The 144,179-nt window shown below is 39.1% G+C and overlaps 1 protein-coding gene, 2 long non-coding RNA genes and 1 other non-coding gene across 8 annotated transcripts in view; 3 read left to right on the plus strand and 1 right to left on the minus strand.

The window, feature by feature from the left end:
• Positions 1-12,621: 12,621 nt before the first annotated feature.
• LOC102556878 (uncharacterized) lies at positions 12,622-91,209 on the minus strand. Of its 2 annotated transcripts, XR_015672797.1 has the most exons (4): positions 91,052-91,209; positions 41,238-41,477; positions 18,056-18,138; positions 12,622-14,165 (listed from the first exon to the last, which is right to left on the minus strand). It is a non-coding gene; the product is annotated as an uncharacterized LOC102556878 (long non-coding RNA). The 2 variants fall into 2 exon arrangements; XR_015672796.1 differs by lacking the exon at positions 41,238-41,477.
• Positions 89,084-90,406, plus strand: LOC147996640 (uncharacterized). The gene is made up of 2 exons (XR_015672799.1): positions 89,084-89,299; positions 89,866-90,406. It is a non-coding gene; the product is annotated as an uncharacterized LOC147996640 (long non-coding RNA).
• A 29,706-nt stretch (positions 91,210-120,915) lies between the features above and the next one.
• Trnai-aau1 (transfer RNA isoleucine (anticodon AAU) 1) lies at positions 120,916-120,989 on the plus strand. The gene has a single exon. It is a non-coding gene; the product is annotated as a tRNA-Ile (tRNA).
• A 9,529-nt stretch (positions 120,990-130,518) lies between these two features.
• Positions 130,519-144,179, plus strand: part of Wls (Wnt ligand secretion mediator) — a 123,174-nt gene continuing 109,513 nt past the window's right edge. For 2 of the 4 annotated variants that reach the window (XM_087628142.1, XM_087628137.1), the window contains exons 1-2: positions 130,519-130,828; positions 133,248-133,369. In XM_087628142.1, the coding sequence (XP_087484268.1) occupies positions 133,321-133,369 (49 nt within the window). In that variant the 5' untranslated portion in view covers positions 130,519-130,828; positions 133,248-133,320. 4 annotated transcript variants of the gene reach the window in all.

Consider the following 144,179-nt stretch of genomic DNA (forward strand, 5'->3'; position numbering starts at 1 on the left):
CCAACCTATGAATACACATGGAGGGACCTATGGCTCCAGCTGCATATGTAGCAGAGGATGGGCTTATCTAGCATCAGTGGGAAGAGAGTCCCTTGGTCCTCTAGAGGCTTGATGCCCCAGTGTAGGGGGATGTTAGGGCAGAAAGGTGGGAGAGGGTTGGGGAGCAAAGCACCATCATAGAGGCAGGAGGAGGGGGGGATGGGATGGAGGATTGCAGAGGGGAAACCCGGAAGTGGGAAATGTAAATAAATAAAATAACCAATTAAAATAAAAGAATATTGTTTCAACAGTGAAATTACAACTTATAAAATACTCTTCGAGCCATTAATTATTTCTTTCATTCTATAGGCACATATGATTAGGAAGTCAAAAATTCCTTTTCGGATCTGACTTTTACTTTTGCCACTGTCTTAATTAGGGTTTCATAGCTGTGAAGAGACTTTAACTAAAACAACCTTTATAAAGGCAAACATTTCTTGAGGCTGATTTACAGTTTCAGAGGTTCAGTCCATTATCATCATGGCAGGAAGCATGGCAGCATGCAGACAGACATGGTGCTGGAGGAGGAACTCAGTTCTATATCTTGATCCAAAGGCAGTTAAGAGGAGACTGTCTTCTACAGGCAGCCAAGACAGAGATTGACCACTAGGAGACCACAGTGATATATTCTCTCCAACAAGGCCAGACCTATTCCAGTAAGGCTATACCTCCTAATAGTGCCAGTTCCCATGAGCTATGAATATTGATATCACCACGACCCCGGGTATTTGAATAATAAATTTATTTTTTCTGTTATAATTAAACTTATCCCTGCTTCAATTCTGTGTTACTGTCCCAAATCTATCATCATCTTTTTCACTTGCTTTTAATTACTTCTTTTGTACTACAGACACTGAGTAAACTGTTATAAAGATATTTAAAATAGTAATTTATCAATTCATTTCGAACAGCCACCAGAGTAAGACAGAAATTATATTGAGTGTTCTTTGATTCACTATCACTATGTGGTCTTCAAAGGATTTTGTTTGCTTTAATGTGAGTAAATACTTTTTTTTTTACAGTGTTGTAATGTCTTCTTTTTCTTTTTTTTTTATTACTTTTTTTTATTAACTTAAGTATTTCTTATTTACATTTCGAGTGTTATTCCCTTTCCGGGTTTCTGGGCCAACATCCCCCTAACCCCTCCCCCTGCCCCTCCCCTTCTTTATGGGTGTTCCCCTCCCCGTCCTCCCCCCATTGCCGCCCTCCCCTCAACAATCACGTTCACTGGGGGTTCAGTCTTAGCAGGACCCAGGGCTTCCCCTTCCATTGGTGATCTTACTAGGCTATTCATTGCTACCTATGAGGTCAGAGTCCAGGGTCAGTCCATGTATAGTCTTTAGGTAGTGGCTTAGTCCCTGGAAGCTCTGGTTGCTTGGCATTGTTGTTCATATGGGGTCTCGAGCCCCTTCAAGCTCTTCCAGTTCTTTCTCTGATTCCTTCAACTGGAGTCCCGTTCTCAGTTCAGTGGTTTGCTGCTGGCATTCGCCTCTGTATTTGCTGTATTCTGGCTGTGTCTCTCAGGAGAGATCTACATCCGGCTCCTGTCGGCCTGCACTTCTTTGCTTCATCCATCTTGTCTAATTGGGTGGCTGTATATGTATGGGCCACATGTGGGGCAGGCTCTGAATGGGTGTTCCTTCTGTGTCTGTTTTAATCTTTGCCTCTCTCTTCCCTGCCAAGGGTATTCTTGTTCCCCTTTTAAAGAAGGAGTGAAGAGGGGTTGGGGATTTAGCTCAGTGGTAGAGCGCTTGCCTAGCAAGCACAAGGCCCTGGGTTCGGTCCCCAGCTCTGAAAAAAAAAATTAAAAAAAAAAAGAAGGAGTGAAGCATTCACATTTTGATCATTCGTCTTGAGTTTCATGTGTTCCGTGCATCTAGGGTAATTCAAGCATTTGGGCTAATAGCCACTTATCAATGAGTGCATACCATGTGTGTTCTTCTGTGATTGGGTTACCTCACTCAGGATGATATTTTCCAGATCCATCCATTTGCCTATGAATTTCATAAAGTCATTATTTTTGATAGCTGAGTAATATTCCATTGTGTAGATGTACCACATTTTCTGTATCCATTCCGCTCTGTTGAAGGCCATCTGGGTTCGTTCCAGCTTCTGGCTATTATAAATAAGGCTGCTATGAACATAGTGGAGCACATGTCTTTTTTATATGTTGGGACATCTTTTGGGTATATACCCAAGAGAGGTATAGCTGGATCCTCAGTCAGTTCAATGTCCAATTTTCTGAGGAACCTCCAGACTGATTTCCAGAATGGTTGTACCAGTCTGCAATCCCACCAACAACGGAGGAGTGTTCCTCTTTCTCCGCATCCTCGCCAGCATCTGCTGTCACCTGAGTTTTTGATCTTAGCCATTCTCACTGGTGTGAGGTGAAATCTCAGGGTTGTTTTGATTTGCATTTCCCTTATGACTAAAGATGTTGAACATTTCTTTAGGTGTTTCTCAGCCATTCAGCATTCCTCAGCTATGAATTCTTTGTTTAGTTCTGAACCCAATTTTTAATAGGGTTATTTGTCTCCCTGCGGTCTAACTTCTTGAGTTCTTTGTATATTTTGGATATAAGGCCTCTATCTGTTGTAGGATTGGTAAAGATCTTTTCCCAATCTGTTGGTTGCCGTTTTGTCCTAACCACAGTGTCCTTTGCCTTACAGAAGCTTTGCAGTTTTCTGAGATCCCATTTGTCGATTCTTGATCTTAGAGCATAAGATGGTGTTTTGTTCAGGAAATTTTTTCCAGTGCCCATGTGTTCCAGATGCTTCCGTAGTTTTTCTTCTATTAGTTTGAGTGTATCTGGTTTGATGTGGAGGTCCTTGATCCACTTGGACTTAAGCTTTGTACAGGGTGATAAGCATGGATCGATTTGCATTCTTCTACATGCTGACCTCAAGTTGAATCAGCACCATTTGTGGAAATGCTATCTTTCTTCCATTGGATGATTTTAGCTCCTTTGTCAAAGATTAAGTGACCATAGATGTGTGGGTTCATTTCTGGGTCTTTAATTCTATTCCACTGATCTATCTGCCTGTCTCTGTAACAATACCATGCAGTTTTTATCACTATTGCTCTGTAATACTGCTTGAAGTCAGGGATGGTGATTTCCCCCAGAAGTTCTTTTATTATTGAGTATAGTTTTCGCTATCCCGGGTTTTTCATTATTTGAAATGAATTTGCAAATTACTCTTTCTATCTCTATAAAGAATTTGGTAGGAATTTTGATAGGGATTGCATTGAATCTGTAGATTGCTTTTGGCAAAATGGCCATCTTTACTATATTAATCCTGCCAATCCATGAGCATGTAAGATCTTTCCATCTTCTGAGATCTTCCTCAATTTCTTTCTTCAGAGACTTGAAATTCTTGTCATACAAATCTTTCACTCACTTTATTAAAGTCATACCAAGATATTTTATATTATTTGGTACTATTGTGAAGGGTGTCATTTCCTTAATTTCTTTCTCAGCCTATTTATCCTTTGAGTAGAGGAAGGCTACTGATTTGTTTGACTTAATTTTATACCCCAACACTTTGTTGAAGTTGTTTATCAGGAAAAGTATTTCTCTGGTGGAACTTTTGTGGTCACTTATGTACACTATCATATCGTCTGCAAATAGTGATATTTTGATTTCTTCCCTTCCAATATTTATCCCTTTGATCTCCTTTTGTTGTCTGATTGCTCTGGCTAGGACTTCGAGAACTATATTGAATAAGTAGGGAGAGAGTGGGCAGCCTTGTCTAGTCCCTGCTTTTAGTGGGATTGCTTCAAGTTTCTTTCCATTTAGTTTGATGTTAGCTACTGGTATGCTGTATATGGCTTTTACTATGTTTAGATATGGGCCTTGAATTCCTGTTCTTTCCAGGACTTTTATCATGAAGGGGTGTTGAATTTTGTCAAATGCTTTCTCAGCATCTAATGAAATGACCATGTGGTTCTTATCTTCGAGTTTGTTTATATAGTGGATTACATCGATGGATTTTCGTATATTAAACCATCCCTGTATCCCTGGGATGAAGCCTAGTTGATCATGATAGATGATCGTTTTGATGTCTTCTTTGATTCGGTTTGCAAGAATTTTATTGAGTATTTTTTGTGTCAGTATTCATAAGGAAAATTGATCAGAAGTTCTCTTTCTTTGTTCGGTCTTTGTATGGTTTCAGTATAAGAGTAATTGTGGCTTCATAGAAGGAATTTGGTAGTGCTTCATCTGTTTCTATTTTGTGTAATAGTTTGCCAGGGTAGGTATGAGGTATTCTATGAAGGTCTGATAGAATTCTGCACTGAACCCATCTGGACCTGGGATCTTTTTGGTTGGGAGACTTTTTTTTTCCATCTTTATTAACTTGGATATTTCTTATTTACATTTCGATTGTTATTCCCTTTCCCGGTTTCCAGGCCAACATCCCCCTAACCTCTCCCACTCCCCTTCTACATGTATGTTCCCCTCCCCATCTTCCCCCCATTACCACCTCCCCCCAACAATCATATTCACTGGGTGTTCAGTTTTGTCAGGACCAAGGGCTTTGGTTGGGAGATTTTTAATAACTGCTTCTACTTCTTTAGGAGTTATGGGTTTGTTAAGATGGTTTATTTATTCCTGATTTAACTTTGGTACCTGATATCTGTCTAGAAAATTGTCCATTTCCTCCAGGTTTTCCAGTTTTGTTGAATATAGGCTTTTGTAATAGGATCTTATGATTTTTTTAATTTCTACAAATTCTCTTGTTAGGTCTCCCTTTTCATTTCTGATTTTGTTAATTTGGATACACTCTCTGTGTCCTCTGGTTTGTCTGGCTAAGGGTTTATCTATCTTGTTGATTTTCTCAAAGAACCAGCTCCTGGTGTTGTTGATTCTTTGTATACTCCTTTTTGTTTCTACTTGGTTGATTTCAGCTCTGAGTTTGATTATTTCCTGCCTTCTGCTCCTCTTGGGTTTATTTATTTCTTTTTGTTCTAGAGCTTTTAGGTGTGCTATCAAGCTGCTGACATATGCTCTCTCCTGTTTCTTTTTGCAGGTACTCGGAGCTATGAGTTTTCCTCTTAGCACAGCTTTCATTGTGTCCCATAAGTTTGGTTATATTGTATCTTCATTTTCATTAAATTCTAAGAAGTCTTTAATTTCTTTCTTTATTTCTTCCTTGACCAAGTTGTCATTGAGTAGAGCATTGTTCAACTTCCAAGCATATGTGGGCTTTCTGTCATTATTGTTGTTATTGAAGACCAGTCTTAGTATGTGGTGATCTGATAGGATGCATGGGATTATCTTCCTGTATTTGTTGGGGCCTGTTTTGTGACTGATTATATGGTCAATTTTGGAGAAGGTTCCATGAGGTGCTGAGAAAAAGGTATATTCTTTTGTTTTAAGATGGAATGTTCTATAAATATCTGTTAAATCCATTTGGTTCATAACTTCTGTTACTTTCTCTCAATCTCTGTTTAATTTCTGTTTACATAATCTGTCCATTGATGAGAGTGGGGTGTTGAAATCTCCTACTATTATTGTGTGAAGTGCAATGTGTGCTTTGAGCTTTAGTAAGGTTTCTTATATGAATGTAGGTACCCTTGCATTTGGAGCATAGATATTTAGGATTGAGAGTTAATCTTGGTGGATTTTTCCTTGATGACTATGGAGTGTCCTTCCTCATCTTTTTTAATGACTTTTGGTTGAAAGTCAATTTTATTTGATATTAGAAAGGCAACTCCTGTTCATTTCTTCAGGCCATTTGCTTGGAAAGTTGTTTTTCAGTCATTTACTCTGAGGTAGTGTCTGTCTTTGTCTCCAAGGGGTGTTTCCTGCATGCAGCAAAGTTCTGGGTCCTTTTTATGTATCTATTCTGTTAGTCTATGTCTTTTATTGGGTAATTGAGTTCGTTGATGTTGAGAGATACTAAGGAATAGTGATCATCGCTTCCTGTTATTTTCATTGTTAGAGGTGAAATTATGTTTGTCTCTTTTGGTTTCATTGCAAGGAAATTATATTCTTGCTTTCTGTATGGTATAGTTTCTCTCCTTGTGTTGGAGTTTTCCATCTATTTTCCTTTGTAGGGCTGGATTTGTAGAAAGATATTGTGTAAATTTGGTTTTCTCATAAAATAGCTTGGTTTCTCCATCTATGCTAATCGAAAGTTTTGCTGGATACATAAACTTGGGCTGGCATTTGTGTTCTCTTAGGGTCTGTATGACATCTGTCCAGGATCTTCTGGATTTCAAAGTCTCTGGTGAGAAGTCTGGTAAAATTCTTATAGGTCTGCCTTTATATGTTACTTGACCTTTTTCCCTTATTACTTTTAATATTCTTTCTTTGTTTTGTGTATTTGGTGTTTTAACTACTATGTGACAGGAGGAATATCTCTTGTGGTCCAATCTATTTGGAGTTCTATAGGTTTCTTGTATGTTTATGGGCATCTCTTTCTTTAGGTTAGTGAAGTTTTCTTCTATGATTTTGCTGAAGGTATTTACTGGCCCTTTAAGTTGGGAATCTTCACTTTCTTCTATACCTATTATCCTTAGGTTTGATCTTCTCATTGTGTCCTGGATTTCCTGTATGTTTTGGGCTAGGAGATTTTTGTGCTTTACATTATCTTTGACAGTTGTGTTGATGTTTTCTATGGTATCTTCTACTCCTGAGATTCTCTCTTCCATCTCTTGTATTCTATTGGTGATGCTTGTGTCTATGACTCCTTGTCTCTTCCTTTGGTTTTCTATATTCAGGGTTGTCTCCCTTTGTGCTTTCTTTATTGTTTCTATTTCCATTTTTAACTCCTGGATGGTTTTGTTCATTTCCTTCTCCTGTTTGTTGTTTTTTCCAGTAGTTCTTTAAGGGATTTTTGTGTTTCCTCTTTAAGGGCTTCTAGTTGTTTACTTGTGTTGTCCTGTATTTCCTTAAGGGAGCTATTTATGACCTTCTTAAAGTCCTGCATCATCATGATAAAATGTGATTTTAAATCTAGATCTTGCTTTTCTGGTGTGTTTGGATATCCACCCTTTGCTTTGGTGGGAGAAGTGGGCTCTGATGGTGCCAAGTAGTCTTGGTTTCTGGTTCTTGGGTTCCTGTGCTTGCCTCTCGCAATCAGGTTGTCTCTGCTGTTAGCTTGTCTTGCTGTTTCTGACAGTGGCTTGACCATTCTGTAGGCCTGTGTGTCAGAAGTGCTGTAAACCTATTTCCCTGTTTTCTTTCAGCCAGTTATGGAAACAGAGTGTTCTGCTCTCAGGTGTCTAGTCGTTCCTGTCCGCTGGCTTTTAGCTCTTCCTGTGGGCAGGAACCAGAAGGGTCCTGCCCCTACTTCTCCTAGGTCCCTAGGGGGCACAGATGGCATAAGGTGTTTTATGTGGGCAGAGAATAGTCTCTGGTTTACCAGGAGTGTCTGCCCCTCTGAAGGTCTAGCTCTCCCACTCACCCCCAGCCCCCATGGGATTTGAGTGCAGTAAGCTGTTTGACGGGTTCAGTTCAGATCTAGGCACAGTCAGGATGGGCTACAGGGCTCCTGAAGCTTGGCTGCTCCTGTATTCCTGTGTCCAGAGGCACCATGCAGTTTCATCTTTGGCCAGGGATGTGGGCAAAGGTGGGCAGAAGTGGCAGTCTCTCCTGCCCTGCAGTCTCAGGATTTCCCGAACTTCTGGGTGATCGGCTCTCTCTCTTCCACGGAGTTTGGGAGCAGGGAGTTGTGGTCAGGGACCAGCAAGGTTCTGGCGCCAGCTAGAAACTGGAAGTGCCCGGTCCCAGAGGAATTCTGCCTTTGTGTGTCCTGAGTCTACCAGGCAGGTCACTTGAAGCAGAAAAGTTGGTCTTACCTCTGGTCTCTGGCCTGAAGTTGCTCCTCGGGGCTGGCTTTCAGCTCTCCATGAGGGCAGCAACCGGAAGGGCCCTGCCCCTACTGCTCCTAGGTCCCTGTGCTCAGCAGGCCCAGAAGGCACTAGGCATTTCTTTTGAGTCAGGAATTTGAACCAGTTTTTAGTTTTTTTATTGGCTATTTTGTTTATTTACATTTCAAATGTTATCTCCCTTCTTGGTTTCCCCTCTGGAAATCCCCTATCTCATCCCCCTCCCCTCCTTCATGAGGGTGCTCTCCCACCTACCCACCCATTCCCACTTCACTGCTCTGGCATTCCCCTACATTGGGACATCAAGCCTTCACAGAACCAAATGCCTCCCTTCCCTTTGATGCCAAATAAGGCCATCCTCTGCTACATATGCAAGTGAAGCCTCCATATGTATTCTTTGGTTGGTAGTTTAGTTCCTGGGAGTTCTGGGGGAGTCTGGCTGGGAGGTATGGAGTAGTTGCTGAGTCCCAGGGAGAGGAAGAAGAACAATGGCATTGAAATATGGTGGGCAGATGAGAAATAGTAAAAATGAGATCATTGAATAAGCAGAAACATAACAGGGGTTTGGACTTTATTCTAAGCAATATTGATATTGGAGGGATTGAAGCAGACAGTAAGCTTATCTGATAGTTTGAAACATGCTGTCAGCTGTGAGCAGGGTCTACCATAAGAAAAAAACTGAATAACTAAACATGACACCCAGAGTCAGGGTGCTTAAAATGGATAAGAAAAACACAAAGGTCCATGATGAGTGATAGGAAAGTGAGTTTCAATGTTGGGTTGTTTTTTAAATTGGGTGAATTTCATAATTTAGTTAACATTTCTAAGTTTTGGTTTCCCTTTGCAGAAAAATAGAAATAATGATAACAAGTAAGTACTGACCACCTAAGTTATAAAGATAAAATATTAATAGATAGATGTTTAGACAAGTTTCTGAAAAACAAATATTGGCTATAAACCCTAAAAGCTGAGAATGAGGTTACAAACATATCAGATTTACTGGAAATGAACATTTATATAGACTGCTATTGTGAGTACCAAAGTTACTAGCAAAACTCAGAGGACTTCTAATAGTTACTTTTCTCATTGCTTCAACAGAATACCTGACAAAAGCCACTTAAAAGGGAGTTTATTTTGGCTCATGGCTTGAGAAAATAGAATCCGTCATGGTGAGGAACATGTGGTTAATGTGCGAGCCTGTTTGTCACCCTGTGCACTCAACCTAGAGGCAGAGATAGATGAAATGCTGTTGCTCTGCTTGCCTTTGCCTTTTTTATTCACTCAGGGACTTCAATATATAGAATGATGCTGCCCACACTCAAAGTGTTCTTTCTTCTTCAGTCTCTGAACATTTCTTCACAGTTCTCTTCAGAGGTGCATTTCCTAAGTGATCTTAAACATAGGCAGTTGACTATGAAGATTAACCATCACAAGAATGCTGTGTACAAAAATAAACACTTATTTGGACAAATGGCGTAGTCTTTTTTTAGATATATCTTTAGGGCACTGTTTTCGGTTTTGTTTTTGTTTTGTTTTGTTGTTTTTCAGTGCTAGTGCTCAAACTTGGAGCTTAGTGTAAGCTAGGTTAGCATTCTGTCACTGAGATATATCTTAAGCCTTTTTTCCTTCTTTCCTTCTTTTCACATTTATTATATATGTGAGTAAGGATACAGATGCATACCACAGGGCATGTGTGAAAGTCAAACATCTAGGAATAATCATGCAGGTTTCAGAGATCAAATTCAAGTCATCAGGTTTAGCATCAATTGCCTTTACTGACTGAATCATCTTATCAACCCATCCCTTAGGGTTTTGCATGGTTTTGGTTTGATTTGGTTTGGTTTGGTTTGGTTTGGTTTGGTTTGGTTTGGTTTGGTTTGGTTTGGTTTGGTTTGGTTCGGTTTGGTTCTGAAACAGGGTATTCACTATGTACTAGGGTTGGCTTTGACTTGCTATGCAGTCCCCATTAGCCTCAAAGTTAAAATCCTTACACCTCTATCTGCACGCTGAATTGCACAGGTGAATCACCACAACCATTTTTGGGGATAGGTATATATCTTACTTCCACATAGAACTGTTACTGGGATACACTAATTATTGATATCTGGGGATCTTTTATATTATAAACCCTCTTTACTTTTAATTATTTTCTCTAAATTCTATATAAAGTTAGTTCAAAACCATCTAATTTTCGAAGGAATTGTTAGTTCTTACTAACAGATTCTGGGGAGAAAAAATAAAATAGTTCCAGAGATTACAGAATAGGGAATCATATTTGTTGTTCACTGAATGCATATCTACTTTGGTGCTAAATACATCATTCTTTCCATAATTTATTAACAAGAGGAACCACAACACAGAAGCATTTTTCAAACTATAGATGAGTATAAAAGGAATTAAACAAAATGATGCTGTTTTTTAAAAAAAAAAATGTTTTGAACGACTATGTGTAGTTACCAAAATGCTACCACAGGAGGGCTCATTCTTTCCTTGAGAGCAGCAATCTCTTTAGATAGTATTAAAGACCTCTAAGCCTGGTGACTCCCAAGGACAAGCCCATAAGTGAGATGACTCATTTTCCAGATTCCATCAGTGAATCACTGTTGAGATCACCCCTATTTAATCTGAGCTTTTCAAAGGTATGAGTCACCACACAAGTCTGTGCATTCTAAATTAGAAATGAGAACAGATTTTGGGATGCTTAGTTTTACTAAGCTATTTTATAGCTCCTACAGGTTCTTTTCTCTGAAACCAGGGAGGCTTGTCTGGTCTGTAGGAATGGGGACAACATGGCACATGTATCCCCTGACAGCCACCTCCTATTTCCATGAATAAAAAGCCACTTTCTACAGTTAGAGGTGAGAGGAAACTCTAGGCCATCTGCTGAAGCCACAGGATCTAGTGACACAGGATCTGCATATTGGAAAACCTTCTAACAAAGGCTTGAGTATTTTCTACTTGTAACTGAGATGTTCCCACTTGAAATTATCTCCTTTAACGGTGCTATCATCCAGGAAGATGCCCACTGCCAGGGATGAACAACCCAATCTCTAGCTACACCTCATTTGGAGTTCATTGTACCAATGACCTTCATCTCACATATGCTATGTACATTTTTCACATGCGTCCCTTCTGTCATTATTTGAAGCCATTCCAATTCTGAAATATTAAATTGAAATATGGTAAAGGCCATGTGTAAGCAAGATGCCCTCTTCTCAAAGGAAAGTCTTTCAGGGAATGTGAAACGGTTTAGCAGGTAAAGGTGCTTTCTGCTAAGCATGATGATCTCAGTTCAATCCTGAGTCCAATGAGATAAAAAGAGAGAACAAAATCTTTTATAACTCCAAAAGCAGGCACTTATGGCCACATACACACAAAATGAACAAAAAATGTAATGAAAACAAACATTTTTTAAGGAAAGTTTTCAAATTTGCACTTTTTTATGCCTTTGGGCTTTTAATGAGTCCCTAGGGTCAGGCCAATTCCAGAAATGCCTTCAAAGAATCACTTTGTTTTGATATGTGTGTGTGTGTGTGTGTGTGTGTGTGTGTGTGTGTGTGTGTGTATTTCTTACACTTTTGCTGTATGCACACCATTTCTAACCCTCCTACTTCCCCTCCAACTCCTCCCATGCCCTCTCTAGTCCCTCTCAAATGCATGACTTTCTTATTATTGAATATATATCCTGATGTTGCTGTTTTTAAAGCTGACCACTTGGGACTAGATTTATCATGAGGCTCATCCTTGAAGAAAATTGGATCTCCACTTCCCAGCAACCATTAATTTTCTGTAGTACTTTATCTAGGAGGGGACCCTGTGAAATTTTCCCTATCCACTTTGACATATCAACTAGCGTTGCCATTATTCACATGTTGTTAAAGTGATCACATTGTTGAGATTTCATGGGTGCTTTCCTATTATACATAAAAGACATTATCTTAAAGCAGACATCTTGGTTCTCTAACCCTTAAACTCTTTCTGCCCCCTCTTCTAGAATGGTACATCAGCCCTAGGTATACAGGTTACATTATATGTGATGATTGCCTCAGGCTTATCAGATCCAGAAGACAGGGTTTCGAAGGACTCTTCCTCATCCTCCACTCTTAGAATATTTCTGTCTGTTTTTCTGTCCATTTTCCCTGTGTTTTGCAGGAGGTGAGATAGATGTCCCTTTTAGAGTTGAGCGCTCAGTGGTCATTTATTCTCAGTATTTTGAACAGTTATGAGAGAAGAATAATTTTTAAAAAAAGAGTCTCTGAATTAACTATTATCCACTGCTAGAAAATTATCTGGCCAAGCCAGATGGTAGCTCTAGTCTAAGGATGTAAATATAAATATTTAGAAGGCAGTTTGGCCTTCTATCTGTTTAGTTCAATATTAGTAATAAGTTCCATCCTCTCCCCAAACCCATGGCACCCCTGGCTACATACCCAGTACAGAATTCTTTCTGGAAAGCAACCTTTAAATACAATCAGTAAGTGGGGTCACTGTAATAATTTGAATGATGATGGTCCCCATAAGCTCATGTATTTGAATGTCTGGTTTGAAGTTGTTGGACTATTGGGGATGTTTAGAAGGTATGGCCTTGTTTGGAGGAATTATATCACAGGGGATGGGTTTTGAGACTCCAAAAGCCTATTCTCCCAGCCCTACCCTGCTCCCACCAGCAGGGACCCAGTTATTTGTGGGGGTCGAGGGGGACCCATACCTTTAGGAGAACGGGCGAGAAAGAGGAGCGAGACCAAGCAGTGTCCTTGTCAAGGTCTGTTTATTGAGAGGAATGTACAGCATTTAAAGCTCTGAAGCAGGAATTTAAGCTTAGGGCATGGGGAGTACTAGGAAGTGCCCAAGGACATAATGTGAATCATTAAACTCCTTAGACAAAGAGGCAACCGTCTTCCAGGGACATGTTCTTTCTTTGAAAAGGTCAAGTCCTTCTCAGGAATCTGCTCAGGGCAGGGTGCCTAGTCCGGCAGTCCAGTCCCGGTCCCCAACATCTCCACCTTTCCTTAACTATCAGTGGCAGGAAGGTCTGTCTATATGGTGTGCATTCACAACCAGCACCTGGTCGGTGAAGCCCCATGTCTTAGGCTAGACAGGTTGCCCCCACGTCTGGCACTCTCACTTAGGTTTCATGATTTCCACCAGGGTGGAAGTAGTGGTCTGAGATAGATCAGACATGCCTTCACAGAGTGCCCAGCTCGGCTATGGCGAGCCACTCTTGTGGTTAGGACTGCACCCCAATGGCTAGGAACAATCTTCCGCTTTAACACACCATTCTGGGCTATACGTGTGTGTTTTGTGAGAGTGGGCAACCCAGATCATGGACCCGTGCTAATCCCGTCGTAGGGTTACTTCACAGAGGTGAGGTGTGCACCTGGTATGTGGCACCATAATATTCCCGTCACTGACGCTTCCACCAGCGACTGATTTTCCAACCTGAGTTATAGGCTGTATTTAGGGTAGAGAAGTTGAGGCCAGCCACGGGCGACCCAAGGGGTCTCAGCCTCCTCACAATGGAGGCAGTGGTAATGGACTGAGACCTGCTTGGTAGCCGAATCCACCTGGGCCTTGATAAAATCAGTTAACTTTCTAAGCACCCATGTACCAAAGGAAACAAGTAGCAGGAGTCCTATAAAGGGACCCAGGATACTGGGTAGAAGAGTGGTGAGCAGGGGAGAGGCAGAAAACCAATTTTTATACCAGACTTCACTCTTTTCTCTTTCTCTTTGTCTCTTTTGTAGACTTTCTCTAACTTTTTGTGGGCTGTTTTCTACTAATCCTGTCTTATCAGCATAAAAGCAACACTCCTCCTTGAGGGCCGCACAGAGCCCTCCCTGTTGGAGAAAGAGAAGATCTAATCCCCTTCTATTTTGTAGAACAACCTCAGCCAAGGAAGCGACTGAATCTTTAAGATAGGTTATTCCTTGTTGAAGCTCACTGATGTCCCTGTCTATGGCGGCACTGAGCTGATGATAACTCTGTTGGGAGGTGATCAGGGAGGCAACCCCAGTTCCTGTCCCCACAGCTGACAGGCCTAGGAGTATTGCAAGAGTCCCGGCAGTGATGGGTTCTCTCTTTGTACGAGTGGAGGTGCCTCTTTCCCAGAACTGCAGGAACTCAAGAATGGGGCAGGGAATTCGTGCAGCGGTGGTGGAGTTGTCAGACACCACATCTCCGGTGCCATTAAGAATCACCCAGGTATAGTTGAAGATCTGGTGAGGCGATGTAGCAAGGGCAGATGTGATGATGCTTCCAGGGATCCAGATGAAGGGGAACATGGTCAGCATGATCTGTAATTAAGCATAGTTAGACTTTCCCTCAGGGTTGTCCCCTGGGTGGGTTAAAGGCCTTAACAAGGCGCTCGGGTAGCCAACGGGCGCCCCCAGTCTTTGAATCATAAATGCAGGCTGATCCATGTCCCCAAATGAGGACCGGATCAGGGCCATATCATTGGGATGTTAATGGGTCCTTCCATAGGACTGGTGCATAATGATAAGAATTATGGGGGTGCCACAGGCGGTCTGCTGAAGTTTTTCCATCCTTGTCCATGTAGCTAAGGACAAAGAGTGCATGATTTATAAATTTTTGTGATTACCAGGGAGGGGGAATAATATTCCCCCATTTGACTGTAATTTATGGATCATATTTTTAAGGGTTTGGTGAGCTCTTTCAACTATACCCTGTCCCTGAGGATTATAAGGATTGCCCGAGACATGTTTAATTCCGAGTTGAGAACAAAAGTCTTTAAAATTAGAGCTACTATATCTAGGTCCATTATCTGTTTTAACAATATTAGGTTGAGGTAAAACTGTGAGGCAAGCCAGAAAATGACTTATAACATGTTTGGTGGCCTCCCCTGTCTGCAGGGATGCATAGATAAAGCTGCTAAGGGTATCAATAGTGACATGAATATATTTTAATTTACCAAAGGAGGGAAGATGGGTGACATCCATTTGCCAGAGCTCTCCAGGAACCAGCCCACGGGGGTTGACCCCTAAGTGGGGGTCAGGCAGTAGGGTCATGCAGCCTTTGCAATTACGGACTATGGCGAGCCTGTTCACCAGTGATCTTATATTTAATCATAAGGGTTTGTGCATTAAGGTGCTGTAACTCATGTGCTTTTTGGACAAGTTTAAGGGGCATAGAGAAGGTGCCCTGGGCCAAGTGGGCACCACTTGCCCCTGCCAGTGGGGACCCAGTTATTTGTGGGGGTCGAGGGGGACCCATTCCTGCGGGAGAACGGGCGAGAAAGAGACAAAGCAGTGTCCTTCTCAAGGTCTATTTATTGAGAGGAATGTACAGCATTTAAAGCTCTGAAGCAGGAATTTAAGCTTGGGGGGGGGGGCGCGGGGAGTACTGGGAAGTGCCCAAGGACATAAGGTGAATCATTAAACTGCAAGATATCCTCCTTAGACAAAGAGGGAACAGTCTTCCAGGGACTTGTTCTTTCTTTGAAAAGGTCAAGCCTTTCTCAGGAATCTGCTCAGGGAAGAGTGCCTAGTCCGGCAGTCCAGTCCCGGTCCCCAACACTACCCTCTGTCTCTCTTCTCTCTCTACCTCCTGCTTGTGGATCCGATGTAAGCTCTTGGATACCATTCCAGGTCATGCTTGCCTGACACCCTACTTTCTGCTGTGATGAAATGGACTAACTATAAGCAAATCCTCAAATGTTTTCTTTTGTGAGTTGCCTTGATCACAGTGTCTCTTCAAAGCAATGCAAAAAGTTACTGAGGAAGTCACCATTTTACTAGTGGAAATATTTTGCCTGATGGGTTGGTTAAAATGGGCATGCTTTACCAGGAAGTAGTCTTTCCTGGTAAAAGGCTTCAACAAAACCCTCTACTTCTACCTTGCTCCCTCTTTTCTAATCTGCACTATGCTTTTATATGATATTTTAAATTTTAAAAAATAATTGTGACAATTCAGCCACCTTTACCTGTCACTGTTTTTCACTTTCAAATTTAGTGTGTTACCAGAGATATAGAAGGTGGATGCAAAGCTTACTGTTAGAAAGGGAAGTGTCTGCCAGTACCTCCAAGTCTGCTGATTTCTAACTACAGCAGCATTATTTTTCCTAAACACTTGAACATGACAAGAGATCTTGGTCCACTAAGCAGTCTATTTGTCTAATTTCTTGTGCTCTTGACAATTTTGTTAATTTTCTGATATTTCTGTTTTCCTGACAAGGCAAGCAAGATTCCATAATAAAATTATGGTAATTCCTGCAATTAAGAAAAGAAAATAGAAAATTGGATCTAGTCAAGTTGAACTTTCTGTCAGATCAAGAATGGCAGCCCTATGCTAAAATTCTAAACCTCATATATACATATCTGTTCCAAGATTAATACAATTGGTAATTTCAGCCTCAGAACTCCTTCAAAAAAAGAAAGCCTGATCTGCTCCCAGAGGGCTCCTCACCCCACATAATCTTGACAATAGCCCCTTTCCTCAGAATCATTTTTCTCCAGCAGAAAGGCAGTTCCTAAACTGTGGGCTCTGTAGATGCACTAAAGGCTTTCAAAAATCTCTCTAATGATTATAATTAAAACATTCAAATGGGTTTTTAATTTTCTTTCTGACTAGGCTGTATCCTAGTCCTTTTCAGAAGCTCTTATTGTTCAGTCTTGACAGGTTTCTGTGATAGAAATTACAGCCTCATGCCGCTCAGCATCTTCATTAAAATGCAATGCTGCCAGATATATTGCATGCATATGAATGAAGCATCTATAGAATAATTAAATCATGAATAACACATTTCCAAGCATGGTGGCTCCTGAATAGGGAAAAAGTGTTACTATGAACCCAGAGATTTTATATTATTCTAAAAATAATTGGCAGTAACTACCATTATTTGAAGATTCACTACTTAAATTATAATTGCCTGTTATCAACACCATTTTTAAGAAAATGGTAATTTATAATGGAAAGTGGATGTGAACTTTTATGCCATTTTGTTGTTATTGTTGTCTTGTTTTGCTCAGAAGGCCACTCTTAGTAATAGGGATTGCATAATTTGAGAATCTTCTTTGAGCTGTTATACACAAAATTCCATTAGCATTAGAGCAATTTAAACATGCCTGGCTTCAAACTAATAGTCACATATCATAGGAATCAAGTAGATGCTATTTTAGACATTATAGTATATATTATATTTGTATAAATATATTTGTATTTTCCCAAAATCTGGTGCACAAGTCTTATTTCCTTGTCACTTTTTATGTGGCTCTTTGTCCTTAGTTTCCCAAATAGCTCCACAACAGCTCCAGAGCAATGAAGAAAAAGACAGCCATTTTGTTGTTTATAACAATCCCTTTCAAATCACACCTCAGTTTATGTTAATAAGATGAATTTTGGGAAGTCACAAGAGAATCAAGGGATGGGGGTTAATTTCCAGGGCAGACAACTGTGTGCTTAGAGGGTTGAGATCACAGTCAAATGTCCACCTCCTGAGGAAGTGAATCAATGTCCCATGCTTTCATCAATCATGCCTATCAATCACCCCCACAAACTGGGGAGAACTGAGTTTAGGAGAGTCTCCAGGCAAGTAAGCAGAAATGAATGCTCATAGTGAGCAAGTAGCTCCTCCCAACATGCACAATGTAGGCAAGTGGCTCCTCCCAGTTCTGACAGAAGCTCAGGTTTCCATCGAACCTTTATCCCACTAACTGTCCCATCTGTAAAATATGGGTAAAATGTAAGTGGTGTTTCCTTGAGATCATTGACCAGCTCTAGCTAAGAAAACTCAATTATGGGCATGTTAGGAACATCCAATTTATAGCCAATCTATTCCTTAGCCCATCCCTGGAACAGAGGTCTAAAGTGGGGGCAGGTTTGTAAAACTAACCTTTCTACTTTGGGGACCTGATGCTCCTGTCAGATAAATAGTCTCCAAATTAAGTTAATTCAGAAGTTATCCAGCTGTTCAGATTCATAGATTCGTGTTCTGTGTTCTATGTGTAGGGATACACACACATACACGAAATCTTATGAATCATTCTATATTTAAGTGAGCGGAAAGGAGGTAAAAAGTTGATTTTTGCATTGTTTTGTTTTTCTGTGCTTTCTATCCTAAAATAGTTCCTAGACTTTGAAGAAATATTCCAGGAATCAAGCTGAGCTTCTCTGAATCTACCCCTCCCCTGCATGGAATGTGTCAGGCAGTTCTTTTCTAAAGGCTTACCTTCTAAGTGTAACTTCCTCCACTACTCGATGTTTAGCTCTCCCTTCCTGAGATCTTCACCCTGGTTTATGGCTTGCTAAATCCTGGAAGCAAAGAAAAATAAAAAGAAGATAGAAGAAAAATAAAAGATTAGAGAAAAGAGGAACATAGACTAAACTGAAAGGAAAAGCTAAAATTCTCAATTCATTTTTTATCTCACTGAGATACTTCAGACAATTCTTTCTCAGAAATGATTGTTTGTGATTCATTCCATATCTTGGCCTTGTCTCCCCACCCCCCGCCCCACCCCCTTATAGAACATGCCACAGGAATTAAGGTGAATGTCAGAGGATCAAACAAAAGAATCTGCTTTAGTTTTGTGAACCTCTTACTTCTTTTTTTCACTTTCCTTACCAGCAGCCTTCCTTACAGCTCTCTGGAGCCCTGCCTATAATCTCCCATTTTCATATTCAAGTGTTCTACTCTATTTTGCTATCTTTTATCACTACTGTCAAATGTAAGAACACCCCTTAAAGCTTTTCTGACTATGCCATTTCTCTAACAATTCAGTAGCTGTTTCTCCTCCCACTCATTATACATTATAAGCCATTCACCATGATTCAAACAGCTGCTCAGAATCCAGTAGGAAACTGTCTCTCCAGCTTCCTCTGATGGGCCTTGCTTGGTTTCCTTCTCTAGTCTGACCAACATAGTAAGTTCACAGTCGTCCATGTTTTCACACATGCCATTTCCTAACAGAATATGCAACCCAAAGGACTACTTACCCTGCTGCATTGCCTTTGTATATTCACTTAAGAGGATTTTGAAGCCCTCTTCTGTGAAAACACCTTCTTAACACTGTATAATACCGTTTTCTGTTTATCCTGCTCAACAGTCTTCATGATGGTAGAAACATGTTTTGTTCTACTGTATGTTTCAGACATTCACCATACTCTACTTTATGTTCCACTCACCCCAGTTCACTGCAATTAAAGCTCCTTTAGTGAAAAAAATGAGCAGGACCTAGACTGAGCCAAGGTGAGGTAGTCATCTCTGTGTTGGATATTAATGCATGGAGCAGAGGATTTGGAGAAAGGAAGGTGGCATTTAAAGTATGACTCTGCTACGCTGCTGTATTCTGGGTGTCAGTGTCATTGTACTGAGCCTCAGTTTCCTACTCGGTGAAATGGATTGCAACAAACAGGTATAACATATTCAATCTAAAATTCTGAAACTTGAAATGCTCCAAAATCTGTAACTTTTTGAGCATGATGCCACAAGTAGAAATCCTACACCATGAAACTTCATTTCATGCACAAAATTATTTTAAACTCTTCTATAAAATTATCCTCAGCTTGTATATATGAATGAATTTTGCATTCACAGGGTACTATGTACATGCACTTATTCCCAAATCCAAAGGAAAGTCAGAAGTCCAAAACCTTTCTTTTTTCCAGTATTAATAATTGAGTGACTGCATGTTCAGTCAGAGGAAGCCTGACATGTATTGTGCAATCCACAGTGGTAACTACCAGCACTGTGCTACTATTTCTATTAGTATTAAAGCACAGCCAGTTAATGCTAAAAAATACTGTGTGGTAGGGAATGGGGGAAAGGATAGTGTGAGATGTGTTTACTGTAATTTTAAAAGCTGTTAACTGCAAATGGAATATTTAAGTCCATGGAATTTCATAGTCAAAACAGAACAAGCAGACTCAACTTATCACACACCCTGGTCCCTTGTTGTGGTGTAGGGCAAGTGGAACCGTGTCACCAGACCAAAAATCAAAGTTGAGTGCATTCAGAAACCCCGGAAATTCTCATATCTGAGGATAATAGGTGTTTCATCTACTCTGGACCTCCTGATCTACTCCCAGCATCAATGAGTCACATAGCACAAAGCACATGCTAATGAGGTATCCAGAAGGGCTGGTGGAGGGTTTAGCCAATAAGCTTCCTTCCTCAGACATTTCTTCCTGCAAAAGGTATTTAACTGGTCCATCTTGAATAAGTTGTATGCATTTGTTTGCCACTACCAATAAACAGTTTGGACAAGGACTGTCTCTCTCATTAAGAACCACCCTGGGGTGAAGCTTTTGCCATACAGAGAGTTGCTGCCTAAGTCTCCCAGAAAAGGCCTCATGGTGCTCTGAGTTAAGCTGGGTTCCAGCTTCCCCTGCCCCAGCTTGTCACCAACAGGAGCCCTCCATTCAGACTCCTCACAGTTCCCAGCAGCTTCTAGATGCCCGGGAGTTTGGGAATCCAGCTTCAATCCCAGGCTGCATTGTTTTTTTTCACCTGGGCTGGGGCCCCCATCTTAGTCTGTGTTTTGCCACCACCCCACCCCCCATCTGCCTGAGCAGTGTTCACACACCCCAAAGAAGAGGCAAAATGCAGACCCACATCGTGTTATGGTTTGATAATACTTTTAATCATCAAATTCACCTCATTTTAAAGGAGGCAGTTTTACACTGAGACATTCTAACTGTGTTGAGTAGTAAGAGGTTTATAGATCTATTAGATGGGTTATCTTGAGTGGTATTGATAGGCAAATCACAACCATACCTGCCTGGAAATTTCCTGTTGCTCTATTTGGATAATTACAGAGGTAGGCTACCAAGGCTCTGAGCTTCTCTATGTAACTGAAATCTTAATTAAAGAGAGAAATTTTGCCTCTATCATACAAAATTTTAAAAATGTAATCATGATGGCGCTGAGCTCTTTGGTCAAACGTGATCATATTCTGTTTGTGTACAAGATAATAAAACAAAAGGCTGGGATTCAAACATGAATTTATAATATATACAATTTGTTTGATCCCAGTTGAAGACCAGGGCTTTTATTTGACTTTTACCTCCCAGTCCCAAACCCTTCCTTGACAGTATTAGCAAGCTGCTGCTTCAATTTTCAGCAGTAAAGTCATGGAAAAAGTAAAAGAACAAAAGCTGACAGAGTGGTTACTTACTACAGAGCAAAGAAACACAAACATGGCCTGGACAGGGTAGTAGAGAGGAGCCTGAACAAGAAGCTGAGAGAGAAGACAGCAGTAGAATGACATACAACCCGGGAACTTGTTTGGACCTAGCTGGGGGCTTTTATTGAGCAGAGATATAACAAGACCTCAGTTTCCTCTGTTTGCCAAGTAGAGAAGTGACAGTGAAACTCAGAACTTCCCTGAATGCAGGGCTCCTGAGGAACTGGACCACAATGGTGCACTTACCAGTAAATATACATCAGAGAAGTCTACATGTCTTCCTTTCCATGGTTCCTTCAGAGTAATTAAAAAAAATCCAAGACCATAAATATTAATATTTTAAGAGTTTTAGAGTGGTAAAGTTTCCCCCATCACTCTGTGGTAAAGTTATCAGGCCTAATGAAACTGGCTTAAGAGGCACAGCTGACAGAAATGGCAGTGTTCCAATGTTCTATTCTAAATCATTTTACATGTATGCTATGACTATTCAAAAAGGGTAGTTTTGTTTAAACAATATATTAAGGTAAATAATATGATACAGATTTTAAAATGTATGGCTTTTTATTTAATATGGCTAGCATCTCAACTGAATTTTTAGGGAAGAGCAAATGTCAGTTGATGAAGCAATGTTTGTGAGGACTTGGACACAGGAGAATTAGGAGCCATAACTCAAATAGGTCGAGTAGTACTCAAGTTTCCACATTAGAAAAGGTTAACAAAGCAGAGAGCAAAGTGAGGAGAAGCCAGACTAAATGTCTTAGTTTGGTTTTACATTTTTGTAATTTTAATACATTTGACCAAAAGCAACTTGGAAAGAAAACATCACCCAGGGAAATCAAGATATGAACCTGGAGACAGAAACTAAAGTAAAAGTCACTCTGTAAAAACCTCTCTGGTGGCTTTCTCCCCATGACTTGCTCTGCCTGGTTTCTTATACACCCTAGGACCACCATAATGATTGGGACCCACCCACATTAATCAATAGTTTAAAAAATGCACCACAGTCTTGCCCACATGACAATCTGATAAGTGTATTTTTCTCAACTGTGATTTCCTCTTTCAAAATAACTCTATCTTGTGCCAAATTGACTTAAAACTAGCCAGCACATTAGGAAACCTAGTTGTTGGGCTTTTTAAAAATTAATTTATTTACTTTACATTACAATCACAGATTCCCCTCAATCCTCTCCTACTAGTCCCTCTCTACTATCCCCCATCCCTTTCTCCTCAGAGAAGGGGAGGCCTCTCATTGATATTAACCTACTTTGGCATATCAAGTTGCAATAGAACTAAGTGCATATTCTTCTATTGCATCTAGAAAAGGAAGCTCAGACAGGGTAAAGGCAGGCAACAAGGTCAGAGACAATCTCTGCTCTAGTTGTTAGCAGTCATGTATGAAGACCAGACTGCACATTTGTTACATATGTTTAAGAGCCTACGTCTGACCCATGCATACTCTCTGTTTGGTGGTTTACTCTCTGTCAACCCCTATAGGCCCAGGTTAGTTAATTCTGTAGGTTTTCTTGTGGTATCCTTGATCCCTCTGACTTTTCCAATCCTTCCTCCCCCTCTTCCACAAGGTTACCCAAGTTTCACCTAATGTTTATCTGTGGGTTTCTACATCTGTTTCCATCAGCTGCTGGGTGAAGCCTCTTAGAGGACAATTATGCTAGCTTTCTGTCTGCAAGTTCAGAAGAATATCATTAATAATGAATGTTGGGGCAGGCTCTCTCATGCCATGGGTCTCAAGTTGGATCAGTCATTGGCTGTTCATTCCCTCAATTTCTGCTTCATCTTCATCCCTGCACATCTTGTAGGCCGAAGAAATTTCAGATGAACAGTTTTATGTCTGACTTAGTGTCCCCATCCTCCATTGGAAGTCTTACTTGGTTATTGGAGGTAGCAGTTTCAGGTTAGGAAACCCTTGTAACATTAAGCAACTATCCAGGCAAGGAAGGAAGAAAATGAGTCAAACCGTGAAAAACAACTTTTACACTGCACGAATATAATTCTGAAAAAAAAAAACCTCTCTAAATCTGTAACCATGAACATAGCATATACATGGGATACAGGGGAGTTAAACAGCAAAGTTGCACAGGTACCAAGTTAAGCATCAACTAAGACACAGAGGTCAATTTTATCTATGTTAACAGTGAGGCTCTGTGTTTCTAATGCTTCCCTAAGGAAGGTGAAGTACATGCCATGTAAACGAGGTCACTGACAAAGTTAATGACCTAACCTGTTGGTTTCTTTGGATATGGCTTTTTGTTTTCTCCTTCTTCCACCCTCCACCCCTTTTTTGGAGGAAAATACTTAGTGAAGATAACTACTCTGGCTTCTTAGTAAAATGTGCCATTCTCTATTTGCCATGTTGAAACTGACTTTTCAGCTGCTCATATTTGAAAGAACATCAAGGACTACTTTCTATGATGTCTTGATTTTGAGATTTAATCAGTGTTGTTTCAGGGAAATTCGTTGTTTTAGTTAACGATCCAAACAAAATCTCTTAAGTAAAGAATGCCATGATAAACATGAATATATAATGAGTAGAATTTTCTTTATCCTACCTGAAGAGTGTGATTTTAACTTGGCTATTACCTCTCAGTACAAATAAGAACCCCAGATACTAAAAAAAGCAAAATTTGTGTATCTGGTTTTGCAGCATCAAAGTGTTTCTCTATTTTACTTAAAAGAAAAGAAAAATACCAACTTGGTAAAAAGCAAGTTGGTATACTTCTAGATATTCTCTTAACTTCTTATAAATCAATAGGCTCTAGTCTAAATCATGATTGTTCAACGTCAGCACATTTGAACAGCTTTGTTCTGTGCACTATGAGCTTCTTAGCAATTCCTCTGGCCTCTACCATTAGATGCCAGTAGCACTTTCCTTCCAGAAAATCAAAAATGTTTCCAAACACTGACTAGTGATCTCAGAGGCAAAATTGCCCCAGTTCAGAGCCTCTGGTCTAAAGAAAGATTTACTATGTAGGAAGGACAAGATAGCATATAAAACATTAATAAGTGTGTTTACTGGGATCTTGCAAAACACTATTTGTGATAGTTCATATTGTCATCTTGACAGAATCTAAAATAACATAGGAAACAAACTTCTAAGCATATCTTTGAGAGAGCTTCTAGATTGGGTTAACTGGGATAGGAAGACCTATCCTGAATGTGATTTTCACCGTCCTGTAGGCTACGTAGTGAACTTATTAGAAGAGGCGGGGGAAAGCTGAGCACCAGCATTCAGCTTCTGTTTCCTGAATGTGGATGCGATGTGATCAGCTCCCTCAAGCTCCTGTGACCACGTCTAGATAACTAAATCACCTGGAACTGCAAGCCAAAATAAACCCTTACTCACTTATATTGTTCTTGTCCAGTGTCTTTTACAGCTATGAGTAATATAATGAATATAGCATTAGAGACAGTATTTTAAAATTGTGTAATACTTGAAAGGACACTGAAACAGTTCTTAGCTGCTATTTACCAAACATGTGGCTTTAAACAAAAACCTTTGTATTTTCTTAGCTCTTCTTCTTTTGTTTTAGCTTTTATGTCTTGCATTCAATCATTGTTTGTTTGTTTGCTCGCTTTATTGCTTGCTTGGTTGCTTGAATTTTCAAGACAGAGTTTCTCTGTGTAGCCCTGGTTGTCCTAAAATTTGATCTGTAGACCAGGTTGGCCTCAAACTCAGAGATCATCCTCTTGCTTGCCTCTGCCTCTGGGTTTATTACAGGTCTCTAGAGTAAAAGAATGTATAGAACAAATGTGTGTGTGTGTGTGTGTGTGTGTGTGTGTGTGTGTGTGTGAGAGAGAGAATGAGTTTTATATATAAGTATATATATTACCATATATATTACTAACATAACTATACTATATAGTATACATTAGCATATATACTATATCATTTATGCATATTGAATATATTGTATATATTAACATATATTGTAATAAACCATATATATATGTGTGTGTGTGTATGTGTGTGTGTGCATGTATATATACAGATGACTTATATGGTATGGCCCAGTTAATCCAACAATAGTTGCTTATGAAGGGCCAAGGATCCCATACTTCCTCAGTTCACAATGTTTATCTTTAATATATACAGAATCTCAAAGAAGCACACTCTAATGCTAGTGCAGGAATGGACTTGTTAGTGAGGCCAAAGCAAACAGACTAAAAGCAAAAGCTTCCCTCTTCCATGCCCTTAGAGGCCTCACCTCTAGTAGAAGGTATAACCTAGATTAAAATTTTTATTCATATCTCAGAAGTTCCAAATTAAAAGTCTGTCTTCTAACCTCAAAAATTCAGATTATAAGTGCATCTTTCCACTTCAAATTCAGCAAAATTCTCCGAAGTTGTGCTTTTGCATTTGGAGATTTTAGTTAATTTCAGATGTAGACAAGTTGACAACTAAACATAGGTATCACAGCCTCTCAAGTTTGATTAAAGGTATGCACCTCCACTTCTTGGAAGTTGGTTTGTTTTTTGAGATTGGGGCTTGAGCATAGAATAACCTCAAATTTTCTTGATTCAAATTTTCTTTTATTTTTAAGATTGTAATGTAATTATATTATTTCTACCTTCTCTTTCATTCCTCCATGTCCTATATACTCCTACTTGCTCTCTTTCAAATTCCTGGCCTCTTTCTTCACTAATTGTTATAACATGCTATATTTAGAATGTAAATAAATATATTTAAAAGATATATAGATACAGATGTAGATAGATAGATATAGATAGATATACATACATACATACTCTAAATATAACCTGCTCAGTCTGAATAATGTTATTCACATACACACACAAATGAATGTATGTTTCAGGGCTAATCAATTAGTATTGGATTACCAACTGATGTTCTTCTTGGAGAAGACATTCATTCTCAGCACTATAGCATTAGTTCTTTGTGAAGGGCTTAGGTCTTATGATCTTTCCCCATCCACTTTGGCATGCCTATTGTTGGAACTCAGCTCATGTTTAGGCAAGCAAGTTGGTGAGACTTCATGGATACAGCATTTAGCAATGATATGAGCTACATCCATAAAGTCTCACCAACTTGCAGTCTTTTTGCCCCAACATCTTAGTGACAGACCTACAAGTTTGCATCATCAACCAAGCTGAGTTTGCCCATCTTACAAAGGAACAGGTTTGAGATAAATAGCGTAAATAGATGCTAGGTATTTAACATTATAAGTAGAAATAATAACTGATATGTTAATCAAATATAAATGTAATGTGTTTGCAATAATCATTAGTTAAGACCACCAAGAATATAAATTGTTACAGGAAAGCCAAACACAAGGGACGGCATTTGCATATGGGTAAAATATACATTTAAGATCAGAAATTTATCCCACAGTACAGATACCAGACTCAGGAGAGGGCAGTTAAACGCCATTATAAAAATAACACTATCCTGGGGTGGTAAGATGATTCAGTGGTTAAGCTGTTCTTCCAGAGATCCTGAATTCAATTCCCAGCAACCACATGGTGGATCACAACCATCTATAAAGGAATCTGTAAAGGGATCTTCTGCCATGTAGGTGTACATGCAAACGCAGCACGTAAACATAAAAATAAAGTTAAGTTTAACTTAAACTTAAAAATAAATAAGATTATCTCAACTTTTTTTTTAAATTTTTCCAAGCAGTCATTCAATCTTGATAAGTCAATTAAGACTCTTTGTGATTCTTGTCAATAATATAAGAGTTCTGTTCCTGTAACGGTGATGTTCCTTTCCTGTGCTATGCTTTTCAAAAACAATCTAGGAATATGGTTTGAATTATATATTCTCTAATGGGGACAATAGCGAATACATCAGCATTCTTCCCAAAGAGAAGGAAAAAATAGTTTACACATTTTTTTATCCACTCCATTGCCGCTGTTGTTCTTGATGATCATTCCACAGTACTGGCATTTCCAATACTCTGGGGTTTTCCAGTGCAACTAGGCTTCACCAATAGCCTCTTTTTGTTTTGTTTTGTTTTTTAAGATACTTCAAAAGTAGATATTTATTTTTTAATTGGTTTTTTTCTTTATATTTCAAATGTTATTCCCTTTCCTGGTTTCCAATCGATAAGCCCCCCTATCCCATCCCCCCGCCCCTTATTCTATAAAGATGTTCCCCATCCCAATTGACCCCCCCTTCCTGCCTTGACATTCCCCTACACTGGGAGGTCCAGCATTAGCAGGACCAAGGGCTGCTCCACCCAACCAGGCCATTCTCTGCTGCATATGCAGCTGGAGTCATGAGTCCATGTGTAATCTTTGAGTAGTGGTTTACTCCCTGGGAGCTCTGGTTGGTTGGTATTGTTGTTCTTATGGAGTGGCAAGCCCCTTCATCTCCTTCAACCCTTTCTCTAACTCCTCCAATGGGGACCACATTCTCAGTTCAATGGTTTGCTGCTAGCATTTGCTTCTGTATTTGTCATGCTCTGGTTGAGCCTCTCAGGAGCCAGCTATATCAGACTCCTGTCAGTATGCACTTCTTGACTTCATCAATATCGTCTAGGTTTGGTGGCTGTGTGTGTGTGTGTGTGTGTGTGTGTGTGTGTGTGTGTGTGTGTGTGTGTGTGTGTGTGTGTGTGTGTGTGTGTGTCTGTATACACACACACAAATATATATGTATGGACTGGATCCCCACATAGGACTGACTCTGAATGGCTGTTCCTTCAGTCTCTGCTCCATACTTTGTCTCCATATCCCCTCCTATGAATATTTTTATTCCCCCTTTTAAGAAGGACTGAAGCATTGACACTTTAGTCGTCCTTCTTGTTGAGCTTCATGTGGTCTGTGGATTGTATCTTGGGTAATTCGAGCTTTTGGCCTAATATCCACTTAACAGTGAGGGCATACAATGTGTGTTTATTTGTGATCGGGTTAGCTCACTCAGGATGACATTTTCTAGTTCCATCCATTTGCCTATGAATTTCATGAAGTCATTGTTTTTGATAGCTGAGTAATATTCCATGTGTAGATGTACCACATTTTTCTGTATCCATTCCTCTGTTGAAGGGCATCTGGGTTCTTTCCAGCTTCTGGCTATTATAAATCAGACTGCTACGAACATAGTGAAGCAGGTGTCTTTATTATATGTTGGAGCATCATTTGTGTATATACCCAGGAGTGGTATAGCTGGGTCCTCAGGTAGTGCAATATCCAATTTTCTGAGGAACCTCCAGACTGATTTCCAGAGTGGTTGTACCAGCTTGCAATCCCACCAACAATAGAGGAATGTTCCTCTTTCTCCACATCCTCACCAGCATCTGCTGTCATCAGAGTTTTTTATCTTAGCCATTCTCACTGGTGTGAGGTGGAATCTGAGGGTTGTTTTGACTTGTGTTTCCCTGATGACTAAGGTTGTTGAACATTTCTTTAGGTGCTTTTCGGCCATTTGATATTCCTCAGCTGAGAATTCTTTGTTTAGCTCTGTACCCCATATTAATAGGGTTATTTGACTCTGTGGAGTCTAACTTCTTTGTATATATTAGATATTAGCCTTCTGTCAGATGTAGGATTCGTAAAGATCTTTTCCCAATCAGTTGGTTGCCATTTTGTCCTAATGACAGTGTCCTTTGCCTTACAGAAGCTTCGCAATTTTATGAGGTCCCATTTGTCAATTCTTGATCTTAGAGCCTAAGCCCAGTGCCCATGTATTCGAGACTCTTCCCCATATTTTCTTCTATTATTTTGAGAGTATTTGGTTTGATGTGGAGGTCCTATATCCACTTGGACTTAAACTTTGTACAGGGTGATAAGAATGGTTTGATCTGCATTCCTCTACATGTTGACCTCCAGTTGAACCAGCACCATTTGTCGAAATGCTTTTTTTCCACTGGATGATTTTAGCATTTTTGTCAAAGATCAAGTGACCATAGGTGTGTGGGTTCATTTCTGGGTCTTCAATTCTATTCCATTGATCTACCTGTCTGTCTCTGTACCCTGTCTCTGTACCAATACCATACAGTTTTTATCACTATTGCTTTTTAACACTGCTTGAGGTCTGGGATGGTGATTCCCCCAGAAGTCCTTTTATTGTTGAGGATAATTTCGCTGGGTTTTTTGGTATTCCAGATGAATTTGAAAATTGTTCTTTCTAAATCTATGAATAATTATTTTGAATTTTGATGGGGATTGCATTGAATCTGTAGAATGCCTTTGGCAAAATGGCTATTTTTACTGTATTAATCTTGCCAATCCATGACCACGGGAGATCTTTCCATCTTCTGAGATCTTCCTCAATTTCTTTCTTCAGACTTGAAGTTCTTGTCATACACATCTTTCATGTGCTTAATTGGTCACACTGAGATATTTTATATTATTTGCGACCATTGTGAAGTGTGTCACTTCCCTAATTTCTTTCTCAGTCTGTTTATCCTTTGAGTAGAGGAAGGCTACTGATTTGTTTGAGTTAATTTTATATCCAGTCACTTTGCTGAAGTTGTTTATCAGCTGTAAGAGTTCTCTGGTGGAACTTTTGGGGTCACTGAAGTATACTAGCATATCATCTGCAAATAGTGATATTTTGACTTCTTCCCTTCCAATTTGTATCCCTTTGACCTCCTTTTGTTGTCTGATTGCTCTGGCTAGGACTCCAAGTACGATATTGAGTATGTAAAGAGAGTGGGCAGCCTTGTCTAGTCTCTGATTTTAGTGGGGTTGCTTCAAGTTTCTCTCCATTTAGTTTGATGTTGGCTATTTGTTTGCTATATATTGCTTTTACTATATTTAGGTAAGGGCCTTGAATTCTTGATCTTTCCAAGACTTTTAACATGAAGGGGTATTGAATTTTGTCAAATGCTTTCTCAGCATCTAATGAGATGATCGTGTGAGGTTTTTTTTGTTTTAGTTTGGTTTGGTTTTACTTTTTTAAGTTTGTTTACATAATGGATTACATTGATGGATTTCCATATATTGAAGCATTCCTGCATCCCTGGAATGAAGCCTACTTGATCATGGATGATCATTTTGATGTGTTCTTGGATTTGGTTTACAAGAATTTTATTGAGTATTTTTGCATCAATATTTATAAGGAAAATTGGTCTGAAGTTCTCTTTCTTTGATGGGTCTTTGTGTGATTTAGGTATAAGCATAATTGTGGCTCCATAGAAAGAATCGAGTAGTGTTCCTTCTGTTTCTACTTCTGTGAAATAGTTTGGAAAGTATTGGTATTAAGTCTTCTATGAAGGTTTGATAGAATTCTAGACAAAACCCACCTGATCTTGGGCTTTTCTTAGTTAAGGGACTTTTAATAGCTGCTTCTATTTCTTTAGGATTTATGGGACTGTTTTGAACTGATCCTGATTTAACTTTGGTACCTGGTATCTGTCTAGAAAATTATCCATTCCATCCAGATTTTCTAATTTTGTTGAATATGATTTTTTTAATTTCCTCAGATTCTGTTGTTATGTCTCCCTTTTCATTTCTGATTTTGTTAATTTGGATACACTCTCTGTGCCCTCTGGTTACTCTGGCTAAGGGTTTATCTATCTTGTTGATTTTCTCAAAGAACAAGCTCCTGGTTTTGTTGATTCTTCATATAGTTCTTTTTGTCTCTACTTGGTTGATTTCAGCCCTGAGTTTGATTATTTCCTGCTGTCTACTCCTCTTAGATGTATTTGCTTCTTTTTGTTCTAGAGCTTTTAGGTATGCTGTCAAGTTGCTAATGTGTGCTCTCTCCAGTTTCTTTTTGAAGGCACTCGGAGATATGAGTTTTCATCTTAGCACTGCTTTCATTGTGTCCCATAAGTTTGGGTATGTTGTGCCTTCATTTTCACTAAATTCTAAGAAGTCTTAAATTTCTTTATTTTCTCCTTGACTGGTTTGGTTTCCTCCTCCTCCTCCTCCTCCTCCTCCTCCTCCTCCTCCTCCTCCTCTTCCTCCTCCTCTTCCTCCTCAGTATTCTTCACTAACAACACACAAGAATGAGTCTGCCTTGAACAGCATTGTTGAGCTTAAAGAACTGCTCCTAAGTTTCCTGTGGTAGCTTGCTGCTCCATCGCCTCACTCAGACTGTTTGGGGAGCTTTTCAGTTTCTTCAGGATTGAACTATAGCTGCTGGTTCATGCCTGGTGTCTGCCTACCAAAAGTACTGGATTGTAGCTACTGGTTTGTGTGATATCTGCCTGCCTAGAGGATTGATCTGTAATTGCTGAGTCGTATTTGATTTTTGCTATCAAAATGAACTGTTGAGAAAGAAGATAGAGCTCACCCCAGAGAACTGAACAAGTCTGCTTCCTTCATATCCTAATAACTTTCTCTTCCACTACCCCTGCTGGGTGGTGGGCTAGAGGAGAGGTTAAACCCTTATTAAAAGTAGGCTGCAAGAATACAGCAAATACAGAGGCGAATGCCAGCAGCAAACCACTGAACTGAGAACGGGACCCCCGTTGAAGGAATCAGAGAAAGAACTGGAAGAGCTTGAAGGAGCTCGAGACCCCATATGTACAACAATTCCAACCAACCAGAGCTTCCAGGGACTAAGCCACTACCTAAGGACTATACATGGACTGACCCTGGACTCTGACCTCATAGGTAGCAATGAATAGCCTAGTAAGATCACCAATGGAAGGGGAAGCCCTTGGTCCTGCTAAGACTGAACCTCCAGTGAATGTTCTTGTTGGGGGGAGGGCGGCAATGGGGGGAGGATGGGGAGGGGAACACCCATGAAGAAGGGGAGGGGGAGGGACTAGGGGGATGTTTGCCCGGAAACTGGGAAAGGGAATAACACTCGAAATGTAAATAAGAAACACTCAAGTTAATAATAAAAAAAAAGTAGGCTGCAAAAAATTTATGCATACAGAGAAGAATCTTTCACATGAACTAGTTTCAGCAGCTCCTATGAGATGCTTAACTTTATAGCTTTTCTTTTCTTTTCTTTTTTTTAGGTGGAAGGGGACAACATATAATTAAACTCCAATATCAGCATTCCATGTACATAATTTCTGATTGGACTAATGCTTCTTAATAGAATATTCTTAATGTTTCTTAATTGAATTGGTTCTTGTTTAGCAAAAGTGCTGCCTGTTTAAGCTTCAGTGTAGCATTTCTGTCCATTATCTACCATAATAAGCAGAAAAGAGAGCCTAATCTTAAAAACTGTACCATGTTCTCTATCCAAAAAAGATACTCAAAAGGTGGCAAAAATTATTTTTAAAAATGTCAAAAGATCTTGACTTGATCTGGGTGATTAATAAAGCAACTGTGATATTCTGGACATCATATTGTCTGCCTCAACAAAGGCGGATTACGGAGAAAAAAGCTGTAGAAATGTTTGTATATATTTCTTTAGAACAAAAGTTAAAGTACAACAAAATATTTTATTGAGGGTGTCCTGTGCCATGTACTATAACCTTACTCAAATACTTTTCTCCAAATAAGCTACAAACATAAAGTTTTTGTACACGCTATTTCTGCAACCAGACTGCTTCACTTGATGTGCCTTCACACCAATAACTGCTACTTTATATCTTAACTGATAGGCCATCTTGCCAGTAAAGCCATTTTTACCTAGTTAGCTCTTATCTGTCCCCCACTCCCTCTCTCTCCCTGATATCTAAGTTAGACCCATAGACTAACTTTGGGACAGTCCTTACCTGGAGGGAGAGAGAGAGAGAGAGAGAGAGAGAGAGAGAGAGAGAGAGAGAGAGAGAGAGAGAGAGAAAGAAATAATTTCTTTTCCTTATATTCCTGATGATGCTTTTCTCTGAGGTCCCTTTCATGCTTATAAAAATATGCAGTTGCAAAGTGTACTTCTTTTACTGAAATCAATTTTCAGGAAGCCAACTCTGGCTATAATGTACATGGTGAGTTACAGACTTGGGAGAGTTTTTACCTGGGAAATCCTTTTAATAGTCCAAGCGAAAGATGCAGAGCTGGATTATACTAAGAATAGGAAAAATGAAGGAAGTTATATAAAAGGGAAAGGCTAAGGGAATCTGAGCAAAGGCAAAAGTATTTTTAGAAGAATGTATATTTTCGCTAATAAAGTTATGTAAACATCAAGTCATAACATGGCAAATAAAAAACAAGCAAACACGGGTTGGGGATTTAGCTCAGTGGTAGAGCACTTGCCTAGCAAGTGCAAGGCCCTGGGTTCGGGCCCAGCTCCAAAAAAAAAAGAAAAAAGAAAAAAACAAACAAACAAAAACTTCAAGGCATCATTTTTTTAATGAGTACACTATAGCTGTCTTCAAACACACCAGAAAGGGACATCTGATCCCATTACAGATGGTTGTGAGATACCAAATGGTTGTTGGGAATTGAACTCAGGACCCCTAGAAGAGCAGACAGTGCTCTTAACTGCTGAGCTATCTCTCCAGGCACAAGGTAGCATATTTTTTTTTAAAGTCTGCAAACAAGAGCTCTACCCCTAAACAACATCCTGAGACCCACATCAAAATTCTAAATCTGGAGAGATGTTGCAACTGCTAATAGCAATGGCTGCTCTTCCAAAAGACTTGGACTCTGTTCCCAACACTAACATGGCATCTCACAACTGTTTGTAATTCTAGCTCCAAGGGATTCAATGCCATTTTCTGAGCTCTGTGAGCAATGCACACATGTAGTACATGTAAACACATACCAGTAAAACATTCATTCAGGTAGATTAAAGATAAATAAATCTTTATCAAAAGTGTTAATGTGTAACTAAACTAAAGGAAATGAACCTACTTATTTAGAGGACCACAGTACAGAGAAAGGTTACAGGCAAAATCTCTTTGTTTGTTTGTTTTGTTTTTTATTTTTCTTCAAAGTACTTACTGCTGATTCCTCCTGGCCTAAATTCCAGGATTTATGGGTTGTTAACTGTGAACAGCAGACAAACCAAAAGTCAAGCCAGAATGGGAGGTTTAAAATGGTTCATCTCGATTGTTAACTGTATAAGAGCTGAAATCAACTAAGAAACACAATTCTGAGTGGGTCTAAGGGGCTATTTCTAAGGAAAGACCCTCCCCTAACAATAGGTGATACCTTCTGACAGGTACCCCAGGGCTCACCTGCCTGTCTACAGTTCCTACTACTGTTTACACCATCAGATTCCAATTTCTTTGGCCTTCCAGTATGGACTAATGATCAGCAGATTTCTAGGAATCTTACAGTCCTCCAGTTCCAAACTGAGTCTATTGAGGCATCCAGCTTCACCGACTAAGCAGCTAGTAGAGTTTCAGCCTCTCAAGTGTGTAGACAGCCATTAGTGGACTATCCAGCTCCTGTTGTATAAGCCATTCTATTGACTCCAGTACCCTTAGAGAACTCTGCTCATTGTTGGACTATACAGCTCCTTTTATATAAGTCATTTCAGCAACTCCTCCTTTCCAATATACACACATTCTATTGACACAGTTCCCTTAGAGAACTCTGTTCTGTATAAGGTTAGAACTACCACAGGTCATTACCTTCAGTAGCTGATCTAGAAAAATCTCTGCTATGAAAAGATTCGTGGAATATCTTGCTGCTCTTGACTTTTTCTGTCTACATTAAACAAAATATAAATAAAAATGAAAACTTATGTCTCCATAAAATTATTTGATACAGACATACATGGTTTGAGAGCCAAAATCCAGATTATCCAAAGACATAATCTGCCTGAGTGCGACTTTTTTAAATCAATCTTTTTAAATCAAGCCAAAGTTAATTTGAGTGAACTCTGGGAATGTTCCAATAAACTTAGAAAAGAAGTCATATATGTTCTAGAGAAATTTGAAACTTCAAAAACAGTGTAAGTTCAAATCAACTAGAAGGAAAGAAACCACAACAAGAAAGGTGTCAGATAAAGTGTACAGTACAGTAGTCAAAGGAACTAAGTGCTGGAATATCAATTCCAAAGTAGTAGATAACTAGGTGTCAAAAATAAGACAAGGGCACTGGAAATTATTAGAACTGCCAGACCTAAGGTTTAATCTCTAATACTACAAAAAATAATTGGCCACACATAAAATCAAACCAGAGATTCTAAAACTAGGGAAAAAATTAAACAACAAATTAGACTTAGCAGCAGAGATATTTAGTGAACTGGAATATAGAAATTTAAAAAATATATAAACAGCAGTAGTGATGCTTGTTTGTAATCCCAGCTCTTTAGAGGCTGAAGCAGAAGAATCACCATGGGTCTGAGGCCATCCTGTTCTGTACAGCAAAGTCTTGTCTCAAAGCGAAAAGAAGTAAAAATACAGTGAATTACCAAAATCCTGCCTAAAAAGAAAATATGAAACAGAGGATAAACAAATGACAGTCTGCTAGTCTCAGCTGGCTGGGATGGGGTGGGGATGACAGAAGTAGAATTCACATCTGTCAAAGCTCAGGTGACTTCAAAAGCTCCCCCTGCTGTGCATAATATTAATATTAAAGAGAGGAATAATTGCTAAGTCTGGAAGTTGAGAGGAAAAGCTGCTGACTTCAGGACTTGAGGCAAAACAGAGATGAAAGGGAAAATGTGATCATCTTCTTCTCTATCTCATTCAAATTGGCATCATCTCCAAAGAAGAGAAAGCTGGGTCCTAAAGGCAATGGCCACGCCTGTTGACAACATCATTTATTCTGCCTGCTTGTCCTAGTTGAGACTAGAAAATTCTTACACTTGTCCTTTTCCTCAGATGTAGCCAAAGATCTGTCCCTGAGGTACGTCTGCAAAGCTGACCCTGTGTAATCTGGTTGCAAATATTATTCTGCAGACATAATTTCACTGTATAAGTGAAGAGGCCTTTCCTATAAAAGAATAAAAGTAAATAATTTAGACTAATGGACCCTGGGATTTGTTTTGTTTTTTCTGGTCCTGGGGATTGAGTCAGGTTCTTTTTCCCCTTAGACAACTAAAATATTAGACTTTCTCCATGTATTTTAACCTCTATTTCAGATTTTTCTCATAGCAGAGGTTTGCAGTCTATGCCTTTCTTATTTCTTCCTTTCTTTTCCTTTTCTTTTCTTTTACTAAATTCATTTTGAAGATAGTGGTAATGCTAGGCTAATACTCTAGCAGTGAGCCATATACACAGCTCTGAAACCACTACAGTAGCATACAACAGCCACTGACAACACAAAACAAATACACCTGATTATGTTCCATTAAAATTTTACTCACAGAAATAGGTGCTATGAAATATAAATACCACAGCATCAGGAGTAAGGGAGTACCTGGAGGGCCTGTGTCAAGGTGTCCCCCTGGGAAAACATTTCGTGTGGCAGGCCTGTATAACAAAGTTTGTTTTATATAGAGGGTAGGAAAATTGAACAGAGGTATGTAGCAATGGGGGATGGGGAACTGAGAGTAACCACCACAAAGTCCCAGATGCCAAGAAAGCAAGAGGCTCCCAGGACTTAATGGGGATAACATTAGCTGAAATGCCCAACAAAGGGGAGAGACGTCCTGTAGAGACCATATCCAGAGGTTAGGCAAGGCCCCCAGTTAGGGGATGGGGTCACTCACTCATCTCCAAATTTCTAACCCAGAATGACTCCAGTCTAAAGGAAATAGCATGGATCAGAGACTGCCATCCAGAGACTGCCCCATACAGGGTTTCCTCCCATATACAGACACCAAACCTAAACACTATTTTGAATGCTAAGAAGTGCTTGCTGACAAGAGCCTGATACAGTTGTCTCCAGAGAGGCTCTACCAGAGTCTGACAAATACTGAGGAGGATGCTCACAGCCAGCCATTGGACTGACCGTGGGGATCCCAATGGAGGAGTTAGGGAATGGACTGAAGGAGCTAAAGGGGTTTGCAACCCAATAGAAAGGACAACAATATCAACCAACCAGACCCCCAGAGCTCCCAGAGACTAAATCACCAACCAAAGAGTACACATGGAGGAACCCATGGCTCCAGCTGCATATGTAGAATGGAGAGAATGGTCTAACCTGGCATCAATGGAAGGAGAGTCCCTTGGTCCTGTTGAAGGCTCTTTTCCCCAGTGCAGGGGGATACCAAGGGGTGAGGAAGGAATGAGTGGGTGGGGGAGCACCCTCATAAAAGCAGGGGAAAGAGAGATGGGATAGGGTTTTCCAGAGGGGAAACCAGGAAAGGGGATAACATTTGAAATGTAAATAAATAAGATACTCAATTTTAAAAAAAAGAAAATTTATTTTAGGGGAATGGATCAGAGACCTGAAAAAGGGGTCTGAGGCAGAGAAGTTGGGGGTGGAGGCAGAGAAGGACAGAATGAAAAAGAAAGAGGCTGGCCAGGGACACATAGGAACAGAGGGAGAGGGGAGAAGAGAAAGAAAGAGAAAGGAGAGAAGAGAGAAGGAAGAAGGGAGGAGTAGAAGAGATGTAGCTGCAATAGCTACAGTATGATCAGTTACCATGGGCAACAAGCAGTATCATGGCTGTCAGCTAATTATTCTCTTTACAGTGTATTCTTTACAGTAGACAGGAAGGTGAACTAAAAAAACTGTTCAGTGACATTGCCCTGGAGAAAACTGATATTCTCTTTGCCAGCAGATATCAATTGCAAATAGCTTCTTGGTTTAGGGTGAGACTTTGTGTCTACTTTCCCTTCTCAGTACTGGGATTTTGTCTAGTTTGAACTTGAAAAGGTCTTTTGTGTGTGTGTGTGTGTGTGTGTGTGTGTGTGTGTGTGTGTGTGTGTGTGTGTGTGTGTGTGTTTCACAGAGTTCTTATGTGTATCAGTCTTGCTATGTCTAGAAAACAAGATTTTATTAGAGTCATTTACTACATATGACTCTTAACAGTCCTTCTATCTCCTCTACCACATATATCCCTAAACTCTGAGGCAAAGAGTTTGATAAAGACATTCCATTTTAGAGCAGAATGTATCAAAGTTTCTCACTTTCTGCACATTGTCCAATTGTGTGTGGGTTGTTGTTGTTGTTGTTGTTGTTGTTGTTGTTAATTACCATCTACTTCTAATAAGGCTTGAGTAATGTTCTGATCTATTGGTATAGCAAAATGTTTTTTGGAATAGTTGGCCAACATAAAAATAGATTCCATGTTTTGTTTTGATCATTTTTGAGCATTTTTTTGTTTGGGTTTGGTATTTTTTTACTTTAGTTTTTATTTTGTTTTAATTGTTTTAACCTTTGCTTTGTTTTACTTTTATTATTATTTTTAAATAAATAAATAGATGATAGAGATAGATAGATAGATAGATAGATAGATAGATAGATAGATAGATAGATAGATAGATAGACAGACAGACAGAGTGAAACATGTGAAACTGAGTAGGTAGAGAGGAGGGGAGGGATCTGGAAATATTGGGTGGAGAATGTGATCAAGATATATTGTATAAAAATTCTAAATTAAAAAATACCTAAATCTATCCAGTCTTTGAATGTTGTCATAGATTTCAGACTTTGCATCAGAATGAAATCATAAATATTTTGAGCCAGTGTGGTAACACAGGTCTTTAATTCCAGCACTTAGGAAACTGAGACAAAAGAATCATGAACTCAGGCCACTCCTGGGTGTGCTGCATGCTGAGACTCTGTCTTGAAGAAAAACATTGAAATACAATATTAGATTATAAACAAGGACTGTGGAAAATTAAGCTATAGAATTAACTCCTGGAGCTTTTGTTGACATTAAGCTGCTGCACAATGGTATCATTTACCACAATAATGCCAATGGTGAGTCAAATTAAGACTTTCAGAATAAAACCAAGTTCAGAAATAAAGTCGCATTTGTCTCTTTTTTAGTTGAAAGTGGTTGAAAATCCCCACTCAATTTAACTTAAAACAAAAAGTAACTTACTGGCTAATGTAGCTATAAAACCTGTCAGTGTCCTCCTTCAGATGTGAGATGTGCTGTCCAGGATCCACTGCACAACTCTACTTCATCTATGTTGGATTTTATAAAATAAAGAGAAAACAGATATGCTTGATGGAGGTGCAGTAAGATGTGGGGGGAGGGGGTGCCTCTGCAGGCCCATGCTGAGGCATCCCTTCCTGCTGAGGGATCAACCTCACTATAGTCTATAGTATAGAATAGAGTTTAGTCAGGGCATGGGGAGGAGAGTTGGGGGAGTAGAGACAGAAAAGCAGAAAGAGAGAGCAGAGAAGTAGAGGCCGGCCATAAGCATGTGAAGAGAGAGTTTGGAGGGGAATGGAGAGAGGAAGCAGGAGCAAGAGGACAGAGCAAGAGCAAGAGAGCAAGAAAGCGAGGAGGGGCCAAGCAGCCCTTTTTATAGTGAGTCAGACACACCTGGCTGTTGCCAGGTACCTGTGGGGCAGCGCCTAGACTAAATGCCAACAATGTACATTAGATTACCAGGTTTTACATGGTACTTCCCAGCAACTTCAGACTAACATCATAGCGCCTAATACAATAGAAGAGGAAAGTCTCTAATAAAGACTTTCTATTGGTTTAAAATTTGAGAAGTCTTCTCTGGTGAATACTCACAATATGTAATTAATGAATAAACTGGACTCTAATGGCAGAGTTCTATCCAGAGCAAGTTCAATGTTGAGTATGAGGAGGTTATGTATTCCCCTAGGGCAGGTACTACTCCCACCAAAAGGATAGTGTATATTGGATAACAAAAACAAAATATAACCATCTTTTATGGGTAAATGTGACATATTTTTAGAAATATATTAGATTTCTAAATTAGATTAGAAATAGAGATAAAATAAATTTTAGTTATAATGGACTAGATATGGTATATATTTAATAAAAGTAAAGCTTTGTGGTGAGGTAGGTTTCTTGCTTTGGCCACTGACAAAGTTCTATATTGTGGGTGGTAATCAAATGAAGTGATTATACACTCATGTACTGATAGGACAAAAGAAGTGTAAGAAATGTACATAATCAGTTTTGTTCACTTTTTGAGAATTATCTAGAAAGTCTATGTGATATACTTTGGGTTTGGTTGATACAGCAGTCAGATTTTTGTCTTTGTGTCTACATTTCATGCTATGGGTTGAATTAATCTCAGCTATTCCCTTTTGAGAAAGATTCCTCTGGGTATTAGGAATTTAGAAGAACTATCTCATACAGTGGAAAAAACCACTTGTTATTTCCTTGTTGTGACTTGTGTTTAAAGTAAAACACACACACACACACACACACACACACACACCGTGAGCTTTTGATTATTAGCTATTGGGCCTATGGGAAGCTTGGCTTCTAAAGGCTGTGACTTGGTCGACAAATTAATGCTTTGATGAATTCATAATATGATAATGGCATGTTGAAAAGATGGTGAAAAGTAGAAAGTGGGGCCAAGTTAGAGAAATTAGCTTACTGGGCAAATGTTCTTGGGCTCTGTCTTGTCTGTTCTCTTGCATCCACAATGTAAACTACTCTGTTTTCTTTGCCATGGTGGAATGGTAGTGTCAAAACTTTCTGTTAAGTTGTTTCTGTCTGGTATTTTGATCACACTATGGGGAGACATAACAAAAACTATGCCTATCAGCCAGAACTTCTGTTCTTGAAAAATCATTATGGAACACATAAAACCCTGGTATATGTGTGTGTGTATGCATCTGCATGTGTTTCTTGTGTTTTTCTTTGCCTCTTTTTTTCTGTTTGTTTTGTCCTATTCCAGTTTGTTATTGTTTTATTTGATTTTATTATTTAGATGTTTGTTTGTTTGCTAAGGAGAGAAAGAAAATTAGGTGATTTGGATGGGAGAGTAGATGGAAAGGATTTTGGAAGAGTTAGAAGGGAATCCATAATCAGATTACATTATATGGGAAAAATCTATTTCAATAAAAGAAAAATAGGAAGAACAAAACAAACCAAAATTGAGGACATCATCAATATGACTAAATGTGAGGCTCCACTGGGGGCACCAAGTCCCACAAGAGAAAATACAAACACAAGTATACACCTTTTATTTGCCTAGGCCTAAACTAGTGACAACTAAAAACAAACATTCTCTCTTGTAATCCCCTCACCTATTCTGTTGCTTGAGATAACTTCTTTTTTATTATTTATTTACTTACTTACTTACTTTACATTCCAATGGCAGCTTCCCCTTTGTTCTCTCCTCTCAGTCCCTCCCTGTCACCTCACCTCCCCTTATCACCCTCTCCCTTTCTCCTGAGAAAAGGGAGGCCTTCCAAGGATATCAACCCACCTTGGCATATCAAGTAACAGTAGGATTAGGTACATACTCTTCTGTTGAGCCTAGACAAGGCAGCCCAGTTAGGGGGAAAGGATCCAAAGGCAGGCAACAGAGTCAGAGACAGTCCCTGCTCCAGTTGTTACTAGTCCCTTATAAAGAACAAGCTTGACATGTGTTACATATACATAGGTACCTAGGTCCAGAAGATGCATGGTTGATAGTTCAGTCTCTGTCAGCCTCTATGGACCCAGGCTAGTTGATTCTGTAGTTTTTCTTGTGCTTTCCTTGATCCCTCTGGCTTCTCCAATCATTCTTCCTCACTCTTCCATAAGATTGCCAAAGCTCTGCCTAATATTTGGCTGTTGGTCTCTGCATCTGTTTTCATCAGATGATAGGTGAAGTCTCTCAGAGAACAGTTATTCTAGGTTTCTGTCTGCAAGTATAGGAGAATATTATTAATAGTGTCCAGGGTGGGCTCTGTCTCAGGCCATGGGTCTCAAGTTGGACCAGTCATTGGTTGGCCATTCCCTCAATTTCTGCTCCATCTTTAACTTTGCACATATTGTAGGCAGGACAAATTGTGGGAAATTGAGAATAGTTCTATCTCAAGACCCAGTTATACCACTCCTGGGCATATACCCAAAAGATGCTCCACCATACCACAAGGACACTTGCTCAACTATGTTCATAGCAGCTTTATTCATAATAGCCAGTAACTGGAAACAACCCAGATGTCCCTCAACTTAAGAATGCATAACAAAAATGTAGTACATTTACACAATGGAGTATTATGTGGTTATTGAAAACAAGGATATCGTGAAATTTTCAGACAAATGGGTAGAACTAGAAAATTCTATCCTGAGTGAGGTAACACAGACCCAAAAATAGTATGCACTCATTTAAAAGTGGATGTCAGCTATAAAGTACAGGAAAAGCATGCAACAATCCTCAGATCTTAAGTAGCTAAGTAACAAGGAGGACCTAAGGGAGGATGCTTGAATCTCACTGAGAAAGAGAAATAAAATAGAGACTAGGGTGGATGGTAGGAAGGAACTGGGAGAGGGATTAGGGAGGAGAACAGAAAGGACCAAGTGTGGGAAGGATGGACGGAGAGAGAATTGGGATGGGCAGGGAGGAGGGGGAACCAGAAACCTAGGGCAAGAGAAGCACCCAGGGACATATGATGGTGACCTTACCTAAGATTCCTAGCAATAGAGGATATGAACCTGAAATGACCCCCTCTTGTAATCATGCAAGACTTCCAATGGAGGAATAGGGACACCAACACACCCACAAAACCTTAAGACAAATTCTTAAGTAGCCCAGGAGTACTAAGGGCCATGCAGGAATAATGACAAACAGCTTTAGAACTCATGAAGTGCAGCTCATCAATTAGCACAGCCATGGTGGATGTATCTCTGTTGAGGCATGACCCTGAGGACTACATATCATGAGTACTTCATGCTGTCATTGAGTTCTGCTCTGCTTGCTGCCTTCACACCCCTCTTATTCTAAGAATTGAGGGAAAACTCTAATGGGCTTCCAGCCTCACTTTGAGTAGTATCTCTAGCACTCACAATGGTGCTTGGTCTCTTTCAAGCATTGCTGCTAAAGCAGATTAATTATTCAATCACCACTCTAGGAAAGAACTTAAGAGATGTGGATTGTCAGCAATGACCACCACCCTTAGAAAACATTCAGAAAAATAAAATTATTAATGAAGCTAGGTTAAGATGTTTTTCCTACTGGCTCTGATGTAGAACATCAGAGAATAATTTGAAGTTCAGAAAGGCACACGGTTATTAGTTAAGCTAGGGACCCTTTATGGTCAGGGAACAAGAACAATGGCAGTATGATTCTCACTGAAGCTTTACTGGTGATGATTGATTTCTTACTCCCATTTTGCTCTCAGCTTCCAGATATGATTTAATAAGAACTTCTAATGAATAGATGTGCATTCTGATGATTTTAAAACAGATAAGACTGATTTTTAAATAAAAGTTTAGTTTTATAATTCTTTTAAGATTTTTTTAAGATTTCAAGAATAAATAAAAATAATTAATCCTTTCTTTGCAACTGCAAATTGCTGCCTCAGAAAGAGAAAATAGCTGAGAAAACTACCATGCTTGCTTACACTTTGTTAATCTATATCAAGTTGTTTAATTATAAACATACACAGGTTGTACAACATAGTATTATTTGTTATAAAGGAATTGAAGAACATACCATTTTTCTTGATAGTCATTCACTAGAAGAAAACTAGAACATAATCACAGAATTGTAATTTTATACTGATACCCTTCACAATAGTCCCAACCCATATAAAATACCTCAGTGTCCCGGCCAGTGGGGACCCAGTTATTCAGGGTCCCGAAGGGGCGCTACCCTTAGGCCTAAATGGGGGGCGAGAGAAGAAGGAGACCAAGCAAAGTTCTGTTGTCAAGGTCTCATTTATTGAGAGAAATGTACAGCATTTAAAGCTCTGAGGCAGGAATAGAAGTGGGAACTGAAGCTTAGGGTGGGGGAGTTTGGGAAGTGCCCAAGGATATAAGGTGAATCACTACACTGCAAGATATCCTCCTATAACAAAGAGGCAACAGTCTTCCGGGGACATGTTCTTTGAAAAGGTCGAACCCTTCTCAGGAATCTGCTCAGGGACATCCGGTGTTTTGCTCAGGCTAAAACATCCTGTCATTGCTCCCAGGGTCTTCCTGTGAGAGGCTTTAGTTCAACAATCTCATGTCTGTCTGTATGGAAGTCATTTCAAGGTTGAACCTCTGTGACCATGCAGCCCAGAGTCAAGTAGCCACCTTGAGCTATGCAGTCACAAAGCGGCCAAGCCCAAATCCAATATGGCTCACTACACCTCAGCGTGACTCTAACCAAGCAAGTGAAAGATCTATATAACAAGAACTTCAAGTCTCTGAAGAAAGAAATTGAAGAAGACCTCAAAAGATGGAAAGATCTCCCATGCCCATGGATTGGCAGGATTAATATAGGAAAAATAGTCATTTTGCCAAAAGCAATCTACAGATTCAATGCAATTCCCACCAAAATTCCAACTCAATTCTTCATAGAGTTAGAAAAAGCAATCTGTAAATTCATTTGGAATAACAAAAAACCCAGGATAGTGAAAACTATACTCAATAATAAAAGAACTTCTGGGGGAATCACCATCCATGACCTCAAGCAGCATTACAGAGCAATAGTGATAAAAACTGTATGGTATTGGTACAGAGTCAGGCAGGTAGATCAGTGGAATAAAAGACCCAGAAATGAACCCACACACCTATGGTTGCTTGATCTTCAACAAATGAACTAAAACCATCCAATGGAAAAAAGACAACATTTTCAACAAGTGGTGCTGGTTCAACTAGAAGTCAGCATGTAGAAGAATGCAAATCAATCCATTCTTATTGTTCTGTACAAAGCTTAAGTCCAAGTGGATCAAGAACCTCCACATAAAACCAGATACACTCAAACTAATAGAAGAAAAATTGAGGAAGAATCTCGAACACATGGGCATTGGAGAAAATTTCCTGAACAAAACACCAATGGCTCATGCTCTAAGATCAAGAATCGACAAATGGGACCTCATAAAACTGCAAAGCTTCTGTAAGGCAAAGGACACTGTTGTTAGGACAAAACGGCAACCAACAGGTTGGGAAAAGATCTTTACCAATCCTACAACTAATAGAGGGCTTATATCCAAAATATACAAAGAACTCATGAAATTAGACTGCAGGGAGACAAATAACCCTATTATAAAATGGTGTTCAGAGCTACTTAAAGCAGCCAGCCCTTGCTAGCTATGGTGCTCCAGCATCTGGCCCGGGAAGGGCCTCAGGGAGCTCGTCCAGGGAGCACCAAGGGCCAGTTTAAGCTTCTAGCCTTCCATGTGCTCAGACAGGCAGGGCCTAGCCTGCTCCCTGGCCACTTAAGATACTAAAATGAAGTGGACTCCAAAATGAAGGCTGGCTGTAGGTTCTGCAAGAATGAATCATATCAGTACATGTGAGGGTTATGGGGAAGCATATTCCATTAGCCTATAGTAACCACCACCACCCCTGTTTGCTTACTTTGTCTGAAAATAAAAATCTAAAACTGTGAAAAAAAAATGGTGTTCAGAACTAAACAAAGAATTCACAGCTGAGGAATGTCGAATGGCTGAGAAACACCTAAAGAAATGTTCAACATCTTTAGTCATAAGAGAAATGCAAGTCAAAACAACCCTGAGATTCCACCTCACACCAGTCAGAATAGCTAATATCAAAAACTCAGTTTACAGGAGATGCTGGCGAGGATGTGGAGAAAGAGGAACACTCTTCCATTGTTGGTGGGATTGCAGACTGGTACAACCATTCTGGAAATCAGTCTGGAGGTTCCTCAGAAAATTGGACATTGAACTACCTGAGGACCCAGCTATATCTCTCTTGGGCATATATCCATAAGATGCTCCAACATATTACAAAGACACATGCTCCACTATGTTCATAGAAGCCTTATTTATAATAGCCGGAAGCTGGAAAGGACCCAGATGCCCTTCAACAGAGGAATGGATACAGAAAATGTGGTACATCTACACAATGGTATACTACTCAGCTATCAAAAACAATGACTTTATGAAATTCATGGGCAAATTGATGGAACTAGAAAATATCATCCTGAGTGAGGTAATCCAATCACAGAAAAACACCCATGGTATGCACTCACTGATAAGTGGCTATTAGCTCAAATGCTTGAATTACCCTAAATGCACAGAACACATGAAACTCAAGAAGGATGACCAAAATGTGAATGCTTCACTCCTTCTTTAGAAGGGGAACAAGAACACCCTTTGGAGGGGATAGCGAGGCAAACTTTAGTACAGAGGCTGATAGAACGCCCCATTCAGAGCCTTCCCAAATGTGGCCCATACATATACAGCCACCAAATTAAATAAAATGGATGAAGCAAAGAAGAGCAGGCTGACAGGAACCGGATGTAGATCGCTCCTGAGAGACACAGCCAGAATATGACAAATACATAGGCAAATGCCAGCAGCAAACCACTGAACTGAGAATAGGACCCCTGATGAAGGAATCAGAGAAAGGACTGAAAGAGCTGAAGGGGCTCAAGACCCCATATGAAAAACAATGCCAACCAACCAGAGCCTCCAGGGACTAAGCCACTACCCAAAGACTATACATGGACTGACCCTGGGCTCCAACCTCATAGGTAGCAATGAATATCCTAGTAAGAGCACCAGTGGAAGGGGAAGCCCTTGGTCCTGCCAAGACTGAACCCCCAGTGAACGTGATTGTTGAGGAGTGGGTGGTAATGGGGGGGGTTGGGGAGGGGAACACCCATATAGAAGGGGAGGTGGTGGGGTTAGGGGAATGTTGGCCTGGAAACCGGGAAAGGGAGTAACATTTGAAATGTAAATAAGAAATACCCAATTTAATAAAGATGGGGGGAAAAGAATGCCTTTATTGACTTGTTTTTCCACCACTTTTCTCCAACCCAGCCAACTTCTTAAAATGAAGTAGAACAGAAGCCTGCCTTGGGTAGGTTATCCATACCTCTTTTGGCCACTAGTTGGCAGGATTACTACATGGTGTGTTGGCTATTCCCATCTTCTAGTCAGTTCTAGGAGCTACCTTGGACTAAAACAAAGTAACTACTTTCTGTTTAAAGGAAGTGCACTGCTTTCTCTCAAGCCCAGAAGACAGTCTGGATTTACAGGAGACAATTCCTACCACATGTTTCAGTAAAATGCTCTAGGTTACCAGAACACCTGGGCACCACGGTACCCCGGGGTATAGCTGGTGTGTCCTTCTGAGAAACAGGCTTCCTAAGACATTTGTGAAAATTTAGAATTGGAGCTTAAATACATAGACAAATCACTCTATCTCTAATCTTTGATTTTCTGTCTTGTAAAATGAGTACAAATTAAGTCCCTAAACTCTTTAGTCAATCTCCTAATGCAATAGTACAGAATTGGGAGGTGGGGAGGCAGAGGGAGGCTTTATGAACATACAGGATTGTCTATTTCTTTGATATCAGTTGGATTCAAGACAAAATGCCCACTGATATTGCACCTTGGATTTTGAAAAGATTTCAGAAGCAAGAAGATCTCTCCTTTTCTCTTAACTCTTTTCCTCTGAAGCAGGTCAGAAAAGCCTCCAGAAATCCCTTTCTACGTACAACCAGAGGATACTCAAAAAACATGGACACAACCTGAACAAACAAGTGTCATCAAGTTCCTCTAATCTGTCCCTGATAATTTTTTCTTCTCTACTAAGTAGCATGAATACTTAATAGCTTCCCTATTACATGAGTCTTCATCTCAGAAGGCCCCCAGGTCATACAAATTACATAAAATAAATTAGAATATTTTTGTCTTATTCACATGCCTTTTGCTATAGATTCCCCAACCTGAAAAATAGATTCATGACCCTGAAGAGTTTTTTCACCCCTACTATAAAGCCATATATCTGGTGAGTGGAAGAACATCTTCTTATTTGTTTTGTTTATTGTTTCTTAAACAGGAGTTCATTCTGTATCCCAGGTTGGCCTATAACTCACTATGTAGCACAGACTTGCATTGAACTTGTGCAGTAGTACTAGGTGTATCTTCTCCTATTGAAGCCAGACAAGGCAGCCAAGTAGGAGGAAAGCATCCAAAGGCAAGCAACAGAGTCAGGGATAGCCCCTACTCCTTCTACTAGGGGTCCAACATAAAGACCAAGCTTCATACCTGTTACATATTTGCAATGGGCCTCTGTCATGAATTCTCTGTTTAAATCTGTTCCCAGATTTTAGTTGGGTTATTTGGTTTGTTGATGTCTAGTTTCTTGGGTTCTTTATATATTTTTGATATATAAAGAGGGTTTTTATGAACCCTCTTTCATATGTGGGGTGGGTGAAGATCTTTTTCCATTCTGTAGGCTGCCATTTTGTTCTTTTGATGGTTTCCTTTGCCTTACAGAAGCCATTCAGTTTCATCAGGTCCCATTTATTAACTGTTGGTCTTAGTGCCTGTGTGATTATTCTGTTCTGTCCAGGACATTTTCTCCTGTGTTGACGTGTCCAAGGCTATTCACTACTTTCTCATCTATCAAGTTTAGTGTATCTGGCTTTATGTTGAGGTCTTTGATCTATTTGGACTACAGTTTTGTACATAGTGTTAGATATGGACCTATTTACATTCTTGTACATGCAAACATCCAGTTAGACTAGCATCATTTGTTGAAGATACTTTCTTTTTGTCTAATTTTGGCTTCTTTGTATTCATTGGTATTTGTATTTACTTCCGGGTCTTTAGTTTGATGCCATTAATCAACCTGTTTGTTTTAATGCCAATGCTATGCTGTTTTTTATTACTATTGCTCTGCAATGCAGCTTGAAGTCAGAGTTGGTGATACCTTCAGAAGTTCTTCCATTGTACAGGGTTGTTTTAGCTATCCTGGGTTTTTGTTCCTTGGGTTTTGTTGTTGTTGTTGTTGTTGTTGTTGTTTGATTTTTTGTTTGTTTTTCCTTATGAATTTGAGCATTGTTCTTTCAAGATCTGTACAAAATTGTGTGGGAATTTTTATGGGAATTGCATTGAACCTGTAAATTACTTTTGGTAAGATGGCCATTTTTACTATGTTAATCTTACCTTCCCACCCTCAGATATCTTCTTTAGTTTTTTTTCTTCAAAGACTTCACATTCTTTTTCTACAGATCTTTCACTTGCTTAGTCAGAGTTATACCAAGATATTTTATATTATATTATTTGTGGCTATTGCGAATGGTGTTGTTTCCCTAAACTTTTTTCTCGGCCTCATTATTGTTTATATATGGAAGGGCTGATTTTTAATTTTTGAGTTAACTTTATATTCTGACACTTTGTCGAAGGTGTTTATCAGCTGTGGGAGTGTAGCAGGAAGTATTAAATATGAATTCTATGCTACCACCAGCAGGGTACCAGCAAACTGACAAGTCTGTTCTCAGCCCAGCAGACAGGCTGACCTATTCTCATCTTGGCAGACTCTCTGACCAGGAGCTCTGAAATCTCTCCACCTGGCTTGCTAAATTCCCATGACAGGTCCCTGCCACGCTAGCCCAATGATTCCAAATTCCCACGACTAGTTGGGGTGCACTTCTTGCAAACCCACACTTTGCCGCCATACCTTTCTCTCTGGAACCCAGTTGAGTCACCACGCAAAGGAAAACACCACACAAACTTAGTTTAGACTCGACAGGTAGCACAATCGCTGGGTGCAGCAACTAGCGTCCTAATTTGTAAGCTCTTCTAAATTATCAATCCTCCGGTAGTAGAACCTGGCAGATCCACCAACTAAACCCGGGCCCTCTCTACCTACGTAGATGTCCTCCATCAACTCTCCCATCCAAAAGGAAATATTTTTCTCTTGCCTCAGTGTAGGTTGATGTCCATATGCAGGTGAGGGCACAGGTTAGGTCAAGGCCCATGATTGGATAGTAAAAAGTAACACAAGGACAAGTTTTTGTAAGAAGGGAGAGAAGGGGAAAGGAAGAGAATCAAGATGGAGATGGAGAAGGATGACCCAGATCCAGGTAGTCTTGAATGACCCTAAGTAGTTATGTGTATTTAAGGAATGGATTTCTATAGATAAATTTAGCTTATCTAGGTGGGAAGTTTATATCCTTATCAATTGGTTGTGAGTTTATTGTGTGGATGTATTGTGGATTGAGAATTTAACATATAAATCTGATTAATAAATTTCAACTTATTGAGTCATGATTTCACCGGGTAGTTGGGAGTTTATACCTTAACTACTAGGGGGTGGTTGTGGGGAGTATGGGCAGGGTCCGTGACAGGAAGCGGAGAAAGGCCAGCCCCAAGCTGAACTTCTAGAGCCCTGATTTTACCACGTAGCTGGAACCAGAGAGTTCACAGCTAGTAGAGCTGCCAGAGGAGATACTAACCAGAGATAAATTAGTTAGTGCTGGAACTAATTCTAGGGACCAGGTGCCACACTGTAATGGTGCACAGACTGCCTGCGTCTGAGAGTACTTGGGGGCAGCAAGGAGCCTCTGAGATAAAGATACCCTGCAGTGCCATGTGGCCCTATGGGTGCCGGCACTTGCACGAGGCTAAAAGGTTACCTATTTTTAATATTTACCTCAACACTTCCCCTCTTCCTCTCTCCAACTCAGAAGTCCCTCCTACTCCTCGCCCAGTGATTGGTCCCCTGAAGTCTATTCATTAGGGAAAGGTTCTGCCACTTAGGAGTTCTCTAATAAAAATTTGGGGGTCACTTACATAGAATGCGTAGTATCTACAATTACACTTTTACTTCTTCCTTCCTGGTTTTTATCCTCTTGGTCTCCTTCAGTTGTTTTATTGCTCTAACTAAAACTTCAACTACTATATTGTCCCTGCCAGCGGGGACCCAGTTATTCAGGGTCCCGAAGAGGCTTTCTACCTGTGGGCCAAAATGGGGGTGAAGAGAAGAAGGAGACCAAGCAAAAGTTCTGTTGTCAAGGTCTCGTTTATTGAGAGAAATGTACAGCATATAAAGCTCTGAGGCAGGAATAGAAGCAGGAACTGAAGCTTAGGGTGGAGGAGTTTGGGAAAATGCCCAAGGATATAAGGTGAATCACTACAATGCAAGATATCCTCCTATAACAAAGAGGCAACAGTCTTCCTGGGACATGTTCTTTGAAAATTTGAACCCTTCTCAGGAATCTGCTCAGGGACATCCAGTGTTTTGCTCAGGCTAAAACATCCTGTCATTGCTCCCAGGGTCTTCCTGGGAGAGGCTTTAGTTCAACAATCTCATGTCCGTATGGCAGTCATTTCAAGGTTAAACCTCTGTGGCCATGCAGCCCAGAGTCAAGTAGCCACCTTGAGCTATGCAGTCACAAAGCGGCTAGGCCCAAATCCAATACGGCTCACTACACTATATTGAACAGTTAAAGAGTGGACAGCCTTGCCCTATTTCTGATTTTACTAGAATTGCTTTGTTTCTCTTCATTTAATTTGATGTTGGCTATAAACTTGCTGTATATTACCTTTATTGTGTTTAGGAATGTGCCTTGTATCACTGATCTCTCCAAGACTATTTATCATGAAGGGGTGTTGGCTTTTGTCAAAGACTTTTTCAACATCTAATGAAGTGACTTTTTTCTTTCAGTTTGTTTATACAGTGGATTACACTGATAAATTTTTGTATGTTGAACCATCCCAACATCTTAGGGATGAAGCCTACTTGAACATGATAGATGATCTTTTTTTTAATTGGATAATTATTTATTTACATTTCAAGTGTTATCACCTTTCCTGGTTTCCCATCCAAAAACCCCTTATCCCATCCCTCCTCCCCTTTCTTCTATGAGGGTTCTCCCCCTCCCCAACCACCCAGTCCTTCCTGCCTCCCCGCCCTGACCTTCCCCTGCACTGGGGGCGGGGTCCAACCTTGGCAAGACAAAGGGCTTCTCCTCCCATTGGTGTCAAACAAGTTCATCCTCTGCTACATATACAGCTGGAGCCATGGGTATGTCCATGTGTACTCTTTGGATGGTGGTTTAGTTCCTGGAAACTCTGATTGGTTGGTATTGTTGTTCTTATGGGGTTGCAAATCCCTTCAGCTCCTTCAATTCTTTCCTCTTACTCCTCCAAACGGGACCCTGTTCTTAGTACAATGGCTGGCTGCCATCTTTCGCCTCGGTATTTGTCATCCTCTGGCAGAGCCTTTCAGGAGACAGCTATATCAGGCACCTGTCAGCATGTACTTCTTGGCATCAGCAATATTTTCTGGGTTTGGTGGCTGTATGAATATGGGCTGGATCTGGAGGTGGGGCAGGCTCTGAATGGCCATTCCTTCAGTCTCTGCTCCAAACTTTGTCTCCATATTTCCTCCTATGAATATTTTTGTTCCCTCTTCTAAGAAGGACTGAAGCATCCGCACTTTGGTTGTCCTTCTTCTTGAGCTTCATGTGGTCTGTGGATTTTATCGGGTAATGCAAGCTTTCAGGCTAATATCCACTTATCAGTAAATGTATACCATGTGTGGGTTGTCTTTTCTTTTTTATGGGGGGGGATTGGGTTACCTCATTCAGGATGATATTTTCAAGTTCCATCCATTTGCCTATGAATTTCATGAAGTCATTGTTTTTAATAGGTGAGTAGTACTCCATTGTGTAGATGTACAACATTTTCTGTATTCATTCCTCTGTTGAAGGACATCTTAATTCTTTCTAGTTTCTGGCTATTATAAATAAGGCTATGCGAACATAGTAGAGCATGTGTCCTTATTATATGTTGGAGCATCATTTGGGTATATGCCCAGGAGTGCTATAGCTGGGTTAATAGATGACCTTTTTGATGTGCTCTTGGATTCAGTCTGCAAATATTTTCTTGAATGTTTTTTAAAAGATGTATTTCTTAATTTTATGTTTATGAGTACAATAGCTGTCTTCAGACATAGCAGAAGACAGCATCAGATCCCATTACAGATGGTTATAAGCCACCATGTAGTTGCTAGGAATTGAACTCAGGACCTTTGGAAGAGTAGCCACTTCTCTTTACTGAGCCATCTCTCCAACCCCTTTCTTGAGTATTTTTGCATCAATGTTTATGAGCAAAATTAGTCTGAAATTCTTTTTCTTTGCTGAGTCTTTGAGCGGTTTGAGTATCAGGGTGGCTCTGGCCTCAAAATGAATTTGGCAGTGCTCCTTCTGTTTTTGTTTTGTGAAATAAGGAATATTAGTGTTAGTTCTTCTTTGAAAGTCTGATAAAATTATGAACTAAAGTCATCTGGCACTGAAGTTTTTGTTGTTGCTGTGTTTTGGTTTGGTTGTTTAATTGGTTAGTTGTGAGATTTTATGACTGCTTCTATTTCTTTAAGGATTCTAGGTCCATTTAGATTGTTTATTTGATCTTGATTTAATTTGGGTAAGTACAATCTATCAAAAAATTGTCCATTTCTTTTAAATTTTCCAATTTTGTGAAATACAGGTTTTTGAAGTAAGACATAATGGTCCTTTCATTTCTGATAGTGTTACTTTTGATATGCTGTTGTGTTTTGTAAAAAAAAGAAAAGAAAAGAAAAAGAGTCAAGGTAGACAGTATAGTGAAGTGGAAAGAGTTTCCTCTGTGAACCCTTGCTGAGGCATCTATTCCCTTGAGGTCCCAGCCATAGTATGGAATAGAGTATAGTATATTCCATAATATAGTATGGAATAGAGTTTATTTAGGGCATGGGAATGGGAGTTGACTAGGGAATAGAGACAGAGAATGGGGTTGGAGAGGGGAGAAAAAGGAGGAGAAGGAGAAGAGTCCAGCTCAGAACACATGGAGAGCAGGGAGGGGGATGAGGAGAGAGGGAGAAGGGGCAGAGAGGAAGAGAATAAGAGATCAAGAAAGGGTCAAACAGCCCCTTTTATAGTAAGCCAGACATTGCCTGGCTGCTGCCAAGTAACTGTGGGGCAGAGCCTAGAAAGATTGCTAACATGCTCTCTCTGCCTTTCAATTAGTTTAACTAAGGGTTTGTCTATCTTGTTGATTTTCTCAAAGACCCTACTCTTTGTTTTGTTTTGTTTTTTGTTTGTTTTTGTTTTGTTGATTGTATTGGTTTCTTTGTTTCTATTTTATTGATTTCATCTCTGAGTTTATTTTCTGCCATCTCCTCCTCTTGGATATGTTTGTTTCTTTCTGTTCTTGAACTTTAGGGTGTGCTGTTGAGTCATTAGTATGAAATCTCATTAATTTATGAAGTCATTTAGTGCAACTAACTTTTCTAATAGCGCTACTTTTATTGTGCCCCATAAGTTTGGATATGCTGTACATTCATTTCCATTAAATTCTAGAAAGTTTTTAAGTTCTTTCTTTACCCTTTACCCAGTGGTCATTAAGTAGAGAGTTGTTTGGTTTCCATGAGTTTGTAGACTTTCTGTTGTTTTTGTTGATACTCAAGTCTAGCTTTAATTCATGGTGATCTGATAGATACAGTGAATTATTTGAATTTTTTGTATGTGTTGAGACTTTCTTTTTGATCAAGTATATGGTCAATTTTGGAGAAGGTTCCATGAGATTTTAAGAAGATTTGTGTGTGTGTGTGTGTGTGTGTGTGTGTGTGTGTGTGTGTGTGTGTGTTGTGTATGTGATGTTCTATAGATATCTATTCAGTCTATCTGAGTTATAACATCTGTTAGTTCCATATTTCCCCATTTAGTTTTTGTCTGGATGACCTGACCATTGGTGAAGGTAGAGTACTGAAAGTCTCCCACTATTAATGTTTGGGGATCAATGTGCGATTTAAGCATTGGTAATGTTCCTTTTATAAATGTGGTTACCCTTGCATTTGAGGTATTGATATTCAGAATTGAGATGTCATCTTGATGGACTTTTCTTTCTATGAGTATGAAGTATCTTCCCTATCCCTTTTGATTAATTTTGGTTAGAAGTCTGTTTTGTTATATATTAGAATGGCCATAACAGCTTGCTTCTTGGGTCCATTTGCTCGGAAAAATCTTTTTTCAACCCTTACTCTGAGGGGTCATTTTTGATGTTGAGATGTGTTTCTTGTATGGACCAGAATGATGAGTCTTATTTTCACATACATTCTATTCGTCTGTGCCTTTTTATTGGGGAATTAAGTCCACTAATGTTGAGAGATATTAATGACTAATGATTGTTAGTTCTTGTTATTTTTATGTTAGTGGTGATACTTTGAGTGTGTGTGTCTGTGTGTATGTTTCCCTTCTTTTGGTTTTGCTGGTATAAAATTATTTATTTTCTGTTTTCTTGGTTATTGTTATATCCTTAGGTTAGAGTTTTCCTTCTAGTATCTTCTGCAGGGCTGGATTTATGGTTAGATATTGGTTAAATTTGGTTTTATCATGGAATATCTTGTTTTCCCCATCTATGCTGATTGAAAGTTTGGGTAAGTATAGTAGTCTGGGCTGACATTTGTGATCTCTTAACTCTTCAAGATATCTTCTGCCCAGGCCTTTCTGACTTTTTTAGTCTCTGTTGAGAAGTTGGGGTAATTCTAAATGGTCTGCCTTTATATGTCACTTGGCCTTTTTCTCTTGCAGCTTTTAATATTTTTATTGTTGTTGTTCTATACATTTAACTTATTGATTAGTATATTGAAAGGGAATTTTCTTCCCCAGTCCAATAAATTTGGTGTTCTGTAAGCTTCTTGCAGGTTTATAGGCATCTCTTTGTTTAAGTTAAGGAAATTTTCTTCTATCATTTTGATGAAAATTTTTATGAGCCTTTGAGGTCTTCTCATTGTGTTCTAAATTTTCTGGATGTTTTGTGTCAGGGACTTTTTAGATTTAACATTTTCTTTGACTAATATATCAATTTCTTCTATTGTATCTTCTGCACCTGAGATTCTCTCTTACATCTCTAATACCCTGTTGGTGATGCTTGCATTCGTAGGATCTGCTTGCCCAAATAGGTTTTTCATCTCCAGGATTTTCTCAGTTTGTGTGTTTTTTATTGCTTCTATTTCTATTTTAAGGTCTTGAACATTTTTGTTCATTTCCTTCACCAGATTGATTATACTTTCCTATATTTTTTAAGGGATACATTCACTTCCTCTTTAATAGTCTCTGTCATCTTCATAAGACTACATTTAAGGTCATTTTCTTGTACTTCAGCTGTGTTGGAATAACCAGGGCTTACTGTAGTAGAATAGTTGGGCTCTAGAGGTGCCATATAACCTTGACTATTGTTAATTGTGCTCTTATGCTGGCTAGATTTGGAGGTTATTATAGGTTTAGGTGCTGATATCTGAGTATATTTTTGTTAGATGGGTGTTGGGGGTTTTTTGTCATTGTTGTTGTTTTGGTTTGGTTTGGTTTTTAGATTTTTTTTTTCCCTTGATTTCTCTTTTCTCTCTGCTTTTCTGGACTGAGCAGCCTCGAGTTCTGGTGACCAGCAAATCTTCAGGTCCACCAGGGTTTCTGTTGTCTGTGTAACCTCCAGAGTTTTAGGCACCAACATTGCCTCTGGAGAACCTAGAACCTGAATGGTCTCCAGGGAATCAGAGACCTTCTACCAAAGTTATGGGCCAGAATATGAGCTCAGGGGATTGGGTGAAGTTTGTGTGGGTGTGTTTTTAGGGGAGTTGCAGACATAGGGCATAGGACAGCATCTTACTTAGCAAGCCCAGTGCCAGTGTAGCCTCCAGGAAAGCAAGCACAGTTGTGGGCTGGAAAATGGAGCACAGGAGATAAGGTGAAGTTTATGGCCGATGGATGTGCTTTACAGGGAGTTGATGGGCAAAGAGCATAGAGCAGGTTCTTATCTGGGGTCTCTGGTGCTAGCATGGCCTCCAGGAAAGCAGATCACATAAATATTTCTTAACCTATCATAATAATGCCAATAATGTCATATGTTCAGAGTTATAGTCTTTGGAAAGGAGAACCCTATATGTGCCCACCATCCTTTGAGGTTGCATGTTATGAAACCAATTTGCAAAGTTCCCTCTGTTCATTGTTTCTTTCTTTGAAACAAAATCTAGCTAACAAGACTCTCAGTCCAGTGCCCTTTTTTGCTGACAACATGATCATTAGGTGGTTGATTACATCATGGACTTGAAAGTAATAAAATAAATATTTTGTTAATTCAGAAAGGGCTTCTCTTCAATTAGTGCAAATTATTGAGGTTTTAATATAAATACATATGTGTTTTTGTTTGCAAGATTCTATTGATGAATAATGACTGTACATCCCACCCACAGACCAGATGGAAATGATTGGAGTTCATTAAATAACATACCATTAGGTCATTTCAGCATGTAATCACAATGATAGTTGTGGTTAGACTTATTATATAAACAGATGACGTAGAGGATGACTCATGAATGCAAGGGTTATGGAGGCCTGAGGTATTCTCAACATGAAACTTCTAAGAAAATAGCTAGAGAACTGCTGGGCATAGACAGTGGAGACCAAGAGACAAGGATGTGACCAACCCTTAACAATTACTCATTGAGAGTTAACTCTGGCTTGAGTCATAAAAAGAAACATATCCTCTTCCTTTCTCTTCCTTCATCCCTTTCATGTTGTATTTCTTCTTTTTTTCTTCCTTTGAAAAAATATTTACTGATAATCAAAGATGTTCTACTCATTGGCTATTTTAAAAGACACAATCTAATCACCACGAGGCAACCCTGATTCTGTGACCTTGGCCAAGCCAATCAACCCTCTAAAACTCATTTTCTACATTTAAAACTAAAAATAAGACTTAAAATATAGCTCAGGGGTGTAGTGCTTGCCTACTGTGCATTATGCCCTAGACTCAGTTCAGAACACAGAAGAAGAAAGGAGGGAAGAAAGGAAGGAAGGAAGGCATAAAGGAAGAAAGAAAGGAAGACACCTCTATATTTCTACTTATAGGTTTGCTTAAAGATCAATTAAATTGAAGGTTTTAAAAGGAGAAATTGGGAGAAAGGACTGGGAGGAGAGGAGGGCAGGGAAACCTTGGTCAGGATATAAAAACAAATTAATTTAACAATGAAGTTCCAAATAGAAAAAAATTCAAAAATTCTGTGTCACTTGCTATGCTTAACATCCCAAAGATCTCCAGCCATAGTGATAGCATCCTGGAGCTCAGCTTCTGGGCATATTCTATAAGAAAACAGTTTCCAGTTTTAGCTCCATGATTTAACAGCTGTGGAATATCTTTTTAAAAGTCTTTAAGCTTCAACAGATTGTTCAAGAAATAATGGAGAGAGATGAATCAGGATTTTATTTTTGTTTCCTTTTTAGATGAATTACTTTAAGGGCTAACAGATTGAATTTTTAGAATTACATTGTACCAGAAGCCATCAGGATCTGAGGGCCCTCTGAATAGCAGGCAATCCTATTAGCACTTTCTCTGTATATCTGCTTCTCTCTAGTCCTATATAACATAGACTGTATCCTGAAGTAAACCAACTTGGTTACTATAGTGTTGTGGCCTCTCATTATTTCAACATAAAAAACAGGTGGAAACAGTGTGTTGGGCAGAAGGTAGGTTGTAAAACACCGCCAAGCTCCAAGTACTCATTGTTACTGTTGTTCTAAGAATGAGGGTATTCTGGCTTTGTGGGAGAGATTTAGGTTTTAGTCAAAAAGAGAAAGAACTGTTCTCCCAGACAGGGGGGACTCTTCGTTGCATAAATAATGGATAAAGAAATGAGAACAAATATAGGAGAAAAGGAGAGAAACAGAGGAAACCAAATACAGTAGATAAACTCAGCACATAGTTGTTGAAAGATTAGGAAGTGGGACCTAGGCCAAAACAATAAGGTCAGTAAGGATGCTCCCTTGAATTGGGTCCCTCATTCCTCCTCTCTTATTGTTTCCTGGCCATCATGAAGAAGGCAGCTTTACTTCATGTGTTACTAGGCATAATGTTTGCTTTGCCATAAGCCTAAGACAGTGGGATCTAAAATCTCTGACACTGTGAACTGAACACATCTTTCCTTTCTTAAATAACCTCAGATATTTTGTTGCAGTGATAAAAAGTGCTGTAGTATGACCTTTTTTTTCTTTCTGCTCCTTTTTGTGGCTTAGAGTTCTAATGCTACCCCCAAGGAAAGGAAGTGAATGGTCAACCAGTTTGAGTTATGGAGGAGCACAAGAGAATCAAGGGGTCCCATAGGCCCTTTTATTTTATCAAATGCCCAAAAATTATAAAATGCCCAGGTTGCAAAATATTACTTTGCAAAATATGACTTTGCATTAACACTAAGATGGCTGCCTGAGAAGCATCATCATATTTTCTTTTCTATGAAGGAAAAAACCACACTTGTGTCCTTGGGTGTGTTAAACAATGTCAACTGGAGGAAAAGGCCAGGAGAGAGGTATTGTTGTGGTTTACAGGCAGGAGGTAAGAGAAACCACACTCTCATTTCTTCTCACACTAATGGATCTGCAGTAAGAAGTCTTGATGCCAAGGATACTGCTTTTGTGACAACAGAAGGTCTGGGAATAAGAAAAGTCCTTCAGGGCTCTTTCTGTGTTTCTCTTCCTCTGATGATGTATTCCTAGCTCATAGAGAAGAGGGACAGCCATTTCCTATTCTCCAGAGGTCTGTCTGTTAATGTCACATTATTCCAGGAGAGAAAAACAGAAAAATTCTGAAGTATGTGAAGATCACTTTCCTCTTTCAGGTCAGAGTTCTGAAGTCTTAGGGGAAAAAAATATCAGTCAGTATTTGGGGCCAAGGCTGTGTCTTTATCTTCTCTAACTGTGCATGTTTAGAAAGAGGGCTCCATATCTATGTAGGCTATTAATCAAATACCAGTAAGTGTAAAGTCATCAAAGTGTTAACATGACCTTTAATCAAAAATTCATAGATCTTATCTCTGGGCCATCATTACTTTCACCAAAATAAAATCCACAGAAATAAAAACATTACCATAAAAATAAGACCCATGTTTATAAGGACTTATTTTGAGCCAGATGTTATAAGTACTCTACAAGTTCTAACCCATTTGTATCTCTTATACTAGTGTCAAAATGCAGAAAATAATTACATTTATATTTTCACATAAGACAAGGTTTGGTGGAATTAGTGTTACATGACAGACTGCCACTCAAAGTCCTGTACTTCTACTCAAATTTTACAACTGCAATGTAAAGATTTATCCTGTTTTCCTTGTCGTAGTTCATTGATCTTTTAATTGTATGACCTTGAGCAAGTTGCTTAAGCTCTCAGTTTCCTCAAGTATAAAATAGGACCTAGACCACAGAATTTCTACAAAAGTTAACTCAATCTATATATACTGAATTGTTAGAATATTATCTAGAAAATAAAAATGACAATTATATGTGTTTTCTGATATTACTTTTATTATCATTATAATCATATTTTATATATAGTTTTTGAGACAGAGTCTTACTATCTACTTTAGGCTGGCCTATAGCTTATGACATAGCCAAGGCTTGCCTTGAATTTGTGCTCTGAATGACTCAGCTTCTCTAACAAGATGTACTTAAACTGTGTACCATCACACATGGCTTATTGATTAAATGTATTGATTTCATTTTAATGTTCATTCATGTACTTTAAAATAATTTAAAATATAGGTTTAAACAATTTAGCACCATCCTTTTCTTTCTTATATTATTCAAACATTTAAACGCTTCATTACTACTCTCTCAATCCACATCATGATGTTTGGTGGCAAACTAGAAACATAAATCCCTGACATCTTTAAGCCCTGCTACACAGCAACCTGAGGCACTTGCCATCTGCTCTTCTGCCTACAGTGGAAAGCTCATCCCAGAATACATGGGCAATCAATTCATCCTGCTCCAAGAAAAAAAAATCAGTACACTTTCAATATTGAATCCACATCTCTCCTTCAACCTGGATTCTAGGCAAGGCCTAAAGCAGCCTCTTTTCAGCAGCTCAGCTCTCAGTAGAGGAGAAAAACCAGCCTTCAGATGTTCCTTTCTCTCTGCCTTTCTCTGAGATAAGCAGCCCCCTTCACCAGACTGTTTGATTATCAAATGTGTCAGCGGTATTCTTAAAAAAAAAAAAGTATAAAATAAGCAACCAGTCCTCCAGGAAGACCTGAGGGTTGGCTTTGAACAGATTGAAGGAACTTCAGTGAATTAATAGATATATCCTCATTAAGCTGCAGATGCAGGTCACTGGGAGGCTGGCTCCTAAGCTAGAGGTACAGTGCCTCTGCAGGCGGCCAGGATGAGGTATCGTAATTCTCCGCCCCCCGCAGAGCACTTGCCTCCAACATCTTTATACTCTCATGGTGATACCTGTAGAATTTTTTTCTTTCTTTCCTTTAATCTTTCTCTCCAAAGCAGTCTGGAGCCCCTGCTATGCACCAGATACTGTGCTTACTGACAGTTAGATAGGAAGATTAAGACACCATTCTTGCTTTCAGAAAATTCACACATCAGTAGGAGAAGCTAAAATGTAAAGAATTCTGTAACATAATGCCAGGCTAAATTTGATGCCCTATTAATACTCTAATAGCACTTGGTACTTTCTTTCTCTCACTTTACTTGTTGATAGATGTGCTCATATATTTCATTAATTAATATATGCACCCCCAATTCACAGTGTAAAGTATAAATCTTTGCACTAATTTATACTTAGTGATTAACACACAAAAAACATTTTTTTAGTGTCTTCCCTATTTGATTTTAATCTTCACAACTATTTTAGGTCAACTCTAATATTGTTCTCATTCTACAAACAAGGAAACTGAGACATGAAGAATTTATGTGTGTCAGATCATACAGCTGGTAAGGCATAGCCAAGATATAATAAACCTCAGCAGCTTGACTACAAATCTCTGCTCTCAATTTTTCAGCTCTACTTAAAAGGGAAGATACCAACCTCTTTTTTAAAAATGTCAACTGCGATGACTTATAGTTGTTAATTTTTTGAAAGAGAGGTACCTGAATATATGCACATCATACATTCTAATTAAAATATAATTACATCATTTTCCTCCTTCCTCATACCAGGTGAATGATCTGGGGTACACACACACACACACACACACACACACACGCACTGCTGAATTCATTCAGTATTACTCAAAATTACAAGATTGTAGGACTTACCACTTGGTATTGGATGACTAGGGGGCTGCCCCTACCTGGGAGAAGACTTTTGCTCCCAGCTCCCCTTAATTGCCTTTAGCTTTTGTCTAAGGGGGGAATCCCCATGAGACTGTCCTCTTCCACATCAGCATGTCTGTTGGTGTTGGACTTGTTTAGGTCTTGTTTAGCTGTATTCTAGAGGTAAAATGGATGAAGCTTCCCTATTATTTCTAGAAGTCATAATTTCACTGCAGATTTCCTGGTTCTCTGGCAGGAATTGTATTGTAGATGTATACATTGTGACCAGGCACCCCATAATTAGTTGTTCTCTGCAATTTGACCAGTTTTGGTTTTGTGTAATGGTCTCCATGTGTTGCAAAGAGAAGCTTCCTTGCTGAGGTTGGAGGTACATTTATCTGTGGGTTTACATATCAATAGTTTCTAAGCTTTTAAACAAATGCAGTCTAGTAAAATTTTCTTCTCAATAGTTTTTAAAAATAATGATAATTTTTATTTTTATAAAATTCCCTCATGTTCAGTGTCAATTCCAGGTAAATGATACATTGAATGCAGCTCATGAAAATGACAGAAGGGAAACGGTGACATTAAAAGAGTATTTACTGCAAAACACCATTGGAAAAAGTTCCCATCCCAAACACTGTGGAGAGAGAGGGGGGGGGGAGTCATTTCTAACTTGATGTTTGTTGTTAGAAAAGTATAAAAAAAAATCAACCAGCCATTTCCAAAAAGGCACCCCACTACCACTGCAACAGTTCAATTTATTAGCCTATGGGCAGTAGAACCCTGAAAAGTTCTTGTTACCATATCCTCAACTAAAGTCTATTATAATTAAAAATAACCCAGTGAAATGGCTCAGCAGGTAGTCACATACCTCAGAATTTGATTCTGGAATCGACATAGCATGATGGAAGGAGAGAACCAATCTTTACAGTTGTCTTCTAACCTCCATATGCACACTGTGGTACACAAGCACATAATACACACACACACACACACACACACACACACACACACACACAAAATTGTTAATTTTTTAAAATTAAAAAGTAATCTTTTTCTATGACTATATAATCTTACAAAATTTGTAAACTGTTTCATTATTCATACCTTTTGAAAGCAAAGTGTAGAACAATTTTATTGATGGGTTAAATTTTTGTTGGTATTTAAAGCATGAGGTCACAAAATTTTCAACTAATTATTTACACAGACTTGGAAACATTGGTTTCTCTTGGTCTCAGTTTAATTAATTGCAAAATATTTAAGGGTTCCTTTGCTCTCCTCTAATTTTCTCCAATTTGAGATTGCATCAATTCTTTTATTTTTCCTTTTAATGCTCAGATTAGACACAGGTCTCCACACATGCTAAGTGCACAGTCTACCACTGAGCCAAATCTCAGGTCTGGATTACCTTTTTGTATCTCCAGGCAATGCTTTCTTTCCATTCAATGACATTATGGAACAACCTTAACGTTTCATTATAGTTCAAATTTTGTCCAATAGCATTTACTATAATAAAAACTATATCATTCATTTATAAAATATAGATTAGATTTAGTGTTTAACAAAAAATGCAGTTTCCAAAGCTTCAATAAATGGACAGGAGGAGGACATCTTTTGTAGAGCTTGCTGGTGTTTACAAAATACCAGTTTTCTGATTTTCTTCTAGGACCATGGCTAGACCACATCCTGCAATTAATTGAAATCATGTGTATGGATTTCAGCAAATGAAATATGAGCCTACATGGCATTTACCACATCCAGGATTGAAATGTTAAGAACTTCTTTAATGCATTTTTGGATTTTTCTTTCCTATTCCATGTTGAAGGACAGAATATGAAGCAGCAACTTATCCTGATCTTTTATATTTTTATTCAGGTAAAACTGGTTTGTTCTGAGCACTTGAAGAAAGACAATATCACAAAATTTCTCAGAAGTGCTTATAACAAAGAAAGTACTTGTGGTGGGCACTTACAATTCTCACCTTATACATAATGTGATACCAGTGTCTAATAAAATATTTCTCCTTTTCTTTTTTAAGATATAGTTCTGTGTATCTCAAACTTGCTTGTCACCATGTATCCAAGACAGTCCTAAACTGATTCTTCTTCATCCACTTGTAATCCAAGTGCTGGGATTACAAGTTTACAGTATCATCACACACACACACACACACACACACACACACACACACACACCCCTTTAATTTTTCAAACCTTACTTTTAATGATGGTTCTTAAAATCTTTAACTTTCCTTATAGCCCAGCACCCACCACAGGTAGTGAAAAAGAAAGGATACAGGGAAAGTAGACCTATTTAGAAAGGTTCTTTGGAGCAACTCTCCTCTGTATTATCTGGAAATCAGCAGTTCAGTTCACAGGTTAGTAGGCCATGGCAGCTCAGTCATCAAACACACCATCAACACTTCCCAGACACACCAGCAGTTCAGTTCAGTAGAGTCAGGTTAACAAGAGCAGTAACAGGAACTAGCAGAGACAGCCAAGCCTCAGCCTAGGCTTGAGTCAGCAGGAGGGACCAGGAGGAACATCAGAAGAACTCAGTGATCTTTCTCAGGGAAGCAAAAATCAGCAAAGACAGGAGACCCACAAGCATTGCACAGCTAGCTGTACCAGCAACCCAAGCTCTGTCCTCGTCACTCACTGAGTCCTATTTACGACCTCCAATCATCACGTGTCCTTCACTTGCCTTGCCTCAGCATGTGCATCCAATTAGCCCAAGTCCAAGGAGTCTGGACAAATGCAATGTAAGGCAGACCAATACATGCATGTCATTAGCAAAGAATCCATCAAGTGACCTTTCAAATGCTTGCTTTAGTAGAACATCCTCTCTCCTGTGTCTGCTTCAGTGAAACATTTCTTCACAAATTGGCCTTAGCCTTTCACACCTCTGTCCACTGTAATGAAACATTCCTTCATATTTTTGCCCCAGCAAAACACTATCCAACCAAGTTTACAAAGAATCCTTAAGTTTCTTCTTCATTGCTAGAAATCAAACTCAGGGTTTTGCATAGTGAGCAAGAATGCTTCTACAAGGTTCATCCTCAGTACTCTATTTTCTCTAATCACAAACAGGTTACCCTAGTTTTCCCAGAGCATTAGCTGACTTCTAGTACCTCTCTACAGCACTTAGCTTTTTACTCAACTATCCAGGTTCTTCATAATTTCCATAATAGCTTCATTATTCAAATCTGCTCTTCCTTGTTTTTTCCTTTAACTTAATTTTAATTATTTATATTTGTGTGAAAGCCAGAAGTCATTGGATCCTCTAGAACTGAAGGACAGGCAGTTGTGAGGTCCTAGATATGGATGCTGGGAACCAAAGTCAAGTCTTCTGGCAGATAAGAGAACTGCTGAGCCATATTTCCATCCTCAAATCTCCTATTTAGCAAATAGCTTATGACTTTGCCATTCTGTTTGTTTGTTTGTTATCATTTATAGCATAACTTCAAAATCTTGAGTTTTCAAATCTTTCACATTCTTGACTAATTTCCCATTCAGTTAAAACTTATAAATGAAGCCAGGCATGGTGATATAGTCCTTTGACTCCAGCACTCCGGAAGCAGAGGCAAGTGAATCTCTATGAGTTGGAGTCAACTCTGTTCTACATAGGAAGTTCTAGGGCAGCCAGGACTACAAAGGGAGATCCAGTCTCAAAAATGAAAAACAAAAAATAGCCCTATTAGATGCATGAGAAACATGTTTGTGAAGCTATCTGTACTGCAGTTCAATCTTTTCCTCATTAATTTTTGAGTTCTGTTATTAGGTACATGTAGAGATAATCTCTTGTGCATTGTGTAAAAGCATACACCTATCAATAAAAAAAATTGGCCAATGAGCTGATGCAAGTTTAGAAGGTGAGACATCTGGGAGAGAGAGAGGAGAATTCTGGGATTGAGTCAGGTGGAGAGGTTCACCTGGACACAGAGGAAGACAGTCACATAAAACTGAGAACTAGGTAATCAGTCACATGGCATGATTTAAACTACTTTAAATGGGATAACTGAGTTATGAGCTAGTGTAAAAATAGTCAAAGTTATTGGCCTAGGCATTTATTAACATATAAGAAGCCTCAGAGTCATTATTTCAGGGAACGTATGCAGGGTGGGAAAGCCTGAAGTTACAGGTACGTATGTGTTTGACATTTTTATGTTACTTGAAAGAATAATCCTTTTATGATGTGGCGTTCACTATTTCTGGTAGTTCCCTGCTCTGAAGTTAACTTTTCCTGGGCTCTCCTTACTACTGTATTTTGGCATTTCTTAGAGCTCCTAAGGACAATAAGTAGAAGTAACTGCAAGACTTACCTGACTTGTTTCCCATGTTTCAGTGAAGGTATGTACTGTAGATCTTTAATCCTAGTACTTAGGAGATGAAAGCAAGAGGAATTTAATATATTTTTAATGTATTTATTACGTTTATGAGTCTTTTGCCTACATGAATGTAGCTGTATCATGTACATGTCGGTTGCCCACGGAGTCCAGAAGAGGGCATTGGACCCCTTAGATATGGAGTTATAGATATTCGTGAGCCACTATATAGATGCTGGAAGCTGAGCCTGGGTCCTCTGCAAGAGAAGCAGGTGCTCTTAATTTCTGAGCCACCTCTCCAACACCAAGAACTTGATTTTGATGCTTCCCTGTACTACCAGACAATATCTCGCCTCAAAAATGAAAATAAGAAAGAAAAACTATGAGTAATTACTGTCATTTCCTACCTGTTGCCTAGTGTCTTAGAATACTTACTTCATTTGGCCAGTTGCTTGTTTTTCAGATATTATAGTAAATCTGGCTCTTGTTATACCATTATGAGCTCAAAGCTCTAAGTGCTTTTATACAGTGTCACATTTGATTCTCATTGGAATCCCACAAAATGGTTTTCATTATTTTCTTCTAAATAAAACATCCCAGAGTCTTGGGTGGTTTAAATAATTAGTGTTAGATTGTCTTGCCAACAAAATCACTTGAAATAAATGAAAGAGTAAAGATTTGAGTGAGAGCTTCACATTTCTTGAAGGTAAAATTGGATGCATAGCATAATTTTTCTGTGGTTTGTGAATTTATTTACATAATAAGTATCACAGGATAAAAAGATCAAAATGCATTAAATTCATATGTAATCATTTATCTAAACTGGCAACAGTTGCAATACATGAAATGAGGTCAGTCTCAGAAAATCTGGCCTACACATTCAAGTATTTGGTGAGAAGAATGAAGAGATATTGCAAACAATCAGACTGACAGAAAGGATAAAAATCAATAAAAGTTTAGATAGGGACTTCACTGCACCTCTGGCACTTTTAAAAATTGTCCTTTAATACAGCAATTCTGAAGCAAATAAGCTTAAAAGAAACAAACCTGGATGTGGTGGTGGTGGTGGTGGTGTGTGTGTGTGTGTGTGTGTGTGTGTGTGTGTGTGTTTCTAACCTCCTGTTCTTTTTTCTTTTTTTTTTTTTTTTGAGTGAAAAGGAAGTAAATAACCTGCAGTGATTGGGAGGAGTCACAAAAGAAGTACTAGGGTACACATGTCTCAGTTTAGCAAAAGTTCTTCAGTAGACTGAGTAGGAACAATGAAATTCCTACTTCAAAGATTTCTCTTTCTTTTAAAGCATCTGTTATCTTGTCTGGAACATCAGACACACTAGAGCCTCCTTCCATTCTTTCTAGTCAGAATGGATCAAACCAAACACTTGCTGTTTCACAAAGGAAAAGCAACTGACACACTTCCATGCAAGGCTGGGTATCTATCAGATTTAATTTGCCTTTATCTTGGAAATTTTTCATTGAAAATGCCCCTTTAAAAACAACAGCTATATAACATTAGCTACATAAGTAAATGTTTATTAATATATAATAATCACTCTTATCATAAGAGCATCTCATTCCCACAGGCAGAAAACCTTGCCTGTCTGCTAGTAGTATTATCAAGGACAAGAGTGTTTTCCTGTCCATTCATGTTTCAACTATTAGCTGAATTCTGTTCGTACAAAGGTCCTTGACTCTTGCATAATAAGATGCTATATTCAGAGACATTCTGCTATTGCCACAAAACTCAAGTCAGCATTCTTTCTCTGGATATATGTCATGTTTCTGAGCACCATTAAACAATTCTTTTAAAAGAAAATGAGGACTCTATATGTGGCTAAATGGTCTAGCATGCAAGAAGCCTTGAGTTTGAGTCCCAACACCTAATGAGCCAAGCATGGTGTTACAGGCCTGTAATCCCAGCACTCGGGAAAAGAAGATCAGAAGTTCAAGGTCAGTCTAAGCTTTAAGAAACTTTGCTCCCCAAACAAATAAGTAAACAAAAAGAAGCTCAAAGTCATTCATGGCTACACAGAGACTTTGAAGTCAGCCTGAAACAAAAAATGAAGAGAAGAGAGGGGAGGGGAGGGAAGGGGAAGGAAGGGGAGGGGAGGGGAGGGGAGGAGAGGAGAGGAGAGGAGAGGAGAAGAAAGAAAGAAAGAAAGAAAGAAAGAAAGAAAGAAAGAAAGAAAGAAAGAAAGAAAGGTCGGACAGTTAGGATGGACCGTGAACAGACACCGTGACCAAGGCAACTCTTATAAGGACAACATTTAATTGGGGCTGGCTTACAGGTTCTGAGGTTTAGTCCATTATCATCGAAGGAGCATGGCAGCACCCAGACAGGCATGGTGCAGGAGGAGCTGAGAGTTCTACTTCTTCAACTGAAGGATCTTAAATCCCATACCCACAGTGACACACCTACTCTAACAAGGCCATACCTTCTAATAGTGTCACTCCCTGGGCCGAGCATATACAAACCATCACGCTAATTAAGTGTGCTTTCTTAATCCACTGAAACTAAAAGAGAAGTCAGTCTGGAGAGTCATTGTAACTCCTAGTTTTACTAGTTAAAATGCAAAGAGAATTGTTGTTATCCTGAATAAACCAAATCATAATTAGAAATTATGAATAAAAACTGCGTGTTGCCCTTGAACACAACAGCAAGAATTCATCTGCTTAAACCTAATTTTTCTATAATCTGTAGAAGTAGGAAAAAGTCTAAAACTGGATATGGTAGAACATGCCTATAGTCTTAGCACTTAGGGACTAAGACAGTAGGATCGCAAATTTGAGGCTTATCTTGTCTACCTTGACAAAATGTCCAGTGATAGAGAATTGTCCAGGCATGCATGAGGCCTTATATTCAATGTTCAGCACTGAAAAAAAAATCCTCAAACAGCTCAGATTCCAAAGTTACCAGTCACACCACACTAATCATGGTAATGCCAAATGTCAACCTCAAGCTTAAGTTTATAGGGGAATTTCTGATAATCAGCTATAAGAAAAAGAAAGAAGTTGAAGTTGCTTCAGCATTTCCAAAAGTATGCTGGGACAGGCTGAAAAAAATGCATGGATAATTATCATTAAAAGCTCACTTAACCGCCGGACCCTGAAGGAAACAGACCGGATAAACAGTTCTCTGCACCCAAATCCCGTGGGAGGGAGAGCTAAACCTTCAGAGAGGCAGACAGGCCTGGGAAACCAGAAGAGACAGCTCCCTGCACACACATCTCGGACGCCAGAGGAAAAAGCCAAAGACCATCTGGAACCCTGGTGCACTGAAGCTCCCGGAAGGGGCGGCACAGGTCTTCCTGGTTGCCGCCGCTGCAGAGAGCCCCTGGGCAGCACCCCACGAGCGAACTTGAGCCTCGGGACCACAGGTAAGACCAAATTTTCTGCTGCAAGAAAGCTGCCTGGTGAGCTTGGGACACACAGAAGCAGAATTTCTCTAGAACCGGGCACGTTCTGTGTTTACCGGAAGTCCCACACCCGCGGATCCCGGCCCGCAGCAGCTCTCTGCTCCCAGACCCGGTGAGAGAGAGACCCAACCGCCTGGTCAGGTGGGCACTCCTGAGGCTGCAGAGCGGAAGAGACCACCAACACTGCTCACCCCTGCCCACATCCCTGGCCCAAGAGGAAACTGTATAAGGCCTCTGGGCTCCCGTGGGGGAGGGCCCAGGAGCGGCAGGACCCCTGCCAGAGACACTGCCGGACCCTGAAGGAAACAGACCGGATAAACAGTTCTCTGCACCCAAATCCCGTGGGAGGGAGAGCTAAACCTTCAGAGAGGCAGACAGGCCTGGGAAACCAGAAGAGACTGCTCCCTGCACACACATCTCGGACGCCAGAGGAAAAAGCCAAAGACCATCTGGAACCCTGGTGCACTGAAGCTCCCGGAAGGGGCGGCACAGGTCTTCCTGGTTGCTGCTGCTGCAGAGAGCCCCTGGACAGCACCCCACGAGCAAACCTGAGCCTCGGGACCACAGGTAAGACCAAATTTTCTGCTGCAAGAAAGCTGCCTGGTGAACTCAAGACACAGGCCCACAGGAACATCTGAAGACCTGTAGAGAGGAAAAACTACACGCCCGAAAGCAGAACACTCTGTCCCCATAACTGACTGAAAGAGAGGAAAACAGGTCTACAGCACTCCTGACACACAGGCTTATAGGACAGTCTAGCCACTGTCAGAAATAGCAGAACAAAGTAACACTAGAGATAATCTGATGGCGAGAGGCAAGCGCAGGAACCCAAGCAACAGAAACCAAGACTACATGTCATCATCGGAGCCCAATTCTCCCACCAAAACAAACATGGAATATCCAAACACACCAGAAAAGCAAGATCTAGTTTCAAAATCATATTTGATCATGATGCTGGAGGACTTCAGGAAAGACCTGAACACACTTAGGGAAGCACAGGAAAACATTAATAAACAAGTAAAAGCCTACAGAGAGGAATCGCAAAAATCCCTGAAAGAATTCCAGGAAAACACAATCAAACAGTTGAAGGAATTAAAAATGGAAATAGAAGCAATCAAGAAAGAACACATGGAAACAACCCTGGATATAGAAAACCAAAAGAAGAGACAAGGAGCTGTAGATACAAGCTTCACCAACAGAATACAAGAGATGGAAGAGAGAATCTCAGGACCAGAAGATTCCATAGAAATCATTGACTCAACTGTCAAAGATAATGTAAAGCGGAAAAAGCTACTGGTCCAAAACATACAGGAAATCCAGGACTCAATGAGAAGATCAAACCTAAGGATAATAGGTATAGAAGAGAGTGAAGACTCCCAGCTCAAAGGACCAGTAAATATCTTCAACAAAATCATAGAAGAAAACTTCCCTAACCTAAAAAAAGAGATACCCATAGACATACAGGAAGCCTACAGAACTCCAAATAGATTGGACCAGAAAAGAAACACCTCCCGTCACATAATTGTCAAAACACCAAACGCACAAAATAAAGAAAGAATATTAAAAGCAGTAAGGGAAAAAGGTCAAGTAACATATAAAGGGAGACCTATCAGAATCACACCAGACTTCTCGCCAGAAACTATGAAGGCCAGAAGATCCTGGACTGATGTTATACAGACCCTAAGAGAACACAAATGCCAGCCCAGATTACTGTATCCAGCAAAACTCTCAATTAACATTGATGGAGAAACCAAGATATTCCATGACAAAACCAAATTTACACAATATCTTTCTACAAATCCAGCACTACAAAGGATAATAAATGGTAAAGCCCAACATAAGGAGGCAAGCTATACCCTAGAAGAAGCAAGAAACTAATCGTCTTGGCAACAAAACAAAGAGAATGAAAGCACACAAACATAACCTCACATCAAATATGAATATAACGGGAAGCAATAATCACTATTCCTTAATATCTCTCAATATCAATGGCCTCAACTCCCCAATAAAAAGACATAGATTAACAAACTGGATACACAACGAGGACCCTGCATTCTGCTGCCTACAGGAAACACACCTCAGAGACAAAGACAGACACTACCTCAGAGTGAAAGGCTGGAAAACAACTTTCCAAGCAAATGGTCAGAAGAAGCAAGCTGGAGTAGCCATTCTAATATCAAATAAAATCAATTTCCAACTAAAAGTCATCAAAAAAGATAAGGAAGGACACTTCATATTCATCAAAGGAAAAATCAACCAAGATGAATTCTCAATCCTAAATATCTATGCCCCAAATACAAGGGCACCTACATATGTAAAAGAAACCTTACTAAAGCTCAAAACACACATTGCACCTCACACAATAATAGTGGGAGATTTCAACACCCCACTCTCATCAATGGACAGATCATGGAAACAGAAATTAAACAGTGATGTAGACAGACTAAGAGAAGTCATGAGCCAAATGGACTTAACGGATATTTATAGAACATTCTATCCTAAAGCAAAAGGATATACCTTCTTCTCAGCTCCTCATGGTACTTTCTCCAAAATTGACCATATAATTGGTCAAAAAACGGGCCTCAACAGGTACAGAAAGATAGAAATAATCCCATGCGTGCTATCGGACCACCACGGCCTAAAACTGGTCTTCAATAACAATAAGGGAAGAATGCCCACATATATGTGGAAATTGAACAATGCTCTACTCAATGATAACCTGGTCAAGGAAGAAATAAAGAAAGAAATTAAAAACTTTTTAGAATTTAATGAAAATGAAGATACAACATACTCAAACTTATGGGACACAATGAAAGCTGTGCTAAGAGGAAAACTCATAGCGCTGAGTGCCTGCAGAAAGAAACAGGAAAGAGCATATGTCAGCAGCTTGACAGCACACCTAAAAGCTCTAGAACAAAAAGAAGCAAATACACCCAGGAGGAGTAGAAGGCAGGAAATAATCAAACTCAGAGCTGAAATCAACCAAGTAGAAACAAAAAGGACCATAGAAAGAATCAACAGAACCAAAAGTTGGTTCTTTGAGAAAATCAACAAGATAGATAAACCCTTAGCCAGACTAACGAGAGGACACAGAGAGTGTGTCCAAATTAACAAAATCAGAAATGAAAAGGGAGACATAACTACAGATTCGGAGGAAATTCAAAAAATCATCAGATCTTACTATAAAAACCTATATTCAACAAAATTTGAAAATCTTCAGGAAATGGACAATTTCCTAGACAGATACCAGGTATCGAAGTTAAATCAGGAACAGATAAACCAGTTAAACAACCCCATAACTCCTAAGGAAATAGAAGCAGTCATTAAAGGTCTCCCAACCAAAAAGAGCCCAGGTCCAGACGGGTTTAGTGCAGAATTCTATCAAACCTTCATAGAAGACCTCATACCAATATTATCCAAACTATTCCACAAAATTGAAACAGATGGAGCCCTACCGAATTCCTTCTATGAAGCCACAATTACTCTTATACCTAAACCACACAAAGACACAACAAAGAAAGAGAACTTCAGACCAATTTCCCTTATGAATATCGACGCAAAAATACTCAATAAAATTCTGGCAAACCGAATTCAAGAGCACATCAAAACAATCATCCACCATGATCAAGTAGGCTTCATCCCAGGCATGCAGGGATGGTTTAATTTACGGAAAACCATCAACGTGATCCATTATATAAACAAACTGAAAGAACAGAACCACATGATCATTTCATTAGATGCCGAGAAAGCATTTGACAAAATTCAACACCCCTTCATGATAAAAGTCCTGGAAAGAATAGGAATTCAAGGCCCATACCTAAACATAGTAAAAGCCATATACAGCAAACCAGTTGCTAACATTAAACTAAATGGAGAGAAACTTGAAGCAATCCCACTAAAATCAGGGACTAGACAAGGCTGCCCACTCTCTCCCTACTTATTCAATATAGTTCTTGAAGTTCTAGCCAGAGCAATCAGACAACAAAAGGTGATCAAAGGGATACAGATCGGAAAAGAAGAGGTCAAAATATCACTATTTGCAGATGACATGATAGTATATTTAAGTGATCCCAAAAGTTCCACCAGAGAACTACTAAAGCTGATAAACAACTTCAGCAAAGTGGCTGGGTATAAAATTAACTCAAATAAATCAGTTGCCTTCCTCTATACAAAAGAGAAACAAGCCGAGAAAGAAATTAGGGAAACGACACCCTTCATAATAGACCCAAATAATATAAAGTACCTCGGTGTGACTTTAACCAAGCAAGTAAAAGATCTGTACAATAAGAACTTCAAGACACTGAGGAAAGAAATTGAAGAAGACCTCAGAAGATGGAAAGATCTCCCATGCTCATGGATTGGCAGGATTAATATGGTAAAAATGGCCATTTTACCAAAAGCAATCTACAGATTCAATGCAATCCCCATCAAAATACCAATCCAATTCTTCAAAGAGTTAGACAGAACAATTTGCAAATTCATCTGGAATAACAAAAAACCCAGGATAGCTAAAGCTATCCTCAACAATAAAAGGACTTCAGGGGGAATCACTATCCCTGAACTCAAGCAGTATTACAGAGCAATAGTGATAAAAACTGCATGGTATTGGTACAGAGACAGACAGATAGACCAATGGAATAGAATTGAAGACCCAGAAATGAACCCACACACCTATGGTCACTTGATTTTTGACAAAGGAGCCAAAACCATCCAATGGAAAAAAGATAGCATTTTCAGCAAATGGTGCTGGTTCAACTGGAGGGCAACATGTAGAAGAATGCAGATCGATCCATCCTTATCACCCTGTACAAAGCTTAAGTCCAAGTGGATCAAGGACCTCCACATCAAACCAGACACACTCAAACTAATAGAAGAAAAACTAGGGAAGCATCTGGAACACATGGGCACTGGAAAAAATTTCCTGAACAAAACACCAATGGCTTATGCTCTAAGATCAAGAATCGACAAATGGGATCTCATAAAACTGCAAAGCTTCTGTAAGGCAAAGGACACTGTGGTTAGGACAAAACGGCAACCAACAGATTGGGAAAAGATCTTTACCAATCCTACAACAGATAGAGGCCTTATTTCCAAAATATACAAAGAACTCAAGAAGTTAGACCGCAGGGAAACAAATAACCCTATTAAAAAATGGGGTTCAGAGCTAAACAAAGAATTCACAGCTGAGGAATGCCGAATGGCTGAGAAACACCTAAAGAAATGTTCAACATCTTTAGTCATAAGGGAAATGCAAATCAAAACAACCCTGAGATTTCACCTCACACCAGTGCGATTGGCTAAGATCAAAAACTCAGGTGACAGCAGATGCTGGCGAGGATGTGGAGAAAGAGGAACACTCCTCCATTGTTGGTGGGATTGCAGACTGGTAAAACCATTCTGGAAATCAGTCTGGAGGTTCCTCAGAAAATTGGACATTGAACTGCCTGAGGATCCAGCTATACCTCTCTTGGGCATATACCCAAAAGATGCCTCAACATATAAAAGAGACACGTGCTCCACTATGTTCATCGCAGCCTTATTTATAATAGCCAGAAAATGGAAAGAACCCAGATGCCCTTCAACAGAGGAATGGATACAGAAAATGTGGTACATCTACACAATGGAATATTACTCAGCTATCAAAAACAACGAGTTTATGAAATTCGTAGGCAAATGGTTGGAACTGGAAAATATCATCCTGAGTGAGCTAACCCAATCACAGAAAGACATACATGGTATGCACTCATTGATAAGTGGCTATTAGCCCAAATACTTGAATTACCCTAGATCCCTAGAACAAACGAAACTCAAGACGGATGATCAAAATGTGAATGCTTCACTCCTTCTTTAAATGAGGAAAGAGAATACCCTTGGCAGGGAAGGGAGAGGCAAAGATTAAAACAGAGACTGAAGGAACACCCATTCAGAGCCTGCCCCACATGTGGCCCATACATATACAGCCACCCAATTAGACAAGATGGATGAAGCAAAGAAGTGCAGACCGACAGGAGCCGGATGTAGATCGCTCCTGAGAGACACAGCCAGAATACAGCAAATATAGAGGCGAATGCCAGCAGCAAACCACTGAACTGAGAATAGGTCCCCTATTGAAGGAATCAGAGAAAGAACTGGAAGAGCTTGAAGGGGCTCGAGACCCTAAAAGTACAACAATGCCAAGCAACCAGAGCTTCCAGGGACTAAGCCACTACCTAAAGACTATACATGGACTGACCCTGGACTCTGACCCCATAGGTAGCAATGAATATCCTAGTAAGAGCACCAGTGGAAGGGGAAGCCCTTGGTCCTGCTAAGACTGAACCCCCAGTGAACTAGTCTATGGGGGGAGGGCGGCAATGGGGGGAGGGTTGGGAGGGGAACACCCATAAGGAAGGGGAGGGGGGAGGGGGATGTTTGCCCGGAAACCGGGAAAGGGAATAACACTCGAAATGTATATAAGAAATACTCAAGTTAATAAAAAAAAAAAATAAAAAAAAATAAAAAAATAAAAAAAAAAAAAAAAAAAAAAAAGCTCACTTAAGGGTATGTCTAAATGACAGTGATGATAAGAAATTCTGCCAATGGAAAGACTGCTAGTCATTCAATTTGAGTAAAATAAGTTGTGGCTTGAGATACAAATCTCTACTGGCTCATGTAAGTTAGAGAGTGATTTGCTGAGAGCTTGGGATCCTGGAAGCAACACCACTAGAAACTCAAAGACAAGAATTGTTTTGCAGAAGTATGTAAATTATTCTATGCAGGATTGGGTGCAAAGTGAGAAGGTTTTTGTGTCTCTGGTTTATTCTCACTGGAGCATACCTTGCAGAAACAGTACTGAGTAATTAAGAGGATGTAATGACTGTGGATTTCAGTTGTTTCTTTTCTTATCCATGACAAATAAAATAATTCAGTAATACAATAGTCATGAATGAATTATCAGGAATAAAGATGTTGGATGACTTAGCAATGCAGGCTTCCTCTCATCAAGACATGAACTTCTATGAGAGACTATTTTCTCATCTGAAAAAGCTGATTTTGAGTCATCAGTATAGCACCATCCCTTAAGGTAGCCTGTTCAGTAAGAGGTCAGTTACAATTACTTCCACTGTGAGATCTCACAAGATTTGCATTAGTTTCCTTCTTTATGTGTCTCTCAGCAACCCTGTCCACCAGTTCATCATCTGATATATCAATGGTGTAGTCTATGCACCACTACTTTGGAATAAGATCCCTATTTGATGCTTGAGAAAGTTCCAGTGTCTCTGTGTGATCACAGGATTCTTCTGCAGGGCAGAGTAAACCCTCCAAGAATGGGAAAGGGCTGCATCACAAATGAGCAGGTGGCTAACTGGAAAACTTGAGAACATTGTTTGCAGTCTTTCCTACAACTAAGAGTCATTGTATACTCTTAATATTTGTACCAAAAAGCAAAACATGTTGCTGAGCAACCAAGGGGACACCGAAAAACTTGAAAACAAAGAGCATTATCTACATATTTCAAACTAATCAGAGACAGCTATATCCTATCAAATTACAACACTAAAAATACCATGAGCATTAAGAAATAGAAGCCTTGTGGTCTAATAAAACAAATTTCTTGACAGTCTTGTCCTTTAGCCTAAGGTGAGAAGCAAATGGAAACCCCTTCTTGTTTAGGGACTGATAAAATTAAAACAGCACTTTTCTTACCAGGAAAGCCAAAAACTGAAAGTAAAATTTAGCAGATGAAGATCCACGTTACTTAGGCTACTAGAACCAGCATCATTCCTTCAATAATCTAGGTTCAACTGTCCTAGAAACCTGGAAGGGAAGGAAGAATCACTACAGAGAATCTATTTGGGACAGAGCAAACCTAAAAATGAAATTCCCTGAGCCTCCATGACCATCACAGCATGTACTAGAAAGGATTGGAGAAGGCTCTGAAGTAGAAAGCCAGGATTTTTCTGGCACTTGATGCCTCTCCCCCATTTTGCCACAGGGACAACCTGTAAAGCATCAAATGGAAGGACCACATCTGTTGAAGGGTTTAGAAAGCAGACACTGAATTCTAAAATAATCTGAGAAAAGTTATGGGTCCTAGACAAGCCAAGGCTGCTACTGCTCACCTTAAAGGTTGGCTGCTTTTCTCCCAGAAGAACTAGATATGGGTCCCCTTGCAAGATTTAACTGCAGCTAGAAAAAAATGGGTTCCACCCACTAAAACCTGCTTCAAATATGTTCTTTTTATCAAATTTTGATTATGAAATTCAAGATACGCTATCCCCAAATGTGATATTAGACACTTGAGAAAACAGCAGAAGTGAGATGCTCACCAGCCTTTCCCTCTTTCTTCCTTCCTGCCACAGGACATACTATTCTGCTGGCCTTTGCTGGATGTAGAAATCTTCATGTCAAAGGTATTCTATTTCTGGAGGAAAGTAATACCTTAACTCTTGTCACAGAAGAATGAAAATGAACAAATACTTTTCAGTGCTACTCAGTTTATTACCATGGGATTATGATCCCATTTGCTCCTCTCCTCATAGCTCTCTATATGTCTTTTCTTCATCAACCCTGAATAAATACACACGTTTCCTTTTGTTTTTGGTGGAAAAATATCTTATCCAATGTGTACAAATAAATCCTTATGTGCAGTACAGTAGCTTCTTCCAGATGGAAACATTCCTTCCAAGAGAGAGAGGCTTATGAGACTACAGAGGTAAACAAAAGGTCAAAATTTGGGAAAAAAATAAAATTGGAGGATTCTCCATGGAAAGCAGTACAATTGTTCTGGGAAGAGACTGACCAGTCAAGTTGTAGAGAGGAAAGATTCTCAGATTCTCCAGCTGGCTGCAAGCGGTAAAAAGACCTTCAGGATTGCAAATTTTGTGAGTAGTCACTCGTGTGAGTGAGTTTTTTGATGATGCAGCTGTTTTTGAGTCATTCTTGCTCCTATAGGTAAACCTTCATCATATTCCTGTTTAGTAACCCTAAAATCTCATTGAAATGTTGTGGGTTCCTTTTTCGAGATGAAGATGAATAGGTGTGTGTGTGTGTGTGTGTGTGTGTGTGTGTGTGTGTGTGTGTGTCCTTGTGCCTTATCCCTTTTCCTCTGACCATTTTTTTCATCTCACAAACCCCTTTCAAGTTCCACAATCTATGCCCATAGTCACTCTCACATAAATATACATTTAAAATTTAAGAGCTAAGATTCATACATAATTTAGAACATCCAATCTTCCTAAGTTGTACTTCACTTAAGGTGACAGGCTATAGAATTCTCTGTGTATTCCCAGTAGTTCTTTTGTTTATTTGTTTGGTTTTTTTTTTTTTTTTTTTTATTAACTTGAGTATTTCTTATATACATTTCGAGTGTTATTCCCTTTCCCGGTTTCCGGGCAAACATCCCCCTCCCCCCTTCCCTTCCTTATGGGTGTTCCCCTCCCAACCCTCCCCCCATTGCCGCCCTCCCCCCATAGACTAGTTCACTGGGGGTTCAGTCTTAGCAGGACCCAGGGCTTCCCCTTCCACTGGTGCTCTTACTAGGATATTCATTGCTACCTATGGGGTCAGAGTCCAGGGTCAGTGCATGTATAGTCTTTAGGTAGTGGCTTAGTCCCTGGAAGCTCTGGTTGCTTGGCATTGTTGTACTTTTGGGGTCTCGAGCCCCTTCAAGCTCTTCCAGTTCTTTCTCTGATTGGTTTTTGTTTTTTGTTTTTGTTTTTTACTCATTTTCTATGAGCTCTTGGGTAAGGACAAGTTGCATAATACAGTCTCTGAGCAGATTTTTTTTCATTTTTTATTGGATATTTCTTTATTTACATTTCAAATGTCATTCCCTTTCCTGATTGTCCCGCGCACGACTTCCCGCCGGAAGGAAACACGCGGATACATAGAAATCCTTACTGTGACCAACTTTATTAATCTTAGAAGAGGAAGGGTCCGCCGCGCCAACATGGCGCGCTTATAAACACCCTAGTGCGGCGCATCCACACCTGATTGGTTGTTTACCCATGATCTCATAAGGCACGCCCCGGAGTGGGCAAAGACCTGGCACGAAGGCACTCTTGCACATGTGCACAGTTAACTTCCTGAAAGGGAACCAGCTGGCGCGGCGAAGGCTGGCGCCAATCGTGTAATGGCGGAGGCTATCCTGGCCTTCCACGTGGGGCGCAGTGGAAGCCAGTGCCATCTAGCGGTGGTGAATGTTATTGCGGCCCTCTACACCTGATTTCCTCTCCATAAGCCCCCTATCCCCTCTCCCTCCCCTTCTTTTATAAGGTTGTTCCCCTCCCCATGAAAAATGTCTTTACTAATTTCTATGACTACACCATCTTGTAGCCCAATAACAATAACTTCATCTTTAAGGAATCTACAATAACCTTAATTTGCATTTCTCTGCTGGCTAAAGATGTTGAATGCAGGGCAAGTAGGCTATGCTACAGACAGGCAAAAGAACTGGTAAAATTGAGTGCGCTCACCTGTCTCTGTATCTGTTCTGGAACATAACCAGAACACATCTGGAACACAATAACCAACAGAGAGGACCATGAGCATTCAGTCACATAGCATAGCACCTGGAGTTCTTCTACATGCTAACGAAGTATCTAGATAGCATTAGCCTTCAGCCAGTGACCTTCCAGGATATTCATATGTCCTTCCCCCAAGAGGTATATAATCCCTGGTTCACCCCCAATAAAGTGAATGTGCCCACATCTACCCCCAATAAAGCAATACGAACAAGCAAGTATAGTCTCAGAGAGCTGCTTCATTAAAGATCACCACAGGAAAGGTCTTTGCCTAAAAGAGCTTTGCCTTAGATTCCCAAGCAAGACTTTTCTCTTCTCCCACCCCTCTAGTACTGAGCATTTACTCCCAATTAGACTGGATCATGTTTGTCTTGGACTTGGCTTTCCTCTACCCGCCTGGCATTCAGATGCCCTGAGGGTAACCTCAGACTCATTCCTGGCTTCCTCTCCAGGAAGTACATGCAGTGCCAGGGTACTCAGAGAGGAGACAGGGAACCACATCATCCCAGACTCCACTTTCCCCTTATGGTCTGGTAGTGGATAGCAACATCTGATGCCCTAAAAGGAAACATGGGCTGTGGACTCTCCATTCCAAACTCTGTCCTGCCTTTTCCGAGGCTGGTGGCAGAAAGGGAAAATGCCCTACCACAGTTGAACATTGTTTTGGGTATTATTTTTCTTCTTTTAACAATCAACTATTCGGTTCATTAGCTTGTTTATTAATAGAATGTTTTTATAATATATTCTAGCTATTAAACCATCTATATTTGTTTTCTTTCTATTGTTGTGATAAGACGCCATGACTAAGACCACTTAAAACAGAAATCATTTAATTGGGCTTATGGTTGCAGAGGATTAGAATCTATAATGGTAGAGTAAGGGCATGGCAAAAGGTGACTAGAGCAGCAGCTGAGCAGTCACATCTTGTCCACAAGCAGAAGTCACTGGAAATGCTGAGTCTTTTTAAACCTCCAAGCCTGCCTTCAGTGACACATCTCTTTCAACAAGGTCACACCTTCCCTTTGAAAATAGTTCCACCAAAGTATTTAAACATATCAATCTATCAGAGCCATTCATATTCAAACTACTGTGTCTGAATTATAGTTGGCAAACATGTTTTTTCCATTGTGTAGGATGTCTGTTTTCTCTGCTGATAGCTTCTTTTGCTTATATTGATCCTTAAATTCACATAATCCCAATTGCTGGGTTGGTAGGAAGAGCAATTTACTATACTATTAAAGTCCTACTGGTAGAATGTTTGATTACAGAAAGTGTTTACATATACTTAAAGTATTTTCCCCTAGCAGTTTCAGCATTTCGGATTTAAATTAAGGCTATTGATCCATTTTGAACTGATTTTTGAGCAGAGTGAGAATATGGAACTAATTTTATTCTTCTTGCACATAGGTATTCGGTTTTACCAGCACCAGCTGTTGACTTGGATGTTTTTTATTCAGGAATTTTTTGACACCTGACTTAGTTTCATTTTCAGTTGCTTCAGTAAAATACCCTGGCAAAATCCATCTTAGGAGAGAATGGGCTTATTTGATTCACAATCCCAGGTTCATTATCGTAAGAACTCACAGTGGCAGGAGCTTGAAAGAACTGACTGCATTGTGTCCATAGTTGAGATCAGCAAAGTCCTCATTGTTAACTACTCTTACACAGTCCAGAAATCCCCTTCCTTGGAAATAGTGCCACCTACCATGGGCAGGTCTTCCTACTTCCATTAAAGAACCAAGATAATACTCTACAAACATAACTGCAGACTAACCTAATGTAGACAATTCATCCTCTTGACTCTCTTTCTGAGTGATTCTAGATTGACAATTATAACCAAATACCACAACACATTTGTCAAACATTAGATGATAACAATGGTGTGGGTTTATTTCTGGGTTCTGTGTTTTGGTCCAATGATCTCCATTTTGATTCTGAGCCAGAGTCATGACATTGTGTCATGATGGCTCTTTAGTAAAGTTTGAGTTTTGATACCTCCAGCAGCATTCTTTTCATTTAGGATTACTTTGGTTATCTGTGGTTTATTCTGTTTTCATACGACTTATACGATTATTTTTCTATAGTTATGTGGATAACAAAAACACAAACTACTTTCTGAAAACTTAAATTTCTATCACTGACTTAGCCCTCACTGAGTTCTAAATTTTCCTCTTTATCCTGAAAGAGCCCTGGAGCAGGAAGACCCTCACTCAAGTCTCGGGATGACACAACCACCCAAGAACTCACGAGAGACCATCCTTGCTGTAAAAATACGAGGTTTATTGATAAGAACCAGTGCACTGGGGTCTCAAGACTCGTATCCCATGCAGGGGCAGAGGAGTTCAACCACGAGTAGCTGAAAGAAGAAATATTTAAAGGAAGAAGCCACAACCCAAGGGGGCAGGGATGGTACCATTGGAAAATGTCGAGAATACCAGTGAAAAATCACAAGGAGAAACTCCCTGTTTCTCAAGATTGTTTAACTTTATGGTCTGCCAGTTCCTGGGAGAAGCTTCCTGTTTCTCAAGATTGTTCTTTGAGATTTTAATCTAACTTTATGGTCAGCTAGTTCCTGAGAGAGTTGCTGAACTGGCTGGTGTAATTCTTCTGCTCTAAACTTTTGTCTAGGGGGGAAACCTTAAAACTTCTATCTTTCAATCCATCTGTCTGCTTATCCTATATGCTATATTTTAGGGACATCTCCAACTTAAACATTTGAAAGTAAAACATATGATTATCCAGTATCACACTTTTCATAGATTATACTGCAGTCTCCTCTTTGTTTGAAAATGGAATCATAAATTCAGTTTCTAAGACCAAAATCAAAATTTTTTTCTCTGAGTCCTCATAGTTTGTTAGCAAGTTGTGTTGGCTCTTCCTTTAAAATAAATGCTCAGTCTCTCATCCTTTCTGTTCTATGCCACAGTCTATTTTTATAGATGCTATCTCAGGGCTGTACCACTGCCTCCACCTTCAGTCTACTAAGGATTTTGACATTTATCATGCTCCATTTCAGTATAAGCCATAATTCTCAACAGCAGTTTTCAGGTCTAGAAGCCATCAGTGATCCAAGCCTCATCTTTGTCATCAAGAATAGATAAATGTGTAGTACTAGTAATTAGTTGCGTCATGTTGTATTCCTACTGTATGATAAACATTTTAAGGCACCCTGTATTCTGCAAGTTATAATCACATAATATTCACAACAAACTTAAATGAAAGAATTTAGCCCAGCTATAGATGAATAATCTAAGGCTTAGGGAAATTATGTTAATCACTCTTAGGCAAGGCCAATATATAGTAAGAGAAAAAGCTGAGGTTAAACTTCTAACTACAAAATGAGAGAGGGACAAAGTGAAATGTTTTCTGTTTTTTAAGATGGTTTATATAAGTATGGATCCTAACATTCTACTTAACTAGGAGAAAAGTAATGGAAGCCCTTTGCCAAGGAAAGGGAATTAGAGAAATATATCCGAGCTGTAGGAAGAACTCCTGGACTGAATGAGATTGTAGATCCAGCACCGAGAAGACTGGTATAGGTATGAGAGAATAAGAACATTGTTTTAGGGCTGGAGAGAGGGCTCAGAGGTTAAGAGCACTGTCTGCTCTTCCAGAGGTCCTGAGTTCAATTCTCAGCAACCACATGGTGGCTCACAACCATCTATAATCAGGTCTGGTGCCCTCTTCTGCATAACATGCAGGCAGAAAGCTGTATGATGTGTACATAATAAATAAATAAACTTAAAAAAAAGAACATTGTTTTAGGAGCTAGAAAGACTACTCAGCTGTTAAGTGTAGTTTTTGTTGCTCTTGCAGAGAATTTGGGTTCAGTTCCCAGCATCTACATGGTGGCGTACAATCATCCCTAGTTCTAGATGCAGGGGATCTGATGCCCTCTCCCAACCTCTGCAGACACCTGGCACACATGTGATGTGCATACATACATGCAGACAAAACACAAAATAAAAGCAATAAATCTAGGGGAAAATGCTTTAAGTATAAATAAATTATTAAACAGATACCTTTCCACATTTGAAAATGTTTTTTAGTAATGTGACTATAATCCAGTAGTAGAGCATTTGCCTAGCAAGTTCAAGACCCTAGGTTTTATCCTCAGGCCATTAAAAACAGAAAGACACTAATGTTGATTAAATGTTGATTAAAGGTCAACAAGAGTTTACACACGCACACACACACACACACACACACACACATTGTGTTAGTGCTCCAAAAAGCTAAAATAAGCTAAAAACTAAAAATTTTAAACATATTTTAGAGTGATTTATCACCAATATTTTTACTTATTTTTCAAAAAGTTTAGGAAGTTAGAGAGATATCTTGGTAGTTAAGACAAGTGGCCACTCTTCTAGAGGATGCAGGTTGAAATCTTAGAACCTATATGGCAGCTCACAATCCTCTATATTTCTAGCTAGAGGATCTGATACCCTCCTTGAGCACTAGGCATGAACACACATACGTGTGTGTGTGTGTGTGTGTGTGTGTGTGTGTGTGTGTGTGTGTGTATAATGTTGTAAAGAAAATATCTTGTATCTGTATGAATGTGGCACCTGTCAATAGTAAATCTTTGGCCCACAGCTTAGGTAAGAAATACGAAGTGGAAGATTTGGGAGGAAAAGATTTGGGGAGAAAAGATTCTGGGGCAGTGCCAGGTGAAGGAGATTTGCCAGGGAAGATGTGATGAGACAGATGCACGGTACCTGAGCACAGGTAACCAGCCAAGTAGCAGAATATAGATTAGAATAAATGGGTTATTTTAAGTTAGATCTAGTCAGAGAAGAACCTGGATATTTATCCAAGGTATTTGTAAATATATTTTGAATTAAGTCATATTTCTGGGACTGGGGGAAGAACAATCTACATAATACTTTATGTTTTAAATTTTTAAAAATATTTTAGGGAACTAGAGGTATGGTTCAGTGGTTAAGAACACTTTGTCTTGCAAAAGACCCAGCTTCTGTTCCCAACACCTGTATGATGGCTCACAACCGTTTGTATCTCCAGGATAACTCTGATTCTCAGGGGGTCTAATGCCTTCCTCTGACCTCTACAGGTACCAGGCACAAACATGGTACACATACATACATACATACATACATACATACATACATACATACATGCAATACACTCATAAAATAATAAAATAAAAATATTATTAGTGTATGTGCGTGTGTGTGCACATACAAGTGAGTGAGTGCACATGTTATAGCTACTGTGTACATAGAAATCAAAATAGCCTGAGGTAGTCAGTTCTCTACTCTCATTAAGTGGGTCCTATCATCAGCCTTGGCAGCAAACACCGTTACCTGTTGAACCATCCCATTTTCCCTTACTTATGCACTTAAATTTGTCTTTCTATAACAACACAGATGTATTGACATTAAGTCTAAAGTACCTGAGACCATGATTATATCTAATGATTTTATGTCCGTCTTATAGAAATGATCCTTTCAGAATGGAAGGACTCTTCCTCTTCCCATCAGTGTTAGGATGGTCCAGAAAGTGGTCCTAAGCCCACTACTCTGCCTTTCATAACTCCATCGACAACCCTGAACGTTTTTCAACATCCCTTTGTTGGTATGTCCTTATGTCTATCTACTTGTCTAGTAGGTTCAAGTGTTCCAAATTTTAAATATCCAAAACAATATTCCCTTTTTCCAAATGTGATTATCTTTGATTTTGCATCTAAGCTAAGGATTATATCACACATTACTAAGATCAACAAAAACTTCTTGTTTTGTCTCTGCCATAACCATTTACCCAGTATGGCTTTACTTCAAAAACTATATCACCCATCTACTTTTCAGGCTTTGTTCAGCTACTACTCTATTCAAAGACATCACCATATTTCCATGTGAAATAAGGCAAGTTCTGAGCTGGTCACTTTGCTGGTGCCCAGTTGCTTCTTCACATATAGTATTCTCTCCAGGTATCGGATCCCATCACTCCTCCGCTCATAACTTTCTGAAGGTTGCCAATTATATCAAGGATGAAATTCAAATTCCTTTGTCATGACCTATGACAGAGTTTTCCAAACCTAACCATTTACTAGATTATGAAACCAACTTATATACTGAGTAAGGATTAACTTAAAATAAAGTAGAACACAGAAAAAGAAATATCAAAGAGTATTATATATAGTAAGAATAAGTACTATTTCATAAAACTTCTTCCTGTTGTGTTCAGGCATGTGCACATATATGTGTGCTAAATCAAAATAGAAATTCATTTTGAAAGAGGATTTTTGAGACAGGGTCTTTCTGTGTAGCCCTGGCTATCCTAGAACTCAAATCCACAAAGAGCTGCCACACTATCTGGTTTGCATTTCTCATATCAAAAGAATTTGAAAGGGCTAGAGAGATGGCTCAGTGGTTAAGAGCACCAACTACTCTTCCCAAGGTCCTGAGTTCAAATCCCAGCACCCACACGGTGGCTCACAACCATCTGTAATGAGATCTGATGCCCTCTTCTGGTATGTCTGAAGACAGCTACAGTGTACTTATATATAATAAAAAGAGTTTGAAAGTAATGTCCTGCAAAGCCCAATTTTTTTTCTTTTGTCTCCTTACTAATTCCCGTTCTATCCACACTCTCTCAAATGCTTCAGTCCTAGTTCCAAATGAGTCCCAACAAGCCAAATGTCTACCCTTCTTCCCACCTCAACTCCTTTCACTTGGTGAAATAATCTCTTTCTATTTGCATGGGTGTGTGCTTCATGTAAGCAAGTGAACCTCTGAGATCTACTCTTATTTCTTATAATGGAGTTCTTGGATGATTATGTAAACTTTATTATGAAAACAAAGATGTTCCTGGATGATGGCTAAGAGGCAGTGTCCCGTGGGAAATCCTGATCTGTGAAAGCCCAGCTTTAGTTTACGGAAGTTACTTGGTCAACTACGTGAATATACAAGTTGGTTACCTTTACACTGAACGGTTAGGGGCATTAGTTTTCGCACAACACCCGTTAATTTCTGACACCGAGCAACGAAACTATAAAATAAGTGTTTATCTTGAATTCCCACTTGATGTAGTAGAGTCAGAAATAAAACCTTCACCCTGTGCCTTTCATTCTAAACATAGAGGGACCCAAGAAGATATGTAGGCCCTGGCAACTTCCATGTGAGAGAAACTAAGCAGGGATCCAGGTTTAGAGCAGACTCAGAGATCAAGAGAGATGGGAGGACTTTGTTCTGGAAAACTCAGCAAATCCTTCTAAAACGTCTTTAGGATTACCGTCTTCATCTTCAGTTCTCTCCCATAGTCCAGTTATCAAAAAGCTTGTGTGGTGAGCTGAAGGCCTTTAATTTTCTCTTAGGTTCTGTGGAAACATGGGAAGGTTTTAAGGAGGAAAGTGACCCCGCCCTCTTTTTTAGTCTCTCTAGCAGCAGAATGGAGGAGTCAGCCTGTGTGGCACTAGAAGTTCACTATAAGCAGAAAGTGGCAACGCAGAGAAGCTCTTAGTACCTGGCATATAAGACTCGGTCAACAAATATTAATTTTTGTTTGAGTTCTCTGTTGGCCATTGAACAGCAAAAGAACCCTAATCAAGCAACACAGGAGGAAGCCCACTGTGATCCACAACAAAGTTCACGATTGTTGCCAGTGGGGAAGGTGCACAGGGAAGAAGTTGGAGCTGTGAGAGAGAAAATAGCATTTGGGGAAACAGTGAGCTTAGACAGGCATCTCAGTCATCCCAAGGCAAAATTTTCTCACTACCAACTCTTTTGGGATGAGGGTATGACTGAGGAGAGTTGGTAGCCAGAAAAGCCAGGCAAGAGCCTACTTGACTCGGGGACAATCGGGGCTCCGGTCCTTTCTGGATCTGGAAGCTCCTTTTTAAGACAAGGCACAATCCTAAACTAATGGAAAAGACAGTCCTGGCCCTTAATAGCTCCGGAGTAGAGGGCTCTTAGCCACAGATTTTTGTCTGCAAACCGCATTTCTGAGGTGCCTAAAAGTGTACAAATAGTAAAGCCAGGCTCTGCGAGGCAATTCATCCCACCCCTCAGCCAGGCAAGCTGATTACGGCTCTCCATATCACCTCTCCTCGGGGGTGCTCAAAAGAATCTGCAAATCCTCAGCATCACAGCCACCAATCCCCAGCACTGCCCATTCACACGCAGCGGGGAGGCTGGGGATTAATTGGAGGGGGAATGTTGTGAATTCCAGAGAGTTCTTTCTCTTTGCCGCACAGTCGGTGGCCCGGGATATTGCTACATGAAAGCTTCGCTGTCAGTATCAATCATCATTGCTCGGTCTGTCACATTCCATGGACTGAATTGGCCTCATTTGATGACACCACCAGAGGGGGGTGGGCACTTCTGAAGAGCTCGCGCTGATAAGGCCAAATTCTGACTCCATAAAAATACCCAGCGCAGCTTCTTTCTCCGCATTCCTCATTCCGAGGATGGGTGAGAAACAACAGACCTGGAGGACAAGTGGAGCCTGGCCAGATCTAGGAGGATGGAAGTAGACAAAAAGCCCAAAGCTTTCTCTCAGCTCTGATTAGAAGCTGACCTCTGGTGTCTCTTTCACTTCGCCTGCCAGAGTGAGAACCAGAGGACCTCCCCGCAAAGCAAGCACAAATTTTACACCATCTTAGAGCAGAAACGCTTAAAGTTTTTGTTTGTTTGCTTGCTTGCTTGCTTGCTTGCTTGCTTGCTTGCTTGCTTGCTTGCTTGCTTGCTTGCTTGCTTTTAAGAAATGCAAAAATCAGATACCTTTGTTAATGAGAGCTATGTGGACACTTTCCTGGAGGAAGCAGTTGCATCTGACATTAGGGAAGGAAGAGGAGGGACCCTTCCTTAGATCTCCTCTCTCTGGTCTGGAGACACCCTCTGTAGATCTTTCATTTCACTCATTTTAAAAGGCAAGACTTCCTTTTTCTGATATGTTTCTGAATTTCTTTCTTCAAAGACTTGAAGTTTATTCTCATACGGTCTTTCACTTGCTTGATTAGAGTTACACCAAGGTATTTTATGTTATTTGTGGCTATTGTGAAGAGTACTATTTCCCTAACTTCTTTCTCAGCCTGTTTATCACTTGTGTAGAGTAGGGCTACTGATCGTTTGTGTTAATTTTGTATCCAGGCACTTTTGCTGTGGGTGTTTATCAGCTATAGAAGTTCTCTAGTAAAAGTTTTGGGATCACTTATGTATACTATCATATCATTCAAATAGTGATACTTTGACTTCTTTACAATTTGTATCTTCTTGATCTCCTTTAGTTATCTCATTGCTTTAGCTACAACTTCAAGTACTATATTGAAGACATATGGGGAAAGTGGACAGCCTTGTCTTGTCCCAGATTTTAGTGAAAACGCAACTGAGGAGTGGATACAAAAAATGTGGTATATCTACACAGTGGAATACTACTCAGCCATTAAAACAGGAACATCATGAATTTCACAGGCAAATGGATGGAATTTATCAACCTGAGTGAGGTAACCCAGACCTAAAAGGACACAGTATGGACTCACTTGTAAGTGGATACTAGCCGTAAAGTATAGGATAACCAGCTATAATCCACAGACCCAAAGGAGCCAAATAACAAGGAGGGCCCAAGGGAGGATGGTTGAATCTTTCTCATAAGGAGAAACAAAATAGTTATGGGAGGGAATTGGTAGAAGAGAAGATGGGGAGGGGAGATCATATGTAGGGAGAGTGAAGGGAAAATAGCAGTTGGGGTGGGGGCAATCTGTAGGACATGCCATAGACCTGTAATGGGGAGAGGTCCCAGAGGGCGTATGGGGCGACTCTAGCTGAGATTCCTAGCAATGAGGGATATGTATCCTGAAGTGGCCGCTTTCCGTAGTCAGGTAAGTTCCCACTATAAAGATAAGGACAGCAAGCCCCACACAAACCCTTCAACCCAAAATGTGTCTTTCAGGAACAGAGATAGAGCAGAGACTTAGAGAATGGCCAACCAATGACCGCACCAAATTGAAACCTAGTCGATGGACAAGAACCAAACCCTAACACTATTAATGATACTCTGTTATGTTTGCAGACAGGAACCTTTCATAACTGTTTTCTGAGAGGCTCCACCCAACAGCCATTGAAAAGAGATGCAGAGACTCACACCCAAACATTAGGTGAAGCCCAAGAGTCTTACAGAAGAGTTGCAGGAAGATTGAGGGACTGAAGATGACAGAGATTCTACAGAGAGACCAATAAAGTCAACTAATCTGGACCCTTGCGGGTTCACCAACCAAACAGTGAGCACAGACTGGACCTAGATCCATTCCACATATGAAGTAGATGAGCATCTTGGTTTTCATGTGTGTTCCCCAACACCTGGAGCAGGGGTTGTTTCTGAATCTGCTGCCTGCCTGCCTGTGGTTTCCACACCCCTAATGGACAGCCTTGTCTGACTTCAGTGGGAGAAGATATACCTAGTCCCACAGCAACTTGGAGCTCTGCTCCACTGCTCTGAGACCCTCAGTCTAAAAGCAATGATAATGACAACTATTCTACCTGATCCAAAGTCTGTTCAGGGTTAGTGGAAAATAGATGAATAAAGCCTGTGATCAGTAAGGCATTCAGAGTAAGCTGGTATGATGGTTAATTCCTTTCACTGCAAGTAGCATGGGGTAAGTTAGTGAACCTAGAAGTCTTCCTTTGCATCAGCCTGTCCTAGACAGTCACCCTCCACAAAATACCCAAAAGTGAGATCATTGTTTTCAAAAATGCAGCATTGTCTCTGCAACATTTCAAACTACAGACAACCAGGAGTTGACACTGTCATGTGAACAGTATTTTTAGACACAAGTCTGTTTTCCGGGATTCCTTCTGTTGTTTGTTTATCTGTTTTGGCATGGCAGCAGGTAAGCATTGAAAACAATTTGGCACCAAAATATGCAGGAAATTGCTTCCTTTCTCTGTGGGCCCCAGTTTCCCCATCTTTACAACGTATGAACTCACTGTTGGGTTTTAATGGCTCCTTGTGTGTTTCCTTAGGCATCCTGACTCAGTAGCAGCTAGGACTTAAAGGTCATTCCACACTGACTAAAATATCAAAGTATAATCAATCCTAAATCTTAGGAAAAAGAGCTAAGAAAACCATTCAAAATTATCCCTCCCACTAAGGAACCTTGCATGCCACCCAATCATAAGTAGAAATTTTCAACACTTGGAAATTTAAAGAAACAAAGCATCATTTCTTACAGTACTTAAGCACCTATTAATGTACTTACTTTGTTTCGTTGCTCTTAATACTGCTACAAGAATTCTAAAGAACAGAAGGTCAACGTTCCTGTCACCTTTGCATCTGGCTAAATCAAACCCTGATGAGTCTCTCTCCAGGGCCCTTATCTCCTAACTGAACTTGTTCACCTGCCTCTGAGAAATGTTTTCTTTCTTTCTTTGTTTTTTAATTTCTTCTCTTCCCAGCTACTGTCAGCTGACTCATGTGTCCTCAGCGGGAATCTCAGGATTAAAGCTGGGGAGAGTTTATATATAGCCTTGCCAATATATTTGCTTGTAAGGATTTAATTCTCCCCACTTGGATCCAGCCAGTTTCCACAACAAACAAGGATCACCATAAGTGCTCCCGGACTCTCAACTTGGCTTTTTCTTGGCTTTGCATCAGACACCAAAGGACAGAATTCTTCAGCTATTTTAATCATTGGCAGCAAGTTTCTCATTTATCACTTTGCCTCCTTTCCTTGCAACCAGAAATGCAGTGGCTTCCAAACTTTCATTAAGGAAAAAATCCAAGTGGCAGTTGCAGTGAGCATGTACACACACACACACACACACACACACACACACACACACACGCCTTCTTCGAAAGATTCTTTGCTCCAAACGCTCTGCAGTTCAATCAGAGTAACTCCAGTTGTAAAAATAGCTCTGCCCACTCTGAAGGCTCTGAGCAGGTTTAAGCCAGTGAAAATACCTCATTTAATGTAACAAAATGTGAAGCTGATGAAACAGGTATCGTGCCAACTTTACAAATGAAGAAATTGAGGGTGATATATATAAAGCTTATACAATCGGCTTAGAATGGTGCTGGGGCTTAAGCTTTCTGCCTCCAGAGACAAATCCTAATATGAAAATAATCAGTGCTGCTGTCCATCATAGAAAAAGCTCAGGGTTAAGAATAAAGAAGTTTGAGTCTCTGATTAGCTATACCTTGATTTCCTTGATTTGAGGTAGAATTAAGTCAGATATCTCCTAATCTTCATTCATTTATTATTACTTTGCTCTTACACAATTTATATCATAGTGACTTTTTCATTAAGAAAATGTCTTAAACTTTTTGAAACTAAAAAGATAAAAATTAATTGGACTATGTGCATCCTGTCTTTAATCCTGGTAATAGGTATACAGAGCCAGACAAATTTCTGTGAGTTCTGGTTAGCTTGGTCTACATATCAAGTTCTAGGCAAGCCAGGGCCACCTAATGAGTGAGACCTTGTTTCAGAAAACAAACAAACAAAATAAAAACCCTATCACCCACAAACAAATAACATACACACACACACACACACACACACACACACACACACACACACACACACACACACTCTCCTAGGATGCTGTCTTCCAGGACTGCACAATACATTTTTTAGCCAGGTGGTAACTTTCACCGTGGTACATGGCAGTGGGGTTTCAAAACTGTAGCTGAGGGCTCTAGTTAGCCCTGCTCCCTCTCAAGTTTAAACCATTTTAACAAGACTGGAATCCTGCCCTTTTCATTCTCAGTACTCCAGAAGCTACAGTGAGAGCCTAAAAACAGATGAAATGAAGTATATATAAAAATATGTCTATCTTCCACTGAGCTACATATTAAAGATACTAGTAAAACATTGAACAATTCCTTTTTTTAAACCATTTTTTTTTAATTTGGGACAATACTATTTTCCAAAAGCTTAATTTATTTGCATTAACATAGAATGGGTATATTATTTTAAAAGTAATTACAGTTAAAATCTCAGCTATCTTGGCTTAATTTCAAATATAGATAATGTTGGGAGATCTAATTTCCATAACAAAAGATCTCCAGAACCCTTTTTCCAGCTGCTGAGGACAGAACCTAGGGCCATGCATTATCTGGGCAAGTTCTCTATCACTGCGCTTACTCGCCGATCCCTCCAAGTAATTCTTAATAAGATCATAAATGTTTACTTTTAATGCCAAAATATATGACCATGTAAGAGGCCATTAAAAACATCGGGTCTATAATATACCAGCTGAAATATAAATTGGATGAAGTCAAAAGAACTTCCTAGAACATGAGGAGTAGAAAGCAACTCAGCCATAACAATGTCACGATGAACAGTTGGCTTTTTCTGAACACCTAGGATTATTATAAAAGGATTGAGAAAATAAAGGGAAATGTAATAACAAAGAGTTTACCTTGGTGTATAAGCAGGAGGAACCGAATTTCAGCAGCTGAGCCTCCAACATTGTAACACATGCTTGCCTTCCCCTTGCCTGGAAAAGAGCTTGGAAATTTTTATTTCACTGGGAGATTGCACTAGAAATTATTTTAAATTAATTTAAATTTAAATTTTTAATAGATTGCTTTGTTTTATATCTACAAATGCCCTGTGTCTTAAAAATTAATTTTTGGCTGTCAAGAAACTGATAAAATCTTTGAGGCATCACAGCTATGATTTTTAATCATATACGTAGTTAAGTCAACAAATTTAGCAATGTATTTTGGCAATTTACCAGCTAAAGCCTATAACTATATAGTCATAAACTGGTTGCAAATACCAGCCGAAACCATGACCACAACATTATAACTGTAAATTAACATGTTTCGTGTAGATAAAGCCAACGAGTGTTCCTATTTACAGAGTGTCCCAAGCTCATTTTGATTCTGAGAGCTCAATTTGACAAAGAGAATTAACATTTCTTTATTTTAAGTGGTTTCTATGGATACCTCCTATCAAGAATTTCATTCATTCTATCTAATTTAGGTTTCTCATTTTAATTTAAATACATTTCAATTCCTCTCAAATCTGTGTATATACAACACACACATGCATACATGTGCATTCATACTTACATTCACACACCAGAGCTCATCTTCTAATAACAAGCAGTGAAAAACATGTCTACACACAAAATTCTAGATTCATGTGGTTAAAGTTTACAATGAGAGAAAAACTCCTGCAGTGCAAAAATTTATAATCTCTAAATTAAAAGCCTCTTTGTATAACTATTATCATCTAAATCCTCAATTTTAAGCCTAAGCATCATATTTTCTGTTTCGATATTTTGTCTTTTTGTTTGTTTTTTACATTTTTTATTATTTTGTTTCATTTATTTATTTGTTTGATACATGAGGGTTTTCTTGCTTAGCAGAGTATAAATTAAAATATTTTGGTTCCTATTGTATTTAAAAGTCAATAGTAGGGCTAGGAATATAGCACAGTGGTAGAATCCTAACCTGAGTGCATAAGAAGCTTAGGTTGGATTGTCAGTACCACCAAAAAATAATAATAATGTAAAAGCTAATAATAAGAATTATATTAACTCCTAGGTTTTTACTTAATGAAAAAAATGAAAGAGCAAACGTTTTAAAGAACATAGTCTCATGTAATGGATATAATGCTGCCAAGGTTTTCTAATATAATAAGAACTTTTATTTTTTAAGTATACTTTCTTCTCCCATCTATTATGTATAAAAGAAATATGCATCTCCAACTATAAATTTTTAGTATATTTTCTATCAAAAACAGAAGCCCTCAGACTCCTGCTGTCTTTACCCTCACTTCTATATGCAAACCCACTGTACAGGAAAATAGGCCTACTGAGTTCTCAGAAGTTTCTCTTGATGACCTCTGACCTTTGCACTCAACATTCCCTCTCTCCTGGAAATGCCTCCTTTGGGCCCTGATTTCTATTCACTGAATCAATCCTATTCAATGCTGTTCACAATGCTACTCCCTTAGAAATCCTTCCTTCATCATCGAGCAGGGGTTACTGTGACCTGAACAGACAAATCAATCCTGTGATTCTTTACAACACACTTGAAAATTTTGGTGTGTGTTTTCTTTACCCTCTATTTCCAAATGAAAAGTTCTTTATATTGTTTATTTCATTTTGTTTCTAATAAGTAATGTGCACAGATAATACCAAACAAGGGATTTACAAGAAAAGGGTTCTTCCTTTCTCTTCAAGTTGTCTCCAGAGACATCCTGTTTCCTATGTGCATTTAAGAGGCATAAACCCAAGAGGCAGTGTGTTTGATGCTATCCTGTATTCGTATGGGTAACATTGGAAAGGCCACGCTTTACCTGGGTTGTTGTTAGAAAGGGTCTCTATGGGAGCTGAACTGATGCCCTTGTGGCAAAACAAATGAATAAGAGAACTGTACATTTCAACAACAGAAACTCAAAGAAGAGGGGGAAACTATTTTTGTAGGCCATTGCATAGACCTATGACTGGAGATTAGTGAATATTCTTTAACGGAATAAACTGGAAGAGCTTAGTAAACTGGGCTGGCAGCCCTGGGGCATTTTGTCCCCTGAATGTAAGGCCAGACAGAGTCTAGCCTCCTGGAAAAAGAGAAGGAGGTCAGGTAACCCACCTAGCTAGTATTTATGGCATGCGCCTGGAAAGAGAATGTGAAGGAGCAAGACCTTTCTCAGCTGTCAAGGAGCTATGTTTTACATAACCTTCCCAGGAGCTACTATTGGGTACATCCAACAAGATTTTCCTCAAATTGCCACAAATGTAACCTAGAGAAAAGTCACTGTTGCAGATTCTACTGTATGTTTTCTTTTCCTTTCTTTCTTTCTTTCTTTCTTTCTTTCTTTCTCTCTTTCTTTTCTTTCTTCCTTTTTCTTTTTTCTTCCTTCCTTCCTTTCCTCCTCCTCCTCCTCCTCCTCCCCCTCCTCCTCCTGTTTTGTTTTGCTCTGTTGTTTTGACACAGCGTCTCTCCATGTAGTCCTGCCTGTCTTGGAACTCACTATGTATATCAGGCTACTTTGAAATCACAGAGCTCCTCCTGCTTCTGCCTCCAGAGTGCTGGGATTAAAAGCATATGCCACCACACCTGGTTTTAGATTTTACTGTGTGTTTTCATCTCACTTAAAAGTTTTTAAGGATAAAGAGATGGCTCTGCTGATAAAGGCACAGGTAGACAAACCAAAGTTTGAACCCTGCATCTCAAATGGTAGGAAAGAATTGACTTCTGTGAGTTGTCTTCTAGCATACTCTGACATACTCAAGATGTGTGCACACACACACACATACACATACACATACAAATCAGCAAATAAATAAATGTAATTTTCAAACTCCATTCTATTGTAAATTATAACTTTCACTTACCACTTTATAATAAAGGATTTAATTACAACTCTATGTCTCTAGTTAAAAGATACGTAAAACATGTAAAACCAGCCCATTTTTCTACATGTGAAAATTTGCAAGTTATCGGTGAATATAATAAATGATGCTATAATTTTGAAATAAAAAGATGTAAAAAGATTTTCTATAAGTCATGAAAATACAATCAATAATCATAATTATTTTTGAAGCAAAGTTTTTTTCAACATTTGCTATACTGGGATGTTTGCAGTTTACTAAATCTAAAATGAATGTCATGTTGCAATAATTATATCTTTTTTCCAAATTAATTTAAGATACTGAACAAAAAAAGTAAAAGTTGCTGTTTTCATACGTTTAGGACTCACTGGGTAAAACATGTGAAAATCCCAGCCTCTTACAGTTCCACAGAGAACTCTTCTTTACTGCCTTGCACTCCAGAGGTCCCTTTGATATGTTTCTGGCCCAATTTCCCAAGAAGTCTCAACCTGTTTCTTCTCAGAAAATATGTCATTTCAGTTTGAAGACTAAAATGTTTCAGGCCAAGGCCACATTTCCTATCATGAGATCCCAGAGATTTATTCTAAAATCTAAACACCTGCATGCATTTGAAGTGATCCATATTATAGCTTCATTCTCTAAGACTTTTATTTCAAATGGCACTGCCATTCAACAGGAAATGAGGCAATAAGGTCAGGTTGTCAGGAAGACACAAAAGCATTTTCCATGCCTGTAAAACAGATGCATGAATATTTGCAATGTCAGGGATATTTAATACTTAATCCTATATTAATGGCCTTAGAAAATAATTAAACTTTTAGATTTTTAAAACAAAAGTAATATGCCGATCATTATTTATACTTTTATACTGATTATCACCTAAGTTCACTTAGGCCTGAGGCTCAGGGAAGAACAGGCAAGGTGGTAGTAGTGGTCAGGAGAAGGAGCAATATGCTAGTTTTTACAAATTTCTATTGCATTAAAGTAATCTAGAATACTACACTGTAGCATACTTTCTGTGTTATAGGCAATTGAGAAAAATAGATGTCTCCCACCTCAAATCTTCTTTTTTGATTTTTTTATTGTTGTTGAGATGAAGGCCTGAATTCATAATCCCAGCGATCTTCTGTGTAAGGCATCTTTGAATACTAGGATAACCAGTATGAGCCACCATTCCTGCATTTGAACTTCCTTATTTGCAGCAAAACAATGTCAAACCAAATTGAATTGTTCTAGGAAGCTTGACTTGATGACAGAAAGAAGACAGCTTCACACCCAAGCAAACCTCACTGGTCCCTTCCTTCTCATTCGTTTGAAGGGTCAAGGCCAACAACATGTACAGACCAAAGCTAACCGGAGAAAAGTATTCCAGTCTCCTTTAATCACATTTAACATAGTCAGCGTGGCTTTGAAAATAAAGACTCAGGAACACAGAGCAATAACATAAGCCTGTAATTCCAGCACAGAACAATAACGTAAGCCTGTAATTCCAGCACTAGGAATTTAAAGGCCAGGGGAATCAGGAATTCAAGGTTTCCCTCAGCTTGGGAGCAAGTTTAAGGTCAGCCTGGGTTGCATGAGACCCAAAAGATAAAAAACAAAACAGAAATAAGGACCCAGGTGAAGCTATCTATTTTCATACTTAGTTTTATTTATTTATTTATTTATTTATTTATTTATTTATTTATTTATTTATTTAATGTATACGAGTACACTGTAGCTGTCTTCAGACACACCAGACCTCATTACAGATGGTTGTGAGCCACCATGTGGTTCCTGGGAATTGAACTCAGGACCTCTGGAAGAGCAGTCGGAACTCTTAACCGCTGAGCCATTTCTCCAGCCCACATACTTAGTTTTGAGAGAGAATAAACAAGTATTAAGAAATGTGATTGGAACAAGGTCAGATCTAGCCATGATGGCAGAGGTGAGACATCCAGTCTGACCTACGTACAAATGTGCTTCTTTAACCTCTGAGCAACATTCATTCATTCCTGGTTCAGGGAAGGGACCTCTGGAATGAATCTTCAAGGCAGATAGGAGAGAAAACTCTTTCTAGGTTTTATGGTTTACTTTTGAAAGAATAATTCTAAGTTTTATGATTTGCTGTGAGAAAGGAATTTATTTCTATAACTGAATTCAAGGATTGGAAGTTAGTAAAGAAAGGTCAGAGATATTTCAGAAACCTTTATAATCCTTTAGTTGAAAGAACTTCTAGCATGACAAGCTGCCCCATATACTTCCAGAATTATTTTCTGAAACCCTACATACTTTAGAAAACTAAAACAGCAATACCAAAAAACCTTTTTTGGATTCTTTATGAGTTTCATACCATGCACTCCAGTCCCCAGTCCATTCATCTCTGTCCCTTCATATCTGCCTTCTTTGTTTTCAATCCTCCCACCAAAAGAAAGTAAAAACCAAAAATAAAAAAATAAACTAAACAAAACAAAGCATAGAAAATATCTCATCATGGAAGCTGTGGTGTATCACTGGTGTGCCATGATCTTTTAAAGGCTCATTTAGCTTTCTTAAAAGTAATTAGTTTTCCTATATATGCTATTATCTTCATTTTGAGATGGTATATATTTGTTTCTAGCTGCAGAGTTTCCTCTTGGTAATGATGGAATTTATAAACCGATGTCCCACCAGAGTGACTAGATCATACATAAATGTTTTCTGAATGGTGAGTGATTGAGAGAAGGAGGCCCTTCACCTGTCAATGTATCACCTGTTATATGGTGACACTGTTCCTCATCCACATTTTAGGAGTGGAGTGATTATGACTGTTCTAATACAGCATTAATGTCAACAAGAACTACTTAATAATAAATAAATAATACTTAAACATTTAAAATGCTTCTTTTTGCTTTTTAAAGAAGAATGAAACAAAGATAGAGATAGGTATAGAAAGAGAAACTGAGAGGTTAAGAGGGGGAGGGAGGGAGGGAGGGAGGGAGGGAGGGAGGGAGGGAGGGAGGGAGGGAGAGATCCTTTAGGCCTTTGTAAAAACAGCAAATAATTCTACCTGCTACATCCTTCAAACCTAAGGCTGACCTTTAGAAGTGAACATGCCGTTTCCAGCAGGACTATTATCTAGCAAATCTTGTTATCTGTATAAAGCATTTCTTGATTACACTGGATAGCAGATAGCCAGACCTATCTGAGGCCAGGGGAGTCTGTCACTTAACACCCCAGTCTCTTGAGCCATATCTTTGTGCCCCAATAGGCCTAGGAAGTTTTAAGAGCATTATAAAAGCTTGCTTTGTAAGACTCAAGAAAAGTCCTCCAAACCCTACGTTTGGGATGTCCCACTCACAGAGACACAGAGACAGAGATTGATGCATAAGCAAGAGGTTTAATGATCCAGTGCACTGGGGTGGCCCTGTAATCCGGGCAGAGGTGACCCCGAAGAGTGCACTCTTTATACTTTTCAGGGTACAGGCTTTAGGTTACAGCATGAATTGGTTATTTCTCATTGGCTGGGCTTATTACCTTTTGAATTCATTGGTGGCCGCCTCTTATCCTTTGAATTCATTGGAGGCCCTTGGTGGAGAGATATCTCTGGTACAGGGTGTTTGCTCAGCAAATTCTTATGACACTCCCTGGCCTCAAGCTTATCAAGAAGTCCCAGTCACGTGATATTTTCTGAGATAGTTCCGTCTGGTTGGTTCCCACATTCCACATTTCCCCCTTATCCTTGGGAATATCTCAATCCTGAGATCATTCTTTATTCTGCTATACCTCATCTTGATTTAACTCTAGATATTGCTGTCTCAACATCATAATCTGCACTGTACTAACACGTTCTCTAATAAAAGCAAGCAAGCGATTTAAAATGCAAGTAATTTTAGCAAAAGTAATAAAGTCACCAATGACCCCATAATGGCAGAAATCAAGGTGGTGAGCCAAGGAGAAGAGTTAAACCAAGCTTCGAACCAGCCATGACTGTTCTCTCCGATTTTGCTAGCCCTTCTGTCATCTTGGCCATCATATCATAATTTGTACAACACAAGTTCCCAACTTTTCTTTTTTGTCATCTCATTGGTCCTTTGCCTTTCTGAGTGAATCTGATTATTGGATTGCAGGTAGCATTTGCACAGAAAATATCTCAATACCCTCGGTTCCCCTGGTAGGGCCCCTCAGTAGTGTAAACTTTTTACTGTAATCAAGTCCCAAGAGGAGGAGAGGTCTCCCGAAAGTGACACCTCTGTGCAGAGAATGCACATCTTATCGCCTCCCCCTCCCAGCCCAGGGTCTTCTTGTCCTCTATGGGCAGTTTGCTTCCACCAGCACTCCCACCATGGGTGGGGATGTCCTGTGAGTCAAGTCCTGCTGCCAGCTGACACAGGTCAAGAGTGAGGTCAGATCACCGGGTGTTGAGGTGTATGAAGGCAGTCAGAGAGGCAACCTCATCTCCAATTCCAGTAGAAACCACCGTCCAGGTTTGGCAGACCTGCACATGGGGGCAGCAGGAGTCTCTGGGGAGTGACTTCTGCAGGTTTCACATGGGATGTATGCACCAGGGCTGCAAAACAGTTAACAGCCCCAGGGAGGGTCCCTTCCACCAGGGCCCCAGCGACCTCGCCCGATGCCTCTGGATGTAGACTCCCTCACCAGCTTCATAAAAGCAGCTTTTATGTACAGGGAGGACAAATGGTGTGTGTGTGTGTGTGTGTGTGTGTGTGTGTGTGTGTGTGTGTGTGTGTGTGTGTAATTAAACATTTTTAACCATAAAAATATATAAGTGAATAATACTAACATAATGAGCTCATGTTATGGTAATGTCGTGTCTCTCCTATAGTTTATTTTTAACTAATTATTTACTACACTGTGTGTGTGTGTGTGTGTGTGTGTGTGTGTGTGTGTGTTGTGTACATGCTGCCCTACATGCCACTGAACAAGTGTAGAAGACAGGAGACTCCTTTCAGTAGTCAATCCTCTCCTTCCACTACAGAAGTTAGGAATTGAACTCGGGTCATTAGACATGTACAGCAAGCAAGTACTTTCACATGTTGAGCTATCTGGCCACACTTTTATATTCTATTTGTTCTCTTTCTTATTGTCTCTTGAAGGATGTGATATAACTTTGTGGCCTTAAACATGTAGATTAATGGTACTAGGGCCTGTTCACAAAGACAGCATAGCCTCTACTGTTTTTGAAACTTATGAATCAGGTCCTATGTCCCTCACCACAGTTCTAAGTGCTAGGTATTATAGTACTCATGTTACATATGGAAAAAAACCTGAGGAATGAGGGTCATACACTACTTCAAGATCATATACTCTAATAACTGAACTATGTGTCAAACCAAGTAGTCTGTCCAGTATACACTGAAATTACCACTATCACAATGAACCGGAACCATCCAAATTTTGGATAATGGATCTCTAAGATTTGCCAGTTCTGTCTTTGGCTCTCTCCCACCAAAATCAGGCTGTTAGCCTTAGATTTATTTTGCCTAGCTTGTCATAATTTCCTATGTACACCCAGCAAAGAACTTGAACTTGTGATCCTCCCGCCTCAGATATACAAGCTGCTGGAATGATTTGTAAAATCATTCCTAGCTGTATATTTTTTCCCTTTTGACTGTCTTTCTAGGATATTCTAAAAATACTCACATTCTACAAAACAGTTTATGTACTGCAAAGGACCACATGCTACTGGATAATCTAAGACATATTTCAATTCTCCCTTACCCTAAGAACCAAATTTCACCTCTTTGGCAGCAAGACAATTCCCCATCAATAGGAAGGCACTGTCAAATATTTCTATGAGACCTTTTATGTTGATATTACAAAATGTCGTATGAGACAGGCTTTCCCACATTGCTGCACAGGCAATATGGTAAAGAAAGAATTTCAATTATTCCCCCCAGCTTCTGAGGTTATGTATTAAAGCAGTGGCTGTAGGGATGTTTGTGCAAAATGGAAATTGAGTAATACCAAACTGACTGCCCTCAGCTGGCGATTACTGTTGCACTTATTAAGGAAAGTCAGTTTTCAATTATGTGTGCTAATGAGGTTCAGGAACAAGATGGGTTATTGAAATCTACAAAGAATTCCCAAGACTCATTTATAAAAATATTTCAAGCTTCTTGAGCTTGTGAACATGAAAGAAACAGACCTAAATAATTGCTCACCTTCTATTGTTTCCAGTCTTGGCAAGAGAGGGATGAACCATTACCCTGCCCAGTTGGTATATTTACTTCATTTGTTCTCTGGGTCAGACACTCCTGAGATCCCTTCCCAGAGTTATCCAGTTGGTGCCTGGATTCATGTATGGCAGAACCACTTTGAAGCTGCTAAAATTTATGACCAGGAAATTGCAGTCAAGCTTTGAACCTGTTGTTTGAATCAGTTATTTCTAATTCCAAGTATAATCACTTATGCGCTTTTCAAAGTCTTATGAAAAAGTTGGGGAAAGGGACTAGAGAGGTGGTTCTGCAGGTTAAGAGAACTTGGTGCTCTGGCAGAGTATCTGGGTTCAGTTCCCAGTACATACATAGCTAGTAACGACCATCCGTAACTACAACTTCAGTTGCCTACTCCTGACCTCTTTAAGCACTGTACAGAGACATACATGTGAGCAACACACACACACACACGCACACAAATAATTCATTTTTTAAATTGGGAAAATTTAAAAATGTCAATTAGCCTAGTTTGCTAATCAAATATTTATAATTATTATTCTAGGTTAGATAAACTTGTTTTGTTTCTTCCTAACAATTGCCTCCTTCCTTCTTCCTTTTCTTTCCTTCCTACATTCCTTCCCCCACCTCCTTCCATGTCTGTCCTTGAATTTTGTAAGAACCTCACTATGCAGTCCAGACTGGACCTGGGCAGCCTCCAGAGTGCTTAGAGTACACCTTTGTTCCACAACGACTGGTGACAGAACTGTGCTTTTGTGTTAACTATGTAAGGTAGAAGTTCCTGACGCAGAGTTTCAATTTTTGTTATGGTTCTATCTCATAAACACATTGTAAGTTGAAATTTTGCACGTAATAAACCTGCCTTTGTAGGAGCATGTGGTGCTATGGAGGGGAGGGTTGGTGTTATCTTCATGAGCTCAGTCTGAGCTGACTAGAATAGAAGTGGTTCTGTTCTGCTCTGCCACCACCCAGCCTTCCAAGAGAAATCAAATCAATGGAAAAAGGTCAAGGGAAGGAAGGCTTGTTGGGGAAGGGAAACACCCTTATAGAAAAAGTGGGAGGGGGATGGGATGGGGGCTTATAGACAGGAAACGGGAAAGGGAATAACATTTGAAATGTAAATAAAAAATATCCAATAAAAAAAAGAAAAAGAAAAAGGTCAAAATCAAGACATGGTTTCTACTGAATGCACATTATGTTAGTACCATGTAGTAGTAATTCAAGCTATCACAAATTGAGGGCCATCTGTATACCTTGTTTCAGACCCAGCTGTCAGTTTGATCCTTGTGCAACATTCATTCCACTTTTGTCCTATATCATCTTGCTCTGCTAACTACATTTTAAGACACTTTCTCAGTCATCGTAGCTGAATTAAAACAAAATTTAATACATATGATATAATGTATAACATACACAATATATAATACATATATAACAATATAACAATATATGTGTATATATAATATATAAGATATAAAGATAGATAGATAGATAGATAGATAGATAGATAGATAGATAGATAGATAGATAGATATAGAGAGATAAATAGATATGGTACTGGGAATGTAGCTTACTGGCAGAGCACTTGCCTTGCATGAACAGGGCCCTGATTCGATCATAAGTACTGCGTGTATACACATGTGAGTACACACACACACACACACACACAAACACACATACTTTACCTAAAGAGCTAATCTTAAAAAAGTAGTGCTCTAGTTTGTTTTCTATAATTGTGGTAAATACCATGATCAAAAGCAACTTGAAAAGATTTATTTTATTTTATAGCTTACAATTTATCCTGAATGGAAATCAGAGCAGTTTCTAAAACAGAGACCGTAGAGGGCATGTTGTTTACTGGCTTGTTTTTTATAGCTCATGCAACTTACCTTTTAAAATAACTCAGGACCACCTGCCTAGGGGTTGCACAACCCACAATGGGCTGGTCTTTCCCATTAACTAAGAAAATCGTCCGCAGAAATGGCTACAGGTAATCTGATATAGGCAATCCTTCAATTAAAGTTCCTTCTTCCCAGATGACTCTATATGTTGTTTTGACAAAAACTTGACCATAACAAGTGATTTTTCAGTTCCCACAGCTGTATCTTTTTAGTGTGTGTGGCTATATAGTTTGCACTGTAATACAGAGCTAGGAACCCAATTCATTTCAGACTTTCATGCATTACCTAAAGATCAAGGATTTGAATGTTCAGTACTGTTATCTCTCACCATGGAAGGCTCTGCTAGGTGGATGCCATCATCTGTTAGTAATAATTTTGTTTTCTATTAGTTTGAAAAGGTAACTGAATTTGCCTCTCTCATTTTATGACTTGGAAAAAAATAACAAAAATAGGTAAGCACAATAGTAACATGTTAGAGAATATCTTCCAGTGACAGGTTACTGTCCTCAAATGCTTGCTAGACTTAAGCCTCTAATATCAGAGTCTAATATGTCTATGAGATGAGAAAAAGCATGAAATAAAAGGCCATACAAGGAACACTGGAAGTCCATCTTCTCAGACTCTGCCCTAAACAAGAATAATAAGATGTGGGGCATGAAAGACATAAAGAATTCTCAGAAGATTTCTACTCTTCATAAAAAAAATTATTGCTGAGACTCAGGGTTCAGGAACTAAAGGGAGTTTCAGAGGTGAAGCTTACACAGACTCTTCCCTCAAGAAAAGAATGCCAAGAATGTCTTTCATTTTGACTAAAGACATAATTTTCAAAAAATCAAAAATTATTTTGTTTTAAGATTGGATCTCTCAGTGCAGACCTGACTGGTGTTGAATTTACTGTAACCTTTTTTGCCTCAGCCTCCCAAGTGCTGGGATTCTAGGATTGTATCACCATCCCTTACAACAGAAAGTAAGTTTCTTGAAGATATGTTTTATTCTTACTCCCAACCCCTTTGCTAGCCTGATGGGAGTGCCAACCCAGTAGGTGAAGCTACCTTGGATCCCTTTCCCAGAGACCTCCAGTTAGCACAGCTGGTGTTTCTTTAAACCATGAAAGTTTGGGTCAGTTTCTCATGAAGCGACAGGTAACAGAAATAGTATGATTTCCCTGGAGGAGCCTCAGCGTCAATATCACTTTTTCCAAGTTGGTGCCTTTTGTCTTCTCTCTTGAGTAACAGTCCTCTTTATTTGTCTTCACCAACCATCATTCTACCGTTCTCTCCATTCTTAAATTTTCAGGAAAGGTCAAGGGTATTGTAAAAAAAAGAATTTGGCCTTTATACATTGTCTTCAAAAGAAATTGCCAGGTGTGACTACTACACACGTGCACGCGTGCGCGCGCACACACACACATACACACACACACACTTAAAACTCTGAAGGCTTGAGGCTATAACTCAGTACCTACACGAAGAGTACCTACACGAAGCCTTGGATTAAATCCCTATATCATGACAAACAGAAACCAACTAGATATAACAGGAAAGCAGGAAAGTGGAAAAAAGAAAGTGATCCTTCTCTCCCTGGAAACTTGTAGGGAAGGCTGCATGTGGAGAATAGATGAAGTTCCAAGTTGATGTATGTTCTTTGACATAGCACAGCAATGAGCCCAGTACCTCAGACCAGTGAAATGTTAAAGCCTTCGTCTGTTCCCAGCAGCAGTGTTTAGCTACTGACTATTATGTGTAAAAACTAGCACAGCTCTCTTCTCAAGTACTACAACCTGGCAATTAGCCCCTACAGAGACCTCCTACTGTGATTAGCCAAACCTATCCCTTTGTTCAGCTGCATACATCTGCGTCCTCGTCCTCGGTGCAGATGTATAAACTAAACTTGCTTGTTTCTGGATTGTGCAGTTGGTGCCCTCCATCAGAGCAAACACAACCACCCCATCCCATCTTTTCTATACATGCGTCTGTGCTGGCTTCACTTCTCCATCGCCCTAGTTAGGTTAATCCCTAAAGGCACTCAAAGGATGGTAGTTATTTTTTCAGTTGATAAGCATTATTACAAATATTTATGTATATTCCATTTAACATTCTTCAGAGATGTGATTACTTTCATTGATTTTTCTGCCCAATCAGACTATAACAAACATATAAAGCCAGATCTGCCTTTCCTTACTCACTACAGTTTTCCTATCATCTAGAATAATGGCTAGCACATAATGCCTTGGGGAACATTAGACAAAAATATTTGTTAGATTGAAGTAGAACAACTTCGGGTTTAGAGGACACATTCCAAACTATAGATGGAAAGTGAGAAGAAAATTGTTTCTAAATTTAACCATGGGTGAGGCTCTACATATTAACAGGAAAGCAAGTATGCTGTAATGTCCTGTATAATAAATGTAGTCTATTTGATTATTGCTGTTAGTTAGAATTTGAGTCTCTTATAATAAAAATGATGAAACCATCTCTAGAGACACTGCTTATTCAGTTCATTTAATATTTATATCTAGCTTTTTAAACTCAGCCTCCTCCAGAAAGCCAACTCATCATTGGAATATGCAGTATGATACACAAAAGGATAGAGTTAGGGGAAAGAGCACCTCCACTCTCCCAGCCCCAGTTAAGCCAGATTAGTTAAATTAGACAGTTTTATAAAAGGGTGGAGGAAGAGTACCTTACAATAGTCACAAGGGAAATAATATTCTTTTTATCTCTTTCTCTAGGAGAGCATTTTTTTTAAAAAGGAATCTCTCTCTCTCTCTCTCTCTCTCTCTCTCTCTCTCTCTCTCTCTCTCTCTCTCTCTCCCTCCCTCCCTCCCTCTCCCTTCCTTCTTCTCTGTTCTCCCCCTCCCCTCCACATGTTCCACCAGTCTTTTCCCTTTCTCTCTTTCTCCTCTCTCTCTGTCCCCTCTCTTACTCTGCCTTTACTCCCTTCTCAACCCTCCTTCTCATGCCCCAAAATAAACTTCATTTCAAACAAAAAAGGAATTTGATTAAAGCCAAGTGTGCTGCAATTCACCTTTAATTCCAGCACTCAGGCAGAACAAGTTTGAGGCCAGCTTCATCTACATAGCAAACTCCAGACCAGACAAGGCATAGTGAAAATTTTACTCTCCTTAAGAGTTATCACTATGTAGAGTTCTTGTGCAGTTAATAATTTTTATAATTCTTTGGACTATTCCCAAAGTAACAATTCTATTTATGGTCTTTCCCCAGTAGGACTAAGGAAAAAAAAAGAGGGCACAATCAACAGAACCTCTCTTAGTCACTGTAAATCGGTGCAATTCTCTAGTAAGAATGCTTTGGCACACAGGGGTATAAGTTTTAGAGTGGAGATGAATGTGTTTGTGCTTAGAATCTAGACAACTGGGCCTGCCTACTTTGAATACTTGGCATTTTTTCCTTTCTCTACCACAGCAAACCCTTACACCCAAGTTGATAACATCCTTAGGGACTAAAAAATACCAGCTTTCCCAATCAAGTTGACTAGCTAAAGATTTTAAAGGTATTTGGGAGAGAGGAAAATGAGTCTGCTGTATGATTTTCTTGTTACGGAGAACCAGGATACTTTCCCCCAAATGTCAGGATATACTAAAAGGCAGAATGGCGCTACGGTGGTTAGTTTTAAATGCTGACTTAGCACAATCAAAGATTACCCAGAAAGTGAGCCTGTGGGCCATTATCGTGATTGCTAATTGACATAAGAAGACTCGAAGCATTTTGAGGAGCACCATCTCCTAAGCAAGGGATCCTGAGCTGTACAGGACAGAAGAAAGCTACATGCAAACAAGCAGGCAGCATGGATGAATTTGTTTCTTTCAGACCCTGACTGTGTATGTGATGTGACCAATTGTCCCAAGCTCCTGCCTTTTTCCTTTTCTCTGTGATACACCATAACATAGAGTTGTAAACCAAAGAAACTTTTCTTCCCCTGTGCTGCTTTCTAATGGGGCATTTTATTACAGCAACAGAAATGAAACTAGAACAAGTTCTTTTAAGACTCTGCTGTACAGCTTCCTGAACATTAGGATATAACAAGTCACTTAGTCTTTCTAGCCTAAATACCTTTAATGTGATTGGAGAAAGTTATACTCATGTAGTTGAAAAATCAGTGTGATAATATATATGAACACTATCATTGTAATAAACCTTTAAAAGGAGGAACATTTAAAGCCCTGCTGAGAATAGACCACATTCTTTATTTTATTTTTCCATTAGTTCAAATGGAATAGGCAAACTCAAAACTGTTGATAAGGGCATAACTAAAACACAATTCAAGGGCTGGAGAGATGGCTCAGTGGTTAAGAGCACGACTGCTCTTCTAGAGGTCCTGAGTTCAATTCCCAGCAACCACATGGTGGCTCACAACCATCTGTAATGGGATCTGATGCCCTCTTCTGGTGTGTCTGAAGACATTGACAGTGGACTCTCATATATAAATAAATAAATAAATAAATAAATAAATAAATAAATAAATAAATCTTTTTAAAAAAACACACACAATTCAAATTAATAAATGGGGACAAGACGACCAAAAATATTTGATGAAAACCAAATAATTGTCATTCTTTAGAGATGTGAAAATCTCCAGATGCTACAGTTTTTGCATTAGTGATAGATTTCTTCACAATAAGCATGTACACATTTTATGACACTATTCCTGATTATAAAATTTAGTTCAAAAATGGTAGTCCTTTTATTTTCTGTTTCATTATTACTTGTTTTTATTTCTATTTTTAATTTGGAACTATTTATGAAAATTCTCTGGGCTATTCATGCCTTGACAAGAACAAGAAAAAAATTCAGAAAGTATGACAGACAGTGTTTATAGGTAGTGGATATCACTAACTCAGCCTACCTCTCCCCATGTATGGATTTCTGTGTCAGCACTATCTACTGTTTACTTATCTATCTAGTTTTTATTTTATTTTAGATGTATTTATTCTATGTGTACATGTTTTCACTGCATGTATGTATGTGCATCACTTTCAAGCCTGGTGCCCATTGAGATCAGAAGACATTGAATTCCATGAAAGTGGAGTTGTAGATAATTGTAAGCCATCACGTAGGTGCTACAAACTGAACCTGGGTCTCCTGCAAGAGCAAAAAATGTTTTTAACTCCCAGACACTCTCTCCAGCCTTTTTAAAAATCTGTGTTAACACAAACGTGTTCTTGATGAGAATAGAATTAATTCCAAATATTTTAACTGTGCTTTGATAGTTTTAAATTAAAGGCAGTTCTAGCACCCCCAACTCTTCAATAAATGATATTTACAGGTTTACGAGCTTGCAGTTATGTGGTATTGGCACTGTTGTGAACATGCGTTTTCTGTCTTCAAATAACTTTTAAAATGAACAAAGCATTTCATCAACAGCTTCCTCTCCTTTTCTACAATGAGAATCTTTCTGAGCTGACTCTATGTCTGTTACATAGATACAGACACCAGCATCCCTGTTCAGAAACCCATTTTTAAGACAGACTAAGGCATACGCTATCCCTTTCCATTCACCCCTTCTACAGTATTCCTACATGTCACATGCTGTTTGGAGTTGTGGGGAAAAAAACAAAACAACAACAACAAAAGATACTCTTGGATAGACAATGGATTACAGAGTGTTTGAGAAAAAAATCCACAATTTGCAAAGTAGTGTATTTATTTTCTTTTGATGCTTTAAATACCTTAAAATAGTTGTTATAAAAACTTTAAGATTCCCTAGCATTTTTAGCCAGACACTTCCTAGACTCTCATATGAAGAAAAGACACCGTAAACTAGTGAATCCAGATATTTCTTTATCATTTGTACAAAGAAAACCTAGTGATCTTAGCAATTTCTATTATGACAGAAACAAAATGAAATAATGAACCTTTTGTTTGTTTTGTTTTGTTATTTCAAGACAGGGTTTCTCTATGTAGGCCTGGCTATCCTGAATCTCTCTCTCTGTAGACCAGGCCTTGAACTTAGTTATCCATTTGCCTCTGCCTCCCAAATGTCCGGGTTCTGAAATTAAAGACGTGTGCTTATACCACCACCCAACTGAAATAATGAAGTTTTCAAGGAACAAAAAACAAAATTTGTTTCTATCTTTTTTTCCATCTTTATTAACTTGAGTATTTCTTATTTAAATTTCAAATGTTAGTCCCTTTCCCGGTTTCCGGGCCAACATCCCCCTAACCCCTCCCCCTCCTCTTCTCTATGGGTGTTCCCCTCCCCATCCTCCCCCCATTATCACCCTTCCCCCAACAATCATCTTCACTGGGGGTTCAGCCTTGGCAGGACCAAGGGCTTCCCCTTCCACTGGTGCTCTTACTAGGATATTCATTGCTACCTATGAGGTTGGAGCCCAGGGTCAGTCCATGTTTAGTCTTCAGGTAGTGGCTTAGTCCCTGGAAGCTCTGGTTGCTTGGCATTGTTGTTCATATGGGGTCTCAAGCCCCTTCAAGCTCTTCCAGTTCTTTCTCTGATTCCTTCAACAGGGGGTCCCGTTCTCAGTACAGTGGTTTGCTGCTGGCATTCGCCTATGTATTTGCTGTATTCTGTCTGTGTCTCTCAGGAGAGATCTACATCCAGTTCCTGTCAGCCTGCACTTCTTTGCTTCATCCATCTTATCTAGTTTGGTGGATGTATATGTATGGACCACATGTGGGGCAGGCTCCGAATGGGCGTTCCTTCAGCCTCTATTCTAAAATTTGCCTCCCTATCCCCTCCTAAGGGTATTCTTGTTCCCCTTTTAAAGAAGGAGTGAGGCATCCTTCTTGAGTTTCATGTGCAAAGAACAAAATTTTAAAATTACTTTAACCTATTCGTTCTCTGCAGTTACTCTTTTTCTATAATACACTAACTATTCAGTTATTATGTCATACATGTGAAACTCTAAGTGATTGATTTCTTTCTTTTTACTACAAAGTTTTGTTTTGTTTTAAAAGCAGGTAAGGGTGGGGTGGATGAAGGCACTAGGCTGGTCTCAAATCCATGACTCTCCTGCTTTCAGTTTCAAATACTGAACTAACAAGGTTGTGCCACAATGCCTGGTCTCAAGAATTTTTTTTTATTCCTACACATTTAGTACTAAAGCTGATATTAATGTATTCATAAGAAAATGAATTAAATACTATTGAATCATTTTTACAATTCCAATGTATATATACATGTTAAAATATTGGTCTTACAATTTTGCAAAGTTTCCAGAAAATAAAAATTATGAGAATAATAGTTGTTAACTCTGCTGTAGTCTTCCTTTGTTCAATTATGTATGTATGTATATATATATATATATATATATATATAGAGAGAGAGAGAGAGAGAGAGAGTGAGAGAGTGTGTGTTTTGCCTACATGTGATATGTATAACATGTGTTCCTGGTGTTCAAGGAGACCTGAAGAGGGCATCGGATCCCCTGGAACTGGAACTAGTGAGCTCTCATGAACGTGCTAGTAACTGAATCAAAAATCTATAAAATAACAAGTGCTCATAACCACTGAACCATCTCTGTAACTCCTAATCTTATAATTTTTTAAATAAAGATTTATTTATTTATTTTTATGTATGAGTACACTGTTGCTGTCTTCAGACACACCAGAAGAGGGCATTGGATCCTATTAAGATGGTTGTGAGCCACCATGTGGTTGCTGGGAATTGAACTCAGAACCCCTGGAAGAACAGTCAGTGCTCTTAACCTCTGAGCCATCTCTCCAGACCTATAATTTTTTTTTTATGAAGCATACTCTAATGAGTTAAATTAAAGCTATTTCTCTGATACAGTAATTTTGTTAGAATGTTAAATCTGCAAAGAGTTTTAATCACTTCTAATGGAAGCTGAAATTTGTTCAATTTTTGTTTTATACTCATTTTATGAATTTTAGTTCCATCTAAAGAAAGCTAGGATATCAAATTCTAACTTGGCAGTGAAATAAAACATAAGTATATTATGTTCTAAAGAATTAAGATTTCAAATTTGTTATCATAAGTGTTAATACATACTACTTGTACTAATGCATTAGATTCACTGTGATGCTTCTACGAATGTAGATATCACACATTGGTAATGTATACCCTGGTTTCCATTTCAGTTACTGTGATAAAATACCCTGACAAAAGCAAATAGGGGACTGTCTTAGTTAGGGTTTACTGCTGTGAACAAACACCATGACCAAGGCAACTCTTATAAGGACAACATTTAATTAGGACTGACTTACAGGTCAAAGGTTTAGTCCATTATCATCCAGGCAGGAGCATGGCAGCGTTCAGGCAGATGTGGGGCTGGAGGAGCTGAGAGTTCAACCTCTTGTTCCAAAGGCAGCTAACATGAGGAAGCAGAAGACTGACTTCCAGGCAGCCAGGATGAGGATATCAAAGCCCACACCCACAGTGACACACCTCTCCAACAAAGCTACACCTTCTAATAGTGCCACTCCCTGGGCCAAGCACACACAAACCAGCTCAGGGAGAAAGGGATTATTTTAGCTCACAATTCCAGATTCAGTCCATCATAGCACAGAAGCAAAAGTGGCAGGAGCCTGAAGTAGTCAAACCCCAAGCCCAGGAAATGGTGCTGCTTACAGCGATTGGGTCTTCCTACCTTGATTAATGTATTAAAGCCTGCAGGCCAACCGGGTCTAAATAACATACTATAAAGACACTCTTCCCAGGTAATTCTAGATTACGTCAAGTTGACAACTAAAACCAACAATCTTCCCCTTTACTTACCTACCATCATTTCCCACTTTCCCTTCTCAGTCATTCCTCAGCTACTTTCAAGTTATATTCTCTCTCCCCTCCCTCCCTCCCTCCCTCTCCCTCTCCCCCTTTCTCTCTGCAAATAAAAGAGACACTAAGAAACATGCTGATGTGTTTATAAATATAAATTTTCTCATTGTCAGAAGGGACTGCTATGTGGGAGTGTTATAGGGGTGTATGATATATAAAAGCCTAGTTTCTTATAACGGTCCAAATGTGTCTCAGTCTTTCTTGTCCTTCTTTACTGAAATAATTCCTTGCTTTGTGATTCAGGCTGTTTTAGAACTTATGAGCTCTAGAATGTTAAGATTATAGGTATGAACCAACATGCCAAGTTTGAAACATTTGTGTTTGCAAAATAAATATAATGTTCATATAGTACTGACCTCATACATACATAATGTATGTAATAATATTAATGTTCATAATAATAATGTTCATACATACATAATGACCTCAGTGGAGTATGGGTAGAATTTCAAAGCTAGCTATCTTGTTTCAATCATTTCTTATAACAAATCATATCTGCTGGGTTATTTTTCCACTGGTGAAATGAGCCAATTCAAGCCAGATCAGAATATATTAAAGGCAGGTCTATTGGGAAGCTGCTAACCCTGAGTTCCCTGGCCCCAAGAAGGAGGCCTGGGAAGCGGCCAAGGGGAGAGAGGGGGCAGAAGGGGGATGAGAAAAAGAGAAAAGACATGAGCACAGAGAAAGAAGAGAAGAAGAGAGACAAATGTATAGGGAGGAGCCTCTGAGTAAGGGCAGCCCAGCTCCTGGCCTGGAAAATTCAGGAGGGTATGCCAGGTAAGGACTGAGGAATGCTGGGAGAACCCGGAGGCTAGGTCTGCTTTGATATGTAAAATATGCCGCTCAGTCCCTCAGCCTGAGGTTCAAAACAAAATAATATCCAACTTGATTTGGAGTCCAGTGTATATCTCAGTGATAGGGCATGTATTTGGCATGTACAATGATCTAGGTTTAATGCATAATTCAGACAAAATAAATAAAATAAATAAAGAAATAAAAAATGTAATGTTACATACATGCAATCATATTTTGGCTTATTCACAAACCCATTAAACCCCACTTATTTTGTATCTCATTCTCTCTTACTCTGATCATCTTTCTGCTTAAATAACTTCTTAGTAGTTCGCAGGTGTGCCAATCAAATTACATTCCTTATTAAATAGCTGATAACCATCTTTAACTGTAATGAGATACTTTGATGTCAATTAAATTAAAGGAAAGTAAGGTTTAGCATTAAAGTTGTGTAAGTTTTTAAGGCTCCTGTAGTTAGCAACTCTACCCTTTTTCTGTTCCCTCAACTGAGAATCGTGTCTCTAATATTCGAGGGAGGACTGTAGCTCAGTGTTTGAAGGGAAACATTGGCCCATAACACTACTATTTAATATATACTTATCCCTAGCCCTCCAGGCTTAGCGTATAATTAAAAGGCAGGGTTATTTAAACCACATGGGTTATTACTTGTCCTGTTTTACAGAAGATTAACAGATGTCTTCTTAAAAAATAAATTCAACTTTAAGGGATTTTTAAAAACTACTTCAATACCTTTTTTGTTTTTTTTCTCTCTCTTTTTGATAGACAGTTACTACACCTCCTGGGTGAGTCTTGAGTTCACAATCCTCCTGTTTTATAGCCTTGTGAGCATTGGGATTTCAGGATTGTGCCAGGATGTCTGACCAATGTAATTCTTGAGTGTATAAAATAGAAACAGAAAATAAACCTAAATATTCCTCTATGGTAGAAAAATAGTAGAAAACACTCATGAACTATCTGTTATTGAATTAAGCAAATGGATTGCATTTTTTTTGGTTCTTTTTTTCAGAGCTGGAGAGGATTGCATTTATTTTAAAGCTAGATTATCAAAAGAGGGGCCAAAGCCAAAGATCAATAAAACAATAGGAAATATCTGTGGTCTTAAAAAAAAATACCTGGAACTTTAACAATGAAGACATACGTTTAACCACTTCTTTAATTAGTTGTACACTTTATCATTGTTTTAGAAACAGATTTACGTGTGCCCCTCGGTTGTCCTCAAATGCGGTAGGTAGCCTAGGATGACCTAAGCTTCTAAGTCCCCTGCCCTAACCTCTCAAGTACTAGGATTATAGGGATGAGTCTGTTCTGTGCTGCGTGTTGGTTTCCTCGAAGATTAAAACGTTCCATCCTGCAGGGAAGGTCTTTAAACTGGGAGGTAAACAACTCAAAATAGGTTTAGGAAGTCTCTGAACCTGACCAGATTCTCTACGCCCCTCCCTGCTAGAGTAGGTAATAAAGGCTGGAGTCCCCCTGGGAGGAATGAGAGAAGCTGCCTACAGCCTGGACTCCAGATTCCCAATTTTTGAGCTGTCACTCATGATGGGGTGGGTTTTGGTATTGCAGCTACCTTTGGATCATTTATACTCCTGTAAGTAATCCCTTATCCACATTTCTGTAAGTAAACCTTTGTTCGCCAAGTTAGACTTTGGTGGACTCTGTACTCTGTACTTTAGCCTGTCATCGATTCCCTATTTGGAATGAGTAGACGTGTGTTATCTGTATATGTCATCCCAGGAAAAGTTTTGTCACACAACAGCATCATAGAACCTGTTTTATGTGGTGCTTGGGATGGAACCCAGGGCTTCGTGTAAACTAGGTGAGAGTTTTACAAACTAAGCTTTGCCTCCAGGCCCTTGGCTAATTTACAGATCTCTGTGAGTTCAAGGCCCACCTGGTCTACAGTGCAAGTTACAGGACAGCCAGGGCTGTTACACAGCGAAATCCTATTTAAAACAAAACAAAACAAACAAACAAAACAAAAATAATAAGCTAATGTTGTTTCTAAGTAAACAAACTATGTAACTGGGATGTAAATTATAAATATACCCATTATCTACCCTCCCTAAAGGAAGCTATAGGTAGAGTTTCACTTTTACTATTTATATTAATCTGCTAATATAACCATAACAAAATAAAATCTAAATGTCTGGAACATCAGCAATTTCCTTCTTTACATTCTTGGGAGTCTGAAGCACAAGATCAAGGTATCACTAGTTCTAGTGTCTTCTAATGCCAGTGGTTCTTAACCTTCCTAATGCTGTGACCCTTTAATATAGCTCCTCATATTGTGGTGACCTTCAACCATAAAATTATTTCATTGATACTTCATAACTGTAATTTTGTTACTGTTACAAAGTATACTGTAAATATACAATATGCAGGATATCTGATATGTAACCCCTATAGAGGTTGCAACCCACAGGTGGGGAACCACTGCTTTAGGGCCATCTTTTGCTGAATTGTGTCTGCCTTCTTCCCATGTGTTGTTCTGAACTTTCCTGTGGTTAGCCCAATTTGATATGGTAGGTTCTTGACTTCCAAAGATTCTAGTTGGATTGGATTAGGATTTACCCAAACTTATTCAATTTAATCACTTCTTCTCTTTGAAATTGTGAATGCAACGCTTTTAAAAAGAAAATTTTTATTTACAAATATTTTGAATTATGCATATACGTGTGCAGCTGAGTATGGGTTTGTATACATGTGTGCAGTGCCCATGGAGGCCAGAAGGGGACATCAGATGTCCTGGAGCTGAAGGTACAGACAGTGTGAGTTGCTGGATGTACTTGCTGGCCTCTAAACTTGTATCTCTGAAAGAGCCTCAAATTCTCTTAATATTCTGGGCCAATTTCCTTCAGCTCCCTATGAATGATATTTTTCAGCTTGCAACTGAAACTCTGGAAATTCATAATTAATGTCATTGTGACTGTGCTTCTTGTAGAAATCAGAAGTTTTCACCTCGTGCTCCAGTTATTCTATACATTAGAACCTTTCTGAGTGCATATTATCCAGTTCAGGTTGATTCTCCTCAAAGGAATAAGTTAGAGAGTGGAGTAGGAAGTCACTGGATGCCCTCCTCTGATCCCTGTGCCCCACATAAGCACATGCACTCTCCCCACAGACACATACCAACAGTTTTCTAAAAGACATATATCAGTGGTAGAAATAAAATAATTAATTATGTCAACATGTCAAAATGTCAATTCTTAATAAACTGATCTGAAGATTCAATTCAATCTGAAGCAAAATCCTATCCATAAGGGCAGACTTTGAAATTTTCACTTAAGATGAATCATATGCCTTTTTGTGTGAATGCATAACTATCAAACAGATTAAAAGGATAGGAGAATATTTTCATGAAACTAGCATAGAAAATTTTAATGAAATAACCACATAAAGCAATATAAAGAAGACTGATGGGATTGGGGATTTAGCTCAGTGGTAGAGCACTTGCCTAGCAAGCGCAAGGCTGTGGGTTCGGTCCCCAGCTCTGAAAAAAAAAAAAAAGAATAAGAAGACTGATAACCAAGTTTAATGGATATGATGGCACAGGCCTAAAATTTCAAGTGCTTGTGAGGTTGTTGCAAGGATGTTAAAAGCTTGAGGTCTATTCTTACTTCAGTTTTATAACATATTTGTATCCTTTAACTAGTATTCCAATGTACTATCATATAATGTACCATGCTATTGCATATAACATTATATGGGCATATAACAAAATCTGGATAACATAGTAAATTCAAGAACACTTTGGGCCTTTAGCAAGACTGTGCCTCAAAATAAAAACAAATAATACTAAGGATGCAGATCAGTGATAACACAAAACACAAGGTTCAATTCTTAGTAACACACACACACACACACACACACACACACACACGTTTAAAAATAAGCTATAATCCTGAAATAGGTCTGCATTCAGAGTATATAAACAACTCCTACAAGTACATAAGAAAGGCAACCAGTTTAATATTTAAAAATTAATTTAATATTTTAAAATCATACCTAAATGATCAAAAGTCATCAGAGTTAAATAAATCAAAAGCCCTAAGGATGTGCTACTCTGCCCCTGTGAGAATGGCTCAAATTTGAGGCTAACAGTGCTTAATGATGGTGAATATAGAAAACAACTGGAGTTCACATTGCTCATGTGAGTGTTTGTGCAATGTATGGTAATATCAAATGCACCTAACCTGCATTTGGATGTCCAGAATTCACATAAAACTCAGATACACACAGTAATGCATCATGCCTACAGAAAGATGGGTAGGAGTAGCTTGAAGACCACCCAGCCTAGATTAAATTGTGATGAAGCAATCCTGTCTTGTCTCAAGGAAGATGGAGAGAATTCATTCCTGAAGGCTGTCCTTTGTCATACACATATGTATTATGGCAGGTGAATGCAAAACCACACATGAACAAGCACACACACAGAATAAAAACATAATAAACAAATAAAATAAAAAATGTATTATGGTGATAAGTGTGAAAAAGTGAATATATGTATACACACATGTGCTCATGCACGCGTGCACACATACACACACGCACATATATACATATATATATAACAGATTAAGAGTACAGATGTAGCAAAGAGCCTTGAGAAATGTCAACATTTCATCTCTGTCTTTGTTAATAGCTGAGTTATGAGTCTGCTTTCATATATAAAATTATCAACCCTTAGTACCTCAGACTGTGAGTCCGCTTGACCATAAGGTGGTTAAAGGTATGATTAGTTTAACAAAGGCCTTTTGTACAAGGGGCTTATCCAACAGGAGAATATCACACAACAGGTGCAACCTGGCCTGAGAGGAGCCCAAGGTGCCAACATTACTAGACTTTGATCTTGGACTTTCAGCCTCAGAACTGAAAGAAAGTAAAATTTCTGTTGGTATTGTTGTGACAGTCCTCACAAATTAATACAATATTAATATGCAAAAAACATTAATTTATTAACTGTGACTAGACAGTACCTTTCAAATTATCACAAACTTTTGTTTCATCTTGGCAAACAGCCTAACTTCTTGCTACCACAATCACTCCACTCACAGTTTTCTGTAGGCTCAGCACCATTTCTGATTGTCTTTTGTCTACACCAGCCTCTTCAACTATAGCATTCTGCCCCACGTTCAGAAAGAAAAGCAGAAGAATGGAGTGCTGAGGGTTGTTAAAAATAGTGTGATTTTTGTTATTTTCAACACTAAAGTAAGCTGCAAACCTGATTATCACTTCTGGATTAACCAGCAACCTTTGAGCAACTCTGATGTTTGTACTGCCTTCCTTGTGTGACTGCTTTTGGACAATAGTGGTAATTATAATTGGAAAGACCTCCAAGGTTGTGAATATTACTGAGATAGCATCTTAAAATTATATAGAAAATCTTTCTATACAAATAAAGAGAAGGTGTTATTATCACCTGTCCAGTTATAAACATCATAAAAAAATGATAGCTTCCAGAGATGTATAATCTTAATGAGAAAATTTTTTTTCTCCACCCTTGTGTTCTTGTCTCACATGGTTATAGGACTTCAGCTCAATCTGCCAGGATTACATATGTACCAACTCTTCAGTCAGACCATAATTTGTAATTGTTACTATTCTCTTATCTTAACCTTATCCACCTATATAGTTTTATCTATTAATTACTCACATTTTGTAACAAATAGAATTATTTTTTTCTCTGAAGACAGTAGAATTTTCTTCACCTCTAATACAAAATAAATTAATTTCTCCCTTTTCCTGTTTTGAAATGCTAGTATAGCTGTATGTGATAACATAATAACAACATTTAAAGATAATAAATAAGAAAGTAATAAAAATAAAGACCTTGTTTGTCTCGTAGAAGATGCTGCAAAAATCAAATAAGTACTTCATAGACATATACATATATATAAAGTATATATGCATATTTAATCTAGCAATGCTTGAAACACAGAAGAACTTAAGGGCTGTTACTTTGCTGCTATTAGAGTAAAAATCAGAAGAGACTGTTAAGTACTTAGAGTTTATCATTTCACTGATTGAGTTAAAAATTCAGCTTAAATTGTTGAAATTCCTCAGCCAAAGCTTTTCCTGTAGTTAAAAAACAGAACAATGCAAATAGAAATAGAATAAAAATTATATGTGTGTATATATATATATTTATATATGAATGATTACAGTTACACTTGAAGCATTTAACCCTCACCACAACTACCTGAGACTCACAGTATCATGCTACTTTAGTTCTAAGGGTTGTATATTTGGACATTGTACCCCACTTCATACAAGGGCTGTCACAAAGTATTGCAGTGAGAATTTTGGTTTCTTTAGAAACCCAGTTATGTTATGTGAATATGTTTTTGTTTTAATCCTAGGTGTGGGATAAGAGGGATTTGTCTCCTGCACTAGCAGGGGTATGATTTTTGCCAGCTGCAGATAGTTTAATTCTGGGGTCTCTGGAGAGGGAATAAATGTGAGAGCCATGAGAGGGCCTGTGGCAACTCCTGCTCCCCCTGCTGCCGGTGGTCCTTGCTGTTGTTGCTGCTGCTGCTGCCAGTGGTGGTGGTGGTAGTGGTTCCTTCTGGTTGCTGCTGTTGAATTTGCTGAATTGCTGGTTTGCTATCTCTGAATTACTGAATATTCTGATGACAAATATAGGACTTGCACCTAGAGATCTGATACCCCAATCTGCAGGATTAGTAGTCCAAAGAGGTCTATGCCTCCTTGTCTCTCTAATCTTTTTTTCTCCTACCTAGTATAGTGGTGTTGGAAGGGTTAAAGGTAGAATAAGGGTTGGAATGGTGATAGATATAAGAATCCAATAAAATAGAGTTTAAAAAGTCAATGTAGTATGTAGAAGTGTTTGTTGTTATTATTATACTTATTTATTATTTCTGACATGCTCAATATTAGTTTATGACATTAATAAGATATCTAGATATTTTGGGGTTTTCATATTGGATTTCTAGACAACCAGTCTTTGGGTTAAGTAATGTCACAGGCAGAGCATTGCAAGATGGTGGCTTGGTGGTGCCTTCATAGGATTAACAGCTTTGTTACAATAGCTAAGTTATAAGAGGGAAGGCTTGAGGTCAAATGTTTACATATACATAATGAGTATTTAAGAAATACCTCGAATCTGGCCGGTTAGCTCAGTTGGTTAGAGCGTGGTGCTAATAACGCCAAGGTCGCGGGTTCGATCCCCGTACGGGCCAGAAGCGCAAGTTTTAAAAAGAATACCCTTGGCAGGGAAGGGAGAGGCAAAGATTAAAACAGAGACTGAAGGAACACCCATTCAGAGCCTGCCCCACATGTGGCCCATACATATACAGCCACCCAATTAGACAAGATGGATGAAGCAAACAAGTGCAGACCGACAGGAGCCGGATGTAGATCGCTCCTGAGAGACACAGCCAGAATACAGCAAATACAGAGGCGAATGCCAGCAGCAAACCACTGAACTGAGAATAGGTCCCCCGTTGAAGGAATCAGAGAAAGAACTGGAAGAGCTTGAAGGGGCTCGAGACCCCAAAAGTACAACAATGCCAAGCAACCAGAGCTTCCAGGGACTAAGCCACTACCTAAAGACTATACACGGACTGACCCTGGACTCTGACCCCATAGGTAGCAATGAATATCCTAGTAAGAGCACCAGTGGAAGGGGAAGCCCTGGGTCCTGCTAAGACTGAACCCCCAGTGAACTAGTCTATGGGGGGAGGGCGGCAATGGGGGGAGGGTTGGGAGGGGAACACCCATAAGGAAGGGGAGGGGGGAGGGGGATGTTTGCCCGGAAACCGGGAAAGGGAATAACACTCGAAATGTATATAAGAAATACTCAAGTTAATAAAAAATAAAAAAAAAAAAAAGAAATACCTCGAACCGGATGTAGATCGCTCCTGAGAGACACAGCCAGAATACAGCAAACACAGAGGCGAATGCCAGCAGCAAACCACTGAACTGAGAATAGGACCCCCGTTGAAGGAATCAGAGAAAGAACTGAAAGAGCTTGAAGGGGCTTGAGACCCCAAGCAACCAGAGCTTCCAGGGACTAAGCCACTATCCAAAGACTATACATGGACTGACCCTGGGCTCCAACCTCATAGGTAGCAGTGAATATCCTAGTAAGATCACCAGTGGAAGGGGAAGCCCTGGGTCCTGCTAAGACTGAACCCCCAGTAAACTAGATTGTTGGGGGGAGGGAGGCAATGGGGGGAGGATGGGGAGGGGAACACCCATAAGGAAGGGGAGGGGGGAGGGGGATGTTTGCCCGGAAACCGGGAAAGGGAATAACACTCAAAATGTATATAAGAAATACTCAAGTTAATAAAAAAAAAAAAGAAATACCTCGAAGAATCTGGGTACAAATATCATTAGATATCAGATATCATCACTCAATGAGATTTTGGTGATGTGGCCTTTGTAAGTCAGGCTTTATTTATAAGTGATAGGAAGACATTGCCAGGTTATGTTCATAAAGTAAGAAAGTGTTTTATAATAATGTATACACTATACACTGAACTCTCTTTTTTAGGAAACCAGAGACTGAAGACCTGAGAGAGAAGGTCTTGTACAGTCTAAGTTAGAGAGGAGATGAGGGTCAGCCTTGCAGAGAAGCAAGGCTAACTTCCCATGAAGATAGTAGAATCTGATTGAGATAACTGATACGGTCATAGATAAAGGGTGATTTTGAGTTATGTAGCCTGAGTCATTGGATTACTGGAAAGAATTGATTTAGTGGCACATGTGGTTTATCTAGGCAGAAAAATCAAAGAAACATTTGTCTGTATACATTTAAAGTTTAGGTAAGAGGTCAAGCTCAAAAATATTCATTGCTCACAATGAGAAACTGCTCAGAAATACTAGTGAGTAAAGGAACTGACGCCAGTTTAAGAAAATAGATACTAGATCACTTAGAGAAAGTAAGAGAGAGCAAAGTTGCTGATACTGGGGAAGGGACAAATGTTACAAGAAATCAAGTAGGCGCATTATCAGAGAGTTACTGGTTGTATCTGCAAGACAGTCAGTTGAACACTAAATCTGGAATCTACATTGTGCAAACAGCTGGGGATGACAGCAGAAGTGAAGTTCCAGAGCCTGGAAAGGAAATGTCCCAGAAGTTGGATTCTAAGGGAAGGAGGCCAGTGAAGGCAAAGGATAGGAAAATGCAGGGTATGAGGGGAAAAGCACTTTTACTGTGGGAAAACTTAAAAGACCAAGGAAAGGTATGAAAGAGAATTATTGAAAAAGAAAATTCTAGAAGAAGATGGAAGGTAGTATTCGTGATAGCAAATCTCTTTTTTATGCCAAACAAGTGACATATAACATATATGAGCAAAATGAAAAGTATCATTAAAGATTTGGGTTTCAATTATATATAATTGAGAAGTATGTTATATATCAGAAATGGTGATTCTTTTCCTCAGAAATTGTTACTTAAGATGGATATTTATAGCATCTATAGAAATAGCTTAACAAAAAAAGGCACTTACTGTTAAAGCCAATGGACTCACTTTGATCCTAAAACCAACAGGTAGAAAAACAGAACTGATTTCCATATATTGTCCTCTGTTCTCTACACACATGCTGTGGCATGAACCCACATATAAATATTCACAAGGCACATAAACAATAAATAAATAAACTAAATATTCTTAAAGTACCTAGAACTCTTAAGCAAAGAATTCAACCATGACCAAAAAATTTAAAAAATTAGGAATCAATTTATAAATTACCTAAGTCAAAATTAATTTTATGCTACAAAACTCCTGCTAATGTATATTTCTCAAGGGTATATCTAACACACTGGGACTGTGCTTGTATGAGTCATTTAACTTGAAAACTTAATCTCCTTGGAAAGATCCTTAGCAGAAAATTCTACCAACAAAGAAGAAATGTCAATGCTCCAGTTTTTATTGGAGGAAATTTACTCTGAATGAGAGTCAAATCACAAGAGACAAGAGTAAGACGTACAAGCAGAGGAGAGGCCTACAAACTCCGAAATGATTATCTTAGAAACAGCTGGAAAGGTTTTCCTGGAACTCAGAGAGAGCAAGGATGAATATCCAGGGATGGTAGGACTTGAGTTTTGTTTACTTTCATTGCCTTGCATGGTATTTTAAGTTGTCTCTTTTTGTAAGTCCAAGCCATAGCTAACGTACAGAAGAGCTGAGAATAGGTCACAGGATCTTAACATGAGCTACCTAGGACCTTCTGTCGAATTCTTTCAAATGCTTTCAAATTATACATTTGGTGACAAGATGAATGTTGTATTTACTTGAGAATTTCAGGTCCCTAATTTTACTAGAAGTATCCAGACCAATTGTCCTTTTAAAAATCCTGATAAAAGAACCTATTTCTTAGGATGGAATAGTTGCATGAATTGATGGCACTATTTATGCATTTATCAGATTTGCTGGTATAAATAAGAACAATAATCACAGCGTCTCCTTGCTGCTTTAGTTGTTACTGGCATCACCAGTACAAACTGTTAGTTTCCACTATGTAGGGTCTTTAGGAATTACCTGCCCCCCTATTCTCAGCTCTCCAAGGTTCTTGTAGTCAATGCATAGTAGAAATAGGAGAGTACTTTATGTATTCTACTCTCATATAATTCTTGTATTTCTGCCCTGCGTTTCACCATATACTCCAACTTGTACTTATGAAACATTGTCTTTGAAGTGCTATACAGTAATACTGAGCTACTCAGCAATGACTTTGGGGGTGGTGGTGGTAACAGTGGAGTTCTGGACTGTGCCTAAGCTAGTTTTCCTTTGCTGGGGCATGAATTGTGGCTGTCTAAGGTATACTTCCTGTCTTTAACCATCTGTGTGTCAGGGATGGGGTTTTCTGAGTTTCTGAGCAACTAAGGACCAAACCTTGTCCATTTATTCACACATTCACAAAATCTATACAGTAACTCTGTGCCATGGTGCATGTCCCTGGGTATTGCTGTCATGCATAGGGAGAAACAGAGAGAGGATCTGTGAGCTGGAATAGTACAGAGGTTCTGGGGAGGCCAAAAAAACCATAAGGATGTTAGGGAGCGATTTGGATCCTTACATGTAAGAATGAGTAAGGCCCTTGTTCTACTTCTACTCTAGCAACCCAACACAGACAATCAGAAACTTTGGAGGCACTGGAGCTCTCTACTGCAGCCTCTTTCAAGCCTGGGAACAACAAAAGGCTGGCTACTTCAAGCTTCTGGCTGCATTACACTAAGAGGCTTCTGGAAACCTATAAAGTTTTTTTTTTACCTGCCCTTCTAGGTTGCCTGGGTTCAAAGAGGTAATTTAATAAGAGAGACTATAATTAGGTGATTTATGGTTTGTTTTGTTTTGTTCTGCTCTCTGGGAACAGAAACTACCTCCCTTATAATTGCAACATTTGTTGAAAGCCTACTCCGTGTTTGGCACAATCGCATTATTTTCTATAATGTTCATCATTACTTATGTTTGGTATTATTGATATTTTTAAATAGTTGAGAAAAGAGAAATTAAGAAAAGACTTAAAAGGTAGGTCATCTCCTACCTTTTATATAACCAGTGAGACATAAGGAAGGCTATGACTAAATAAGGCTAATGTCTGGAATAAATCTGGAATGTGAATGGAAAGCCAAAATGGAAATTTTATGATGGGAGTGAGGTCTAAGGGGGGAGAGGCTGGGTGAATACTAAGCAATTTCATATCAAGATCAGGATGAGCTATTTTGATTTCAAGAGTTCTTTTCTAAGGTTAATGTGTGAAAGGATGCACTAGTAAAAAAAATCCTTTATTTACATATAAAATAAAACAATTGGGTAGGGGGTGACACTGAATAACAAAGTGTGAACTCATAGTGAGGCTCATTCACACACACAAATAGAAAATATCACCAACTGGGGGCTATGGGGTGTTTTGTTCTTTTTTTTTTTTTTTTTTTTGGATAAAAGCTACCACAACAAGAACAGATGCTTCAGAGTGGGTTACTGTTCTTGTTTAGTTCTTCTGGGAAGTCAGCTAGGTTTTTAAAGAGGTGTATTTAATTATTTTAGATCTCCACAGATCATCTTCTGCAAATAAAATGCTCTTGGCTCTTGAAAGAAGGACCTGAATCTTCCTCTGGCCCAGGAGGTATGCTACAGTCAGTCATTATCTTCTGTTTAAGGAACTTTCAAGATAGCTATGGTCACAATAAACCGCAAATTTAGCTGTATGTGCAAAATATACCCTAGTACAAAGGGACCACATAAGAAGTTATCTAATAAACTCCGTGTGGGAACTGAAGTGAGAAGATTTTATCTATCCTCAGTTAAACATCCATTCATCACCAAACATGTATTTCACATTCTTTGACTTTCCATATGCCAAAAACTTCAAATAAAATAATAAATAACAAGACTATTAGAGTTGAATTTTGAACTTTAATTATTCTTTTTCAAAAGTATTTTTATTTAATTTATTTTGCATGTGTTACTATATACCTTATATATTCAGTACCCATAGATCCCCTGGAACTGGATTTTTAGGCAGTTGTCAGGCATCATGTAGATGTTGGGAACTGAACTGGAGTTCTCTAGAAGAGTAGCCAGGACTCTTAATTAATTATTGAGCAGCCTCTCAGCCCGTCTGCTTGTTGTTTGCTTGGTTGTTTGTTTATATGACTGTGCGTGCATGTGTGGCATGGGGCAAAGGGTACAGGTGCCCATGGAAGCTAAAAGAGGGCATTGGATTCCCTGACACTAGAATTAGAAGCAGCAGTGAGAAACCAAACTCTGTTTCTCTGAAAAAGTGGCAAGTGCTTCTCACTATTTAACTACCTCTCCAGACCCTATGCTGACTTCTGGAGTCATCTCTCTGATTACTCAAAAGAAACATTTCCTTGATGGTCGGAGGCAACTGTGTGTGTGTGTGTGTATCTGTGTGTGGGATACATACCCACACACATATGTACGGAGGCCAGCGGAGAACATACATGTCTTGCTCTATCACTCTTCACCTCATTCCCTTGAGAAAGGTCTCCCACTGTACGTAAAGCTAGGCTAGTAGCTAGCAAACCCCAAGAATTCTCTTGTCTCTGCCTTCTACAGTGCAAGAGTTACAGGCATGTACGTCCATACCTGTTTTTTTGGTTTTTGTTTTGTTTTGTTTTTAATCTGGATACTAGGGATTCAAACTCAGGTCATTCATACTTTCTTTTACACACTGGGCCATCTCTCTATCTCAAGGGAACAATTTTTTAGAATAGAACACTTTTATGTTAGCATTCACTAAGTAGTGTTCATAGTTTTGTATTAAACATTGATTTTTTTTAACTAGTACTGTTGTCAAATGGAAATAATCCTCTAGTCATCTTCAAAAGTGTGCTTCAAAAAGTGTGTTTGTAAACTGGTTGTGGTGATGTACACTTGTAATATCATCATCTAGAAGTCCAAAACAAGAAGCCCATCAGTATACAGCAAGCTTTAATAAATAGCGAGATAATGATTCATTAAAAAGTATTCATAACGTGATCAAATGTTACATCTGAGAAACAACCAATCTGTGATTAGCCATACTAGTTTCTTTTTTAAGAAAAGAACTCATATGTCTTAGGCTGGCCTCAAATTCCATATATGAAGGATGACCTTAGACTTCTGATCTTTTCGAGTGCTGGGATTACAGATGTGTGCCACCATACCCAGTGCTGGGATTAAAACCAGGGTTTTGTGCCTGCTCAGCAAGCACTTTATCAACTGAGCTATACTTAGTTTTCTTTTTCTGATTAAGATTATTGATTCAATTATTGTGTTCTTATACTAATGAGTATTTATACCTTGTAAAAAATATACCATAAGGTTGGTATTACTATCATTTTCCTTTTATAGGTGAGAACATTGAGCCTTGGAACTGACTAATGACTATAATGTACTATAGTTTCACACAACAGGGCAGGGATCTAGACTCCAGTCCAGACCTATCAGGAAAAACATTTAAGCTATTTTTTTCTACATATTCATGTTATTACATTGGGAAATGAAGGTTTGATAGCCACTATCAATATTTACAAAGACAACAGAAATTGAAATTTAAAAACATCTCATGAAGAGACTCCTATCACAAACCCACTTTATGAGAAAAGAATAACAAGTTTACTCAAAGTTTTCCATTACATATACAAAAGAGCCTTCCTGTTCAAGACCAGTGACTCAGGAAAGGTAACTGCAATGGTTTGAATGAGAATGCCCCATAGGCTTATGTGTCTAAATACTTGGTTTCCAATTTGTAGAACCTTTTGTTTTGTTTTGTTTTGTTTTGTGTTGTGTTGTGTTGTGTTGTTTTGTTTTTGGAAGGAGGAAGAAATGTGGTCTTATCAGACAAGAGTTTTTACTAGGGGTAGGATTTGAGGTTTCAAAAGGCTCCAGGAGGGGTTGGGGATTTAGCTCAGTGGTAGAGCGCTTGCCTAGCAAGGACAAGACCCTGGGTTCGGTCCCCAGCTCTGAAAAAAACAAACAAACAAACAAAATAACCCAACAAATCAAAAGGCTCCAGGATTCCCTGTTAGCTTTCCCTCTCCCTCCTCCTTGGGAATCAACTGTTCCTTTGCCATATCTTTACTTTAAAATCATGAACTCTAACTCCCTGTCACTGTAAATCCATATAAACACTTTATTCTAGAAATTGCCTTGGTTATCATGGAAATAGAAAAGTAACTAAGAGTCCATCTGTTTTTATGCTTAGGCTTGATGAAGCAGAGACAACACTGTGGAAAGATGATTTTTAAAGGACCATGAGCCAATAGAAATGAACAAACACTTCAATTTTAGCAACCCCAGTATCCAGTATCCAGTATCCATCAGGACCCCTATGGAATAAAGATATCGATTTCTTCCTCCCTTCTCTCCTTTTTCCTTTTTCTTCCTTTTTCTCCCTCCGTCCCTTCCTCCCCCTCCACACACACACGCATGTGCATGTCAACTACAATTTGAAAAATCATTATACAGTGAATCACACGTACCCTGTAGTTCCTTCAAAATACTCTTGAAGTTTTGGTACCCTCTTTAGTGCTCAGCAAGGAAAAAAAAAAACACATTAAGGTAGTAAGTAAATGTTGGGCAAATAGCTGAATGAAAAAAACAATATTTAAAACTCAGCTACAGCGCTGTAACTGTTAAGGTCTGCTGGAGAGCAAGAAGATGAAATAAAGTTTTATATAGATGCAATCTGGTACCTGTAGTACTGAGTATTAGTTCTAGGGGACTAAGAATGGCCCTGTTTTTTGTAGTTTTTCTTACCTGGTGTCATCTATAAGGCAATGCAGGGGCGGGAATAGAGCAGAAGAGGACAATAAGTAGTTCCTCCACAGGAAGATGGCTAGAAGCAAGGAATCAAGTATGCTGATGGCTTTGGAAACCAATACTGGAAAGTCCAGGTGCCTGAATAAAGCTAAGGTGTGATAGGAGCTGCCTTGGCTAAATAGGCAGTATTTGAAACATGGAAAAACCAGACACTGGAGTTTGGGACTTAGCAAGAAAGCTCTTAAGATCACCACTTTTCCTTGGACATCGGGTATCAACATAAATAAATCTCTCAAAGAGTTAACATTCTCTTTCTGCCTTCTCTGCCTCCCATGGGGTCGGTCTAGGACCTCAAACCAACAAGTTAAACAAGAGACCTCCCACAGAGCAACATCCCCAGATCACCTTTTAGTTTTTATTTTGAGACAGGGTCTGGAAAGTTTTCCAGGTTGGTCTTAAATTCCTAATCCTCCTGACTCAGCCTCCTTGTGGCTGTGACCACCCACCTGAAACTCCGAATGGTACTACTTAGCATGTATACTACCTACCCAACTAAAGTCCTTTAGGCTTTTGAAATGCAAACTGTGGGCTTGCTTAAACATTCACTCTTTAATTCATTCCACAAAAGTTCATGCAGGGTCTCCTAGTGTGAGAATTTTGTTAGGCACTGGGGGGTGGGAGTGGGGGCGAATTCAAAGAGAATTGAACCTGGCTCCAATCTCTCAGAATCTTACAGTTTAGTAATGGAAACAAATGTGCACCTATAATACCTTATAATAGAAGGTGAAAATGTAAGAGCGGGATTGGAGGGGATCAACCCTTGGAACATAAAGGTGGTGTCAAGAACAAAACAACTTTAAAACAAATTAGGTTTTGAATGAACTCTAAAGCGTTTAGGTAACAGTCAACACCAAGACTGGAAGTCCAGAGTAAGGAAGAGAGGTTTGATTTGGCTGAATAACAAAGCTCTTGAAGGGCCGTGTAGTGGGGAATTAGGGCAAGGCAGAAGGAACCTGAACAGAGACCTTATTTCTTTTCTTTATACTTTGACTTAAACTTCAATAGAATCCTTTATAAAATTCACCTCTTTTCCTAGCGTTCAAATGGTTGGTGATGGGGTGGGTTCAACGTGTAAGTTAAGGGTTTGCAAAGCGGCCCAAGAGTAACTTAAATTCCATACTTTGGGATCCAGAAAAGGAAACATGGTAGAGGCTGCGTATGCCAAGCCCATTTAACAACACCAGCCACCCCTCCACCCCCCTCAAGATACCAGCTGTTGCCGGGGCCAAGCTGCAGGCCAGACCTGAGGGCGGGTAGCCAGAGCCGGCGGGAGCTGAGATCCCTGAACTGGCGGGCCAGGGTTGAGGAAGAGAGGGAGGGAGGGAGGGAGGGAGGGAGGAAGCGCGAGAGGGAGGGAGGAAGAAAGAGAGGGAGGCGTGTCATGTGATCCGCTTCCCTGCTTCTTTAAGCGTCCACTGGCTGCCGGGCGGCCGCAGTCTCAGCTCTGGGCATCTGGGGAACCCAAGCGGCTTCGCCCAGGCATTCGCGCGGGCGCCCGCGGTCTGGGTCCCACCTCCTCTGCTTTCGCACCCTTGAAGTTTTGGAGCACCAGGAAAAGAGGGCAAGGAAGGAGAGGGGAAGCGAAAGCATATCCTAAAACATTTACTTAAAGGAGGAAAGAAAAGGGGTCGCAGAAATGGCTGGGGCAATTATAGAAAACATGAGCACCAAGAAGCTCTGCATTGTTGGAGGGATTCTTCTGGTTTTCCAAATCGTTGCCTTTCTGGTGGGAGGCTTGATCGGTAAGTGTGAGAGCTGCAAACTTTCCCCCTTTCCCTTTCTTCGGCCCTTCCCTCTTTTGCCTCTTGGGCTACTTGTTACAGTATCGCTGCCTTGCCTCTATGATCTAATTAGTCCGGCTATTGTGCTTAAGAAAGCAGAGCTCCATGGGGCTCCATGGGGCACAATCCAGTCTAGTGGCAAAGAGAAAAGGAGGGGAAAAGTTTTGGCCTAGTTTCAGTATCCACTTGAAAGGCAGGAGGGGGTGGGGGTGGATCTTAAGCATGGCGACGGATCGCGAGGAAGTGCTGGGTCGCAAAGTTGATTGCTCCCCCTGCTTTCCCTCGCTCGCCCCCCTTTCCCTCTCGGTTCCCTTCCAATCAGCTCCGGGAGGGCAACGTAATCGACTTTATTAGGAATAACAGGAGACTCGGGAGCTAAGCCCAGTGCCAGCCGCGAGCTGTTACTGGCTGTGGCTTGTGTAAATGCATTAGGTTGTCTCGGCGAGGGACTGGGGCTGGTTTTAGGGTCTCAACCTTTAAGCCCTTGGCTTCCCTGCCGCCACCCCACCCACTTCTGGCGGGGACTAGTTCAAACTGAGGACTCGAAGTCGGATGGAGTGGCGTGGCTTGGGAGTCCTGGCCCTCTCAGCACGAACTTGGAGAGGGCGTAGGAGAAAGATGGTCGGAAAGGTGTTGTTGCTTTTGCCTCTTGTCCCCTCTGCCATCTCTCCTCCCCCTCTGCTTTGAGCCCCAAGATCCAGTGAGTCCCAAGCCTGAGGTCCTCCCTGGCGCCAGGAGGACGTTTCCTGCTCCCTCCTGGGCTGCCCTCAGGTGACAGCTCCCAGGCGCCAGGGAGACTTTGTCAGTGCGCACCAACCAAAAAAAAAAAAAAAAGAAAGAAAGAAAGAAAAAGAAAAGGAAGAAAAGGAAGGAAAGAAAGAAAGAAAGAAAGAAAGAAAGAAAGAAAGAAAGAAAGAAAGAAAGAAAGAAAGAAAGAAAGAAAGGGCTTCCGACGTAGCCGACCTTCTGCTTTAGGATCCACTCGGAAAACTCAACTTTCTCCTACTGTCTTTTCCACCTCATGTCCCTTTCTCCTCAAGGCTCCAGGCAACCTTGGACAAACTTCAGTGCCAACTTCGGAGCGGGCGCTGCTGGGCAGCTTGGCTTCCTTGGGGCTGGCTGTTGCTCTTGGCTGGGGGAAGAGCTCAGGCGGGGGTCTGTGCTTCCTGCGGGAGTCCCTGGGCAGCGCAGGAGCTCCCTTGGGAGTAATGGGCGCAGTGTTTTTCCTCTAGACCAGGGTGTGTTGGGTTCGCATTCCAGAGTCTAGTTCTGCCAATCTTCGAAACACCAGGCTAAGTGTTTTAAACAAAGGAGAAGGAGAAGCTTCAGGAAGGGAGTTCTTAGGAGGTCGAGTACACATTTCTATAAAACCAGAGTTTTCTAAGCCTCTGTCCTCCGTATGGGCGACACACACACACACACACACACACACACACACACACACACACACACACAGCTTTTGTTTCCCTACGCCATGTACAATCTCTTTTTCTCTGTATTGGATTTTCCAGGCTCTTAATACTTCTCTGCTGGGAGCTGGAAGCAGCAGCAGTCTCGGTGATTACACCGCGGTTACAATTACACCTCTTGTTTCCCTTGATGAGCAGTTGCAGTAGGATGCTATTGGATCTTGTGTGATTTCAGCGGCAGACCATCATAAAAATTCTTGCACCTTGTGCTTTCAGAATTAAATTGGCCTATTATCCTTGCCTGACCTTCTCCTTTGAGGTTTTTGCACACAGTAAACCATTACAGTTTCCTGTAGCTGCACCCCCACCCCCGCCCCCAACCCCGCGAAGCTGATGTGGGCCCAAAGACCTCTTGGTTCCTGTAGTCGGTTTCCTATAGCACTTCAGGGACTAACACGTTTTCTGGAACCTCACCATTGCCGAGGAAATCCCAACATTAGAATTACCAGTTAGAGCAGTTGTTTGTTCAAATTGTTTTTGTCTGAAGTAGGAAGTAAGTAATGTTAAGGTTGTTCCCACCCCTCCCCATCTTCCGTAGAGCTTGGTTAGTGAAGCTGCAGGCCCTGCCTAAATAGATTTTCCTAAGTTAACAAACTACTTTAGTTCTAACTTTTCTTAGAAAAGAAACAAATCTATAAAATTTCTTGGAAGAAGTTTTTGCATAACTTTACTTTGTGTCACTGTTTTACTTTCTTTCTCTCCCAGCTGCAGTAATTGTCCTCAGTTCTGGTCCCGAGACTGAATATGTAATATATAGGCCCACACTAAATAGTGTTTTAGTTTTTACTTCTTCCACTTGGAGAGTACTATTTTTTGCTCTTAAATAAATTTAGATAACCTAGGCTCTCTTATATGACCTAAATACAGGAAATGGACATTAACAAAAGGTACATGCCATGTTTTCCACTCAGCTTCTCTAAATTGAAAATAAATGAAACTGCTCAGAGTGGACTAGTGGAAGCAGCACTTGAAAGAACAGGAGCTATGGCAGAACTCAACCCCACTGCTACTCATGGGGTCAGGAATGCTGATGGTAAAGTAGTCTTTTTCTGTTCCTTCTGAACTGTAGCCACTCGGATACTTTTGGATCCTTGTCCTCCTACCCCACTCCATCCACCTAGAGAAACCCAGGGGAGAAAAATGTTATAAAAAAGCTCCTCATGACATACACAAGACAAAAGTACTCATCGCCTAAACAGCCATAGTAAATCATGCACCTCAGTGTGACCAGGAAAGTCACTTAACCAAGAGGCTTTTCTCCTTACTTGGTAGATAAATGAGTTTAAGAGCCTTTTCACCTCTGATTGTGTAACTCTTTTAGTATTCAGAATTTTATATGACATTTGGATTAATGTTATAAAATCAAGGGGAAACTTTTAAAAGAAGCCATAAAAGCAAATACAAGGGATTTTGTTTGGTTTATTTCAAATCCCATGTATCCTCAAGGCCTTCTTACCTAACTTGTTTATTTGTTTTCTGGCTGGCTTTGTGTTTTTCTTGTACCAAGGTTTATATATTGTTAAAGTTTTGATGAAATTTTACAAACAGGCTTGGTAAGGAAGATCATACTTAGTAGAACTTGGTAGACTTATAAATTTATTCATTTATGGTCTCGTTAAACTTTTGAGACACTATAAATTAAGCATTTTTTATGTATTCAGAAAACCTTAGTAAGTGATTAGCTTTTTAAATGTATTTAATATTTAAAAACTCCAAAAGGGAAAATAAAATGTTTTGAAAGGTATAGAAGCTTAATTTTATTTTCCTGAAAACCAAGCCTGAAAAATACTAAAATAATTTTTCTTTATTTTCATGGGAAAACCGCTGTTGGGATAGTAGAAGGGGACACTGTGGTGAAACAAGAGCACAGTCCACTAACAACCATGACCTCGGCTGCCTGGCTTATCATGCAGGTGTTTAGCTCAGAGTAATCATTTCTGGTGCTATGATGTTTGAAGAATCATGTTGCTGTTCACCTAATTCTAAAATGATGAATAGAGCAGAGATCACAACTGGACAGAATAGGTTACGGTTAAATTATTTTAAGCAAGTTTACAGATAAGAATATTTCAAATTTAAATTGCAAGTAAAAGCAAACAAATCACCAGTTATAATTTCTTTGATAAGGAACATGGTTTTGTTAAAAGTCACATGAGTTGCTTCCTTTTTAAATACTGAGGACATAATAATGTGTTTAAGACATATGTATGTACATATGCAGTTATCACGTTTTCTCAAATAGGCCGGTCTAAGATGCAGAACTCTCCATTTTGCTGTTTTTAAGTGGGAACGATTGATGGTCTTGATTGTTACCCATTCATATGAGCATTTTTCTGTGGAAGTTATTCATTTAACAGTTGCAGAAATTTGAAAAGTTGAATGAAGTCGTGGTTAAACAGGGTGCACAGTTGTCAGTACATTAGACTTTAATTTTTCTGTAATATTACATTTATATATATTATATATTTTACAGATGTAATTACATCTTTCAAATATTTTAAAAAATCAAATATATTGCATATGGTCTTGTGTTCCAGGCTGATTTCTCACTGGCTCAGGGTGATCTCCAACTCCTGATCTTTCCTCTGTATCCCAAAATCTGGGATTATAGGTATAGTTCACTACACCAGGATATATCTTATGAGAATCTTGAAAAGTACTGATTGTTTCTTGGCTGATACTGATCATATTTTTCCTGTATTTAATTATGTTTTTATTTTATAAAATTACACACCTGATCAAACTATACTTTTTCTTTATTAACTCCTAGAGGAATCATACGACTGTAATTTATATAAATCCTGTGTAATCTCATAAATTTATTTATTCAGTTTTTTCATTACTAAAATAACATTATTTAACTTTTAGAAAGCTAAACCTTGATTATTACAATGAGACAATGCTCATATTAATGGTCTCTAATTGTTCTCTCATCTGATTTTCTTATTACTTCCTGTCTAGCCTTCTAGTGCAAATTTTCTTTCTCTAGTAAAAAAGTGAGAAATAATTCCTTCACAAAATTATGCATAGTTTTGTGAGGCTTACAAATCCTTTGCCTATAAACTCTGCCTTATCTAGATGACATTTTATAATAATTTGGCTTTTACCTTTATATTTTAAATTTTATTTATTTACTTACCATTTGTTATTTTCATTTGTTTTTGAGACAATGTCTTGCTATGTACACCTGACTGACATGGAGCTCCCTATGTAGGTCATGCCTGCCTCTTGCTCCCCAGTGCTAGAACTAAGGGCTTGTGCTACCCCTCCTGGCAACCCTCATTGTTAAATATGTTCTGACTGAGAAAAGATTCATAGCTAAACCCCTCATAAGTAGTTTTATAGGATGTCTTTAGTTCAGATTTTGGTAAACCACTGGCCTAATGTCCAAAGTACTTATTGAGGCCCATGGTATGCGCAGGACAGTGCTATGAGGGAATATAAAGCCTAAATAAATTATATCCAGTGTGTGGATATCAAAGGACAACTTGTGGAAGTTGATTCTATTCTTCCACCATGTAAGCCCAGGGATTGAACTCTCTTTAGACCATAACCTGCTGAACCTTTTCACTGGGCCATTGCTAGTATTTTTGTACTCATTTTATTATGTACATACAGGCAGTTCTATTAAATTTTCTCAAGATATTAACTGTCTCAGTTAAGTGTGAAAATAGACTTCAGTCAGTCTGCTGTCACGAACCAGAGTTAAACCATCCTGCCTCAATCATGACTTTTGGGTCTAAATAAAAAATTATTTTAGTACAAAGAGGTATAATGAGGAACAGGAAATTATAACTGATTTCTCATTCTTAATTTTTTGGATAACATGGAAATGAAAAATAATCTATATGATGATAAAGAAAGTCTAACTTTAGTGCCAAGCCAGTATCTTAGCAAGGCCTGTGGAAGGTATCTTTTGGAGAAATTTAAACACCATTCTTACTCCTTTCTTACAAATTCTATTCAACCCCCATAACTGTATGAATCATCTAATTGTCTGAGCAGCCTGGTTCATTAACCAGAAAGAAAGATTGCTTGATTTTATATTCCCCAGCTGGTAGTTTGACATATTTATATAGTTATATAAGAAGTCTTCAAAGGGAGACAAGAGATAGAATCACTGGAGATTAGAGAGGGGTTTGGAAGGTATGGATGGCAGTAATGGTAGCAGTTGAAACTTAAAAAAACAAAACAAAAGAAAAACAGCCAGGCAGGGGTGGCACAGCCTTTATCCCAGCACGTGGGAGGCAGAGGCAGGTGAATCTCTAAATACCAGGGCAGCCTGGTCTACAAAATTAGTTCCAGGACACCCAGGGCTATACAGAGAAACCCTGTCCTGAAAAACCAACCAAACAAAACAACAACATCAACAACAACAAACCCAAGCCCCAAAAGCGAAAACCCCAATCGAACAGAAAGCCCAAACCACCAACAACAAAGAATCCAGAACAAAACAAATTCTTTCTAAAACGACAGATTTTATGTCAGCATACAAGACCAGCAACTCTCAGAAGTAGGCACGCTGACACCGTTCTTAGGGAAAATGCTAATAGATTTTTTTTTTTAAACATGGAAAAAAATTAAAGGTCTTGATTTTGATAGAAACAGATTTAACAGATTTGCACAATCACATTAGTTTCACTTGAGTAGATCTTTCTCCTGAAATTTGGTGATCCTGCCTAATGGGACAAGGAGACCAGATACAGGCTGCTCCTGAGAGTCTGATGGCAGCAGGGGACAGGACTTGAAGATCAAGAAATGTTTTGTGATTTTCTCTATGCATAAAGAAACAAATTGAAGATTATTAAATTATGAAAAAGAAGCCTCATATTTTAGAATTTAAAAGAAAAATACTGAGACTCTTGTTTTATTCTTCAGCTCCTCAGCTTCTGTATCCAAGCTTTACATTCTCTCCCTAACAAGTTTTATAGAGAATTAAAAGCAAGAATCAAGCTGATGCCTGACCAGTAGCAGGTGTTTGTTTTACTGTGGCTGTTGACTTTTGGGTAACCACAGAAAATATTTCAGAGGTATTGATTCATTTAATGCTTCTTATAATTCACAATTAAATTACTGTTACTTTCTCCAATTCTCAGTTGAATCTCAGATCCATTTAAGGAACTTTTTTGAAATATGACATGAAAGTTCAATCCTTTTTTTTTTTTTTTTTTTTTTTTTTTGTCTTTGTCTATGTCCCTTCCTCAAGCTAAGTAAGCATTTCCATTGCTGCCCGGGTACCAAAATGACTTAGCTACTTCCTAAACAAACCATTCCAATTCTTGACACACAACAGCTCTCATACCAGCCACTGTGATTATGACTATGCTTATAACCCATCCTGGAGAAGGCTAAGCCTGAAAAACTCACATAACACATTGGTGTCAGCCTCACGCAGCAAAGGGAGGATGAACAACACAGAAAACTTAGTTAGTGCCAAAGAGTGACTTGGCTTCAGTCTAAACAACAGGTACTGAATGTAACTGGTAAAGGAAAGAGGGCAGTGTGGATATTCAAGGAAATAATAATGGGATATGGCCCAGAGAAAGGAAAGTTAAGGCCTGAGCAAACATCCCTTCATCCCTTCAGGATATAGCTAGTCTGGATTTCTCATACCTACTTTTTTCTTGCCACCCATTGCCCTACAATAATCTAGCATTTCCATCTCTGTGCCCATTTAAATCCTGTACTTTCAACTGCAATTTTCTGTTGCCTTTTTTCCTTCCACTGTATGTTATTAATATTCTCAGACAAAGGAGTGTTCTTTTTCTACTAAAAAAAAAAATAGCTGATGCAAATTACAGGGCTTTCTTAAACTTCTGGTTAATTCCCTTGCATAGCTCAGAGGCTTGATCCATGATGCATATGTCTAAGAGAGCAGAGGGAATTAAAAGAAAAGATCAAGCCTTCTATATTAGTTTTGGAAGACATTCAAAATTTTCTTTAGAAAATAAATAATTGTTCTGAAAATGGTTGACACAGTGGTTTTCAGGCTCTAGACTAATAAAGCTAATCTCATGGATTGTACTGTAAATTCTTTCTCCTTTGTCTTTCTTTTTCTTGAACCAAACAGCCATGAAGCAACATATAATTTAGTTGACATGATATACATTTTCAGTCTCTCCCTACTTAGCATGTGTGCCTTCAGGCTATCACAACCAAAAAGGTGGGTTCTAACTTTGTTAAACCCAGACTTCACTGAAGGCACGGATGCATTCTTGAGGTCTAGTTTCTTTTTAATCTGCTTCTCAACACATTTTACATTGTCCATTAGGCTGTAACTTGCCCTGAGTAGAATGCCCCTAAGGAGAAAGACACACCCACATTCCTTTCTTTGCTCTGTCTGGTTCTGTCCTGTGCGAACCAGAATCCCGCTTTAGCTTTGCATTCCTAAGCTAAGCAGTTACAGATAAAATTCTTGAGAAGGCTATGAACAAGCTATCATTTACAGAACAAGTCTCTACTTACAAATGATCAGATTCTTCATGTTGTTGGAGGTCAGGAATAGCTGCAACAGAAAACTGTGAGACCTGAGATATCTTTGTGTTTGTTTTAAATTCTGGCTTCATATAGCTCACCAGCCTTTAATACATGCTCAGGAGAACAGATTTTCGCTCTAAGAGAACACAATCTTTCTATGTAATAACCAATGAAAAGAAAGAAAAAAAGATAATTTGTTGATTTTTTTTAAGCTGAAGGAGCAGTGTTATCTTTTAATCAGCATTCGTTTCCCTTTCTTCTTTCCCTTCTTTTTGCAGATAACAAAAAATTTCTCCATTGCTTTCTTTGTTTATTTCACTCATTCAAATAATGTATTTTAGGAGAAGGATGAGTATGACTGAAATTTTTATTAAAACCAGGGTTAGCATATCTATGAGACAGTAATTTATAAAGAAGGACTTATCCCAGCTTTGTCTAGAAAATCATTAACTCACCACACTAATTGAGCTGTTAAAAATTTTGAAAGGTACTTGCTGATTACTTGAGTGTATTTCAGGATTCTTGAGAAATAATTACTCATAAAACAACAGAACGGTAGCAAAAGGTTTCTTGTATGATGGCTTTTTATTTACTAAAAACCCGGGTTATAAAGGCCTTTATCTCAACACTCAGGAGGCTAAAGCAGAAGGATCACTGTAACTTGGGGAGTGACTTCAAGGCCAGCTTCAGCAACTTAGTGGGACCCTGTCTCAAGTAAGTAAAAAGAAGACTGGAATTAGAGCTCAATTATAATAGAACACTTGCCTAATATGTATGAGAAAATAAAAGAAAATGCACTAATCTTTCTGTTCAAACTTTTTCTAGTTGTAGAAATTTCATTCTATCAACAAATAGTAGTGATTTAATATATCAATTTGTTATCAGACTTCCTTTGAAGCCTAGACAAAACTTTAATGTATTGTAAAGTCTCAGTTTTCTTACCCCTAAAGAATTTATAGGAATTTAAGTGATAATATAACGTGCATTTGTTTGAAGTGTGACTGCTAATAGTCATTGATTACTTTATGAGAGCCATTTTTCTGGATTAGAAGTTACCACTAAGTAACTGCTTAGTGCACACACATGTATACATTTGTATTCATCCTGTGTTTCATTATTTTTTTGCTTTTTGCTTCTCAGTTGGTTATGTATTACTAGAAACCTAGCCATACTGATTTATGATCTTCCTACTGGCATAGGCCCTGCTCACTAATAGTTCAAGAAGTATGGCGTTCACATATTTGGTACTCACAGTAGTTCATTTATCTTTTGGTTTAGATTTTAATAGCTTTCACAGGCTGTTACTTTTTTTACTCCTAATTTTTTCTTTTTAATATTCTGGCTTTGGGTTGAGGATATATATAGTTCAGACAAGTCCATGAGTTAAATTACCAGCACTGCCCTCAAAATCTAAAATCCTGAGCCAGTATACATGGCTGTTCGTAGCCTAAGAAAGCCTAGGTAACAAAACTTTTAATGAAATTTTATTTGCATGTTCCATATGTGTTTGTTAACAACACAAGTCTTAGCTGCTCTTCTGTTTTATAGTATAAAACTGAAGTCATCATCCATTATGGCATTTTTCCTCTTCTAAAGTCACAATATGTGATAGAGACTTTTGAACATCGAATTTGAGAGGAAAAGATGATCTTTTATGAACGTAACATCAGCTATTGGAGTATTAATTAGAACTGTATAGCTGTATTACCAGATTTTGTTCGTGGTGGAACTAGAGGCATGTGTATGCTAGGTGAGTACTCTACCAGTGTACATCTCTAGCAGCAAATGAATTTTAAAATAAGAATAATATAAATTATAAGAAAATATATAAAATAAACCATATAAAACTTTAAGCTCTATCTTGATGTGTAGTTGTCACCACAGACAAGTACAATATGAGTACTAGGAATATGGTTGAAGAAATGCATAGATAATGCCTTGCTCTTTGGACTTATTGCAAAAATACCAAAAATGCACATCTTCAAGGTCTTCCCTTTACTTTCTAGTATTGTATTCCAGGCTACACTTTCATTGTTTAGACAAAGATAAGGCCATTATTTTTCTCTTGAGCATGTTAACAAAAGTTCATGCATATCTTCATGGTATGTATTCTTGTGCATGTATAAATTTGTACTATTTTAGGAGTTGAAAAGGGACCTTCTCTTCAACATGGGTTGAACCAAGCTTTTTGGTCACTGTTTGTGATCATCCCCTGTTGTTTATGTGTTTTTATCTTTCATTGGTCATAAACACAAATAATGAATGAGGTTGCTTATCCCTGCTTAACAATTAAGTATAAAAGGGATATGCTCTGGTGAATATATTTCCAAAGTTTGACTAATCAGAGATGCTGAATGATAGTGGAACAACATAAATAGATTTCTTCTGCTTCAGCAGGGCTGTTCTGAAGGGACTTATTTTAGAAGCCCCATGGTTTGACTACAAACTCTTAAAAGTGGGAATTTGTTTTTCTACTTTTCTAAGACTTTTGCAGACATATGGTTGTTCTGTTAGACTGACAGATAAGATTTAAAACAGAATTTAAATTTTAAACTTATTTATTTGTAGTTCTGGGAATTGAACAGAATCTCTGGGTATGCCAAGCAAGCACTCTACTGGTGAGCTATAATCCAGAAAGCATGGGTTCAAGTCCTTGTTCCACTATGTGCTGGCTATGCAACCTTGAATAACTACTTAGTCAGAGGTTGAAAGTATTTTTTGAAGAGGGAAAAGCAGGACTAAGCAGGCTTATTTTTATGAGATTGCTGAAAGATTAAAAAGACTTCAGTATAGGGTCGATCGAGTAGTAAATCCTTAAAATTAAATAATGACTATGTTATTGATAGTCAATCCTTCCCACCCAGTTTCCTGGGGAAGCTGCTGTAAATATCTCTGAGATTTGGATGGTCCTATAGTGTTGTAACTGGTGAAAAGAAATAAATTTTCTGTCTCCTATTTAATTTTTTTATTAAGAATATAATAACATTAAAGAAATTAAAAGTAATAAAAATAGAAAAATAAATCTGAAACTCATCATTTTAATGCAACAGTTTTGTTTAAACTTTTTCACCTCTGTTGTCTAAAATTCAGTCTAAGTAGAGACACTTAACAGAGGCTTTCTGTTTTCTTTCTGCCAGCTGCACATTTACTTTAGAAATTTAGCAATTCCTCCTCTTTCCTTCAAGCTCTGTTCTACTACTTAACTCAAGATTGCTATTGAGCCATTGAACCATGGGAAATTCATTTTCAAAATCAGCTTAATTGCTGTGAGACTTTAATTTGTTCTGGATGATGGTGCTAATGTCTGGGAACTGGGACTGAAGCCCTCCGAAGTTGTTAATTTAATCAACCGCTGTGCCCTTGCCTAATGAAGGGGGCACCAGATCCTCCTCACAAAGAGCTTGGGTCCCTCCTGGCCACCTCCTTCATGATGAATAACAGAAGCCCCACAGTCAGGTTGAGCACTTGGGGCAAATTATCAGGATGTCAGTCCCCATTATCTGAAATAGTAGGCTATGTTTTCTAATAACTATCAAGTAGATTTTTATATAGGAACTTAAGAGTTTCTAAGGTAGGGTTTCTTGTGTGCTTGTACCACATCTGCTAATTCGAAAAATTCTTTAATCATTGAGGTTCTGTTGCAGCTGTTCTATAATCTGTAAGATCATAAACATCTTCTCAGACTGCAGAGATGCCTGTTAACCACTCAACTTTTCCATGGCTAGACTGGTGAACACTTGCTCTGGCCTCATGATAAATTAGCTTGTTTATTCCTCTTCTGCTTATTTCTATCCTGCTGTTGGTTAGTGTAATGAAGCAGAAGCCTATTGTGTATGTTCATTGGGTAGCAATCCTCTGGCACCAAAGAGGGTAATTGAGTAGAAAGGCGGATGCTGTTGGTGCATGGGAGAAGCTAACACCACATGAGGTCACCAGGCTTCCAGCTTTAACCAATGTGGACACAATGCAATTGAGATTCTGAAAAGGGTTTGTTTATAGTGTGAGAGTAAGGGTCAGTAGTTAATTTGAAATGCTGTAGGTGTGTTTTCCTTGAACCAAGAAGGTACAGAGCATGTGTCATGGAAGATTGTAAATATCCTCTCGGGGAGAGAGGGGAGTAGATTTGGGGGAGGGATTTAAGACAAAATGTACTTAAAAGTTCTAGTATACTAATTATCTGCCTCTCTATGTTTTCTTAAATTTTGCATTCACAAAAATTAGTTCACTGTAGAAAAATTACTATATAAATCTGTGGTTTCAATGCACAGTCCTACCAAAAAAAACAGCTTTTTAAAAAAAAAAGTAGTAGTTCTTCAAATGTGAAGGTATTGGAGTCCTGTAAAATATAGTTAATATTATTCTAAAGAATTCACAAATTCAACAATTTATGTCTTCTGTAATTAATAGTTGTCCTAACTTTAATGAGATAATGTGGAAACCATTAGCCCTGTACTTGTTTGTGGCATAGCCTTTTGCCCTTTTTAGGTGCCTTTCCCAGGCATATCATTATTTTAAATTTTTCTTTGGTATTCACTTTGTTATTTACCTGTTTAAAAGTATAGAACCATGTTTTTTATAATAATGCCAGATAATTTAAAGAGTCTGCCCCTACACTAGAAGGAAAGGTTAAAAGTAAATATCTGTTTTTCAGAAACAAAAGCAGGAAAAAACATGGAGGTTGTGCAGGACCAAAAGGTTTGCCATGACCTTTATCATGCTTCATGGAGTATATGTTAAATCTAGGTAATGCATTTGATATTCCTGATACCTCACAATTGTAAAGAGCTTTTATCCTTCTTCAAAGTGCTTTTGTAGAAATCCACCTTATTTGATCTTGCCAACAGCCCAGGATAGGCCAGTCCACCAGGGAGCTTCACATTTAAAGTCATGGGATCTGAGAAAAGAACTATGTTTATGGAATGTTTTGTTTGGTAAGGTGTTAAATTTGTGGTGATTAAAACTTGGAAATTTGGAATTTTATTGACTACATGGTAAAAGATAAAAGAGTAGAAAGGCACAGTTGTTTTTTTTTTTTAAATGTAGATTGCTGTTGAAATACTTATACATCTATTATTTTTTGAGCTCTCCTTTAGAAGTGAATGTTGTCTGTAGTCAATTTTCTTCATCTTTCTTCATATAACTTATAGTTGCTCCAGTGAATAATTGTTGGACGTCTCTTTAAGTATTGTTTTGGTAAATTATTGTCTGTTCAAACTGTCAGATGTTTTTCTCTTTCTCTCAAGTTCTTTTGATACTCTGGTAAATTTTAGAGGAGTCAGAAAACAATCTCAAGATATGGGGGAAAGGGCTGGGGAGATGGCTCAGTGATTAAGAGCACTGACTACTCCTCCAGAGGTGCTGAGTTC

Source organism: Rattus norvegicus, chromosome 2 (assembly GCF_021556685.1).
Source record: "Rattus norvegicus strain SHRSP/BbbUtx chromosome 2, alternate assembly SHRSP_T2T, whole genome shotgun sequence".
Taxonomy (NCBI): Eukaryota; Metazoa; Chordata; class Mammalia; order Rodentia; family Muridae; genus Rattus; species Rattus norvegicus.